Below are 144,179 nucleotides of genomic sequence, written 5' to 3' on the forward strand. Positions count from 1 at the left end.
TGAGAACGCTGTCATCACGTCGAGGCCCAAATTGCACCCCTCACACAAAACTACCTCCTCTTCTCTCTTTCCTGCTTATCCTTCTCTGGGAAGCAACGGCATCCAACCGGTGAGTACAGTTCCACAACTTTTGATGTTTTCTCCAACTTCTGTAGGAAAACTGGGCCTGGCAGTACTTCTCAGCCTGTTCTTGTCCCCAGTGGGTCATTTCATTAACCTCTCTGACTGTCCTGCCAGGCTTTTAGCAATTTATGTGCAGTATGACTTACTCAGTTTAGAAATGCTTTGTCTTCTTTAATATATTTAATCTTAGCAGCTTGATGACATTTTTCCTAGCACATACTCATTTACCTAAATAGATTCCAAAACCCTGCAAGGGCCCCAAATCTTTAGTTTAAAACAGTGAATTTTATTTTATTTTTTATTCTTTTGTCTTTTTGCCTTTTCTAGGGCCGCACCTGTGGCATGTGGAGGTTCCCAGGCTAGGGGTCTAATCGGAGCTGCAGCCGCTAGCCTACGCCAGAGCCACAGCAATGTGGGATCTGAGCCGCGTCTGTAACCTACACTGCAGTTCATGGCAATGCTGGATCCTTAACCCACTGAGCAAGGCCAGGGATCGAACCTGCAACCTCATGGTTCCTAGTCAGATTTGTTAACCACTCTGCCATGATGGGAACTCTCTAAAACAGTGAATTTTAAATAAGTGATTCTGCCTCTTTCCCCCACAGGTGGCATTTGGCAGAGTCTGGAGACATTTTTTATTGTCACAACTGCGTGGCTGCTATTGGCATCTAGTGGTGGAGGCCAGGGAAGGGACATTGCTAAATATTCTACAGTGCAGCAGACTTACCCCCCCACCCCATGCCCCCCACACCTACCAAAGAATCATTAAGTCCAAAATGTAAGCACTGCTAAGGTTGAGAAACCTCGGTTTAAAAGAAAGAAAAAAGACAATTTCATTTTTAAAAATTACAAATAATGCATGATCCTAATGGACAAAAATTAAAATACAGACAAGCTAGAAAGAAAAATGTAAACCTCTTGAAACCTCACAAAAGTACATTTTCTGCTAAGGTTAAATTTTTTTTTCTTAAAGATATGCTAAGAATAATTTGAATCCTTTCTTATTCCCAGTAAAACTTAGGAGCAAAATATTTATTCTTGTTTATTTGTAAAATTCAGTGAATAGAAGCAAGTTGGCCCGAGTTTTTATGGGTTAGTAGGAAGGAAAACCAAAGTTAACAAAAAAGGACTAAAGCTCTTTCTGTAATGCGCTGGACTGATTCCAGATATGTTTCTAGATATGAAATCCCACCAAAAATGCAGAGTCGAGAACCTTGCCATAGGTGGAGGAAACCCCGTGGCCTCCTGCTTCCCAGGGAGCCTGTGGAATGTGAGGAGGCATTAGCAGTGGACCATGGAGTTTAGCAGAAGGAGGCTGGCTATGGGCTATTTTTAACATGGAAGCCTTCTAAAAGGGTGAGATGCGAAAATAATAACCTGCAAAAGGAGAGAAGCCTTTCTGGGGAGTAAGAAGCCAGAGACAAGGTGGCACCAACTGGGGAGTGTCTCTGAGTGACCCTGTGCACACGTGGGGAGACAGGAACGTGGGTGGCTGAGTGTACGTGGGGCCTCTGCGTCTGGCAGCTGCTGAAAAGGAGCTGAGTGTGAACTGACGAGTGTGGTTACAGAGAGAGGCAGGCCCCGCGAGCGCCCTGCTGCTCTGGAGCCTCTAGGAGAAAGTGGAGGATTGAGGACCAGACACATTCCCTCACCGAGAACTTCCTGAGCTCCCCGTCTGCGGCAGACTTTGTGCTCGGCTGAGTGTCAGAGGCACAAAGATGAATCGGGTTTTTGTTAAGGGGAGGAAGACAGAATTCTTGGAGTCTGGGGCCACGTCTTCAGGTTCCTAAACAGGAAGCTGCCTGCTCTTGAAATGTAGGCTGGGGTAGGAATCTTAGAGCTGCTTTTGTTCGACTAGGTTGTATTAACATAGCTAATTTTGAGTGCGTCTAGGCAGAGGCTGTCAGGTTTTTATCAAAAGGGCTTTTTGCTTGTAAAGAAAGCACGATGGAACGGGCCAGTGCCTCTTGGTGAGTTAAGTTGCCTCAGCTGAAAAATGGCTCAAGCCTCAAGCTATACACATGGACTTGGCTGCAGACGGCAAGGCAGATGTGAACACAAGTAAGTCGGCAAAGAAAGAGTAAGAAGCTGAGGTCTGGATCAAGGGTGGAGTGCAACTAGAGAAATAGCTTGTTTAAATTAAAAAATTTAGGTGACATCAGTGTGGTTCGTAACAAGACACTCTGTACTTGTAATCTGCCCAATGGCTGTGTAATTAAGCAAATTATTATGGAAAATATGAAACATAAATAAAAGCAGAAAGAGTATTATAAAGAACCTAAGGTACTCATCACCCAGTCTCACCCATCTTTAATAAATGCCCTATTTTATTTCAGTCCTCCCCCCACCTACTCAATTCCCTAGTAATTCTGAAGCAAATTCCAGACAATTATTTCATTTGTGTATATTTCAGTATGTACCTCTAAACAGACCCAGTATATAATTTGAATTTTAGGTGTTTGTATAGGGCAGAGCTCTGCTCTCAGTGACTGACACTGTTGATCTGAAAACACACTCAAGAGAAGGCAAAGCATCACCTCCTCAGAATGGCTTCACCTGCTCCTTCCCAGGCAAAGGTGCCCTTCCTCTGTGCTCCCTTGGGGCCCCGGGCAGACCTAGATCACTGCCCACAAGACATCCTGTAGAAAGGATTGCTTCCGTGTCTGTGTCCTTTGCTATGCGACACTGATATTTAATACTCAATAAGTATCCACGTGCTCCCCCATTGCCTAGCCTCTCATGCAGTTAGGGGGGCTATGTGACCACTTTAAGGCCCATGATCTGTAAGTGGGACTAACAGGCCACTTCTGTACCCAAGCCTTGAAAAACCAGTGTGCCGCCTCCATGCTTGTTCTTCCCCTCTCATGGCCCTGGAAGCCATGTGTGAGACGGTGGTGTTCCAATACGGAGGGAACCTGAATCCCTGTGCACTGAGGAGGGTCTTATTGGCCTACACAGGACTTTGTAGGAGGGAGAAATGAAATTCTGCTGTGCTAAGCCACTGCTGTTTCAGGGTGCACTGGTCAACTTCAGCGTAAGAGAGGCTAGTCTAATACAAATTAGATGGAGACTTCTTCTAGGGCAGGGGTTATGTTCTCCATTACTCTATCCTTGGCACATAGTAGGTTCTCAAGAAATGTTTGAAAGGAAGGAAGGAGGGCGGGAAGGAAGAAAAAAAGAAAGGATGAAAAGAAAGAAGCAAGCAAGCTTCTGCTCTGAAGTCCCAAGGTTAAACATATGATTAAGATTATATATTTAAATACAAGGTTAAATACAGAAATTCAAAATTTCTGGGGATGACAGTAGTAAAAGCAAGCAAGCAAGCAGGCAATCAAACAAACCCATAAAGCTCTCATTTAGAAGGTTTATGAAACCATATCCTAAGAAGTATACCTTATATTACTGCTTTGCTTTGCTGACTGATGCATATACAAAACTAAGACTTACAAGTAAGTGTCTCATCAGCACTACATTCCTGGATTTGGGGATTTTGTTTGCATCCTCTTGTGCCCATTGGCACCACCTCCCTTAGCCCTTCATTTGCCTCTCTGGTACCCTGCTCACTGCAGACTTCCTCTATGCCAGACACTGTTTCCAGGTGCTGGAATGCAGCAGGGAGCACGAAAAGGCATGAGCCTTGTCCTCAGGTGAATGGCGTGACAGCCCTGGAGGACCCCCGGATCATCTAGGGGTAGAAGGAAGGGCTTTCTGGAGAAAGCATCTCCTGCCCATCCTGGAGTAAAAGTCAGTCAGGGTCAGGGCTGCATCTTCAGGGCCGTCCCGTGTCTCCAGGAGCTGATCATCTCACCCCTTCTTTTCCACCTTGCCCGTGTCTCTACTTAGGTTTTTCTCCATGGTGCTTTGTGTACTTCCTCCTGCACTTGCAGGGCAACAGGTGATCACTCCAAGTGTATCTGGTGGAACGTCTGCAGTCTAACTCTGAGCAGTGGTTACAGATCTCTGGGAGACGTGCCTGTAGGGGTGCTGTGTGCACGTGCGGTATCAACAGCCATCAGTGCGCGTGGATGGAAAGTGCAGTCTGCGGAGATTCGGGCAACCAAACCTGACGTCCCCCTGCGCCTGGAAAGGGAATCTCTGGGAGACAGGATGGAAGGAGATTTTCGTCATAACCACTCTGTCATCTTCATTTCTCATCTTAGTATATATTTCACCAAAAACTTGGCAATGACAGAATTTCCTGGTTCATCTAGGAAAGATGACCACCTAGACCCAGAAAGTGTCTGTGTCCACAAAGCACTGCAGGTTAACGTCCTAAAGTTGGTTTCAGCTGTTACGTAGCTAGGGTTGGGGTCAAGGGAAGGTTTTAAATTTTTTCAAGCGCAATGTCATTTGCAAAATCCTGCAGCTCCCACTAACTTTAGCCTGACTCCGTCGGCATGTGAAGATGGGTCTGACAGTTGGGAGCCTCATCCCAGATGAGTCCTTGAAGAGTTTGATACCAGGCTAGGCTTTATCCAATGGTACGGAATCTTTTTCTTCTAAGCAGACCCATTCCCAGTGGCTAAAGCTAGAAGCTTAATCTTAGCAAATGCCAGGAGCTAGGTGGCCTTTAAAAGAAACCATTTCTTGATGATCATTATGCAACTACAGATGTTATAACTTCATTTGAGTCATAAAAAAATTAAATTAGAACAAAATAAAAGAAACCATCTCCTGGTTATCCTTGGCAGAAGTAGGAACACTTTTAAAGGATTCTTTTTTTTTTTTTGTCTTTTTGTCCTTTTAGGGCCACACCCACGGCACAGGGAGATTCCCAGGCTAGGGGTCCAATCCGAGCCATAGCCGCCAGCCTACACCACAGCCACAGCAACGCCAGATCTGAGCCGCGTCTGTGACCTACACCACAGCTCATGGCAACGCTGGATCCTGAACTCACTGAGCAAGGCCAGGGATCGAACCTGCAACCTCATGGTTCCTAGTCGGATTCTCTTCCACGGCGCCATGACGGGAACTCCTAAAGAACTCATTTTTGCATTTGGCCCGTGTTTGGGAGAAAAGGTCTATTATGTTGAGGGCTATGGGGGAAATTACAGGGAAATTCCTCCCTGGCTCCTCCTTTGTTTCTCTCACTGAAATCCAGCGATGTTATAAAGAACCTCAGCTTCATTCCTCCAGAGAGAGAATTTCCAGAAGAAAGGACGCCTCCTCTTCTTTTAAAATACTTAATCCTGTGAAGCTGTCCTGCTACAGTGCAGAGCATGAGCAGCAGTGAACACTTAGTGGAAAAGGCAAACACTTTTCAAAAATGAGTTTCTCTTAGCTACCCATTTCTACAGAATGAGACTTTGGGATATAATGAAGTTCTTTCTAGAAAATAAAAATGAGTAATTTACTTTACAGTGATCATAAATCTTAATGACAACATCTTTTTGTTTAAAAAGCCTATTACTATGACTCTATTACAGAGACATAAAATGTCCTGGTAAATAAGGATAGATATGTGAAAAAGAGCAAAAATACGAAAGCGAAATATCAATGTCTGTTGACAGAAGGCAGCTGAATAAATTATGATTCATCCATCCAATGTAATATTACACGACTATTAACAAGTCAAGTTTGATCTATGTGTGTTGCCTGGGAAGATGTTTATGATGTTGTTATGAGGAAAAACAAGTTTGCAGTGCTTTGTATGATACGATGCCACCGTTTTTTAAAGGTGCAAATCCCACACATGTGAATATATGTTTGTTTGAACCTAGTGAATGGATGAAAAGATTCATACCAGCCTTTAACTCTTGCTTTTTCTTGTGGTTGTTCTGGGAGCAGAGCTGGAAAGAAGTTATTCATTTTGCTATAAACCACTGTTGTGCTGACTGATTTCTTTCAATGCATGTTCTAGCAAAAAACAGTCATGGAACGGCTTAATTTTAAATTAGAATGTAGGTATAATATACAGATTGAAAGAAAAATACACCATGAATCTTCTTGTTGCTTATACATCTTTGCTTACAAGTGGTGTTTATTCTAGTAGCTTGTGGATGTCTGGTTCACGAGCATGAATCTAAAGTGGGTACTCTGGATGATCAGATAAGCCATGCAAATTTAGGAGGCTTTGATCTAAAGGGAAGGAGAAAAAAAAACTGGGATGGAGTATGATTTGGGGCAATTAAGGTGAGGTCATACATCCTTAAAGGGGTGAAGCGACACAGTAGCATCGTGGGTTGTCAACACCTGTAAGAGCCCATCATGTTACTCTCATGTTGGGCGAAAACATGCCTGGTTCCAAGTCCCAACCTCACAGAAGCATTGTCTGAAATCACAGCACTTACAACTGCTGTGGGAGACAAGGCGAGGAACAGACTGGGGAGCACTTGAGGAAGGGGACGGATGAGTGGTGACACCCTGATTTCTGCTGTGAAGGGACACGGGGAGAATTTTACAGAGATAAAATCTTTACTCTGAAGTGTGGCATTCAATGCCCCTCTTCTCACCTCTCTACCCTTAGACTTCCTGTCTTAAGGATTTTACAGAAGCAGGAGTGCATTCAAATGACCTCAGGTGAAAAGAGGATCCATCACAAAAATGTAGAACAGTAGTTCCCGTCGTGGCGCAGTGGTTAACGAATCCGACTAGGAACCATGAGGTTGCAGGTTCGGTCCCTGCCCTTGCTCAGTGGGTTAATGATCCGGCGTTGCCGTGAGCTGTGGTGTAGGTTGCAGACGCGGCTCGGATCCCGAGTTGCTGTGGCTCTGGCGTAGGCCGGCGGCTACAGCTCCGATTCAACCCCTAGCCTGGGAACCTCCATATGCCGCGGGAGCGGCCCAAGAAGTAGCAACAACAACAACAACAACAACAAAAAAGACAAAAAGACAAAAAAAATGTAGAACAATCTCATCAAGCTTAGTTGCGTTTCATAGGCCTTGAAAAAGGGTCAGACAACTGCTCTTCCACTTGTCGGCATGTGGGTCATCCTGGCATCTTTCGCATCTGCTTTTTTGTATTTGGCTGTGCCCCTGGCATGTGGAAGTTCCTAGGCCAGGGGTTTAACTGGCACCACAGCAAGGACCGGAGCCATAGCAGTGACAATGCTGGATCTGTAACCTGCTGAGCCACATGGGAACTCCACATTTGCTTCCTTTTTCTCCTCTTTCATTATCTCCCTCCCCACACTTGGCTTCCCATGGCCGCTCTAACTCTGACACCACAGGCTATTTCAATTCAAAGGGCACTGCCAGCATCTCCAGGCTGTAGCTTGGGTGACTCTTAGTTCAAGCCCACGAGATGAAGCACCTGACTGGCTGCTGGTCCGCCCATGAGTTAGCTTCTTAGAAAGGGTGCCAGCAGGTAGACAGCTGTCCACCGCCACCTGGAGCGTCTCATGCCTCTTCCCCCACCACTTCCTTCTACTTACTTTCTGTTCAGACCCGATCATCCTCAAACACTTAATTTATTCTCAAACCTCTTTGCCTTTGCTCAAGGTGTTCCCACAGTCTGACATATTCTTCTCCCATTCTTTGCCTTTCTCAAGGCTTCTCGTACTCTGACCTACTTTAAATATTATCTCATATCATCTCTAACATGTAACATGTCCAGATATCTCAATTCAAAACGAATTATCTCTTCCTTCTGGGGTCACCACGATTTACACTCAGACTCAATACAACCTGTTTGGGTGTCTCTGTGTTTACTTTCTCCACCCTGGCTCCTGCAGATGGGGGTTACATCCTGCTCATCTCTGTACCCTCCAAACTTTTCCTAGTACCAATGGGAGGGGTCAGAGATGTTTCCTGAATTCAGGCACCTTTATAGTTTACTGACTCATCAACATCTGGATTTACTTCCTCATTAGCATCATCATAAGATGACAGAAAATATTTAACCACTCTGTTAAATGCAGAGAAGTCACCAGGTTTGGTTGAGAAGATTTTTTTTTTTCCTCATCGAGGCATGAAAAGATTTAAGGACAACCATATATTTGCACTTTGGTTTTCCAGAGAAAATGAGAGGTACAAAAAAATATGGTTTTCCATGACTTCTCAATAAATCAGAGTTACTTTAAAAATAGCACCCTGATGCTCAACTGGGGTTCTTAGGGTTAGGTTTAAAGTTGCTCGAAGCTTTACTTGGGCACTGTAAACAATAGTAATTAATTACTTCTTCAGTAATTAGTCTAGTTTTCATTTGTTGTTTTGGCTTTTGGTGCTGTCTGAGTGATAAAAGTCAGCTAAGATGAGCTACTGTCCTTGTTATGTCACCCTCAGCTAATGTCACCCATCCTTGACCTTTTTTTTCCCTCTCAATCCCGCATTCAACTCATCAGAAAATCCCACCTTCCAAATACCTGGGGAATCTGTCCATTTTTGTCCCTTTCACTGTGACCACAGACCCTCTATACCAAGATCATTGCAAAACCCTCCTAACAGGTCTCTCTGTGACCACCCAGGCTATTCTGGGCACAGCGGCAACACTGAGACCTCTGAAAATACAGGTTGGATCTTGCTACTCCTGCGCCCACAGTTCCATTTCTGTAGAAGAAAGGCCAAGTCCTTTTCTTGACTGACTGGGTCCTGAACGATCCGACCACTTGTTTCCTCGCCCAGAGGCCAGGGGTCTGAAATGAAGGTGTTAGCAGGACCATGCTCGCTCCGTAGCTTCGAGGAGAGGACTCTTCCTTTGCCTCTTTCAGCTTCTGGTGGCCCAGCTGTTCCTTGGCTGTGGCAGCATCATTTCAATCTCTGTGCTTCCATTTCATGCTGCCGTCTTCCCTGTGTCTACGTCTCCACGTCTCCCCATGGTGTTCTCCCTGGGTGTCTGCATCCACATTTTCTTCTTCTTATCAAGGCATTGTCATTGCAATAGACCACATCTTAATGATCTCATCTTAACTTGATTACCCTAGCAAAGACCCTATTTCCAAATAGGTCACAAGATCACAACAGACCTTTTTTTCCCGTGGTGCGGGTGCATGGAGAGGACACAATTCAGCCTGTGACAAACACCAGGGAGCGTCCGCTCCCCTAGTTATCTGCTTGACCTACTCCCTCAACTTACCCAGGGCTCTGCTTAAACATCATCTTCCTGTAAGATTATCTTTTCAGTGGAGTCTCTTCTGAAGACCCCTTTCAACACTTCAACCTGCCTCACCCCCCGCACCTAACTTCCAGTACCTTTTAAGCTGTCCTTTTCCCCTGCTATCACACATACCATCTCTTAACATACTAGGTAACTTATCTGTTGATCATGGCCATAGTTAACTGTCTGTCCCAACCCCACTACACCCGTGACTTTGAGAAGCGGAGGAGACCATCTTTCTGTTAGTCACTCACATATCCCATCTCCTACCACAGTGCCTGACACACAGACACTCAATATATATTTGTAAAATGAATTGATTGCGCTTGTATTTTTTTTAAAGGAAAAGATAAATCTGTATTTTTGGAAGTTCAATATTTTCTAGCAGTATTGTATATTTTATTTTTTTATTTTTTAAAAAATTTTTTGTCTTTTTTTTTTTGGCATTTCTTGGGCTTCTCCCACGGCATATGGAGGTTCCCAAGCTAGGGGGTCGAATCAGAGCTGTAGCCGCCGGCCTACACCAGAGCCACAGCAACACCAGATCGGAGCTGCGTCTGCAACCTACACCACAGCTCACGGCAACGCCGGATCCTTAACCCACTGAGCAAGGCCAGGGATCGAACCCGCAACCTCATGGGTCCTAGTCGGATTCGTTAACCACTGCGCCACGATGGGAACTCCAGTATTGTGTATTTTTTAAAAAGTACAATTTTGGGCTGATGCGATACTGAAGCCCAGTATGTGATTAGGCCTTTTTTCCATACATTTATTATTTGTTCTGGGTGCTTTAAGACATAGCAACCCACATACTTACATTTCTCAATCCCAGACTTAGGACAAAGCATATAATAGTCTTGGGTTGTGGTTTCAATTAGCATAGCAAACCCAATACATACTTTCTTCCTGGCATCTGGATTAAAGAGGCTGTTTTCACTTTCTAGCCCAGTTTTTATTTCTGCTTTCTCTTTTTCTCACTAAAAACATCTATGGTATTCACGATATATTGGTAGGTTAAAAAAGCAAGTCATCAGACAGAACCCACATTATTATTCCATTTTTGCAGATTAAAAACAATGCAGGTCTAGACCATATATATTTTTTCAGATGAAAAGGAAAGAGCCTGGAACCATACACATCAAACATGGAAGGGGGAGAGACTTTATGTATTTTTATATTGTTTGGCTTTCTTAAAAAATGAATAGGTATTACTATGGTAATAAAAAGACTGGGGCAAATAAAAACCGAAAAAGCCTCCTGGAGAGAGTGAGTTTTCCATGGCAGAAGGAACAGAGCTGTTGGATACTGAACACAGAATATTCGTCCATGAGGAAATCTGAGGACGAAACTTTGGGCTTTTTTATTTACTGCCTTGGACAAAAATTATGAACATGAAAACAGATCTCAGCTGTGCCTTTTTTTTTTTTTACATTGTATTACTTTTAATTTTGAAAACAGTTTCATGAAATAGATAGTAACATCCCCCTTTAAGATAAGGAAAATGAGTCAGAGAAGGAATTCACATCTAAGTCCCAATTTAAGCACTTAATCGCAGGTAAAATAAAATACAGATGATAAGTATACTATCACTGACAGTACTTTATGAGCATCAAATCTGATAGACAATATTATTGGAGTTAATGTAATTTGTAAGCTAAAAAGTAACCGATGCAACACAGGCTAGGATTAGTGTCGTTTCATCCAGGAGTCAGAGTACTACAACTGGGAAAAAACATCCTGGGTTGATATGAAATTCTGCGAATATCAGAAATACCCAAATTATTCCTGAGGAGTTCCTGTTGTGGCCCAGGGGATTAAGAACTCGACTGCAGCAGCTCAGGTCACCGCGGAGGAGCGGGTTCAATCCCCAGCCTGGCACGGTGGGTTAAAAGGCTCTGGCGTTGCCACAGCTGCGGCCCAGGTCGTAGCTGTGTCCGCTGTGTCTTTAGGTGTGTCCTGAAGACCGGAAGGAGATATGAATACGTCCCAACCGGGATCATCATCATGTGGTGGGATTGCAGGTGATTTCTGGGTTGAGTATTTTGCTTTCATTTTTATTTTTTTATTGTATTCAAACATGCATCCAGGTAGATGCTGTTGACCAACGACAGGAATGTCTTGGTGCCCCTCCTCTCCTGGGCCCAGGGAAACCCTCTCCTGCCAGGAGGAGGGGAGGGTCTGTGTGCCCCAGCTCCCACACGGGGGACTCACCCCTGGGCGTGCCTCCCGGGAGGGGCAGCCACTTTGCGGCTCCAGGCACAAGCCCCCACTTCAGAGATACGAAAAGTTCTGCAGTCTCAGGGTTGGTGAGGGGGCTTCCTAGCCCAGAAGAGGATTTGGGAAGGGGGCTACATTGAGGACTCCACACTTCTTCCTGTTGGATTCAGAAAATCCTCCTCCCCCTGTGGAGTCATGTAGAAGGGGCCACGTGAGCTGGCCTGACCAAGGAGATACTTGAAATGGCAGGGCCCAAACTCTAGAAATATCTGTAGTTCAGACTCTTCACTATCAGGCAGGTGGTGTCCTTGGCAAACGGGTTACCCGCCAGAGTCCAGAGCCTAATGCCTCTGGCAAAAGGAACGCTGGGTTTGATGTGGAGGTTACTAAAGCAGAAGCTGTGACAGCCATTCTCAAAAGCTGGTGGACCTCCCAATCACCTGGGGAGCTTCTCGGCCCCACCCACATTCTGATTCAGCAGTTTGCACAGATGAAATAAAAACTCATATTCTTTTTTTTTGGTCTTCTTAGGGCTGCACTCACAGCATATGGAAGTTTCCAGGCTAGGGGTTGAATCGGAGCTGCAGCTGCTGACCTACACCACAGCCACAGCCATGCCAGATCCGAGCCGCCTCTGCAACCCTTCTCAAAGCTCACGGCAATGCCGTATCTTAACCCACTGTGCGAGGCCAGGGATTGAACCCGTGTCCTCATGGATACTAGTCGGGTTGGATACCGCTGAGTCATAACAGGAACTCCTATATTCTCTCTCTCTCTCTCTTTTTTTTTTTTTGTCTTTTTAGGGCTGTACCTGCAGCAAATGGAGGTTACCAGGCTAGGGGTCGAAGTGGAGCAGTAGCTGCTGGCCCACACCACAGCCACAGCCATGCCAGATCCAAGCCGCATCCTCGACCTAAGCAGAAGCTTGTCTCATGGGCAACACCAGATCCTTAACCCACTAAGCAAGGCCAGGGATCGAACCTGCATCCTCATGGATACTAGTCTGGTTCTTAACCCACTGAGCCACAGTGGGAATTCATAAAAGTCATATTCTAAGACAAGTCAAGGAAAATTTAAACATAAAACATTTTCTCTGCTTTTTGGCCTCCTTCCCTCTCTACTGTGCATTGCGTATCTGCATTAGGTATCAATCAAACCTCCCATCAGCAGAAATACCTACTCAGCCATAAAGAACAACATTCTCCTGGCAACACCAAGAAAACTCCCCAAAAGCTAACATTCCTTCTTGATCTTGCTAGGAGTCTTGATGACCCACCCCTCTGTACTTGCAGATGTGTATTGTGCAAACTATCTATGTCATTTAACGCACAGCTGTCTCCAAACACTATGTAACCGTGCTTTGACCTCTAATGTGTGGAATAGTTCTCAGAGCTTTCCTTTTTTTCTTTTTTGTCTTTTTGGGGCCCGTGGCATACAGAAGTTCCCAGGCTAGGGGTCAAATAGGAGCTGTAGCCTGCTGGCCTACACAAGAGCCACAGCAACGCCGGATGCTTAACCCACTGAGCAGGGCCAGGGATCGAACCCGTGTCCTCATGGATACTAGTTGTATTCGTTACCACTGAGCCACGACAGGTACTCCAGTTCTCAGAGCTTTCTGAGAGGCTCTCCCGGGATTATAATCCTTAATTTGGCAGGAGCAAAAATTCTCAGTTCTCGCTTAAGATCGACTGATTAATTTTTTTCATTGCCAACACTCTAAGCCTAGGAATTAGAATTTGAATAAATATACCTTTGCTGTTTTTCAAAACCACCTCTCCCACAGGATCCTCTTATTCTGTGCCAACTGCCCTTAGCATCAGACTCCACAGCTTTAAGGAATCAGCCTCTTGAGACGCTTGTACTTCAGATGCCAGTTGCAAGTCCACGTTCCCAGGCCACCCGCACTTCTGGATGGTTGGACTACAAATTCAAAGGTTCCCATGCCACCCCCGCCCCTTTCTCTATACTTCACTGAAATGACTCACAGAACTCAGGAAAGCCCTAAACTTACAGTTCGGTCGCTCCTCAGCCTCCTCAGCGTCTGCTTTCAGGGCATCCCCAAGACCCCAAAAGCCATCGATGTGAAGGGCGCTGATACGAGAAGGTCCCCCATCCAGTGACTAGAGTCAGCCTTCCGTGTCTGCGAGGTTTCGCATCCGCAGATTCAACCAACTGCTGACCTTCAATTAGCAGTTGGTTGAATCTGCGGATGTGAAGCCGCAGTTATGGAGGGTGGACTGTCCTGCTTTATTATGAATGATACGACTCAAGAGCAGAGGAATAGATCTATAGAGTAAGACAGGACGTGGATAGGTGTCCCATCTTCTCAATACATGAATGTGTTCACAATCTAGAAGCTCCCTGAACGTTGTTATTCAAGGGTTCTTATCCGGGCTTCATTAGTTGCCAAAATTGATTAAATCGTTGGTCATTTGTGATTGAACTTAACCGCCAGCCGGTCTCCTCTCCAGGAAGTCCAGAGTGGCACTGCCAGTTCCAGTCCTATAAGCACATGACTGGTCTTACTATTGTGGCCAGCCCCTCCCCCAAAACTCAGGGCCCGCAGAGAGGTGCGCCGCTAGCCTGCACTCAGGTATGGTTCAAAAGGATATCAGATATGCTTCTATCATTCAGAAAATTCCAAGATTTTTAAGATCTTTATGCCAAGAACTGGGGACAAAGACCAAATACGTTTTTTTTTAATTAGCCACCCCCTTCCATGTGATTTTGATGACCGTGGCCATGTATTGAGAACCATTACTTAAGATATTGATAACACTTGAAAACTCTTAAGTATCAGCACCATTTGGTGAGCAGAGAAATTTATTTTGATGTAGGATTCTCCTTGCCTTATTAGTGTCCTTCCCTTCTCTTTACTAAAGTTAAGTCCTTCAAGATACAGTTGTAGCCCATCTCTCAGTCCCCATGGAACTCGCCTTTCTTGGTGTTTCCACAGTGCTGTACTGATTTGTACAATTCTCTTTGGTCCGTTACGTTTGCAATAATTCTCATGTGTATATGCCTGTCTCATCTCTCCAGCTGTCTATGAACCCTGCCTTAGTCTTGAGTCTTTTTTTTTTCTTTTTGCTATGCTCATGGTGCCACCAAGGGACCTCCTTTAGTGAGCCTTGATGCAATATTTATTCTCTTTAGAACATGGTGCTAACTTGAAGGAAGCTTTCAGTAAATGCTTAATGTCACTAAGTGAAGGTATGAAAGCTGGACCTTATATAGGAGGAAAGTGCAAATGGCTTGTATACAATTTGGACATCATAAATTTTTTGTCAGCCACTTAAGTGAATCCAATATTAAGTTGCTACCTTGAATTAGATACTGTGTAATGAATGTCTAAGCAAAACTACTTTGGAGAGTTCCCGTCGTGGCTCAGTGGCTAATGAATCCAATTATGAACCATGAGGTTGCGGGTTTGATCCCTGGCCTTGCTCAGTGGGTTAAGGATCCAGCGTTGCCATGAGCTGTGGTGTAGGTCGCAGACATGGCTTGGATCCTGCATTGCTGTGGCTCTGGTGTAGGCTGGTGGCTACAGCTCCGATTCGACCCCTAGCCTGGGAACCTCCATATGCCATGCGAGAGGCCCAAGAAATGGCAAAAAGACCAAAAAAAAAAAAAACTACTTTGGAAAGACCACGATGGATGATTAGGCAACCAACTTGGGGGCACATATCAGCAGGTGTGATGATTGGTGGAATGATCATTAGACCTGAAATCAGAAAATGTAAGGTCGAAGCTTCCGTCTGCCCCTTGCTACCTGGGGCCTTGGGACAAGTTGCTTGCTTGAGAGTTTCATTCACTTGTTATTTCAGCCATCCATCACTGAGAACCTATTGTATGCCACACATCATGCTACACACTTCATGCGTCATCTCACGTAATCAGCGTGACATCTCTGTAGATTGTCATCTTCCCAATTGATAATTTCGTAGATGAAGAAAAATCACATTTCTGCGTCCTCCTTGGCAAGTGCACCTTTCAGCCTTAAGACCTCCTTCCCAGGGTTCCTGACCTCTGAACCCTGGAGGACAGTTATTCTTACTCTGCAGGGTCTCTGAGGCCTTGGAGGCTATACAAAAAGACTCGAGCTTGAGTAAAATTGTAGTGTTGGAAGGAACATGAGAGATGGTCTGATTCACCTGCATTCCAATGAGGACTGAAGCCAGGGTCCCAAATCAGAGAATGGCAGGAGACATTTCCAGAGAGTTCTGCCAGGTCCAAGATGTTTGCAAAGGCGGGCAGCTCTGAAGTTTCCATCCAGACACTGAAGACTAAGGTGGAATCAAACATGATCTCTGCCTGGTGTCTTCATCCGAATCCAATACTCTTCAATTGATTCCTAACGGATATTTCCACGTTTCCATCAGGCTAACCCACGTAAACCAACCAAACTTCTGTGTCCTGGGCCAGAGTCGGGTGGGGGTGGCAGGGTGTATCCATGTGTTTGGCAGAACAAACCCTTGAATGTTCCTGAACAGGATGTGAGTTCTGAGGTTCCCAGCAAAAACAAAGGGTTTCTCCTCAACTTTGACCACTGGTAAGGTTAGAAGATCAGAGTTGAAAAAAGGCAGAGTTAAACTACTGCCTGGCTAAACAAAATAAAGACACAGTAAATGTATGGAGCATTTGTTATTATGTTAAAAAAAAAATCCTGTGGGAAGTGTAGTTACGTGGGGCTGGTTTGGACAGACTGCACCACCCCCCCACCACCAGAACAAAACCAGCCAACAATAACAAGAATCCTACAGCTGGAATGCATTCTGGATTTCTAATCTGAATAGTTACCCATGATTATACTTTTTTTTTTTTTTAATTCACAGCATTCCCATACCCATAAGCATACATTTGAAATCAAGACCCCAAATCCTTTAAATAAAACCTATTTCATGAGTCACACTCTTTATCCAGTTCAAGCTTAGCAGCTTGAAGAGATAAAAACGCTAACGTCATTCTGAATTCACAGGTGAAGCCCTCAACTCTGATTGACTCACCAAAGCCCTATTTTATGAACAAGAAGGTGCTGTCTTTGGTGTGTGGGCTTGCACAGGAGAGAGCTCTGACGATGCAAACGTTCTTTCTCCTGGATTTTGGAAGGAATCAGCAACCTATCTGCTGTGTTGTCATTAGCAGATTTGCCCTCCAGCTTGGGTTGGACATAAGCTGACGTTAAAATTTCTCTTGCTTTCCCAGGGTCACCCCCCCCCCCCGTCACAGGCAGAAGAGGGGACATGTGGCACAACTCGAGGAAACACCGCTACCCATGAAGACCAAACACATCATTTGCTGGGCGAGCCTGATGCCTAGCAGGACTCTTCAGTTTTGGAAAAAGCGCATTTCTTGTGTTGAACTGAATTTTGCCTCGGGCTTGTCCTGTTGCTCAGAAGTAAGACGCGCTATCTGCAGCAGACTCTGGAGAGATCTCCGCTGTACATTTGCTTCAGGGCTTTTCCTCAGTTATCTGTGCCTGGACAAACACAAAACTGCATTTCTTGGCCTCCTGCCCATCTGGACTGGGGAAGCATCCTGCTCCATTGGCAAGACATCAACCAGAGTACAGGAGAGTGAACAAAAAGAATGGCCTGTTATTCATGTCTGGTGAAAAATCCCTCGCAGGACTCCAGGTCTACTGCGAACCACAGAGAACACGCCTTATGGGTAAGGGAGCCTCCCCGTCCTTCTTGTAGCATTGCCCCCACAGTTCAAATGTCACCCACACTTTAGAACCAAGCCAAACCCCTTGCTAAGAGGCGAGAAGAAGGTAGGCAAGCAGGTCCTCATTTGTGGCCAAAGTGATGGGATTTTTTTTTAAAGTTGTTTGAAGCGTGGTTGATTTATAAGGTTGTGTTAATTTCTGCTGTATAGCAAAGTGATTTATGTATATATACTTTTTCATCTTCTTTTCTATTATGGTTTATCTCAGGATTTAAATGAGTTCCCTATGCTCTACAGTAGGACCTTGTTTATCCATTCTACATATAATAGTTTACACCTGCTAATCCCAAACTCTCAATCCATCCCCCTCCCACCCTTCCGCTCCCCCTTGGCAACTAAGTGGTGAAATTAAAAAAAATCCTGATGGGGTTCGGTCTGACTTCTAGAGGTTGTCTGCCACTAAATGGGCACATCTGGATGCTCAGTGGAGTGAGGGGTTCCCAGACCTCTGAAGTCTTCAGAGCAGGGCAGGAAAGGTAATGTGGAAGCCCCCAGGTAGGGCCTGCCTTAGGACACTCAAGGTCCATTCAAGGCAACAACAGCAGTAGCAGCAATAATGACTTTCAAGCTGTTCCCTATGTGGCCCCTGCCCTCCATTCAGACATTTATGCTTATGTGCCCCCGAGGCTGGTACTGTTGAGGGTGGGCAGAGCAAATCCGTCCCCGGAAGATCTTGCAGATTTCGTGTCTTAAAATATCACTAGCCCCATGTTCTGCTAATTACCGTCAAGCAGCCACAGATGCTGCCCACTACCACGTAGTAAAATAGAATCAGTAACCAATATAACAACGAGTGTCACCTGAGCGTCTATCATGTGCCAGGCCCCGAACAAAGGGTGGGGATTCATCACCTCCTCCCAATAAGCTTGTGAGGTTGGCACTTTCACCGCTCCCAACCTTGTAGATGAGGAGACCAATGCTCAGGGAGGTGAGGTGACTTGCCCAAGGTCATGCAGCATTGCATGCTGGGCATCTCTGGCATGTAGGCAGCTCTGCAGGGACGGATCCATGTGTCCACAGTGGCCCCATAGCTCAACGTGCAGACAGAGCCTTTGATGGCCTGCCCAGTAGGGAAGGCTGATTTGCTGCAGCACTTTAGAGCGGCTGGATAGCGGATCCTTGAAGGCCGGGTACAGGAATGTGGTGGGTGCTTAACAAATACTGATCAAATGATGAACTTTTTCCATCATGTGAGACCTCACGGGTCCCCCAAACTGCCTCCCTAGAAATGGGGGTTGTGGGCCAGCTCTTTGGAGGTGTCACAGGATGCTCTCCGGAGCCCCACTGATAAGGTGAGGTTCTCACAGATGGCTGTGCAGAGCCAGGCTGGCCTAGAAGGACTGAGTTTCCAAACTCCCGCCCAACAGCCAGTTTCACCTGAGCAGGAAGCTGGGTAAAGAACTAGAGCAGAGATTCTGAAAAGGTCCTGAAAAGCCAGGTTTATCCCTCCTTTCCCTTAAAGCCAAGAGGAAGAGGACTGTAGGCCCTTCCACTTCCAGAGAAATAGGCAAATCAAATGAATTCTGAATAATCTAAGAATGAGAAATCACTGAGCACAAAAACAGGTAGGAAATTAAGTGTGTTTCTTGAACATTCTACATGCTCAGCTTTGTAGGTTGTAGGTGATCTTTGTAAGCAAGCAGCAAGTGGACTTTTCTTTTAAAACTAAGAAATACCTTCCCCTTACCAGGTAATGCCCTTTTATAAGTCAGTATTTTAATACAAGTGTCCTCAGTTTCACAAAAGAATCAAGTTTTAAAATGAATAAAATGTTTTGTAACACTAGCAGAGGAAATCGCTTCAGGGAACAAGAAAATGTAAAGAAATACTTGCAGTGACTTTTATGGCAAAAACATACAGTATGAATGCAAAGTACTTAGCAAGTGGTTGAGTGAGACTGTAATTTACATATTAAAGCAACCTGTTAGAACAAAGTGAATGGCCCTAGATGGAGGCAACTCACCAGAAACCAAGCCATTTTGCTGGAGGACAGGAATCATCTGGGGAGGGATCAGACACAGTCCGCATCTCAGGGGAAGGACCCCGGGACAGTGAAAAGACCAGTGCGGCTGCTTCCACACTCAGGGCGAAGGGACTGAAGTTTCAGTAACGCAGGTGTGAACGCTTTGTTCGTGTGTGATGTGGGTGGTGGGGCTCTGTTTTTCATAACTGGGTGGATATGAGTGACTGAGTTTTCGTTTTGTCGCTATTTGCGTGGCACATGGCAACGTGTCCTATCTTCCCCAGCGCTGGTTTCCCCGGTGCTGACTCATCATGAAGAATTTGCTTTGGTGGATTCTGACCCCATCAATTATTTTTGGAACGACATTGGGCAGGCACTACCCTGGGGAAGAAATGACAACTCTGGCTTTTGTCTCTATCGTTTCTGTCCTGGGTTTTTGCGATCGTTCACCCATGTCCGCCATGGGCTACTCCTCTGTACAAGAAAGAGCCAATGCCTCCCCGTGCTTTTTGACCTGGCAGGGACCCCCCCCCCCCCATTGCACTTACAGGCTTGCAAGGCCCTTCCTCATGCCCCCGCCTCTCGTTTTCCGTGCTCTGACCTGTCTACTACCATGCCTGGGCTCCGAGTGCCCTCCACGCCAGCCACCCTGGCCCCTTTGCTGGGCGCTGAGTACGCCAGGGCTGTTCCTTCTTCCCCCCATACCCACCTGGCTTGCTTACTCTGCTGATCCTGTTTAATATCATAAACTGCTCTGCTCCTCCCCTCCCCCCTTTCTGATCTCTTACCTTCCTTTATGTTCTGTTTTTACCATGACACGTATTACCCTCCAAGACCTGCTATAACGTATTTGTCACGTTTATTGTTTGTCTTTCCCCTGGAGACGCCAGCTCCATGACAGCAGGGATCTTTGCTTCCTGCAGGACATGTCCCAATCCTTTAGAACAGTGCCTGGCACATAGTAGGTGCTCCATAAGTATTGCTTGAACGAACGGGTGAATAAATGAATGACACACACACACAATCCCCCCTCCCACCACCACGGGCACACAGATCATTTGTTTTCACCAGCTATAATGCTGATTGCACTTCTAAGAACCAGAATCGTTGCTGGTCCCACATTTTACCATCAGTGGTTGCACAATATTCCCTCATCAAGACGCTCACCAAGGGTGGGCGGAGCTGAGGCTGCAAAAAGAAAGGGAATGATAAAAGCCTGGTCCCCACCTCCTGGGTGGTGTTAAATCTAAGAGGAACATGCAACTGGACGCAGGTAACCGAGGCGCAAAGAGGCTCAGAATCTAATTGCCTGTGAAGTAGTTGCATCTTAACTCACCAGAGTTAGTTATCCTATAAACCTGCCACAGCCTAGACCCCGCCCCAGCAGAGTGAATGATGATTTCCCAAATTAAGGACACGAAGGAGAGGCCTTGATGCGCCCATCCTCCTCTTTCGTGGCGTGCTAAAGTTGCCTTCATCACATCACATGACCGGACGTGGTGTAGCCTGGTGGCTAAGAGAGTGTGTTCTTGGGACACATGGCCTGGATTCTCATCTTGCCCCATCACTTACAGATTATGGGGCTTGCAGCGTCTGCAGATTTTCTCAGGTGGGAAATCAGCCTTCTGGGTATGAGGTCGTCTCCATCAAGTGCTCGGAGCAGTGGCTACCTGTGGTAACCCCCAACCCGTGTTAATGGTCCTTGCTGTTGTCAGTCAGGAGTCCACCCTAACCTCTCTGCCTGAGCTTTGAGGACCGCATGAGTTCGCCCTCCCTCGAAACCTAGTTTCCCAGTGGCAGCTCTTCATTATGCAGACCCATTTCTCCCCGCAACCCCTCAGCCTAGATGCTCCTTGTTTTACTCATTCATGCCTTTTCCTCTTGGTTCTTGGTTATACTGACTCCACCCTGGAGTTGTCTTTCCCCTTCACTCTCTCAATCCTTCCAAGGTGGACCCAAATCCCCGCTCAGGCTCCAACATCTCCTGCCTGGCTCCTCCCATCTCTCCCTGCTCTGCAAGCTGGCGGAACTTATCTCTTGGCATACACGTGAGGGCTATTGATTGGAAACCAGCCGTGAGCTTTCTTGCCTCTTTCAAGGACCTTCTGAGAAAGAACATTGGTCCTGCAATTGTCAACTGTTGCTGAGCCTTTATCTCCATTTTTGTTTTCCCAGGTGCAGCCTGGCCTTGGAAAATAACCCAAGGGTGGAGGAGAGGGTTTCATTCATTCAGTCAACAAATATTTATGGAGCACAAACTAAATGCTTGGTATAGAACCGGGCATATATCACTCTTTCCCGTAGGAGTTCACATCTTCTAGAGATGACACTGAAATATATAGTAAATGTTTGAGGGGCAGTTGTAGCCTGGCTTATCTGGATGAGCATGGCCTTGGAAACAGCCTCACAGGGGCTTGAACACTGGCTTTGAACCTGTTAACTGGGTCTACGACCTTGGGCAGGTTGCTTAACCTCTTAGAGACTCAGTTTGTTTATCTGTAAAATGGAGTGATAACACACTTCCAGGGTTACTATTTTCTATTTTCCTGTGTTTTCTGTTGGCCTCGGGCTTCCCCTCTGCAGTGCAGCCCAGCGATGTGTGGGTGGGGTGGAGGTGCTAGTTTCTTAAACGTGGCAGGGGTGGTACCTTCGTTTCCTTACGCTGCAGGGACCCAGGGTGAAACCACAACCTCTGGGATGGATGCTTAGTTTTCAGAGTCTCTTTCCTCCTCTTTGTCTCTAAGCTGGTGTGTAGGTCTAGTGCTGTGGTTCTTTTTGGTTCTTTTTTTTTTTTTTTTTTTAAGAATCTTTTCTGTCTTTCCTTTTAAAAACAATTTTTTTTTAAGTTTTATTGAAGTATAGTTGATTTACAAGGTTGTGACAATTTAGTGCAGTGGTTTTTTTTTTTTTTTTTTTTTTTTTTTTTTTGCTTTTCAAGGCCGCACCCATGGCATATGGAAGTTCCCAGGCTAGGAGTCAAATTGGAGCTGCACCTGCCAGCCACAGCCACAGCCATGCTGGATCCTTAACACACTGAGTAAGGCCAGAGATTAAACCCACATCCTCAAGGATGCTAATCGGGTTCCGAGCCACGACGGGAACTCCAGTGCTGTGGTTCTTAAGCTGCGGTGGTTTTGTCTCCCAGGGGACTTTGGACAGCGTCTGCAGACGCCTTGGATAATCGTGACTGGAGTGGCAGAGCTGCTGGCATCTAGTGGGTGGAGGCCAGACATAATGCTACCTATCCCACAATGCACTGGGCAGCTTCTCTCACTAAAGAATTCTCTGGCCCCTGTGTTCATGGCGCTGAGGAGAGGAATGTGGTCTAGTGGGAAGCATATGGGATGGCCTGACGTGAGTCCCCTGGCGGCCTTCAGTGGCTCCGTGGTGGGCCAGGCCCCTGCTCTCCAAGCTCTCCACCCGGCAGACCTGTCTGGATGTCAACTTTGACCTCTAATTAACCTCTCTGGTGGGGTGGACGCACCCCTTAGCACCTCAGCTCACCAGCTTTGCTAGGGCTGCCATTTGACCCTGCAGTGCTCCCCACTACTGGCCAAGTGGTCCCCAGTCCTGGGACTCACGTCCAGGAGGCCCTGTGAAAAGCCTATGAAGCACGCCCCCTCCCCATCCAAAGTCCACTCCACCCCGGGCCAGGAATTCTGTCCAGGGGTCTGTTTGCTTCCCCTGATCCTTCAGAAGGGGAAGGCTTTCTGTGACTTCCGCATCCTTTCTCACATATCCAGCCCTCTGGGCTGAGTTCTTGTCTTCCCAGATGGCATTTCCTCTCCCTCTTTCCTGGAGTTCTGGAATGCCCGCAGGGAATGTGGCTGTGGGAGTGGAATAAAACCCCACACCATCAGTATGTGCAAAATGCTATGCTTGTTAGGTAACACACGTGGCGTGTGTTCTCCTAGGCCTTCGAGCTCAGTCCTAGGCCCTCCCGGGCCCTCCCTGAGTGTCAGGTTTCCCTTCGCTATGGGAACAGAGCAAAGGCAGGGACAGGACAGTGTCACCTCAGCACATGCCTGGGAACACATCCTTCCTCAGTTGCTCCAAAACTCATTCTTCATTTCCCTGACTTAGGCAGGTGCCCTCCGATGAGGTCACCTGGATTGTTCCTAGACTTTGGGCAGCCGTAGGGCAGGTCAACACCTGCTCACTATTTGCCTGGTTTATCTCGTTCTTTTTTTTTTTTTTTTTTTTTAAATGGGAAAAGCTGCAGCTTTTCACTCTTCTTAATAAAGAGTATTTACAGCAGTCACCTCATGACAGGGGTTGAGCCTTTGACCACGTGTTTTATTTCATAACCACCCTCTGCTTTGCGGATGCCCATCTATCTTTAGGAAACATATCCCAAGCAATCAATTGCATTAATCTTGCTGTGGACTCCTGAAATCGTAGAATAAGGAAAGAGATACATATATATATCTATCTTAAGGAAACATTGTTTCATTACATTATAATTTCTGATTTCAGTAATTATGACTTGGCAAATTTATTTTTCATCATATAAGAGGTAAAACACAATTAAATGATATCAAGGGTAAAAGAAAAATAGCACTTTCTTTCCATGAATCATTAAAAAAATGCCTTTAGGACTTTATATTCTTTTAATGGTTTTCGTAATTTAAAACTCCTGCTTAAATCACTTTATCTTTATGAAGGTAATTTTTAAAAAGCACAACAGTGTTCATTTTATTATAAATTATAATTTTATGAACATCAGAATTGCAAATTTGCAAACTTGGGTTCATGCTTATATGTCAACATATTTAAGTGCCAGCAGATGGTCTGTGATCAATAAGGCTCAATTTATATACATTATCCTGAAGTGTCCTTGGCTGAAAATGGTGGTTGGCAAAATCCAAATTATGACTGAATATGAATGATGATAATCAACAAGAAGTATGCCATCAATATGGTTAATGTGGCAAGTTTTATTTTAGCAGGGGAAGTAGCTATTGATTTGAATTAAGTTGGTAAGCCCAACCAGGATTTTAAATAGACTGGTGGGTCCAGTTGGGAGTTTAACGGTGTTAAAATTAATGTTTGTGTTGCTAGGGGTATACAGTTGCTAACAATCTTGCATTATGTCACACAAAGTTTGATCCTAGAGTAAATTTAGGCCCAATAAAATGTATGAAATGTCTTGTTTGCATTTGCACTTGGCAAACAAAACACAGCCGACTTTTCTTCTGATGCCTGGTAGATTCAGCCAAGAATATAGATGAATGTAGTTTATTAAATATCTTGAATGTGGGCTGCTATTTCACCTTAAGTCAATGGTTCTCAGCCCAGCTTGGTATCAGAATCACCTAGAGAACTTAAAAAAAAAAAACAACCAAAAATTGATCGGACCAATTGAATCATCTTTCCAGGGGGTGGATCCTGGGCACCAGTGTTAAAAATACATGTCTGGAGTTCCCGTTGTGGCGCAGCAGAACCATGAGGTTTCGGGTTTGATTCCTGGCCTCACTCAGAGGGGTAAGGATCCCACGTTGCCGTGAGCTTCGGTGTAGGTCGCAGATGTGGTTCGGCTACCGCATTGCTGTGACTGTGGTGTAGGCCAGTGGCTGCAGCTCCAGTTAAGACTCCTAGCTTGGGAACCTCCATATGCCGAGGGTGCGGCTCTAAAAAGTGTGTATGTGTGTGTGTATCTATATGTCTGCTAAGTATTTTTTTTGTCTTTTTTTTTTTTTTGGCCTTTTCAAGGGCTGCACCCGGGGCATGTGGAGGTTCCCAGGCTAGGGGTCTAATCAGAGCTGTAGCCGCTGGCCTACACCACAGCCACAGCAACGCGGGATCCTTACCCCACTGAGCGAGGCCAGGGATCACACCACAATCTCATGTTCCCTGGTCGGATTCATTTCCCCTTCGCCACAACGGGAACTCCCCTGCTAAGTATTTTTAATGTGCATCTGGATATTAGAACTACTGCCCTAAGTGAAATATACCTAAAAGATAGTCTTTTTAAGGAAAGGAAATCTTTAAGTAGTTCAACTGGTGTGCCATCAAATTAGTTTCCGTTATAGTTTTATTTTAGGTAACGTACAAGTGGCGTTTAAGTCCATAATATTAGTGTAAGATTACAGGAGGGTGTGACTTAGGTTTTCCCTGTGTTTCCAGGGAATTCGCAAAAAGAAGTGAGTCTGATTTGGTCATCAGGGAAGCTCCGAGTTACTCAGTCCTTGGAGATGATGAGAATCAGTCCCTCTGGAGACTCAGTGGATCCTTTCTCCTTTTGCTCCTTGGGAGGGTGGAGTTATTCAGGGACTCCCTGAAAGAGTTAAAAGAATTTTTGGTCATGAGTTTGAAAAATCAGGTTCTGAGTCTCAGTCCTGCTGCTTGCTTGTCCCTGGTTGTGGTCCGTTGACGCCCAGCAAGGTCTGGGACAGCTTAGAAATGCAGAGTCTTGGGCCCCATGCAGACCCAATGAATCCAACATCTGCACTGTGACAAGATCCGTGGGGGAGTGGAAGGCACATCTAGAGCAAGTCCATGGGTCCCTCTGAACCTTACTCTCCATATCTTCGCCACGAGGGAGGCTCCTATCTCCTCTGCTTTCACGCAGGGTATTGAGAACCAAATGCATGATGTTAAAGCATTTTCATAAACTATTTTTTTGTCTTTTTTTTTTTTTTTTAAGGGCCACATCTGCAGTATCTGGAGGTTCCCAGGCTAGGTGTCGAATTGGAGCTGTAGCGACTAGCCTATGCCACAGCCACAGCAATGCGGGATCCAAGCTGCATCTGCAGCCTACACCACAGCTCGTGTCAACGCTGGATCCTTAACCCACTGAGCAAGGCCAGGGATCAAACCTGTGTCCTCAGCACTGAGCCGCAGTGGGAACTCCTCATAAACTCTTTTGAATTGTGGTAAAATATACAACACATAACTCTTTGTAAGTGTGATGCTCACTGCTGTTAAGTATATTCACATTGTTACCACTATTCATCCTTAGAACTTTTCATCATCCCAAACCGAAACTGTGGCAAAAACTTCTGTAGACAGTAACTCCCCATTTACCTTCCCTGCAGCCCCGGCAACCAACCTTTTTCTGTCTCTATGAAACTGATTACTTGAGGTACCTCATAAAAGTAGAATCACACAGTGTTTGTCCTTTTGTGACTGGCGTATTTCACGCAGCATATGATGTCTTCAATGTTGATCCATGTTGTAGCGTATCTAAGAATGCCATTCCTTTTTAAGATGGGATAATAGTCCATTTTATGTGTATACCACATTTTGCTTATGCGTTTATCTGCTGATGACCATTTGAGTTCTTTCTCTCTTTTGGCTAGTATGAAAAATGTTGCTGTGAACATGAGTGTACAAATCGACTCTTTGTTTTCAATTCTTTTGTGTAAATGCCTACAAGTGGAATTGCTGGCTCATATGGCAATTCTGTGTTTAATGTGGGGGGGAACCGCCGTGCTGTTTTCCACAGCAGCTGCACTCTTTTGCATTCTCACCAGTAGTCCACAAGGATTTCAATATCTCCATATCTTCACCAACATTTGTTATTTTCTGTTTTGTTTTTTTTAAATAGCTGCCCTAATGAGTGCGAGGTGGTATCTCACTGTGGTTTTGATTTGCATTTCCCTAATGATTTGTAACGTTGAGTATCTTTTCATGTGCTTATTGGCTATAAATATCTTGTATCATATAGCTGTTGCAATTTTGAGATGATTATAGTGAGTTTTGAAAGTACTGACTACTTTATTGAAGAAATCCTGTAGCTTTCCTTCAGTTGTTTTAGGAGTGAATTAGCAACTTTCTTCTGGAGCATAAGTGAGCTGTGAATACCATCTGAGAGCTGGGTCATGAGGTCTGGAAATATCATAGAATATGTTCCAGTTGCCTCATCTATAAAATGGAGGAAATAATTCTACCTCGTGAAAGTGTTCTGAGGATTAAGTGGGATATGCTACCCGCAAAGTGCTTAGTGCGTGTTCAGGAAGCTTCCTTTGTCACATGCGCTTACCATACGGAGTGAGTGGGTCATTGCTTATGGTTTGGAGCCAAGCAGGGACCCAAGCTGAATGATGCAGAATGCACAGGGTGCCAAGAGGCCAGAGGAAGGAGAAGAGAGAATACTTTGAGGCCACAAAGCCTGTGATGAGCTGTGCATGTCTCGGTTGCTGTATTTGCTTACAGTGGGGAGTGGCAGGAGGTAAGGCTGAGAGGGTGGGTTGGATCCAGATGGCAAAGGTGTGGAGGTTGAGTCCACCAGCAAATGTGGGCTTCTGAAGGCAGTGGGGGACCACTGAAGGGTCTCTGTTGGGAGTGACACGATCAAAGGTGCCTGTGTTTGTTGTTCTCACAAGCATGCATGACCCTCAAACCACAGTAGCAGCACCCCATACCTGAGGCTTTCATCTTGACTGTAATCACTGTTTACTGTTGGGGGAGTACTTTTGATGTTTACAAAGTGCCATGTAATCAGTTGCATTGGTGAAGAGATAAGATTAATTAGATTTGTGTGTGTGTATATGTGTGTGTCTTTTGTCCTTTCAGGACCGCACCCACGGCCTGTGGAGGTTCACCAGGCAAGGCGTCTAATTGGAGCTGTAGCCGAAGGCCTACACCACAGCCACAGCCACACAAGATCCGAGCCGCATCTGCAGCCGACCCCACAGCTCACAGCAACGCCGGACCTTTAATCCACTGAGCGGGGCCAGGGATTGAACCCGCAAACTCATGGTTCCTAGTCAGATTCATTTCCACTGCTCCACGAGGGGAGCTCCTCATTAGATTTTTGAGGCAAGGGAGGACTGGACTGGGCTTGGAAAGCTCAGGCACTGAAAGAAGCAGTGCTGGAGGCTCCCTCTGCACATCTATGAGGCGTGATGTCCTCTGTAATATTTTCAGTGTGCAGAACACCATGCCAAGCGGTTCCCCAAAGGGATAAACCTGCCTTCAGGAAGATTACAATCTTATCCAATCTTATCCAGGAGGGGTGGAAATGCTGCCTTAATACAGTACTGAGTATTTTCAGATATGCTATACAATACTCAAGGAAAATGCTGCCTTAATACAGTACTGAGTATTTTCAGATATGCTATACAATACTCAAGGAAAATGCTGGCATTGGCCAGGAGGGATGTGATAGGAGAGAGGCCATTTTCTGTCCCACGACACTTTAGCAGAATTTTCAAAGAATCACTGTTTCCAACAAATTGTCTGACTTTCTTCTGTCTTTAATTAAAGTAAAAATGACTGATTAATTTTTGTTCTTTAAATACAGCATATCAAACCAGATGGGAGAACAATAAACAAAAGTGAAGGATGTATGTTTCCATTGAAAGAACTAATCATTTAAATAAAAGATTTTATCTTAAGGAATGGGTTATTAGTGGCTCTTGGAAAATGAACATTTCATTTGTTTCTAAATATATGTTTGAATTTTATAAATTGTACTCTTAGTAAGAAGGCTGGTTCAACTTCTCATATGCTATGATTCTATAATTAAGGTGCTAGAAATTGTTATGTTAACTGCATAAGTGACTTTAACTGAACTGCCAACAGGATAATGAACAAATTTATGAGCTTTTCTTCATTGCCGGGGAGAACTCTGAAGTTTTCAATTTTTTTAGGACATTCCACAGTTATACGCATGCCACTGGAGTGCTTAATTCAAGGATCCTTTCTGCAAAAGGCAGGAAACTTACACTCTAGTAGATATCACTCAAGTTTCCCTTAGAAACACAGAAACCACCTTAGGTATTTCAAGTAGGAAAGGATTTAACAGAAGGAATTAGATGCTTCTAGAAAGAAGTTGAAAGGCCGAAATTGCAAATGAAGTCAGGAGAGGCACCTGCTAGCTTTCAGGTTCACCGCTGCAGTCTTATCACAAGAAGTTACTGTTACCACCCAGATTTAGGAAACTACAGGAACCTGTTGCTGTGGTCACAGCTGGTCATAATCATCGTGTGACACCCAGGCTGATAACTCGAAGGGAAAACTTAGAAGTCGCTGCGAAACTTCACATCTGCTAAACCCTGAACTTCCAAATCTTGCACAAGGTCATACATCTCACTATCAGAATGTATTTCTTTTTGAGAACCATGAAAGGAATGGAGTCTAAGGCATGTAATTACCAGCCTTCCAGTGCTGGAATTTGAGGAAGAGCATTGTAAGGGCTGGGGATGAATGCTGGTTGTCAAAAAGTAATAGACAAAGGAGTGTGGACATTTATTCCCATTTTATAGGAGAGAAGACTGAGGCATGGCAGTCAGTAACTTGCCTGAGTACGAGATTCAAAACCAGGTCTATTTGATGTCTGAACTAGAGATTTTTATCAGTTATACTGGCAAGTGTCTATCAAATGGCAGATAGCTCCCAAATTTAATCTGCTTCCTTGGCTTTAACCCACATCACCTCACATTTTTGCAGGCTATATAACTCAAAACAGACCGTTACAAAAGGATTATTTGGCAATTTATTTGGTGGTCTTTCTAAATTTGCTAACCTTTTCAACTCCTTCCAGAAAATGTGATCTGGGTAGCTCTTGCAATTAGGACAAAATTTCCTAGATACGAAGCCTTGGTTTGGTGATATTTTAGGGAATGGGGTAAAGAATTATTTGTGCCACAACTCTTAGGTCCAGGCTTGGAGCCAAAGTATACCATAGACAAACTATGAAATCTCTAAAGCATGTCCAATTTTCCTCATTCTCTGAGTTTCTTATCCATCTTGGCTTAAGATGAAGTCATAAGCTAAGGAACAAAATTGACATTTACTGATTATGATCCCTTCTGAAAACAAAAAGCCACAGTGGAATGACGGTCTATTCAGCATAACTCCTTTATTCATTCACGAGCACACATTCATTCCTATGGACTTTGCCGGGTTCGTGTATTCACTCAACAGACGTCCCTGTGCTGTGTCCTGGTTAGTCTCCATTTGTTGACTCCACCTCCTCCTCCCCACGTGCACACAGATCCCTTCTCCGCCCTGCTCGGCTTTCAGGAGGGCGATTCCTGTGTTATCTAGGCCCTGATCCCGCAGGCTTCCATGTGGGTTTGGTCAGTGGGAGGACCCAGCAGGCCACTGAAGGACGAGAGGAGACGTGGTGGTGTCTCCCCCTCCTCCCTTCCTAGGTGGACCTCGCTCCTGACAGTGGACGTGGGCCTCCACCACTGCAGCTTTTGCCGGGTGGCCGCTGCTCCATAGATCCCACTCTCACTGGGTTCCAGTGACGCTATGTTCTCCCCTTGCCCCTTCAGCCCTGGGTGATGATGGCTCCCCACTTCGGCTGGTCCCTGGGGCCTCACCATCCCTGGTTTATTTCAGTAATCCCACCCTCACTTCTAGGAGTCTCTTCATTAAGTTGTCTGCGTTTAAACCCTCTAGGGCATCAACCACCGACTCTCCTAAAAGATCATCAGAATCACTTTGTTGATCAAACAAAGCTGAGTTTATTATTTACTGTATTAACAGAAAGCATCAGCTTGGTGAGATGTCAGTTGTGTCTCAGAATAGTGATAGAGTTTTGGGGGCTGTGTTCAAGACGTTTAAGGTAGGCTTTTCAATTCAGGAATCTGATCAGAATTGGGCAAAGTTTATAATAAAATTGTTTAGGGCCAGTGGACACACCAAAGAGGAGATTGTTTTGAAATGAGACTTTGATGAATAGTTATTTGATAGGCAAGCAGATGTGCCCAGTTGTGTGATCCACTGTTACAAGAATTGACCTATTTGCCCAGACCAACAGCGCATTGTCTTGAGAAACAGCTGATTGAACAGCCTATTGTTCAGATAAATGACTACTGGAGGATCTTATTGGTTTAAGGCCTTATCTTTCTGGGCCAGAATTTCCCCAACAAACAGTAAAGGTCCTGTTGATCCAGAGGCCAGAGTCTTAGTCCTAATAATGAAGCCATGGGGCTTCAGGCATCTGACAGGCAATGTAGTGCCCACTTGTGGTTATTCCTCAGCCCAACCTGGAGGACAGACCACTTCCTACTGGGGGCACCAGCAGTCCACATCTCCACGACCGATGGAGTTCCGATTGCGTCCAGGTTTCCAAGGGCAGTTGTTTCAACTTGTATAAATGCCAGCTTTTCTAATTCGTATTGCGGGGTAATCATTTGCTAGCTCATTTGATGAGACAATGGCTGCATAGCAGCAGTAAAGATTCTGGAGATTATACATGCAAACATTGCAACACAAACACTAGGAGAAGGATTATGGTCAGAGTTCGCCGTAGACTTCTGTGTCAGGAGCCAGGCGTGCTCACAATCCGCCAAGGGAACAGATCACTCCCTTGTCCAAGAGGCCTCAGAACCAGATATGGGGGTAGGACCCAAATCGCCTTATTTTACTTTTTGTGTATTGGTCTGTTTGTTAGCTTTCGGGATCTTTTTTTTTTTAGGAATAGAAAAGATCCAAGAGACAAGAGACTGGGGAAGTCTTCCACTAATACAGCTCCTTTTCCTCCTTGAGAGGCCAGTGTCATCTCTAAAGTGGGTCTACTTGATGGATGACAGGAGACAACCTTGGTGGAAAGAAACGCTTTCCTGGCTTAGGTGGGAAGTAGAAGGGGCTGAGGTTTGGCCTGGAAATAAAAAACTGTTTGATGAAGAAGTTGTTTTCAGAGTTCCCATTGTGGCTTAGCGGGTTAAGAACCTGACTAGTATCCATGAGGATGCAGGTTCCATCCCTGGCTTTGTTCAGTGGGTTAAGGATTCAGCGTTGCTGCAAGCTGTGGTGTAGGTCACAGATGTGGCTTGGATCTGGTATGGCTGTGGCTGTGGTGTAGGCTGGCAGCTGCAGCTCTGATTTGACCCCTCACCTTGGAACTTTCATATGCTGTGGGTGCAGCCCTAAAAAAAAAAAAAAAAAAAAAAGTTGTTTTCATCACAGGTGGCTCCATGTTGGAGACTCCAAAGTTAGCTGGAAAATGTTCTTTCCTTTTAATTTTCATATTTCTTCCTTTATTCCCAATACTTGAAATCTGCTGTTTCTTTACATTTTGAAGGCATTTATACTCACCTCTAATATGGCCCTTCCAATAGTAATGCAATGACATTTTATTATAATTCTCTGTTTAACTGCTCTGTCCTCTAACTGGACTGTGTGATCTTAAGGGCAGAAAGTATATCTTTGTCATTGGCATTGAGCTCTTTCTGAGGCATTTAGCACCATGATTGACATATATTATGGCTTGTACATCAGTAAGTTATGAACACTGGTCTATTCCAATAACCCAGGTATTACCTGGGGCTCCAGGGCAGGCTCAGTTCTTGGCCTGTACCCACTATGCAAAAAGAATTTGGTAATTTTCTTGATTTCCCCCCAAATAAAACCATAAGGCACCATCTTTTCTTGAAGATAATTTGCTTTTGTTGGTGGGGAGTGTTCACTGTCCCACACTCTGAATATGTACTGTCGATATATATACACACAGGCAGAGAGAGAGAGAGTGAGTGATTGATTGATTGATTTAAAGGCATTGGCTCACATGATGGTAGAGGCCACTAAGTCCACATTCTGGAGGGTAGACCAGAAGCATAGCGATTCATGGAGTAGTCCACGTCGTAGCTGAAGTCCAAAGAGCCTGCTGGCAGAATGACCTTTTCCTCATGGGAGGTCAGCCTTTGTTCTGTTGGGCCCGTCAATTGCTTTTTTTTGAGGCCTGTTTGCATTATGGAGAGTAATCTGCTTTCCTTGGAGTCCAATTTTTTTTTCTTTTTACAGCCACACCTGCACCATATAGAGGTTCCCAGGATAGGGGTTGATTGCGAGCTGCAGCTGCCAGCTTATGCCACGGCCACAGTCATGCCAGATCCGAGTCACATCTTTGACCTACACCACAGCTCATAGCAATGCTGGATCTTTAACCCACTGCATGAGGCCAGGGATCAAATCTGCATCCTCACAGATACTAGTTGGGTTCTTAACCTGCTGTTCCACAACAGGAACTCCCAGAGTCTACTGATTCAAATGTAAATGCCACCTAAAAAAATAACTTCACTGAAACAACCTAGATATGCTTAGTAAATATCTGGATACCATGGCCTAGTCAAGTTAACGTAAAATTAACCATCACAGTTGGGGACAATATGCAACCCACTGTGGTAGGCACGTTACCCTTTTGGGAGCTCAGCTTCCTCTGCTGTAAAATGGAGATGATAATACCCACTTCCAACCCTATAGTAAAAATATAGCTTTACTATAAGATGAAGATATTACTAAATATAAATACGTTATTATATTTATTTTACTAGAAGTTTTTTACTATAAGGATTAAAGAAGGTAAGGCATGAGAAAATGCTATAATAGACATTTAAAATTTTGTCTGTTCAGGAGTTCCCGTCATGGCTCAGTGGTTAAGGAATCTGACTAGGAACTATGAGGTTGCAGGTTTGATTCCTGGCCTTGCTCAGAGGGTTGAGGATCTGGCATTGCCGTGAGCTGTGGTGTAGGCTGGTGGCTATAGCTCCGATTCAACCCCTCTCCTGGGAACCTCCATATGCTGCGGGTGTGGCCCTAGAAAAGACAGAAAGACAATAAAAAAAAAAAAAATTGTCTGTTTAGAGATATTCCCACAACTCTCTGCTAGGAATGGCATCAACTTCATTTGGGGAATGGCCTGTTTTGCTCTTATGGGATCCTATCTTCTTACTTGTCCTCTCTTCCTGGCTATAAAGATAACCCCAGTCAGTGTCTCATCTCTTGCCCCACCTCCATCGGTCAAGGAGACACACACCCCAATAGGTCAGACTTTCCTGGGGAGTTTTCAAACTGAAGTTGCCGGAAGAAGACTTCTCATTCTTTTTTTTGTAATTTTTTTTGTCTTTTGTCTTTTGTTGTTGTTGTTGCTATTTCTTGGGCCGCTCCCGCGGCATATGGTTCCCAGGCTAGGGGTTGAATCAGAGCTGTAGCCACCGGCCTACACCAGAGCCACAGCAACGCGGGATCTGAGCCGCGTCTGCAACCTACACCACAGCTCACGGCAACGCCGGATCGTTAACCCACTGAGCAAGGGCAGGGACCGAACCCGCGACTTCATGGTTCCCAGTCGGATTCGTTAACCACTGTGCCACGACGGGAACTCCAAGACTTCTCATTCTTGATGGACCAAGGAAGGTATCCATGACTTGTCAGCTATGGTTCCAGCTGCGGGAAGAAAGCTTCTCTGTGCCAAAATACTTTTTGTTTTCGTTAGTCAGCTTGAGATAAATCAACATCACAAACTGCAGCATAGTTTAAGTTTTGACATACGTGTACACGCCATGAAACCATCTCCACAATCAAGATAGGGCACATATCCATCATCCCAAAAGTCTTATCATGCCCCTTGGCAATCCCTCCATCTTGCCCCCTTCATCCCCAAGCAACCATTGATCTGCCTTCTGTCACTTTAAATTACTTATAATTTTCTAGAGTTATTCTGTAATAAATGGAATTACAGAATATGTACTCTTTTTACCAGGCTCCCCCCATCCCCCACTTAGTTATTTTGAGATTTCTTTAGGTCTTTGCTAGAATCAAAGTTCTTTCCTTTTTGTTGCTGAGTAGTATTACACTGCATGGGTATAGCTCAATTTGTTTATCCAGACTCCTGCTAATGGATATTTAGGTTGTTTACAGTTTGGGGCTATTACTGGGGAAAAAAAAAAAAAAAACTGCTATGAACAATCATATATACAAGTGTTCGTATGGTCTTTTCTTTTGGATAAATACCTAAGAGAAGAAGGACTGGATCAAAAGCGGGTATTTAACTTTTAAAGAAACAGTCAGACCAAAGCTTTGCAGGACAAATAGTTCCTGCCTCCAGCAAGGAGCAGCTGCTGCACCAATTCAAGAGAGAAAGCTGGCTTATGTCTGTTGGTACTCAAATGATGTAAAAACTTGTGTGTTTTAAAGGAGGGATAGTAGTTTGTTCCAAGATATTTCTATCCTTTATTAAATTAGTTCCAATTATTTTAAGGAAAACTGATACGCAAAAATATAAATTTGGAAAGTAGGCACAAGAGTGTCTGGTCTTTTAGAAAATGCATGCCAGAATGCTTCCTGCAGCATTGGTGGTGGTGGTTAAAAAAAAAAAAAAAAAGACAAGAACAGAATGTATATCCAGGAGTTCCCTGGTGGCTCAGCAGGCTAAGGATCCAGGGTTATCACTGCTGTGGCTTGGGTCACTGTTTTGGTGCAGGTTTGATCCCTGGCCCCAGGAACTTCTACGTGCCCTGGGTGAGGCAAAAACAACCATCCAAACAAACAAACCCACAAAAAGCCAGAATGTCTATCTAAAGGGGCCTGGTTGAGCAAATCATTAAATATTCACCCTGTGGAATTTTTGGTAACTCTAGCTATTACCAAATATAATATAGTGAGATAGAACCACAAGTACCAAACTGGAGTGATGATTATACTACAGAGCAAAGCAAAAACAAACAAACAAAAAGCATTACCTGTATAATAGAATTTGTTTTAATTAAAAGAATGAAAACAAGAACTAAAATTCCACCAACCCTCAGTAAGGAAGTATATGTATTTGTGTATATTTTTGTAAGTGGAGTGTGGAAGGCTCCATATTAAACTATAAATATTAATCACCTGGGATGAAATGGGAGCTGTGGGAAGATTATTAGCTTTTTGATCATATCTCTGTATTCTCTGGCTTATTACAATAAATAAATGTTACTTATAAGATTAAGAAAAATAGCATCAAATGAAATCTTAAAAATCATATGACAGGCAGATGAAAAAGACTCCCCGATGGGCTTCTTTAGAGAGTGGACTCCTTACCGAACACCTGCTTTCTCATTTTACCATACTCATGTAAAATATAGTTCAATTCACAAAATTTTGGTTGACACACTATTATTATTCGAGGAGTGCACTTTTGCTCTGTGATATACCTATACCGTTTATCTGAAGAATTTAACCCGCAGTTGATTTTGGCGTACTAAGGAACATGCTAGCTTTTATGAGAAAACTGAGACAAGTTCATGGTAACAGACTGAGCTTTACCCGGAATCCCCGTACAAAAGCTCCAGCTCAGTTATCTGTGAAGCTGCCCAAACATTCTACCTGTCTTTATTGCGATGAAAAGCCAGTACATGTTTGCATATATTTGTAAAGCCTTATTTTTAGGGATATATCCAGTCTCTCAATCTTGTGCCATCTTTCAACCAGCTGGCATCTGAACGTCCCTTTTCTCAACTCTAAATACTAATTTGGTATTTTATAGGTGAACCTATCACTAAGCCTCTGCTCTAGAAAGCTCTATGTACTCAGATCCCAAACCAAAAAAGCATTAGATGCTTTTTTATATCTTTGTCTATTTTATCTACTTACAATAAAAATTATATATTGTTTTCTTTGCATGTTCTACAACGATCAGATTCTTTTTTGTAATAAGATGCATAAATAAGATGCAAATGTGTAACAATGCTGTTAATGGGGAAAGGGCAGATGTTCAATAAGGTTGATAGGTAAATAGAATGAGTCTTTTCACCTTTGTGGCTCCCTCGATTCCCCACTGAAATACTGGTTTCCAGCTAATAGGTGACGAAATTTATTAGGCACCTGCCCCATCCATAACATTGCAGGGAGGGGATGTCAACGTGAAACAAAGTTACTGTGAAGACAATGAGCTAACAAGTATGAATTGTTCTGAGGTCCTTGGAAATGGCTAGATCTGTCCAAGGAACACTTGTAAATTAGCTGCCTTTTGGGCCTCAAAACTCAATCAAAATGAAACATCCGCGGGTATATATTTAACAGTATTCTATTTTGCATCGATGAAAGGTAATTTTTAGTTATGTGAGATTTGTTGAGACCCAAAAAAGACTCTGGGATCCCTCTGGATTAAGGCTGTAGGATTGAACTCAAGGCGTTGCAGCCCTTGAAACAACGCAAAGCAGATCGTCTCAGGCTTTGCTTTCCTTCAACGTGTGAAGGGACTTCACCCAACCTGTTTCAGATGCAAAGATGTTTCCTGCCCACAATGGCCCTTTTCACCCTCAGGGCCTTTCCACAGCTTCCTGGAGGCCATGCTACTAGATCACTTCTCAGCAGATCCATATGATTTCTAGGTATTTTGAAGCCATGGGAAACAAATTATTCTTTGGACTGGAACATTTGGAGGAAATTGAAATATATGCAACCTAAAAAAATGCACTTTACACATCTGAAACTGTTTTATGGACACAAGAGGATAATACTGGAATGTACTTGATTTGTTTTCCCCGTAAAGTTTGGTATTTTTGAGGCTGAAAGAGCTGATTTTTTTTTTTTTGAGAAATGTGAGCTTCTAATCACAAAGTCCAAGAAAAAGTTTAATTTATTTAATTGTTCCACTTCTGCAAAAAAAAAAAAAAAAATCGCCCACAGACTCCTTTCTTTTATTCGAAGGCAAAGAGTTTGAGCAAGGATAGCCTTCCTTTAGTAGAGGGTCTGCTGGGTTGCTGGTCAGTGTGAAACAAGCCACACCGCCCTTGGCTGCATCCATTCCCTAGCTCTCTTATTCACTGTTGTGTATTCTGATCAGTACCCTTTAGGGTGCGAGGGAGGGCTAGTGAATCCATTACCAAAACCATCTTTCTTTTAACCAAATACACACACACAGTCAAACTCCACAAGAAAGAGCAAAACAACTCAGGTCTATTCCAACCCATGGGGAGTCTACAAGCCAGAGATTTGAGAAAGTCTCCTTTTTCTCTCTGATTCACACAAGCTCCTCAGCAGGTCTGATATTTGGCACATATACTAATTTAGTATTGCATGCATTAGTTGTTTGAATGAAATTCAAGTGTAACTGGGTGCTCTGTATTCCTATTTGCAAAATCTGACCCGCCTTGTCTGGGACCTTACTTCTGGACTCCTGAGGCCACCCCACATTTCTTTATTCACTCACTCAATCAGTCCACAAAGATGGAGCATTTACTCTGGGCCAGACTCTGATCTAGGCTCCACAGATAGAGCCCCAGACAAGATAGACCGATTCATTATGGTCCTAGAACTTTCAGTCTTGTTGGACAACAGAACCCCCAAAAAGGTATTAAGAAAGAAAGAACATAAAGAGTCAGTAAGATAACTGCAGATGGCGGTGAGTGGTAAAAAATGAAGAAGAGCGAGGCTGGCTCAGCCGTCAAGCAGGTCCTCTGGGAGCGTTTGCACTGAGCTGGGGCCTGAAGGATGAGGAAGAGACAGTGGTGGCTGGAGCTGAAGAGACAGACGTCCAGGCACAGGGAACAGTAAGTGGAAAGGCCCTGAGGCGAGAACATGATTGGATTTGCAAAGAACAGAAAGGAGGTGAGTGTGGCTGGATGGTGAGCTGGGGAGCAAGTGGTAACAGAAAACGTTGCCTAGGAACGGGGGCAGCGGGTCACCCAGGAGTGATGTTGGTGCTGGGGAAACCCCTGTGGGCTCTTAAAATCTGATGTATTGTTTTAACCCCCTGCGGGCTGCTTCTTGGTGAATGTATATAAAGGAGGAAAGAGTGGGAGCTGGGAGGCCGTGCCCTACTGGGTGATGACGGGGCATTGGACCAAGGATGGAGGAGGAAAGGCTGATGGATTTGGAATACGTACTGGGTACAATGTAGTGAGTGGGGCACACAGAGGATCTGGGCTGATTCCCCAAATTTTCTCAAAAAGAAAACTCCTTCTCTCTTCTCCTTCTCCCCTCGTTTTTCTTTTTTTGGTCTTTTTAGGACTGCACCTGTGGCATATGGAAGTTACCAGGCTAGGGGGTCAAACTGGAGCTATAGCCGCTGGCCTAGACCACAGCCACAGCAATGCAAGATCTGAGCCACCTCTGTGACCTACACCACAGCTCACAGCAATGCCAGATCCTTAACCCACTGATCGAGGCCAGGGATCGAACTTGCATCCTTATGAATATAGTCAGATTCATTTCCGCTGACCCATGATGGGAACTCCCTTCTTATTGCTTCCATCCTTCCCTTATTTAGTGACTGTGTTCCTGCCCCCCTCCACCGACACCATCCTGGTCTTCTCCTGGCCTCCAGGCCAGGTTTTCAGTGCTAGAGGTCCAGACCTGGTTTTGTTGTTGATGGAGGCTGGGGCTTGGGGAGAGGGAGGCATTGGATTAGGAGGTCAGGGGAGGAGAGAAGGAAGGGGGCTTCCATCCCCCACCGCTGACCTTCTTCTGGATTTATCCTTTCCGTGGTCTAAATGGATTGGGTCTTTCTCACCTTTAGCTCTTGTTTGTAACTTCCATGTATCATTTCAGGCTCCAGGAAGGTCAAAAGATGTGAACTTGTCCTGTTTCGTATTTCTCCAAAGAATAGCTACATTCAAGCACAAATTTCAGAGAAATGTGAGGAAAGGGTCAGTGGCTGGCACTCATCTCTTGAATCCTAAGCTGGTAGTGGTTCTATTTGGATCGTGACACCAACCAAGACATTTTTGGGGTCATTCCCAAGGTCAGGAAGAATGGTAAAAGTGGTAAATTAATTGCCAGAGAAATAATGCATGTAGGAAGGAAAAAAAGAAGGAAAGAAGGAGAAGAGAAAGGAGGAAGGGAGAGTGAAAGGGAAGGAAAGAAAAAGAGTTAAGAGCAGGATTTCCCAGAATAACATCTGAGCAAACATTTCCTGCTTTATTTTCTTAATCTAAGGGTGACCAAACCCCACCAGAACAGACATAAAGCAGAACTAGTCTGAGAGCCAGGACTGATTCATATCTGGGATAGAGAGAGGCAGAGGGAGAGGAAAAAAAAAAAACAAAAAGAGAGAACAGAATCAAAATCACCCTAAGTTGGGTTTGACCGTGACTCTGTCACGGCTGGTGTTGAGAGCCCAGGAGGGCAGGGCTGCAGCCCTGTCTTCTCTGGAGGAGGGTCGTGGCCAGCGTTCAGTGCGTGTACGAGGAAAAAAGGAAGGAGCCAGGAGCACCTCTCTGGGCCCCATTACCTCATGTTTAAGGGAAGGGGTTGGACCGAAGGAGCTCAAAGGTCCCTTTCAGCTTCAGCACTGAGTTCCCACATCGCTTGTGTTTTCTCTCTCCTGCTTCCCTCTCGCACATTTCTCTTTAGCCAACACTGTTCTGAAAACCTTCTTCCTTTCCCTTGCCCCTCTTACATGCTTCAGAGTTGCAGCCGTTTCTGATTTCTGATGTTGGCAGCTTATTATGTTTAGACCTTGGGGAGGACAGATAAATGAAGCCGTTGCTTGGTGGGTCAGAGTCAAGTACATTACAAATCTTCAAGTACCAGAGCAAAGATCTGTGAAATTTTGATTTTTCATCCTGGTTCCCCAAATGCAGCAGACTGTGATGATCACATCAAGCTTCCTTCTCCGTGAAGCCACATAAAGCTGCTTTCAAAGACAATGGCTACCACGTTCTGTGTGGTTTGGAGACTGGCAGCTGGCCAGGGAAACAGCTGCCTCCCCATCATTTACAGAATGCAGAGTAACTACGTATGTGTTACTACAGAAATGAATCAGTCCTCTATTGCCAGATGAGGCCTCCTCCTTATTTACATCTTGAGAAGGAAAGAAAAGTAGAGTATTTAGCAGGAAAAAAATTGTCCTACCAAATCATTTCAGCCACTGAGGATTTTTTTTTTTTTTCCCCACAGTCATGAAAGATGATGGTATTTGGGGATAGATCAGAAAAGAATTATCCAAATATTTCTCCCAGGTCCCCCTTAATTTTCAGATTATAAATGAATAGAGGGGTGACAGACACAGAGATATCAGTCTGACACTGTTGTCACTAGATGAACCAGTTAGAATGCTTTGGTCTGCAGGGGTTAGGAAATCCGTTTACATTTGGCTTTAACCATTTCTTTCTTTAACATCAGAACCAGAATTTAATCATAAAAATTCTGCGGGTTCAGAGGCCCAACCGTGTCATCAGAGACACAGTTTTTCTGCAGTCTTTCTACTCCGATTTATTCTCTTAAGCCAGCTGTCCGCAAGGTCCCCAAATGGCTGCCATTGTTCCAGGCAGCACATCGTGGGGCCCTACCCATGGCAGAAGAAGGAATGTCTCTTCCTGTCGTAAGTTCCATCTGAAGAAAAAGGAAAATTCTCCCAGGGCCCTTGTCACTCATCCCCCATTTTCCCTGGTCCTAAGGGCATTATATGCACACACCTTCTTAGATCCTTTGTTCGGTAAGGGAATGAGGTCACCATGATTGGCTTAGACCTGTGCTGTCTGGCAGAAATATGTGAGCTACATATCTAATATTAAAATTTCTAGCAGGCATATAATATTAGTATTTAATATTAAATAATACTTAATTTTAATATATAATATTAAAATTTCTAGCAGTCACATTAGAAAAAGAAGCAGGTGATTTTAGTCCTACTAGTCTATTTTATTATTGACCCCAATATATCTAAAATAGTATTTCAACACAAAGTTAATACAACAAATGAGTAATGTTATATTTCGTGCTCTTTTTTTTAAATGCCAAGTTCTTGAACATTCACGGCACATCTCACTTTGGATTGGCCACATTCGGCAAGCAATGGCCACATGAGGGCAGAGGCTACTGTGTTGCACAGCGAGGGTCTAGACCTAGGAAGGTTGATTTCTTGGGTACTGAAAAGGGGTCCAGCCTCCTCTGAAATCATAGCCTCCTGGAGCAGGGTGGTGAAGAAAACTGGGGTTCTCCTAGAAAGGAAGAGGGGAGATGGCCATGGGGTGGCAACTCACTGCAGCTCTCCAACCTGCATCTCTTCCCATGGTCTCTGTTTTGGAGAGACGTACTCCCACGTACCTAGTCACCAAGAGAAATCCAGAATCATTCTGGACTCCTGCCTTTCCCTTGTTCCTTTGACGCAACCACTTACCGAGTTCTGGCAACTCTGCCTCCTACATTATCTCTTGAACATGTCTTCTCTCCCCTCTGCGTGGCCCTGACTCGGGGCCCTCTGTCAGAATCCCACCCAGATCTGGTCATATCCCTCTTGTCTGTGGCTCCCCAGATTTTCAGGACACAGTTGAGACCCTGTCGGCACACGTGGCCCCATTTTCACAAGCGCTCTCCACTCCCACCGTACAGCGAGGGACTTCCTGGAATGCCTTTGCTCTTTTAGGCCTTCACCCTTTTTAACATAGGATTCCCTCTGGCGTTTCCTTCTTCCGCTCCCTCTCCCACGTTCCTCTTCCTGGGAGCCTTCTTACCCCTCCCCCTCCAGGGAGGATGACGCACTCCAAGGCCATGCTGATCCTCTACTCTAGCGCGTGTCAAACTGAATTGTGCCCTGTACCCTTTCCTCATTAGATGGTGAGCTCCTCAAGTACAGAGGCTGTGCTTCCATTTCTATAACCTCACTGCATTGGGCCTGATGCCCACCAGACACAGAGGGAATGCCTAGCAAGCCACCTGGCAAAGTAAAGGCTCCAGGTCTATTGGATGGATGGATGGATGAGTGGATGGATGGGTGGATGAATTCTATTCTCCTTCCTAGTTTTCTCTGTCCATGATTGGAAAGCAGCCCTTCTCAGCTCCCTCCTGCTTTTGGGAGCTCCATTCACTTGCAAGGGCTGCCATAAGAAAGTACCACAAACTGAGCAGCTTGAACAACATAAATCCTTACAGGACTGGAGGCTACAAGTTCCAAATCAAGGTGTCAGTATGGTTGGTTCCTCCTGAGGGCTGTGAGGACCATCTATTCCCCACTCCTGGTGATGACTTTTCACATCATCTTCCCTCTGTGGATGTCTGTGTGCCAAACTTTCCTTTCTTATAAGGACACCTGGAAAACTGGATTAGGGCCCACCCTCATGACCTTATCTTAACTTGATCTTCTGTAAAGATCCTATTTCTAAATCAAGTCGTGTTCACAGGTACAGGGGTGATGACTTCAGCATCTGTTGGCAGGACACAATTTAACCCATCATGAGATTTACAGGTGAAGGCAGGTGTATTTATTTTCGATTGCTGTGTAACAACTTGCCACAAATTTAGCAACTTAAAAACCATACATGCTTATTTTCTCCCAGTTTCTATGGTCAGGAGTCCGGGCACAGTTTAGGTGGGGCCCCACTCATTCTCACAAGGCTCTGATAAAAGGTTTGGAAGAATGCATTCTCATTGGGATGCTTGAGGAAAGAATCTGCTGCTAGCTCCTTCAGGTTGTTGGCACAATTCACTTCCTTGTGGCTTCAGGACCAAGGGCCCTGGCTTCCTGCTGGCTATCGGCTGCCTGCGGTTCCCTGCCCGTGGTCCTTTCAGTAGGAAGCTCACAATGGGGAGGTTTGCATCGTCAAGGCTGGCCAGGGAGAGTCTCTCTGTGGCTCCAGATGGATTTACTTACTCTCTTATGCTCTCTTGCTCACTCACTCTTGTTCTTTCTCCAATCATGGGAGGGTCCTATTCCACTGCCGTATTTTATTGGTCATAAGCAAGTCACAGGTGCCTTCCACCCTCAAGAGGAAGGAATTATACAAGGAGGCGACTAATTGGAGTCACCCTGGGGTATGGCTGTCACAGTACATGTGTATCTTTCTTGGTCTCCCCAACTTAACCATGACAGCTTTGCTCTCTTTCAGCCTCTCTTATTCCAGAAAATCTAAGAAATGAGGGAAGGAAGAGGGGTCATGTTTAAGAGAATCCAGTGGGCCAAAGGAGAGCATGATTTTAAAAAGTAAGCTCTAATTAAAGGAATTTTAATTTAATATTAAGCTGTATCAAGAATTATAATGCATCCAAATTGCATTCATTAAAAAGCATCATTTGGTATGGATATAACTATACAGACACAACAATGACAGCAGCTGATATTGAGGGCTGACCATGTGCCAAGCACCCTTCCAAGACAACTTAGTACGTGGTACTCCTTTCATCCCCACAATTGACCTATTATTTCCATTTTACAGATGATGATACTGAGATATAGAGGGGCCAATAGAACTTCACCAAGTCACATTGCAGTAGCAGCTAGTGGACCTCAGGTTCAAAAGGCTGCTTGATGGCTTATCCCACATACTTAACCATTAAGCTTAACTGGTTACCCCTGGAATGGTGTGTCTCAAAGAGGTAATGGGAACCCTGCCGGCATTTGCCTCTGTGATTCTCTTTTCCTCGATCTTATGACTGACCTACTCTTCATGCATGATTCACCCATTCAGTCAAACTATAGGGAAAGTTATAAACAGCATACAAGGCAGAAGGGCCTCGTTTGTATTTAGGTATTTCTCAACTGGTCTTGGGCAGAGTCAAGTGGTTCTCTACAGCGGGACATTTTTAGTTTTAATTTTATCCAGTCCCAACCTCCTGCCTTGTTTTGCCTCTGTCCACTCAAACTTGGCCATATTTAAGAGTACTGTCAGCCATACCACTCAGTAGTCTAAATGTGAACATACGGGAATATTTTATTTTTGAAAAATGAAGGCAAGGAGTGAGAATTGGAAGTTGTATAATTTCCACAAGGATGTTTTTGACAGCAGTTTTTTTTTTTGTTTTTTTTTTTTTGCTATTTCTTTGGGCCGCTCCCGCGGCATGTGGAGGTTCCCAGGCTAGGGGTCGAATCGGAGCTGTAGCCACTGGCCTACACCACAGCCACAGCAACGCGGGATCCGAGCCGCGTCTGCAACCTACACCACAGCTCACGGCAACGCCCAATCGTTAACCCACTGAGCAAGGGCAGGGATCGAACCTGCAACCTCATGGTTCCTAGTCAGATTCGTTAACCACTGCGCCACGACGGGAACTCCGTGACAGCAGTTTTTGAGAGCACTTTGTACTCATGAAGTGTATGTAGTCAAAATTCTATGCGAAATTCTCTTCTATTCTTTCTCTTTTTTTCTTTTTTCTTTGCTTTTCGGGGCCACAGGTGCAGCATATGGGAGTTCCCAGGCTAGGGGTTGAAGTGGAGCTACAGCTACCAGCCTACATCACAGCCACAGCAACGCAAGATCTGAGCCACCTCTGTGACCTACACCAGAGCTGACGGCAATGCCAGATCCTCAACCCACTGAGCGAGGCCAGGGATTGAACCAGCATCCTCATGGAGTCTAGTCAGATTCATTTCCACTGAGGCACAACAGAAACTCCCCTATTCTTTTATTTTAATTTTTATTTTCTTTCAGCTGTGCCCACAGCATGTAGAAGATCCCAGGCCAAGGATAAAATCCTTACCACAGAGCTGACAACCTCAGATCCTTAATCTGCTAAGTCACCTGGGAACTCCTAAGTTTTATTCTTTTAAAATCACTTGCATACCATTTCTCGGGGCGGCGGGGGGGGGGGGTTCTGACTGATAAAATTTGAGTAGTGGGTCTGTTAACTTCTTACATATTGTGGTTACAGTGATACAATTCAGTATCTACTTAAGGATGTGCAACTTTTGCAAGGAAAAAATGGTTTTTTTTTCTCCTTATAATGACCGGGAACTTTTTGAATATGAACTTGAATTTATTTCCTAATTCATTTATTTTTTAATGATGATTTTTATTTTTTCTATTATCATTGGTTTCCAGTGTTCTATCAATTTTCTACTGTACAGCAAAGTGACCTAGTCTCACACACACACACATTCTTTTTCTCACATCATGCTCCATCAGAGGGAACTGTCATTTCAGGTGCTATGAGCTTTACATACTCACTTATACATTTCCTGACAATTATATTTGAGCTGCATCTTTAACAAAAAGCAGATGAAATTACTGTGGTGTTTATGCAACATCAAAGAAACTGCTTCTTGATGCCGAAAGACACAGGTGTGATCATCAGACATTTTGCAATGTCTAAAAACGAATTTCATTATTGTCTTCATCTCCCAATCAAAATATTACTCTTCCTTGCTCTTTCTCTGCCCACGCATTATTCAGAAGAGATAGGAAGTGGTCTCCAGCTCTCAGCTACCATTTTCTTTGCTGGGTCAAGCTCATTTGGTCCTAAGCCTGCCCACCTGAGACCCTGCTGTCTTCCCTGCATTTCTGCTCCTATCCTTTTCTCTTTTTCTCTTCACCGTATTTTAAAAAGCTTACCATAAACTTAACCAGACCGTTGTAAATTCAGGGGATGAGATACAAGAAAAATGTAGAGGAATTCATCAAAACCCAAGGTTGATTTTTTGTTTTTTTCCTCTTTTGAATGTCGGCTTCAAAAAACTTACCGCTGGAGTTCCCGTCGTGGCGCAGTGGTTAACGAATCCGACTAGGAACCATGAGGTTGCGGGTTCGGTCCCTGCCCTTGCTCAGTGGGTTAAGGATCCGGCGTTGCCGTGAGCTGTGGTGTAGGCTGCAGACGCGGCTCGGATCCCGCGTTGCTGTGGCTCTGGAGTAGGCTGGGGGCTACAGCTCCGATTCGACCCCTAGCCTGGGAACCTCCACATGCCGAGGGAACGGCCCAAGAAATGGCAAAAAGACACACACACACACAAAAAACCTTACCGCTAGAGGCCAGAATAAATGTTAATGATTCAAAGGAAGGAAGAAACAGTTGACACACTCATTATTAGGTTGTGTTTGTAGCTCTACTGTGAAAAACACTTGTTAGCTTGAGTGAGATCCTTGACCTGCTACAATTTTTTTCTCTCAAAATGCAAATGTCTTTTTGCTGATTAGAAAAATATTTTATTGACGTGTAGTTGATTTGCAGTGTTGTGTTTCTCGTGCAAAGTAATTCAGTTATAAATATATATTTATATATCATATATATTATGTATATAAAATAATATATATAATTTATATATAATCGTCTACATCTGTTAATCTCAAACTCCCAATCCATCCCTTGCCCATACTCCTTGGCAACCACAAGTCTGTTCTCGATGTCTGCGAGTCTGTTTTTTTTTTTTTTTTTTTACTCAAATGAATTTATCATATCTGTAGTTGTATAATGATCATAACAATCTGATTTCATGGGATTTCCATCCCATGTGAGTCTGTTTTTGTTTCCTAGATAAGTTCATTTGTGTTATATTTTAGATTCCACATATAAGTGATATCATATATCTTTTTCGTTCTGACTTATTTCACAAAGTATGATAATCTCTAGGTCCATCCATGTTGCTGCGAATGACATTTCATTCTTTTTTTAAGGCTGAGTAGTACTCTATTCTCTCTCTCTCTCTCTCTCTCTCTCTATAGTGATATATATATATATGTATATACACGCACACACACTCACACACCACTTCTTTATCCATTCATCTCTTTGTGGACATTTAGGTTGTTACCATGTCTTGGCTACGGTGTATAGTCTTTTTGCTAATTTTTTAAAAGTGATACAGTGCCCTCTTTCTCAATCCTTCCTGAGTTTCAGAATCACCTTGAGAAGTAGTAAACCTAGCCGTAGATTACTAGTCTGAGAATTTCTGATTTAGTAGATCTGTAGTGCCACCTGAGGTTCTGGATTCAGAAGAACATAAAGGAGCAGGTTACGGGTCCTTGGAATACTACCCCAGAGACAAATCTTGTTAACTGTTTGGAGTGTGTTCTTTTGATACACCCCTGGGACAGACACTGCCAGGTATGTGGTCTGTACCTTTGATTGCATTTAAAGCAACAACAGTGTCCAACTGAACAACCACATTGCACAGGCTGCCTTATAACTAGTTGTGACAAAACAGTCATGTGACACGGTTTTGGCTGATGAAGTGGAAGCAGAAGTGTATATGGGGGAGGGCCTTCTGGAACTACTGTCATCAGTAAAAAGAACAGAACAGAAAGTTCAGCTTTTTTGTATTTTGCCTTTGCTTCCTCATCCTGCCTGGAGCTTAGACGTGAAACCTGGAAGGACAGCCGTCATCTTGTGACCTTACATGGAGGATGGTGGTCTGGGGAAATAGAAGGTGGTTGGCTCTCTGAGCAGGTGCACGGGCTCTGTACTGCCTCCTCTTTGCACATGAGGAAAGACTCGTTGTGTCAATTCATAGATACCTGCTACATTTGTTGTAATGTCTACATAGGATCCCATTGTTTAGATGTGCTATAATTGAATTTTTTAAACGAATCCTTCATTGATAGATATTCAAGTTCATATTTTTCCTTATACGGCGAAAAAGAACGCAATTTTTGGCGTTTGTTCTGGGAACGAGGAAGACTTGATCGTTTTCTACCACAAAGATGGTCTGAGGTGTGTTCCTGTCCTGTCCCAGGGTGATTAACTATAGGGGCGTGGATACACACCTGGAGTGTACGGTCTTGCTTTTCTGGCTTGAATAAGGGAATCTCAACCGTTGATTAGATCTAAAAATTATGATCTACCTGCGTTAAGGAGGTAGGGAGAGGGGCGAGGGTAAAATGATCAAATCTGGGTCATTTTAAGAAACAACCATGTGTGTACCCTTCCAAATTCAGTCCAGAGGAGTTTAGTTCCTTTTCACAATCTGGCATAAAGAAGAGGTCAGAAAGCTCTCACAGGAGCAAATACTGGTACACACACATCAATCCCCAAAACTATTTTCAAAGATAGTTTAGTCTAAACTCATAAAGAAAGTAATTACAATTTTAAAACTTGGACGTAGTATTATCTAAAATGAGCCCCCATTTCCCTCAGTAAACACACCATTTGCTGTAAATGCATTTCAAGTTAATGGCAACCTCACAGGATGTTGTTTTAAAACAATAGGTGGGGGGAGTTCCCATCGTGGCTCAGTGGTTAACGAATCCGACTAGGAACCATGAGGTTGCGGGTTCGATCCCTGGCCTTTCTCAGTGGGTTAACCATCCGGCGTTTCCGTGAGCTGTGGTGTAGGTCGCAGACGCGGCTCGGATCCCGCGTTGCTGTGGCTCTGGCGTAGGCCGGTGGCTACAGCTCCGATTCAACCCCTAGCCTGGGAACCTCCTTCTGCCACGGGAGTGGCCCAATAAATGGCAAAAAGACAAAAAAAAATGATAATAATAATAAAACAATAGGTGGGTATTGCTTTACATTTGTATAAATAAGGGGATCTTTTTGGTAATTTTTCCCCAAAGGAAGCTGGCTACAAAGGCAAATTGAACTTTTCTTTAGAGAAAAGTTTTGTCAGCAATTAAATAAGTAAAATGAACGTTTCTTTAGTTTCAACATATTTTAAGCCCCACTGGGCACCTCAGTAAACTTATAAGCTTTTGTTTTTTGCTTTGGCCTCTGTGAACTCAAACCGAACTTGTATCCCACTGTTGAATAATCGTATGAGACCAATGACACAAGATTTTGTAGACTAATTAGCCCTTAATTACATGTAAGGAAAAATTTTGAGACTTTCAAATGGGCAAAAATGACCACTGGATAGCCTTTCAAAGAACACGAAAGCCTCTGGGATTATCTGATCCTATAGGAATGTATAACCCTGTTTATCTTGGACTAGGCTTATTTTAAAACTCCTTAACAATTTATAGAAAACTGATAGGAATGCAAATAATTCTGGTCTACAAAAATACAAATAATTTGTCTTCAGAATGTAATTGATTCATGCTCTATGGATAGATCACTTTTTGCAAAATCATTTCAACCACTGAAAAATTGCATTTATAATTCATAATTCTTTGATTTCACCTTTCAACCAGCTGTAGTATCTTACCAGTTCCATCAGTTAATTCTTTTTTGACATGTATTCATTTTATATTTTTCTGAGCATCATTTTACTTTTTTTGAAAACCATTCTTTAAAACCAACATCAAATTACACAACCTTTCTTTTCACTTACTTTTCAATTTCATTTGAAAAATAAAGTGTATTTTCTAAATTATAAAAGGAACACATTATACAGAAAAATTGGATAGTATATAAAAGAATATCAAAAGAAGTTAGACTAACCTGTAATCATACTATCCACATATAACTACTCTTAACTTTTATTTCCCTCTATTCTTTCATTTTTTAAGTTAAAATTTAATTTTTATTAAAGGAACAGATATGTGTGGCTTAAAAAGTCAAATGGTGCCAAAAGGTTTCTAATGAAAACCCAGAAGTTTCCGGCTCCATCTCTTCTCAACCCACCAGTCCTACTTCTTAGAGGAAATTGCTTTCAATGTGTCTGGCTGCATCCCCAAGTGTTAATCTTTATGTTTAGAAATAGTATGCTCTGTTTGCTGTTTCTTTAATTTTTTGGTTTTAAATATGAACCACCGACTTGAGTGTCTTGGTAAATGAGGACCGAGCTCTCTCCCCTGTATTCTTATCTTTACCCCTTTCGCCATCTCCCTAACTAAAAAAATCACAATTTTTAGTTAAATCAAGAAAACCAAGAGTTAGCATTTATATCATTTTTCCTATACAAATCTCATTTTGCTTCTGAGAAAGCAATGGCTGTTGCTGTGTCCCCTTTCTTGGATATGTTTTGTTTTTCCTGGAGGTGAAAGCTGCCTATTTTGTAAATCCACCTGATTGTCTCTGTTTTTACATTCCCCCATCAATGAAAACATGAATCAATAGTCGACCTAGGAAGGAAATGGAACATTGCATTGGAGCCACCCTGAGGCTTATAACATGGGCAACAGTCTTTCAGAAATCTTTGAGGACTGTTCTGCCTGTTAGAAGTCAAGACAGTTATAGAAGTTTTGGGGACAAAATTTATGACATCAATGTAACATAGTGACAATTTACACACTCCAACAAGGCAAGTAGTGCGTTATTGTGACCCCCTGCAGGACTGAAGAAGGAATGTTATCTCCTAAGGAGTTACCTTGCTGGCACCGGGAGGAAATTTATGTGTGTGCGTGTGCATGTGTGTGTGAGTAGGCATTTCTATGTCTTCGATGGAAATCTAGTTAATGTATAATGCAGAGGAGGGGATACTGACTCAAATGGGCAGAGAGAGAATTTTATGTTTAAAAATTTTCTTGTCCTGCCTCAAAAAATTTTATTTCATCAACACTTTCCTGGAGTTCCCGTTGGGGTGCAGTGGAAACGAATCCAACTAGTAACCATGAAGTTACAGGTTCGATACCTGGCCATGCTCAGTGGGTTAAGGATCCGGAGTCGCCTTGAGCTGTGGTGTAGGTCGCAGACCAGGCTCGGATCCCACGTGGCTGTAGCTGTGGCCGGCAGCTGTAGCTGTGATTCGACCCCAACCTGGGAACTTCCATATGTTATGGGTTTGGCCCTAAAAAGCAAACAAACAAGCAAACAAAACAAAACCCAAAAACCAACCAAAAAAAACCCCACTTTCCCCCAGTGCTCTGTTTCTATAGGATGCCTACCAATAATATTTTCTATATATTCAATTATATCAATTCAATTTTTTCCCCTTGGGGTCTGTCTGTCTCCTAGAGCCCATATCTAAAGGAGGGATTCTTGTTATCTCGATTTTAGAGATGGGGAATGGAGGCAAGGGAAGTCAAGTGACTTATCCAGAGTCACACAACTAATAAGTTGGGTTACAAGCCCAGGCAGTTGGCTCCAGAACTGATGCTCTTAACTACGCTATGTTACCTGCAATGTCATTCTTTTTCCAATACTTGATTTGTGACTCGTATTGTCTTTCTGGGAATGTTTAGGTCTTGTCTTTAGTTCTGGAATTGTCTGATTTCACAATGATGAGCCTTGGTTGTGAGTATCTCATGTGTCATGCTAGATTTTCAGGGGATCATTACCATCTGGAGACATGTTTCATTCAGTTATTATTATTCAGAAAGTTTCTTTCATTATTATCATGACTATTAGTGCTATTTGATAATTTTCTTTCTTCCATTTCTCTTATCACTATTTGGCAACTCCTATTATTCAGATATTGGAACTCCCAAATTGATCTTTTTCTTTTATCTCTTCTTTCCTATTTTCTAATTCTTGGACATTTTGTTCTACTTTCTGGAAGATTTTCTTGTCTTCATCTTCTAATGTTCTGAATGAGTTTCAATTTATCGTATTTTTAATTGCCCAGAGGCCTTTCTTATTCTCCAGTGGTTCTCTTTTTATCAAATTCTATTCTTTATCTTCTTGAGGTTATGAATCACTGATTTTTAAAAAATGTTTTTCGGTTCCTTTTTTTTTTTGTTTGTTTCTGTTTCCTCCTGGTGCCTTTGTTTATTCATTTCCTGTCCAGGTTTCATAGGCTTTCTTCTAGAGTCTGATTGTCCTTTTGTATTTAGAGTGAGATGCTTGAAAGCTCCCTTGAAATTCTACAAACAAGGGCAGAAATTGGTGATCTGTAGGAATCAGTACAGGATAACCAGGTACGGAGATGGTCTTTTGCTGGAGAACCTAAAGTATCATCATCACAAGAGGTTCCCCTGAGGCTGTTTGGGTCTCCAAGTGTAGGATCTTCCAGCCTCCTGTCTTTTTCTTCAATTTCCGGTTGCAGGTGTTCTAATACCCGAGTAGGGAGAGGGGGCAGAGAGTTCCACAGGGTCTGTGGGCTTTCACTTGATGCCCCCTTGGTTTTCGTTCTGTGCCTACCCCCCACCCCAGCCCCCTTAGAATCCTGGTGCCCTCTAGGTTGGGCCTTTCCATTCAGTCTCTCCCAAAATAAATCTTCCGGCTCTTTCAGGAGGCTGCTTGGGAAATATGGTCACCAGGCTGTGTGGGGTGGAAAAGAGGCCCCTGCCTCCGTATCCAGACTGTTAAGCCAACGTCTGTGTCCAGCTCCTTGGCTGATCCCTGCTTCTGCTGGCATCTGGCCTCTCCTATGCAGGGTCTCTGGAGTGCTGCGGGGTGGTCAAATGCCTCACAGGGTATTGGCCTTGGTTGTAACTTATTCTTCTCTGTCAGGTCAGTTCCCTCCATCTCCTCTCTGCTCTTATCTTCCCTGGAGTCTTTCTCTCCAGAAATTTTTATTTTTACTTAATTAACTTCATGAGGTTTTAGGGGGGTGAATAGATAACCATGTGTATGCTGTCTGTCGGGGATTCCCCTGTGCTTTTTTTCATTGTCCCCTTTCTCTTAGGGGTTGAATTGCAACCGCTCAAAATTCACACGTCGAAGTCCTAAAAGTCCTAACCCTCCGTAATTCAGAATGGGATCTTGTTTGGAAATAAGGCCATGGGTGATGTAATTAGCGAAGATGAGGTCATATTAGATAGGGTGGGTCCTTAGTCCAATACGACCGGTACCTTTATAAAAAAGGGGAAATTTGGACACAGACATGTACCCCACAAGGAAACCACGTGAAGATGGAGTTATGCTGTCAAAAGCCAAGGGGCTACCAGAAATGAGAGAAGCCTGGAACAGATCCTTCCCTAGCTTTTTCAGAAGGAACCCACCTTGCCAAAACCTGATCTCATACTTCTAGCCTCCAGGACTGAGAGGCAAGAAATTTTTGTTTTTGAAGCCACCCAACTGGTGGTACTTTGTTATGGTGGCCACCAGAAAGTCAAACAACGGTGGCTTTAAAAATCTTATTTCATGTACGTGCCTTTTTTTTTTTTTTTTGGCTTTTTAGGGCCACACCCTTGGCACATGGAGGTTCCCAGGCTAGGGATCCAATCGGAGCTACAGCCGCTGGCCTACGCCACAGCCACAGCAACGTCAGATCCAAGCCGCGTCTGTGAACTACATCACAGCTCACGGCAACACCCGATCCTTATCCCACTGAGTGAGGCCAGGGATCAAACCCGTAACCTCATGGTTCCTAGTCGGATTCATTTCCGTTGCACCACGACGGGACCTCCTAATGTATGTATCTTGTAGGTCACCTCAAATCTTTTATGGAAGAAGGTAGGGAATAAATAAATAAAACTAAGATTGAGGCTTTGATTCCATCCAGCAGCAGTGTCTGTGACTGGAGAGTGTGTAGGGTAGCGTCTCAACTGTTTCACAGCTTAGCACGGCCCCTGGAACTTAGTTGGTGTTCAATACATTTCCATGGGTGCTGGTGTCATGTTGTTATTGTAAATTAAATGTATTTGGTAGGTTTCCATTTCTTTCAAAATTTAATCTAGAGAACTGTTATAACTTCTCCGAAGGGACTATTTCATTCAGGAGGTACTTGAGACGCTGCAGCAACAGACACTGGGCTAGATTCTTGCCTCTGGGAAAGGGAACTTGAGATGAATATAAATCGGGTGTGGTTTTTTTCTTTCAAGAGGCTCATAAGCAGCCCTGCCTTCTCGTTGGATTTAAGGGCCTCACCCTGGCAGTGATGATTAAAGGAGGCAACACAAATCAGAAAAGGAGGGCACGTTGCCATTTTCTCTGTGAAAGCATCCTTCTAAAGGAGAAGGTCAGGTTCAATCATAGACCTAGAGGGTTACACCATAAAGCAGCTGTCCATCACCTAACAACTGTGCATATAGGACATAGGTCATTGCCTTTTTTTTTTTTTTTTTGGTTTTTAGGGCCGCACCTGCGGCCTATGGAGGTTCCCTGACTAGAGGTCAAATCAGAGCTGCAGCTGCTGACACATCGGTCCTGTCTCATTGCCTCTTTGAAACCAGCTCAGTGGTTAAGACATGTCCATACGCCGTGATACTGGAAGCATAGGCTCCTCGGGACAAACGTTAGGGGCAGCCTCGTAAAGCCTTAGCTCAATGGTGACAATCCTGTCCCCACTCAGTGGGTCTCCCTTCTGGGTGGCAGCCGCCACCCCCTCTGAGCTGCAGAAGAGCGGGGCAGAACTGGCGGGGCAGGAACGTGTTGGGTGTTGAAAGCACTCCAGTCCTTTGCTGGGCAGCTGTGGCCATTTGCATAGGCCTGTGCTATTTATGACGCTGCATATTTGCTCGAAAGAACCATCTCATTTTCTGACTGCAGCTGCCCACACTGGGCTGGCTGCCGCTGGGGTTTTCCAGCAGGCCAGCGCGCTGCCACATCACTTAAGAGTGTCTGCCATGCGTGCTCCCAGGTTCCCCTGCTCTGCTCGGTCCTGTTTCACCTTGGCCCATTCATTCATTTATCAGCTGTGCAATGAGCATCGACTCTGGGCCAGACAGTGTTCAAGGCCCCAGAACTACTCAGACAATGAGGTGCAGTTCCTTCCAGCCGCAGCTTGTAGCCTGCGGGGTGGGGGCTTGGGGGAAGGCTGGAGACGGGCAGAGGATTTATTGTGCAGGTTGTCGGTGGGTGGTGGTTAGTCTCCACTGTCTCTTTCCTCCGTTTTCCAACCAGATCCTTCGTGGAAAACTGCCGCCCTGCTGCCTTCTTCTGTCTTTCTTTTCATTGTCAAACTTTACAACATGACGGCCCTAAGTCATGAAACCTCCTGCAGTGTGGCCGACTAGGAGTCCCCCCCACCGGCTCCCCTCCCCAACCAGGGAGTCCAGTGTCTTTCCCCAGGTTTCATTTACCTTTTGACTGAAGGTACCTGGTCTTTGACCAACTAGAACACCTGTTTGTCTCCATAAATGGTGTCTGCTCTGCCCTGGAAGCCTTGCATTCATTCGGGTTTTCCTTCTCTCTGGGCAAGAACCTGGTCATTTCCAGGCCAACCTGGCATCTCCCCTCTCATGATTGTTCATGTGGCAGGTGTCATAGTTTCTCCTGTGGCATCTTTCGTATTGATGTCTTGTAGCATTATCTTTGTTGTATTGTAACGGGGCTTGTTATGTAAATCAGACATGGTCCTTGTTCTCAGAGCTGATGACATTCCAACCCCTTCCTGTTCAGTCTGCTAGGACTGGGATTAGATTTTTTTCTCCTTCTTTTTAGTTATTGGGCTAGTGTGCCGGACCTGGCCTGTCAACCCTCAGATCCATTCCTTGCCCTTCCCTGCTCTGCATGGCAGGTGGCTGGTCCCAGCAGGCTGAGTTTCCCAGGATTCCATGCCTAGGTTTCTGGCTGAGTTTGATCAATGGAAGGCACCATTGGGAACTGGATGGTGGGAGGAAGGGAGAAGCCATGGTGTTTCTCCTGTCCGGCCCTGAATCCGTAGATTCTTCTCTGATGCCACCTAGGGCAACTCCTTTGTGGTTCCAGCATTCCCGTGGATAAGCCCACTGTGGTTCCAGCTTCCACTGGGTGATCTGGTTTCTAGATGCTGGTAACATCACCTCCTCTTTTTGACCCTCCATTCCAGGGATGGTAGTAGCTTCCTGCTGCTGTTGTGTTCTGAGTTGCCTTGCCCCCTCCTAGCAGCTACTCAGTGCTTTGGTCTCCTAAGAAAGCAAGAAACTCAGAGTGGTTTCTTTTTTTTATTTTTGTTTTTGTCTTTTTAGGGCCACACCCGTGGCACATGGAGGTTTCCAGGCTAGGGGCTGAACTGGAGCTGTAGCAGCCAGCCTACACCACAGCCACAGCAATGTGGGGTCCAGGCTTCATCTACAACCTACACCACATCTCACAGCAATGAAGGTTCCTTAACCTACTGAGCAAGGCCAGGGATCGAACCTGCAACCTCATGGATACTAGTCAAGTTCATTAACCACTGAACCATGACGGGAACTCCTCAGAGTGGTTTCCGTTTATTGGTTGGACCATGGCGGATATGGTCATTCCTTCCTCTCGCTTGTCCCCCTTCCCTTCTGGAGGAGGTAGAAATCATAAGGAGATTGTTTTTGGATCTTGTGCCACAGATCCTCTGCCTAAGGCTGACGACTGCTCTTTGAATCCTCCATCCTTCTTTGTCTGTCCCCATCCATCCACTAAATGTGAAGGAAAGAGAGGTCTGTGGGCTGGTCTGGAAACCTCTCATTTTTATCTTGCTAGGTGAGCACCTGTGCTTGACATTCTGTATTCCAAATATGCAAGTGAAATTTTTGGACACAATCCGTTTGTCAATGACCAATTTGACGGAATAGCAACAATCCCAAGCCTGCTTTTTGGAGAACTGTCGACTGGTAAAACTGGAGAGATGGCCTACCTCTTCCTGGCTGGGTTCATTTCACCCGGGACTGACACTAAAGGAAGTGTGGTGTTCACTGTGCGGATGTAAGTTCTTTGCTTGCCTCTCTCTGTTGGGGATGAGCTGGAGCATGAAAGTCAAAGGAAAGGCAATATTATTTCTTCAAAGGTGACTATCCCTTTTGGAAATGGTATTTAATTTTTTTTTTAATGTCACTGAATTGCTAGTGTCATCAGTAGCAAATCTAGCTCATGGAACCCCCTCTCCACCATGCTAGTTGTCAATCCTGTGAAATGCCACCTCCTTGATTGTATTGAATTGGGCTGTGTTACATTACATCACTCCAGGAGAGATGAGAAATGAAACAGAGATTATATATACCATTCTTCTAGTCAGTTCTAATTGCTAGTATTCTGTTTTCTTCTGAGTATTGATGATTCTCCATCTCATGGCAATTTCTGGGTCCGTCTTTGAAAAGATATCAAAGCAATATGAGAGGGAAATGATAACTTGTAAATGTTGATCCCTTTGTAGACATTGGGATGGATTATATTCTGACATGTTTGCCATAAATACGGATACGGAAGCCTGCCCGTTGTGAGAGTCACCCATGTGCCTGCCAAAACAAACCTGAGCACGATTTAAGATGTCTGTCTTCAGAAAGTACAGAAACATACCAGTTTTTAAAAGTTGAGTTTTAAAGGTTCTAACCAAACCCTCTGATTTATTCTTCCTATTCCACCAAAAAGGAATCATTTCTTACACAGTTATCCTCGCATTTGAGCCGTGACATTTACTCCGCCATGTTGAGGTGAGACCAAGGGGAGAGGGTGTAAGATTGCTTAGGGGGTTTTAGGAAAGAAATTGTACAGCTTGGAAAGTGAGCCAGAAACCCACACTCCAAGGTAACTTCATAACGATCACAGCAGGAATTTTTGTGGTAATTTTACATAGATAACTTTTCATACCTAATGTTCAGCGCTTCTGCACATGTGCTCCATATGTTTACCCCAAAGCGTTGTTGTGCTTCCAGCTGGAGTATGCTCGGAAGGGACCTATGACATTTTCACATTCACAAGCGAAAAGGACCTATATCTCTTCCTCGGTGTCCCTTTCCTTCTGTGTCATTTTCTGGTTTGCTGCCATTTCACAGGCATAGGTTGAAAGGTGCCTGTAAGGCGATCTTCATGGCTCCCAGTCAAGTGCAGAAAGCCAGTGTAAAGACAGAGGGCAATTGTTGGAAAAGGTCATTGCTGCTTTCATCAGCTGGCACATGAACCAGGGAACAGGTACCATATCCACGAGAAAAAAAAAAAAAGAAGCCATGGGCAAAATCAGCACGTTGTATCCTTAGTTCTGTATTCTGGACAGACTAGAGACCAATCTTACCTCTAATAAGAAAGAGAGAGTATTTGCTTTGGCTGGGGCAAGCTTTTTTAAAAAAAAAAAAAAAAAAAAAGGATAAAAATAGGTGGAACAGGAAGGCACACATGCCTTAGTGAAGGAAAGTATGCTGGTTGCTGAAATTTAGGCCTTCATTTTTAAAGACTAACTTATCTCAAGGCAAATACTACTCTTAGAGAGGTAATGAGGTCAGAGTCAACGGCAGTTACTGTGCTTGCAGCCCTTGAGGGTGAACCAGTCAAGAATGATGGGCTGTGAGGTTGCGGAGCTTCTCTGAGGCTGTTCTAGACTCATGCTGTCAGTAGATGCTCTATATCCCAGCTGTAGCCCACCCTCCATTGTCCTCCTTAGAGTCCCCTAGTGTGACTAAGATCACAAAGATGTCCACGGGCCCTTCTTTGACCAAACAGGCTTCACTAAAGGTCTTTGGAAGGACTGGTTGCTCAGGTTTCTTTCTTTCTTTCTTTTTTTTTGTATTGCATTATAGATATCAGTGAGAGGAAGTAAACATGAGCCAGGAAATTGGAGCCAAGTAGCAAACATAATTAAAAACATTCATAAAACAAACAAATCCACCATATACAAACACACACACGTATATGTACACACATGTATGTACATACACGTGTGTGTGTGTATGTGTGTGTGTATTTAACTATGTAGAAAGACTTAGCCTTCTAGAAAACTGGAATTTGCCACTGAAAATGGTATGTGCGTGAGGATTTGGGGGATGACATTCTATTTAGCTCTTCTTTGGGTGACTTTAACTTCCCACCATTAAAAAAAAAACAAAACTCTGTGTTTTGTAATAGCATGCACCCTTCTCAGTACGAGCACAGCATTTGCTCATTGTTTTGCACGAAGAGTGTTTATCATTAATAATTAGCTAAGTTAGGAGTTCCCGTCGTGGCGCAGTGGTTAATGAATCCGACTAGGAACCATGAGGTTGCGGGTTCGATCCCTGCCCTTGCTCAACGGGTTAACGATCCGGCGTTGCCGTGAGCTGTGGTGTAGGTTGCAGACGCGGCTCGGATCCTGCGTTGCTGTGGCTCTGGAGTAGGCTGGGGGCTACAGCTCCGATTCGACCCCTAGCCTGGGAACCTCCATATGCCGCGGGAGCGGCCCAAGAAATAGCAGAAAGACAAAAAAAAAAAAAAAGCTAAGTTAGAAGATTTCGCTACCTGGGTTTTGGTCCTGGTTCTGCCACCAGGCAGTGGCCATGCAGCCTTGTCCCGATTGCTTAACCTTTCCTGACTTCAGTTTCTTGCTCTATAACATACAGAGATCAAAGTAGATCAGTGATCCTGCTGTAGGCCCCAGTGCATTAGTGAAGCATGAAATCAATCTAGTGAGTTGGGATCAGCATTAGAAAAACAAAGAATAAAATATAAACTATTAGGGTGTATTACTTATTATATGACTAAATATTTTTTTCCAAAACCTTTTCAGTTAAGTCTATGTTTATATAGTTTTGTGTATACCACATTGCAATGAGAAGTTTTTTTTTTACTATGAGGGGAAGTCAGAGGTTTGCAAACACTGAGATTATCTTCATGGTTAAAACCTAAGATTCCCTGAAGTCTTAGGGACTTTTGGCTGTGCCAGAAGGTCGACTAATATATGTCAAAGTGCTTGGAGCATGGCTGAGAAAATGAGGGTGGAAGAGCAGGTGTAGCTCTCCCCTGGAGAGCCTATGGAGAAGGGGACTCTCCAGACAGAGTAAGCTTTGGTGGCCATCACTATTGTTGGCCAAGATCAGGAAGCAAAGCCTCCAGTGCTCCATTGCAGCCAGACTGTTTGTCAGGATATTGTTGAGGAGTTCCTATTGTGGCTCAGCGGGGTTAAGAACCCACTGACGTAGTGTCCATGAGGATGCAGGTTTGATCCCTGGCCTCGCTCAGTGGGTTAAGAATCCAGCTTTGCCTCAAGCCGCGTTGTAGGTTGAAGATGTGCTGGAATCTGGAGGTGCTGTGACTGTGGTGTAGGCCAGTAGCTGCAGCTCCCATTTGACCCCTCACCTGGGAACTTCCATATGCTGCAAGTGTGGCCACAAAAAGGAAAAAAAAAAAAAAAGATATAGGATATTGGGATATTACTGAGATCCCAGTAACAAAACTCTCAGCCTCTTTGCACATCTCTCTTCCTTCTCTCTCCCCTTCGAGACGGGCGAGCGAGCGGGAGGGAGACTGGACCAAGGTTATTTTTAGATGGTCTCAGGCACCAGAGGAAAGCACCACTGCATCTTCCCCTCTGGCTCTCACGGAACGCCCAAGATAGACCACCTCGGAACACGTGAGAGGTCACTGAATGGCCGATAGCCTGCAAAGCACCACTTGAAAATCAAGTGTCTCATCTCTTAAAAAAAAAAAAAAAAAAAAAATCTTTCTCACATGACACGTTGACCAGATTCCATTTATTCTGGAAGAGATTTGGTCTTTACAGGAAAGCTCTCAACGAGTGTCCACAAGATGTATCTCGCAATTGAACTAAGCGACAAGAAAATGTTGTCGTTGAGAAAGCCCTCTCCTGTTTTGTGGTGGAGGTGAGCCCAGGAGGAGGGCAGAGGACTGTCCTCCCTCGCCCTAATTGTCCCCTAAACTTTATGAAAACACGTAGTTGGTGTTACCCCATCACTTTTGGACTCCTCCAAAGGAAGGGGTGTTTTTTCTAGTTCATGCAAAGGCACCCCAAGGGTGAGCCGCAATCCTGGGGGTAAAATCATTGATCTCCAAACACGGTGATGGGTGCTCTATGGAGATTTGCGAACGTGTTCGCGAAGCATAAAAGAGAACGCATCGGAATGGTGCCTGGTCATTCAAAAGAAAGTTGGAATTCCAGGTGGGAGGAGCAGAACACTGGAACGGCTGGGGTTCTGCAGCGTGTAAAAGGTTGCCCCTGGCTGGAGTGTCGATGTCATTGAATCTTGCAATAAGAAATCCCATCAGTGGATAGGAATAAGCCTGAAGATCAGTCCCAGCTCCAGGAGGGCAACTCATATTTAATAAGCCAAATTGAATCCAGAGCAGAGGCATCCCTGCTGTATAGGTTGGTCAGTTTGAACAGAGCTGCATTTATCATCGTGCCCTTAGCTTTGGATTTCACAAGCGATTCCTTGATCCTGAGTAAATCAAACACTTTACTGTGGCATCGGCAATATATGGAAAAGTGAAATGACAAGAAGTGAATCATTCTGGAAGCTTAAATGAGGTTATAACGTAGTCTTCTCCCTTTCCCTTGTCTTTCATTTTTTTAGAGAAACAAGCTTTCTGACTAGTTCTGAACCTTTTAGAAAGTACCTGATGATTCTGTAGCCAATAGCTTAAAAGGACATTGCTTTAAAAAGGCATGTGTTCTACTCATATGAGCGTTGGTGAAGGTGACTTTGCTCCAAAATGATAATCAAATTACTTTAAGAGGTATATGAGGTTGTTGGTGGTTGAGGCATTCAAAGAAAGAAAAACTCTTTGTTTGATATGACTCCATATTTTGTCTTAAAGAAAAGTGTAGTACGTCCTTGTCTAACAGATTAGTCCTTTAAAAAATAAAAAAATCCTGGGAGTTCCCGTCGTGGCTCAGTGGTTAACTTGAATCCAACTAGGAACCATGCGGTTGCGGGTTCGATCCCTGGCCTTGCTCAGTGGGTTAAGGATCCGGCGTTGCCATGAGCTGTGGTGTAGGTTGCAGACGAGGCTCGGATCCCGGGTTGCTGTGGCTCTGGTGTAGGCTGGCAGCTGCAGCTACATCTTCGATTTGACCCCTAGCCTGGGAACCTCCACATGCCACAGAAGCAGCCCTAGAAATGGCAAAAAGGCAAAAAAAAAAAAAAAATCCCACAAAGAATGTCAGGCTATTATATATATATCTGAAAGCAAAAGTTATTTTTATATATTTTATATATATATATAATATAATACATAATAATATAATATATATCATATACATCATATATATATCTGAAAGCAAAAGTTATTTTGAAGGATGGGTCCAGAATGTCCTTGGTGGCTTTAATACCCACTGGGTGATCCTATAACACTTGACCAGGTATTAATCACACTGATCTATGAAAAACTATTAGAAAAGTTGTTTTATGTAAGTTTCTTCTTCATTCTCTTCATTTGTATCATCCAGTCTAGGCACATGTATTCATTCATTTAGCAAGTACTTCTAGATTGCCCGCAATGTGTGTGCTGGCCTCTGGAAACACAGCTGTAAACGCCAAAGTCCCCACCCTCTGGTAGCTTACAGTTTGGGGAGGGTGCGGGGAAACCTTGAGTAATGGATATTACATTAGATGGTCAGGCAGAAAGGGGGGGGGGGGGGGTAGGGAGCTCTGAGTGAGGGCTGGGCGCACTATTTCATGTAGTTCCGGGCATTCTTCCAGAGGGAAGGCGAAGAAGAGCTCTTTAGAGCAGAGAGAAACAGAGGAAAGGAACGTTATAACGGCCGGGAAAAGGGCCCTTGTCCAGATCTCTTAGCCCCAGTGGGAATCTGAACAGGAAATGCAATGTCCAGTAGACTGAAAATAAGGGGAGATGGTTCTAAGCACTTAGAACTGGCCTCTCCATTTAGAAATCTGTGCTCTAGGTTTCCCTGAGTCCTCATGCCTCCCAGAAAGTGGGGCTTCTGGCAAAACAGGCTTTCATGTTAGAGCAGGAGGAACTGAACAAGGGGAAGGGAAAAAGCAAGAGAGTAAGCAAACTGGGGTGCCTGGTGGGGGCCACCCTACTTTATAGGATTCAAGGCAACTGCAGACCAGACTCTGCAAGATATCCCAGCTCAGAGAACTGATCCCTGAACCTCTCTTCTCTTGAAAAGAAAACTCCTGGGAACCTGGAGAAAAAGAAAAGCAACTCAGTTGGGACTCAACTCTTATTTCCATGGGACACAAAAATTGGGAAATTTAAAGAGTGGTTGGGGGTACTTGTATATGTGGTTTTGGGGGGTTGGCAGCAGTAAGAGGTTGCTCTTCAAAAGGTGCTGTTTATGGGGGTTTATATTAGGAAGCACACGATAGATTCCAATTAGTAAGATCAGCATCTGAGGTGTAAACTCTGTACTGATTATGAAGTTTAAAGACTAGAGGCTGAGTTTTTCTGACTATAGTGTTGGAAAATTACATTGTTTGTGGCTCAGTGGGTTAAAAACCCGACTAATATCCATGAGGATGCAGGTTCAATCCCTGGCCTGACCCAGTGGGTTGAGGGTCTGGCGTTGTCACAAACTGTGGCATAAGTCGCAGATGAGGCTTGGATCCCGAGTGGCCATGGCTGTGGTGTAGGCCAGTGGTGGCAGCTCTGATTCAGCCCCTAGCCTGGGAACTTACATATGCTGCAGGTTCAGCCCTAAAAAGGAAAGAGAAAGTAAGAAAGAAAGAAAGAAAGAAAGAAAGATTACATTGTTTGAGATTTGTAACAGAATTTCCCAGTGATTGGTAAATGTAAGATACACCTGATGCCATTTGACCAAAATTGTTTTAATTTAGGGGGAACATTTGCCCTTCAACTTAGCTCTACTTCCAGACCTTGGGAGTGAGCAGTCTGTGTGTGCAACTCGAAAATTGTGATTCACACGTCTAGTCCAGCTTAACTTCCTCTAGCTTGGAAGTAATTATCTCTATTGAATATTTAGTTCAGAGCACTTTTGAAAAGACTCTTGAGGAGAAATCTTTCCCACTAGCAGGTCTGTTTCGGGAGAGTCAGGAAGTAACAAGCAGGTCTGAACTGCTTTCAGGAATAAATTGTCTTTTACCATCTCCTGTTCAATTAAACTAAGCAAACATATGGAATAAAGACAGACTTGCCAGGCAGGATTTTGAGTTGGGTTTCAATCTACTTTAAATTCCCTTTCTCCTTGAATTGTGATTCTTGTGTACCTGTAGACTCCTTGCTGGGAGTTTGGGATGGCCGTGAAGTCCGGGCTGCCTGCTACACGCTCTACTCATGCTGTTTGAATCCCTTGTTCACTGCCGTTGCATAATCTGCACAGATGATGGCGTCCCTTAGGTGTTTAGCTTTGATGCTTGGCCCTCTGTGGAAGCAGCCATGGTCAGCGAGGATTCCCAAGTGGGCAGGTCTCTTTAGCTTTACTGGGGATGCTGCCATCAGCTCATCTTTTTCCTGTGACTGATGACATCATCTCAAGTGTGACATATACCTATTAAAATTTTCTAACTTCTTGGTTGAAGGCAGCTGACAATGACCTCTTACCCTCTAAATACACAAAGAATCCTCTATGAAACACTGTATCTAACATCAACTCCTGGATAAAGTTTATCCAACTTTCTTGTTTCTCTTTCTCCCTCCTCATTTTTGATCCAGACTGAGCTTTCCATCAAGTTTATAAACCTGTTTTGGATGGAGTGTGAGCTTCTGATTTGACATCAGCATCAGATTACATGGATAATATTCCTTGTAGAAACAACCTGCCCCAGGCTTTTATATCTTTATCTATACACACACACACACACATATATATATTCTACAATATGCTAATATATATGTATATTAGATATACATATAGGTACTATATATATAGTCTATGTGTACAAATATATTACAATATATACATACATTCTGGTTTAAATTATGTATAGCATAATTTAAAGTTTCTAATGCCTACTTTAATACCTTTAACAATGAATATACTTGAAGTTTAACAGTCAATCTCTGTGTATCATAGTAAACAATGAATTAAAATAGATTGAAACCATAATTAATTGCCATGTTTATAGGTGAAAAGGGGTCAAATATTGATGCTTTGATATGGTGCAACCTAGTATAATTTCCACTTATTCTACAAACACTCGAGTGCCTACAGTGTGCGTTTGGCCAACTGCCATGGGATATAGAAGATGAGAATGAGCAGCTCCCTCTGAGAGCTCTTCTAGTCTCTACCCCACAACCTGAGTACCAGGCAGAAAGTGATTCATCCTTTAGGAGGGGGAGAGCAGCATCCTGGTTTGGAGTGGACCATGCTTTCACTGGTAATTTCCCTACATTCCTACAGTGCCTCAAATTCCAGAGAATCCCATGACAAAGCCCCATTCTCAAGAACCTTTGGTTCCCAGTGCCTCCTAAGTCAAGTTCAGAGCCATTGGGCTGGCATTCAAAGCACCTATCTGACATTATTCCTTTTCCCTTATGTTTGTACCTCTGCTCTCCCATCTGTTTCTGCTATTTTCTCTCCTCCTGGAATATTCTTTCCTCTCAGCTGAAAGGCAGTCAAACATAGTGGCTAAAGATATGGGGGCTAGACTTTAATCATCCGGGTTCAAGTGCCAGTTCGCACTTACTAGCTATGCAAACTCTGGCAAGTTGTTTGATCCCTGGGTGTCTCAATTTATCCTCCTGCAGAAGAGGAATAATAATGCAACCTTGCTGGACTGTGTGTGCTGGATCATTTGTTAGATGTAAAGAACTAGATCAGGGCATGATGCAGTGTAAGCACTCATTAAATACTAGTTATTATAATTTCTATAAGTCCAAATCCCAAATCTTATCTTTTTTAAAAAAATTCATTTATTAAAAAAATTTATTTATTTATCTCTAGTTCATTTACAATATTGTGTTAGCTCCAGGTGTACTAACAGCTTCAGATTCTTTTGCATTATAGGTTATTATAAGATTGAATATAGTTTCCTGTGTTATATAGTAGGACCTTGCTGTTTATTTTATATATAGTGTTGTATATCTATTAATCCCATACTCCTAATTTATCCCTCCCCCTCCCTTTTCCCCTTTGGTAACCATAAATTTGTTTTCAAAATCTGTGAGTATGTTTCTGTTTTGTAAATAAGTTGATTTGTCTCATCTTCTTAGATTCCACATATAAGTGACATCATGTGGTATTTGTCTTTCTCTGTTTAACTTCAGTTAGTATAATAATCTCTAGGTCCATCCATGTTGCTGCAAATGGCATTATTTCATTCTTTTTTCATGCCTGGCCCTTATCTTTTAAGGCTCTAGGCAGGGCCACCTTCTCCCGTTGTCCCTAGTTGCAAGTTCTCTTTCCGGTCTCTTGTCTCCCACAGCGCATCTGCAACTATTGTATGATAGTTTTAATTTTCATCATCTATGTCTTATCGCCTCTACTAATCAGTGAAGTTTTGATGGTGGGAAAACTGTGCTGCTGCAATGCAGTTCTGAGCTACTGCAGACTCCATAGGTGAAGGGCATAGACCTTGGCAAAATGGCCCTCCTGTCTTGTTCAAACACCAGCTGCACCGCAGGAGGTCCCCGGGCCACCTGCACCTCCGACCAACCAGCTACAAATTCAGGGGTTCCCACAACTCTCTCAGGTTTGATTCTTCATGAGAAGGACACAAAACTCAGGAAAGCTCTATACTTATGATTACCGTTTTATCATAAAGGATTATGAAGGATGTCAGCAAGCCCAATGAAGAGACACATAAGGCAAAGGTCTTAGGCACAGAGTTTCTGTGTCCTTTCAGTGTGGACTCAGCATAATACCCCATCCTTTGGGGCACCTTGATGTGTTCACCAACCAGGAAGCTCACCCGAGCTTTGGGTATCTCAGGTTTTGTATTGGGGTTTCATTACTCCGGTGTGAATGATTGAATCATTGGCCACATGACCGGATTCAATCTCCAGCCCCTCTTCCTTCCCTGGAGATCTGATTGATGACACCTAGATCAAAGCCCCAACCCTGGAATCACACAATTGATCATTCCATTATGACCAGCCCTCATGAGTCATCTCCTTGCCATAAAGGGCCCCCCATGAATAAGAAAGCCACTCTCATCATTTGGAAAATTTTGAGGGTTTTGAAACCCTCTCCCAGGAACCCAGGACAAAGACCAGACAAACTATAGAATGGGAGCTATATCGGATTGTCTTTAAATCCCCTCCCACATCTAGCACAAGGCTCTGCACATAATAGACACACACATTTGTTAAAAGAATGGGCAAAAGAGTGCTTTAGGAAGATAACTTTATGTAGGATGGATTAGAGAGATCAGCTAAGGTTACTGTAATAGACCTGATGCTATTTCTTGACCCTTTCGATACTCTGTTGATGGTGAGACTAAAGAAGCAGAAACCTTAAGAAAGTTAAATCCTTCTGTTGCTCTCCTACTGCCCCCAACTATAAAGGCCCGCAGTAATTCTCCATATCTTGAATTTATCCAAGAAAGCCCTCCACGGAGAAGTTGAAAGTAATCTTAAGTGGGAAGAACTTTGGCCTCTCATTTATTTAACTGATTAAAATAAATAGCTTGCAAGAATGTTGCAAAGGGAGACTGCACTCAGTGTTGCCATTAATATGCTCTTTTAGGACTTTGGAGATTATGTATCACAATGATCCCTTCACAATATCTACACCTCATGATACTAGGGATTTGCTTCAAAATAATCCTGGAAAGGGTGAGAGATACAAATGAAACAAGACCATTCATGAGTTTATAATTCATGCTGGGTGACTGGTGATAGATGATGGATTTTATTACATTTTTATATGATTTGTATATCTATTTTATAGAGCGTATTTACATTACACTGTTTTTCCTTTTGTAGATTTTGGGGAATTTTTCATGATACAAAGTTAAAAATGTTTTTTGTCTCCAAAAATGAGGGCCTCACACAGAGGTAACAACTTGGGGATCATTCCCTTTTACAAAGTGAGTCTTACAAACCAGTGCTTCACCCATCTGATGTGTTTAAGGTTCCCAACATCTAAAGGTGAACGGAAGTGGTGACATTTGGTTGCCAGGTGTCACTGTTGCCCCAAAGGCTGCTCTCATCCATCGTCTCCATGCACTTGGCATCAAGCTCATTTGGCAAACCCTGTGCAAGCCAAGCCCCTCATCGGAAACATTGATATTTGAGGTACCCCTGAGTTCTGATAATTGCTTCCAAATGCTTCACTTAGAGTCAAGGAAATAGAAAGCCAAATCAACAGAGCTGGGTTATTCTTTGGGAAACTATGGGATCAAGATGGAAGTAAAAAAACTACACAAATGCCAGCAGTGTTGCAGGATGTGAGACCCAGCCCCTCTGGACCATGAATAGATGGACAAACCTTAGGAAATGGGGAAAAAAAAAAATCAGGGGAACAAGAAAAGTGATCCTTCAACTTTGAAACAAACACTGTAATGAGGAGTTCCCGTCATGGCGCAGTGGTTAACGAATCCGACTAGGAACCATGAGGTCGCGGGTTCGGTCCCTGCCCTTGCTCAGTGGGTTAACGATCCGGCGTTGCCGTGAGCTGTGGTGTAGGTTGCAGATGCGGCTCGGATCCCGCGTTGCTGTGGCTCTGGCGTAGGCTGGTGGCTACAGCTCCGATTGGACCCCTAGCCTGGGAATCTCCATATGCTGCAGGGGCGGCCCAAGAAATAGCAACAACAACAAAAACAAAAAAGGCAAAAGACAAAACAAACAAACAAACAAACAAAAAAACACTGTAATGAATTGGAGCAGTAACAGATTTACCTGGGCTGGGCTGGATATTTATGAACCTCACAGCTTAGCCCCCTGTTGCAGAAGGTGCCAAAATGGCCAGCTCTGGGGCACACAGAAGATGGGCTGCGGGAGACATTTGCAGGTACTTTTTCTGTAGGTATAATCCTCCTGTGGTGTGGCTCTCAGAGAATATAAGGTTCTTTTGGAGCATAAACTGAAAATAACTGTTGCACGAGCACAGGCTGTTGTAAAGTCTGTTTAACTAGCAGAATTGCAAAGAGCAAATTAACAATAAAGAGTCTGCTTTTATGACTTTGAAAGGAATCTAAGTGATTAGCATCAGTTACAGGAAGTAAAGCATCCTAGATCAGACTATAGAAACCCCTAAAAAGTATTCTTTTAAAAAAAAATCATTTTAAACAGTTTGTAGATACAAAAAGTATGCATCTCACATGTATGCAAGTTATGATGCATAATTAATGAACACTTAGGAGCCTGCTGTCCAATTTAAGAACTGGAGTGTTACCAGTTACATCCCCCACCCTCCTTCCCTCCACACCCCATCAGTAACCACTATCCTGAATTTTTTGTTTACCATTTTTCTTGCTTTTAGCCATTGATTATGAACCCTTAAAAATATACAGTTTGGTTTTGCCTATGTTTGGACTTTATAAAATGACATCATGATATTTGTAAATAGCATGATCGGTTTTTTTTTTTTTTCATTGTTATCAATGCTGTATTTTTAAGCTTGATCTGTGGCCATGGGAGGAGTTGCTCATTTTCGTTGCTATATAATAATCCTCTCTGTGAGCTGAGCACGGTTTATCCATTCTGCGGTGAGATTTTTCGTGTTTCATTGTCATGAGCGGTGGTGCTATGACCTTCCACATGCCCAGCGCCCAGTGTGTATGTGCAAGAGTTTTTCTGGGTGGAAATGCCGGACCTCAGGTATGTCGATGTTCAAGTCACATGATAAACAATACAAGGGCACGTCACAGTGCTTTCCAAAGTAGTCGTACCAATTTCGACTCCCAGAAGCTCTATACAACCATTCCCATTCGTTCACATCATCTCCTATTATTCATGTTGTCAGGCTTCTGGATTTTTGCCAACCTAGTGGGTATAAAACGCTATCTCACTGAAGTCTCAAATTGTCTTTCCTCATTATGAGGGAGGCTTAACACCTTTACTATGCTTTTTAGCATTTGTTTTTATTCTCTGAAATGGCTGTTTGTGCCTTTTGCCCTTATAAAGCTTTTTTCTTATAAGGCTATCTTTTTTCTTACTGATCTTTGTAGGTGTCCTTTATTTACTAAGCAGTGTTCTCTATTGCTTCTCGACTTGTTTCAAATTTCAGATATATGGTATTTAGAACTACAATGACTTTGCAAAATATATAGTAAATCTCCCTCATATTATCGATGAGAAAAATTGAAATACAGTCGAGGGAAGGCAACGTGCTCAATATCATAATTTGTGTTAGCTGTAGGGCTGAGATGAGTACCTGAACCTTTTAACCCCAAATTAAAGTGGTGTCCTATTTTACTATGACAACCTCTTTTATGGGTTTGTCTTGTTTTTATTTAAAAATTGGAAAGGTTCTCAAGTAATCCATGGCTGTGGTAGAAAAAGGGAAAACATGAGCAAAATAAAGTAAAAATCAGCTTTCATCCCACCTTCCAGATGTACCTGCAGCTTCTATTCTGTAGTTCCTTTCCAGATAACAACAATAACAAATAATTATTGAAGGGTTACTATGGGCTCGTTAGTGTGGAGTGCTTACTATGGGCCAGGCGCTGTTCTAAACCCTTTACATGTATTGATTCTTCTGCTCTCCACAACCTTACTATGCAGATTATTACCATTATTTTGAGTGCAGCAGGCAGAAGAATACGTTTTCCAAAGATGGCCACATCCTAATTCCAGGAACCTGTGACTACGTTGTGTTACACGCCAAATGGTAATTGAGGTAGCAGATGGAATCAAGACTGCTAATGAGCTGCCCCTAAAATAAGGAGATTATCCTGGCTTACCCAGATGGGCTCAATGTAATCATGAGGGTTCTTAAACATGGAAGGGGGAGGCAGAAAAGTCAGCATGGAAGTGATACAACCGGAGAAAGATTCCACCAGCCATTGCTGGCTTTAAAGAATAAGGAAGGGGACCACGAGCCAAGAAATGCAGGCAGACTCTAGAAGGTGGAAAAGGCAAGGGGACAAATTCTCCCTGAGAGTCTTCAGAAAGGAACATTGTCCTGGTGACAGCTTGATTTTAGCCCTACATGATAGACAGAATAATGGCCCCTAAGATGCCCCCTTCCTAATCTCTGGAACCTATGGATGTGTCACCTTATGTGGCTATAGGAACTTTTCAGATGTGATTAAGTTAAGAATCTTGAGATGGGGAGAGTATCTTGGATTATCCACGTGGGCCGCCTGTAATCACAAAGATCCTTTTAAAAAGGAAGCAGGAGGGTATGCTTCAGAGAGATGTGATGACAAAAGTGGAGACTGGAGCTTCAAAGCTGTGTTTTGAAGATGGAAGAAGGGGCCACAAGACAAGGGGTGCAGGCAGCCTCTGGAAAAGGCGAGCAAACAGGTTCTCCCCTTGAGCCTCCATTGGGGACATTTGGCCCCAATGAAACCTATTTTGGATTATCTCTAGAACTGTCAGGTAATGCATCTGTGTTGTCTTAAGCCACCAAGTCTGTCGTTATTTTGTTACAGCAGTAATAGGAAACTAGTATACTTAGTTTATAGTTTACCAAGGCTACACAGCTAGTTAGTGGTAGACAGAGACTTGAAGTCAAGCCATCTGGCTCCAAAGCTCATCTCTGCTTTTGTCATCACATCTCTCCTTAACCATGATGAAATATACATAGCTAGAGATTTAAACTGTATGTACATTTCAAGAAATGCAACTTTTAGATTATTTTAGTATACATTCAGAACCACCATGCTCAATAGATGCGTTTCCCTGAAGAAATGCCAATTTTATTTAATACACCTCCTATTATTGGTTTCTAATGTTTCAAGAGTCTAAAATTGGCAATGATAAACATCTTTCCAGTGATATTTATAATTTCTTTAGGAAAAACTCAGAAATGCTAGGTCAAAAGAAGTGCATTAAAAAAGTGGTCAATTTACCCTCATAAGATTGTCCTGGAATATAATTTAAAAGAAAATAAAATACACAACTAGAGCAAGAACATATCTACCTTCTGTTTCTACAACATGTCTATTGTTAGTCTTATTTTTCTTATCCATGGTATATACTCAATTTTGTTTTTGAAGACTTTATTTTTTTTCTGTAGAATCCTAGGTGTTAGCTAGAGGGTATTTAGGGGTCCTTTAGTCTAACCCTTTAATTTGTAGGTAAAAATCCCTGAGGCCCAGACTGGTGAAGAGATGAGAAAGGTGTCCCTAATGGGGCACGTCTGGCTAGAACCCACTGGCCTGACTCTAAGCCCAGCATCTTTCCACGTTAGTGCACATGTCACCAGGATGACCCCCAAGTCAGCCCCATTATTATTTTTTTTCTTCAAATCATGCCAGAACTCTCTTGTCCTCATTAATCCAAAGCAAATTCGAGGGGCTGTGGATTAATAATGATCCGGATACCCAGTATTAACAGATGAACCCTAGCCCTTTCCTGTAGTGAGCCTGTGTTTATTGTCTCCCTGTGAAATTTGGTAGGATTGGGGCAGACAATAGCTTCCCCCGCCCCAGTGTCTTGTGTAGGAGTTCTTAGAGCAGATAATCGGATGTGTTCATTACATTTTTGCCTGAGAATATTTAACTTTCTAACTTGGTCCGCACGTCACCCAGCAGCACTAAGGTCCCCCTGTCCGGGAATTTGATGTCCAGCACGGTAGGCAAACTCCTTCCTTCTCGCTGAAGCAAATAATGCAATAGGAAAGCACACTGCCATTTTCTGGCTGACCTCAATCGCTGAGGGTGGACCCCGCACGTTACATCAGCAGGCCGGCTCCATTACACTGCCCTGCGCTGTGCTCGAGCTACTGAAATATTGATTTTTACAGAGCCGGCGCGCACACACTGAAAAATCAATATTCCAGTGCACACAACAGAACAGGCGGCAGAGCCGGGACCAACTCCGAGGCCCAGCAAGCGCTGCCGGCAGGCCTTGGCTGAGGAGGGGGTGGGGGGCTGCAGGAGACAATGCCAGGGGAGAGGCCCCAGCAAACCCGGAAAGGGTCAGATAAGCCAAGTGTGCAGAGGAAAGAGAAAGGAGAGTGGAAAGATCCTTGAGGATAAAACTGTTGGAAGCAGCAATGATTTATCTTTCCATAGGGGGAAATGGGGAGAAGGAGAGAGTAAATTGAGAAGAGAGGATGGGAAGAATTTTACAGGTAAGAATCTTCCCATGAAAATGTATCTTTTGCTTTTCTGTATCATTCGCTCAGACTTAAGATGGAAAAATGGTAAAGATGATACAGATATTTTATTATACCAAGGAAAAAAATAACTAGACCAATTCTGAGATTTATATTTTAAAAAATGCAGCCCTTTCCTTTTTCTTGGTGACTCGAAGCGAGCAGATTTTACAGTCATCAGCAGAGTCAGCATTTATAATACGGGCTCTACCTTTGCATTGCTGTGACTTTTCTTTTCCTTGGGGAAGGGGGAGGGAAGGAAGAGGTCCTGGTCATGTGGCCATTCATCGATTCCCTTTCTTTCTAGAAAAGCACCTTCCTTGGCGAGCTGGGGGAACTACGTTAAGAACTGATTCCTTTTGCAGGCCCCGCGACTTCTCAAGGAATTCTGAGCTCCCCAAGTCACACCTCCATCCAGGGGTGGGGAGGAGAACGCGTCCCGGGTTCCACTCTGGCTGCTCAGTACTCAGCAGGCGATCGGTGGCTATGGGCTGGCCTTTCGGTTAGTCCTTGCAGACTTGTTTTAAATCAGAACTGGTACTTTTAGTATTTTGGCTCCTTTTTATTTGCGGCGGGGGGGGGGGGGGCGGGCTGTTGTGGACAGTTAAAAGGGAGTACTTTTAACCCCGGTGAATTCTTGATTTTGCTTTGTCCTAGAATACTCTTACCGGGAATCTCGCTATTTGTTCTCTCAACTCCCTGCCAAAGGAGGAAACTGCCCTCCCCGAGGTTTCCATTTCGTCCTCTGCCCTGCAGGCAGCCTCGCCGCCTCCCTTTCCCCGGCCCAGGAGGCCCTTGGCCCAACCAGGGCTCAGCTCGGGTCTGGTGGAAGGGACTGCGGAGCAAGCGGGCAGCGAGGGGCACTTTTCGAAACGCGGGTTCCCCAGGCCCATCGAGGCTGGCCGGGGACAAGGTCCGAGGGCAACCTCGCCGGAGGCAGAAGGGGCAGGGGGGACCCGGGTAGGGTGGGGCGGTCAGGGGGCGGGGCGGGACGCCGAGCCAGGTGGCCACCTGGAGGACCCCGCCCCTCGCGGCCCCTCCCCGGGCCCCGCGGGCGAGCCGCGCCCCCGCCCCCCGCGCCCCCGCCCACTCCCGCCTCCGCTCCGCCCTCCGGCCCGCACGGCTGCTCTATTTGCATAAGGAGGTGGCTCCCGGGCCTGCCCGGGGCGCACGTGACCCCGGAGAGGCGGAGGGAACCTGCTGACTTGACACGAGCCGCTTTGCGGCTCCCCTTGGCGCGGAATAGCGAGAGCAGCCGTGACCTCCGACCCCGCCCGCCGGCAGCCAATAAGAGCGCAGGTCGTCTCCAAACCCAAAATTTCCACGTCGGCAAAAGTCAAGATGGAAGGGAGCGGAGCGGAGCGCAAGGGGGGGAGCCGGCCCGGGAATGCCTGGCGGCCGGCGCTGGAGGGGCAGGCTGGGGAGCCTGCAGCGGGCGAAGGAGGGGCCACGCGGGAAGGCGCCCTGGCCCAGGGAGGCCAGAGCGCGACCACTCGCCCGCAGTCCCCGGCGCCTCTGGGCACCCCGCACTTCGCCAGCAGCCTGTGCCCCCCGGCCCGGGGGACGCAGCCCACTGCCCCTCCGCGTCTGGCTCTGGGGAGGTTGTAGGGGAGGGGACGGTGGCGGGCGGTTGGCGGGGGGGAAAGATGGGGAAGACACTTTCCAGACCTGTTGCACGGGTGCAACAGCTGTTCAGGTGCGGTAGGTAGGGGGAGGGGGCTGTCGGGATTGGGGGGGCGGATGGCCGCCGCGACTGCAGGGGCAGGAGGTGCAGGGCCGGGGCTCAGAGCAGAGGGGTAGTGTTGGGGGTCTGTGTTCTAGGGGGAAGGTTGTGTGTACACGGGATCCGCGGGAAACTCTGCCTACTAGGGCAGGGAGAATCCTAAGGAAGTGGGTGGGTGGAGCGGAGAGAAGAGGACTGCATAGACGCGAGTTCTGGGGCTGGGTGCGGGCTGCGGGAAGACCGGGAATAGAGTGGTGGGAATGGCTGGGGGAAGGGGAGCCGCCGTGGAGGCCCCGCACAGCCTTGCTTTTCTGGGCCGTCCCATCTGCGGGGCATTTCCTGGGCTTGTATTCGCTCCCCCTTTAACTCTTCCAGCTCCGAGAATTCGTCTTCGTGCAGCCCCCTCCCCCACCAACTTTTCCAGTTAAGGAGGTAAAAAGTTGCCACAAGTTGGATGAAGTGAGTTAGCTGCTTGCAAAAGTTTAAATAGCAGGACGGAGGAGGAGGTGGGGTTCGACCGGGAATAGGGTCTAATCTGGGATGGGTGGGAAGGAGGGGGAGGGTGTGTAATTGCTGCAGCCTGCTTGCTGTGACATTGCGACCAGAGTTTGTGGAACCGGGCTCTTAGAACACCATTTCTGTTGGGCATTTGCTCCTGCTGACTGCGGCAGTAACTTTCCATAATTAATGACCCGTTCCATTATCGGTAGCATCCTGAGCTAAATTGCTTTTAACGAGTTATTCTTTGTCTTAGCTGCGGGTGGGGGTGGGGGTGGGGGGAGCACACCTGCAGAAGAAACTTCTGGAGGAAGACAGCCACTTTGGTCTTTTGAGGCAAAGTTCTGAGACACTCCGACTCTGAATAAGATAGAAGTCAGTGCACTACAGAACTTTGTCTCTGGAGACTGTGGTCGCCGCCACTGCCGCCGCCACCAGCACCACCACCACCACCGCTGCCGGGAGGGCGTCCTCGGATACTAGACGGGGTAGCCCTGGTGGCCACGTCGCAGTGCCTTTCCCTTGGGGGGAGGGGCGAGGCCAGAGGGGTCCCAGTACTGCTCAGGGAAGGTGGCCAACTCCCTTGAAGCTTGTGAGTTCAATTCAAAATCCTCCCCAATCTCCGTGCATCTTACCCTGGTGGACTCCTGACAGTAGAGTTTTTTGGTTTAAAAAAAAAAAAAAAAAAGTTGTGGGCTTTTCAAGGTTATTTAAAAGGTACTCAAAAGACCGACTTACTGAGCAGGAGAGGAGAGCCACAGGTTTATTAATGGGCGTGTGGGTGTGCAGTGCCTTACAGGAATTTAACTCTACCCTTGAAGAAGGAAATGTGTTTGTAGAGAAGCCATAGATAATGGTCCTTTTACTCAAGTGACCTGCTAGATAAGTGAGATCCTGCCGGGGTTGAGTATGGTGACCTATTCTGTTTCTGATTTAGGTCCAATTCACTTTTATTTTTTAAAAAAATAGGTTTTATTAATGGAAAGAAGCACTTTTTTCAAGAAAGAATTTTGAAAGGCAGCTGGGTGAGGGGCAGGTGGGGGCTATTTACTCTTTGGGGGCTGTAGAGAGACTTTCCGCAGGAGACACTGCTCCTCTCATCACTACTGGAATGTGGGTTTCGGTTGGGGAGTTCCTGTCAATAGCTTGCTCTGTGCACTGGGCAGTGACAGCACCAGATTCTAGTCCCGCTCCATTGATACTGCCCTCTTGACTTTATGAGCTTTCGACTGGAGAGCTTATTGATCCAAAAAACTACAAAAACGCCTTATTAACAAAGGCATTTATTCAACAGATATGCTTGAAGCACTTGCTGAGTGCCAGGCACAGGGCACAGGGAGGTGAGTAGAAAGGAAATGGTTCCTGGGCCATGTTGCTGACGGTCTGGTGAGGGAGAGACTCACTTTTGATGTAATTTGTAAGATGCTTGGGGGGGGGGGGGGGAGGGTCCCTGTTTGTGTCTTTGAGAGGTTCTTGATTTTATAAAAGCCACTGCCTTTGCACTCGTGTGTACTCCAGCTGGCTTATCGTGGGGACAGGGTGATAATGGAGGTAGGCTCAATGGTGCACGTATGTGAGTATTTGGGGGGAGTATTCAGTTACTTGATATCAGAGCTTAATGGTAGGACTTAGTAGTTGCTTTTCACAGGAATGGTGTGTCCTGATCCTAAGACAGCCTGGATTCTCTTTTATGCGGCTGTTATCCAGTCTCCAGCCTTTTCCCATCATCAGTGACTTTTGCTTCAGTTCTTCAAGCTTTGCCCCAAAGATGGCTGAGTTACATGTGTGCAGTAAAATAAAGTGTTTCAAACTCATGAACTTGTATTCATTTGAGTTGTAAGATAATGCTTACTTGTAAAAATGATTCTTCCGTCTGATTTTTGTGTCTGAATATGTCCACGAGATGTTTTGAAAATACTAACCGTTTCAAAACTTAAACCAACCTTGTGAGAGAATGCAGGTGGCTCTTTGAGGGTGTGGGATGGAGTCGTTGACTGGAAGAGCAGTCATCCAAGAAGAGAGAGATGGCATCGGGGTCTCCCCTCCAAAGAAGGGTGAGGTTTAGAGTTCCTGATGGGATTATGTCTGCCTTCACTTTATGCTTAAATGATTTGCTTAGAAATGTTTGCTTTCTCTCCTGCCTGTGACTGCTGGCGAGTTAAAGGACTGAGAAGACAGGATAACAGGGGTAGGAGACAGGAAAATAGGCAGTGCTTACTATAAACTTGGCATTTTCTCACAGACCTTGGTCATGCAGCATCCTGTGTCTTGTTGCCTCCTGAGTGTCAAGTGTTAGTCTCAATGCTAAGGATTGGGCAGTGAGCAAAATAAGCCCAAATCCCAGTTCTCTTGGAGGTTATTCTTCTTGCCAGAGGCAGAGGATAAGAATATAAAGTGGGAGGATGGAAAGCATGCCAGGAAAGGAGCAGGGAGCCCTGGGGAGGCAGGGTGCTTTTAGAACTGGGGTGGCCAGGCTGAGAGACACCATCAGCAGCAGCCTACTTGGCATGACCCGGACCCTCCCGTCTTTATCTGCAACATTTCAAGTGAATGAACCAAAATGAGAGAGGCAACGGAAATTATATATGACTAAACATCGGTAACCTTCCACTTTTTTTAAAGAGCGTTTTTATTTTCAAGTGCAAAGGTTGGGACATGGGAGGGTGCTAGAAGAATCTTCCCATGAAGAGCTGCAGAGACAAATTGCGGGCCCCGAAGTCCTCACCTGGATGTGCTATCTGACACCATCTTCCAGCAGCAAAATTCTAGGATCCTAGTTAATCTCGCATTTCCAATAACGTTTATCCCAGAGAACTCCCAAGCGCTCCCAATGTGCTTGAAGTTGGGGGCTGGGTGGGTGGACTCGCGTGTTTTGGGATCCCCAGGAGCCAAAGGAGTCTACCGTCTAGGCCACATGTGATGTCAGAAATGACTCTTCTGCTCAGCTTCTCGTGTTACTTAAATTTTTCTTATTCATACGGGTGGTATGTACAGGGAGCGTTCGTGGCAAATGGCTACAGTCAGAGAAACCTGAAACAAAAGCTGTGGGCCGGAAAAGAAAAAGGCAGAACTCACTGTTCACACCGCTACATGTGATGCGTATGGAATAAAAACGTGTGTCGCTTTGGTCACCTTGGTGGAACCCGATGGAAGGCAGATGGCACCTTCCCCAGGACCCTGGCAATGTTGGCCTCTGGTCTCATGATTCTGACTTGCAAATTCATTAAGTGGGTACTAGGAGAGCTAGCTAGCAGTGGCTTCACCACAGCAGAGAATCCACCAGAAAAGACTGCTTTGCTCCTCAGACATGCCTCTCTCTTTTTGCCATTTAATAAGGAAAAAAAAAAAAAAAGCTACTGGTTAAATAGTACTTCATTCTTGCCAGGTGCTGTTATAAAGATTGGTGTATGTTAAATCATTGATTCTGAGATCAGTACCGTTAATATCATTGCCATCCTTCAGGTAAAGAAACGGGCATGAAGAGATGAAATGATGTGCCCAAGGCACACAGCTAGTCAGTGGCTGAAGCAAGGCACAGACCCAAGCAGCCTAGATTAGAGTCTATGATCTTAGCAGCTATGCTGTGCTGGGCATCATTCAGTTGCCTAATTGGTTACAGCACAGGACAGCCTGGAAGTCTAGGTTCAAAGTCAAAAGCACTGAGTATATTCAGGGTTTATAGCTTAATGCAAATCTTTAGCCTCTCTTTAGCCTGTGCAGTTGGTTTCCAGGGCCCTGTGGTAGCACTGCGTTGAGAAGGATTTTACGATTTTGAGTCTACCGGTCACTTTTGCCACTGGGTAGAATTGAACGCTGAAAAAAAGAGACTAGTGGTTTCTTCAAAGTATCTGGGTTGATGCAGTATCCCCCCAAAAGCAATACAAATAGAAAATAAAGAAGTTGTATTAATGCATTCATTTAACAACTTTGAGTTCCTACCAAGAGCCAAGGCTCTGGATGTGAGCAGTTTCGGTGTAGAGGGAAATGCATGGGGTGCTGGGAACTACTGCTCACTCAACCTGGAACATCCAGGAAGGCCTCCAGGAGGAGGTGATAACTGAGCTGAAAGGTGAAGAATAAGTAGGAGGTAGCTGAATGAAGGGAGGGAAGGACATTCTAGTTCAAGGGACCAGCAAAGACAGACTCCCGGAACTGTGCCACAGTAGGATGTGCTTAGGAATCTGCAAGTCCTTACGTGTGGCAGGCATGAGTGTCATGCGTCAATAAGAGGAAATGAGGCCAAGGAGATTGATGGGGGTAGATTATGAAGGGACGGGTGTGGTGTGCTTAAAATTTTGAACTTCATCCCCAAAGCCAGGGGAAGCAACCTAAGGATCTTAAGTCCGATGAGCTCTGCTTTTTCAGATGTATTCTGGCAGCAAAGGGAAGAGTGTGAGTTGTTTAGAGGTGGATGAGCCAGTGACTAAGTAATGCAGGAGACAGAACTGAGAGCCAGTGGGCTGCATGGGAGGGGTGTGGACGGACTTAGGATGAGAGCAGGAAGTCCAGCTGGCCTGGGGCAACCTTCCAAGGCAGCCTGCTTCTGAGGCCCTCACATACATTTTGTTGGTCATTCTCACCCAGGGAATAAAATTGGCACTAAACTGCACTGTGTATATTTCGAAATATTAAACTCGCTTGGCTATAGTCTCAAGTAAATTCTGGAAGTATAATATTAGAAACATTTCTTTAACCCTTTGTGGCATAATGGAAATTTTACCCGACTGAGAAGTCAATGATTTCGAGATGCACGATGATTTCTGGGGCGCTAAGAAAGGAAAAGTGCAGCCAATTAAACTGTGACTGTGTTCGTGTACCACGCAGATTTCCAAAGAAATTGAAAAGAGGTCTTTTAGATTAATGAAGATACAGAGAAAAAAGACAGAACCCCAGCCAGAAACAAAGAACATCCTTAAAAAGTGGAGGGACTGAAGTGTTTGGTGAGAAGAGTACTTGCAAAGGGTGTGGGCAGAACTGGGGGAGACCAGGAGGGAAGCCCAAAGTGCCCTGGGGCTGGCAACAGTGGGAAGTGGGTACCACTCCCAGGCCAAAAGGGATGAAGGCTAGATCCTGGAGAGAGCGAGGCTGTGCAAGAGAGCTGCCCCTGAGATGCTGGGGCCTTTGGTGGAGAAATGCATCCATTGCCAACACACAGCCCAGCAGGGAGTGAGCCAGGGAAGGAAATACCCACAACTAGAAGTCCATCTGGAGAGGTCAGCTTCCTTTGGGTAGGAAAGGGTGGAGATGGATCTGCAGGGTCAAATAGGGAATTGCCAGAACAAAGCTTTTTCGTCGCATGTCACTCCTGGGCACACATAACAAAGAAAACGATCAGATAAATTGCTTAAAATATTCCTGGAGGAGTTCCCTCGGTGTCTCAGTGGGCTAAGAGTCTAGTTGCAGTGGCTCAGGTTGCTGTGGAGGTGCAGGTTCAATTCCCAGCCTGGCGTAGGGGGTTAAAGGATTTAGCGTCACCAACGGCTGTGGCTGGGATTCAGTCCCTGGCCCAAGAACTTCCATATGCCGTGGGTGTGGCCATAAAAAAAAAATTCCTGGAACTTCCTATCCAGAGTCTTCACTGGCTGATTTGTTTCGCATAGTCTCGTCCTCTGTGCTAATAAGAGCACAAGTCAAGACACAGTGTTTCTTAGAAGGGAGCCCCACGGTTGTCTCTGCACCCAAGCCTTTGTGCAAGGTTGATGCTCGTCTTTAAATTTTTTTTTTTTTAATTTAAAGAGCACAAAATTTATTGTTCAAACCATTTTTAAATGAACACTTCAGGGGCATTAAATATTCTCACACTGTTGTACAACTATCACCACCATTCATCTCTACAACTTGTCATCACCCCAGGTGGAAATTCTGTACCCAGTAAAAAAATAATTGCCCGTGAAACTGGGGCTTTCCTGAGCTTACCAGAATGGGCCAAGAAAAGACTTTCAGATCAAATTTGGGCAAAGGTAGAAAATGTCAATGAGGTGATGCATGCTGCCTGGCTGATAGCACTTAGAAGATATTATCAGTTGTAAGGTGCATCTTTTTTTTTTTTTTTTTTGCTGCACCCATGGCACATAGAAGTTCTTGGGCCAGGGATCAAACCCAAGCCATAGCAGTGACAATATCAAATCCTTAACTGCTAGCCTGCCAGGGAACTCTGTAAGATGCATTTTATTTTCAGAGATAAAATGTGGAAAACTATGTTGCTTACAATCAATGAAATATGATGAATCTCTCCAGCGTCTAGCTCACAACTAGTGTTCCATGAATGGGTTTCAAGTGGGCCCAAATAGTGTTCTTCTCTGCCCTCAGCGGGGCCAGCAACTGGGAACCCTTGGCTTCAAGCAGCTTTATCCATTTACCCCAGTAGGCCCTAAAATATTATCATTTACTATATGTAATGTGATATGAAAAAGGCTAGAAAGTGCAGCTCTGGCTTTCCCATCTTTCGTTTGGGCAGATTTCTGATTTTATATTTGGTATAGTATCATCTGTGTGCATCGGAAGGCAGGGGATACTGATGGAAGAGTTATTCAAATACACTTGGATTATTGTAGCAGGAAAACTCCTGTTCCAGAGGGTGGAAGATGCATCCAAGCCACTGAGATTCCTGTCTGCATTTATGCTATGAAAAGGGTAAACAGAAATGGCTTCAGGATACTTATCAGAATAAAACCCCTTCATACCCTTGTAACTAGCAAGCCAATGTGTATTGGTTTAGACAGTTTGGGCTCTAAGTAATACAAACCCAAGCTCAACTGGCTAAAAGGAAAAATAACTTATCTCACTTGTCAAGAAGTCCACAGGGAGGGATGCTCCAGGAATAGTTAATTCAGCAGCTCAACAGTACATTAAGGATTTTTTTTTTCATCTTTCCCTTCTGCCATTCTCAGCTTCTTTGCCTTATTCTCAGACAAGGTCCTCTCATGTCTGTATGAAGGCCACAGCAACTCTGGATGTGACAGGAGAATGTTCCTGAGCCCCTTGTTTTCTCAAGGCCCCCAGCCACTTGTTGCTGTATCCCATTGGGCAGAGTTGAGTTGGATGCCCAGCCATTAACCAATGACTGCCAGTGGGAGTGGGACCATGTGACTGGTCTGAACCAATTAGGACTTAATTCTGACTCATGGGGAGCTGAGGTGGATGGACTCCGATCCAAAGAAAAGATGGGGGAAGTTGTGTCTTTTGGGAGGCAAATGGAAGTGTCTGTTGAACCACTTCTAGGGAGCACTTTTACAAGGCTGTGATTCCATGGCGATTGTACACTCGTTGCAATATTGTTTTTAAAGGAAAAATTTAGAATTAACCAAAATGTCCATCAATAGAGGACCTAATAAATTACAGTGTAGCCATACAATGAAATAGCCATAGGAAAGAGTAAAATAGAAAAGGAGTTCCCGTTGTGGCTCAGTGGTTAACGAATCTGACTAGGAACCATGCATGAGGTTGCGGGTTTGATCCCTGGCCTTGCTCAGTGAGTTAAGGATCCGGTGTTGCCGTAAGCTGTGGTATAGGTTGCAGATATGGCTCAGATCCTGTGTTGCTGTGGCTCTGGTGTAGGCCAGTGGCTGCAGCTCCAATTAGACCCCTAGCCTGGGAACCTCCATATGCCACAGGAGCGGCTCTAGAAAAGGCAAAAAAAAAAAAAAAAAAGAAATGCATGCAATCAATATGGAAGGATGAATGAGATGTTGTTTTTAGCAAAGGAAAGTGCGTGAGCGCTGAATCCCAACCAATAGGCCGCCAGGGATGAGCAAAGGAAATGTTATAGAACAGTAAAGGGGGTTCATCCGATTTTGATCCTTCGATGTGCACACATGTACATATATACACAGAATAGACACCGTTTGTATGTTCTGGTCTGATGAGGATTAGGATGGGGGAGGTGGAGGTCACGGACAGAAGAACTTTCACTTAACAGGTTATGCACTTTTGATTTTTTTTTACTTTTGTTTTTGTTTTTTTATGGACACATCTAGTTCCCAGGCTAGGGGTCGAATAGGAGCTGCAGCTGCCACTCTACACCACAGCCACAGCAACTCAGGATCTCAGCTGCGTCTGCAACCTGAACCACAGCTCGCAGCAATTCTAGATCCTTAACCTATTAAGCGAGGCCAGGGATCAAACCTGCATCCTCATAGATACTAGTTGGGTTCTTAACCTACTGAGCAGGGATGGGAACTACTTTTACTTTTTTTTTTTTAAAAAAAACACAATGGAATACTTTCGTGCTTAAAATGAAATTTGCCACATGGGAAGAAGACAAATAGAATCTGACCATGGCAGTAGTATGTTGATAGAGTAAGGTCATAGTCTCCCACATTACAACCACATGTATAAATAAATTAACCCATGTTTTATTACTATTTTTTTATGGCCATATCCACGGCATATGGAAGTTCCCGGGCCAGGGGTTAAATCCAAACCTCAGCTGTGGTGTAGATTGCAGCTGTGCAATGCTGGATACTTGACCCACTGTGCCAGGTGGGGATTCAAATTCACACCTCTGCAGAGACCTGAACCGCTGCCATTGGATTCTTTACCGAGCGCCCCTGCTGGAACTCCTCTTTTTTAAAGTCTGATGCCCACGATGGATGTACCTAATCTTTGGCAGCAGTCAATGTAGCTTCTTAAGCCGGACTGTTCAACACAGTAGCAACTAATCACATGTGGCTATTTAACTGTACATTAATTAAAATGGAAGTGAAAAATTCAATGCCTCAGTCACGGTAGCCACACGTCAAGTGCTCAGCAGCCACATGTGGCCCGTGGCTGCCATGTGGGACAGCTTAGGTTATGAACGTGTCAATCGTGGTAGGAAGTCCATCAGACTGCACTGCTCTAAACCTGGTTCCTGGAGTTCAAGTATAGGCTTAGCCTCTTAGTAGCTCTGGAACTCTGGGAAAGTTCTTTAGCATCCCCGTTCCTTAGCTTTCTAGTCATTGAAACAAGGACTATAATAGTACCCACGTCACAGAACTGTTGAACAGATTAAAATTCATAGTGCCTGGTAAGTCATGGGTAAGGTTACCCATTCTTAGAGGAATTGTTCTTCGGAACGTTTCTACCCATGTTCTTGAGCACCCGCTAAGTGCCGGGCTGTCCTCACACCATCACTGTGCGGAGTTAACTGTGTTTTGACCAGGGAAGTCAAGCCAGCCCCTCTCACTAGAAGAGACAGGGCAGAGAGTCCGAGGCAGGTCACACACCAAGGCTCGTGCTCTGGGGCGTTTAATCTGTAAGTGACTTTTTTAGGGGGTGGGAAAGACTGAGTGAGTGGTTAACCCTCTCTCTAGTGTCCCTGCCTCCTTCCTGCCTTTCTTCTCCCTTTTCTGAACAAGAGCTGACTGATTCAAAAGGACTGTAAGATTGTAGATGTCTTTTGTTTTGTTTTTTAGAGCCGCACCTGCGGCATATGGAGGTTCCCAGGCTAGGGGTCTCATTGGAGCTGTAGCCGCTGGCCTATGCCACAGCCACAGCAATGCCAGATCTGACCTGTGTCTGCCACCTACACCACAGCTCACGGCATCGCCGGATCCTTAACCCACTGAGCAAGGGCAGGGATCGAACCTGCAACTTCATGGTTCCTAGTCGGATTCAAGTTAACCACTGAGACACAATGGTAACTCCCTCTCCCTCTTTTTTTTTTTTTTTTTTTGATGGCGGAGGGTTGGAGACTAGAGAACAATGCAATTTATTAGCAGCTGAGGGCCCATTTTCTGCGGTGTGTGAATACTCTGCTTCTTCTTGTGTGTTTTCTGAAAGTCAAAATAGTCCTTTTAAAAGGAAACCACTTTGTGACCAAATTAAGGAAGGGGAGATCTTTCTGGAGGATGAAACAGGAAGAGACAATTATCTTCAAGAGCTCCTAATCAAAGTTGAAAATCATCATCATATGTCTCTGCTTAAAGGTTCAGTTACACACCCCGTGCTTGGGGGTAGGAGGTCTCCAGCAAAGAACATGGATTGTGCTGACATTTATTCTGGAGGCGCGCAGGAGAAGAGGCTGGAGGGGTCTTTTTCACTTCATGCATTTCGGAGAGGATTAGTATCTGTCACACCTTCTCAGGCTGGACCTGGTTTTGCCTTCCTTGGTGCCATGGCACCTTTAATTAGAAAACTTCTAGAATTAGAGTATTTCCTGACGATGCTGCATGCTGTCAAAAAGATGTGTTCCATCTCAATGGTGAGGCTCTACCCTTGTAGCAGCACAGAAAAAGAACGGGTATCTGCAGATAAGTTCTTGCTTTTTTATTTCATTTTTCAAAGCTGCAATTCCAGTTGGCTACTGTTTCCCTGTGAGTCAACATTTATATTGAAGTCACATTACCAAGAACTGAAGTGCTATGGAAAATACGCCTTCGGTTTTTTTCAGTCTTCCTAAGCTGTGAGTGTGCGCGTGCATGAGTGCATGTGTACGTGTGTGTGCTCTCAGGCGTGTGTGTGTGTGTGTGTGTGTGTGTGTGTGTTAGGGGAGAGGAAAGACAGCTAACGCAGTTTTGAAAAGCCATTGAGATTTGGTAGGTTAGGGTGTCGTGATGTTGTCTGGGGGTTAGAGAAAAGGAAGAGGATGGTTAAGCAAGACCAGCTCGGGCTGTTAAACCATCTGATGTGAACTGTTGATCAGGATTTATCTATCCTCCGTGAAAACCAGACATTGAATTCAGTTCATCTTTCTAGCTTCCAAATAGTGAATTTGAAATCATTTGAGGCACTTCACTGTATGATGAATTGTGAACCTTGACCTCAAAAAAACTGAATTGGAGTGGAAAAACAGGAAATAGACCACGTTTTCTCTCTTGGATCATTTCTTCTTCCCCAATTCGCATCGTAAGGTTTCTTTTTGCTTCTGAGATGTGGTTTACTAAAGATAAATTGTAGCACAGGTCCTAGAAGATTGGCCACCTTGGCTTTGATCCCAGGTCCTTACAAAGGCAGGAGCATTTGTGCTCGATTTTTTGTTACATCACAACACCTATCACTGGCACATAGAGGCCATTGGGTACATATTTCCAAGTGTGAATGAGCTTGTAGATTCTGCCCTTGTGTGTGTGTGTGTGTGTGTGTGTGTGTGTTTCAGGATCTTTACTTTGAGAGTTAACATAACCTCAATCTATCTTCACTGATGGGGGCTCTTTAGATGTTTGATATGGTGACAGATGAGATATAACCACATCCTTCCACACATTTGCTCTCCTCGGTTTTCTTTTGTGGAATTAGTTAATGCATACATTTCTCTTCCAGCATTACTTTTTAGATTGATCCTGGATTGGGAAGCTTTTATTTTTTATTTTATTTTTGTCTTTTTAGAGCCACACCCACAGCATATGGAGGTTCCCAGGCTAGGGGTCTAATCAGAGCTACAGCTGGCAGCCTACACCACAGCCACAGCAACTCCAGATCTGAGCTGCATCTTCGACATACACCACGGCTCATGGCAACACCGGATCCTTAAAGGATTGGGAAGTCTTTAGCCTTAAATGATTCTAATCCAAAGAAGCTTTTCTCCTTATTCTTCCTGATGCTGACATACCCACTTCTCTCTTTTAAAACAATATCATCTTATTTTTATTTATTTATTTATTTATTTATTTATTTATTTATTTATTTATTTTGGTGACACTCATGGCATGTGGAAGTTCTGGGGCCAGGGATCAAACCTGCGCCATAGCAGCAATGCCGTATCCTTAACCCATGAGCCACCAGAGAACTCCTAGCAGGACCTCTTTGAAGCCTGGAGATCTTCAGACTGGGTTCTGCCTATCAACGGAGATATGTGAAAACTTTATAGGGAGTTTTTTGGGCATTGAAATGTCAAGGGAATCGATTCTGTGTCCTCAACTTCCCTACTGATGATTTTCTGAAACTGACTTCCATCAGAATCATCCGGGCTCTGGGGGATTTACCTTCTCCTATATCTCCTTTCCCCAGCATCCTTCTCCCACTCTACAAAATAGGGGCACTTTCTTTCTTTTGCCCTCATCCCAAATCTTACTAATGTGGATTGCCTGCCATATAAAAGCCTCTGAGATTCAAACAAAAAGACACTTTCCTTTGACAACATATCGAATGCCTATTGTGTGCCAGGCACAGTTCTAGATGATGAGCTGCAGCAGGGAACAAAACAGGAAAGACTTTTTTTCCCATAGGGCTTCCATTCTAGTAGGAAGAGATGGCTGAGGAGCACAAAGGTGTCATCTGGGCTACTTCCTTTAATCAAGCCTCTAAAGCTTTCCAAGGAACCTCATGAAGAAATGGTTTCCAGAAAAACTTTCCTTCTTATATTTAATAATTATTAATCAAAACAAAATATATTTACATTTTTTTTGCCTAGCTGTGTACTCATAATCATTGTAGTGAAGTTTCAGTCTAGAAAAAATATTTAATTTCTCATAGTCATGAGAAACTGAAGCAAATTTAAATAATTCTTATATGTGTCTTAATTGCTGAGAAGTATGATAGAATAATCAACTAAAGTATAAAAAATTAAATCATAGAAAAAATTTGTGGGGAAAGTATTATGAATAACAGTTCCCCAAAACCCCCCCACTATGTTGGAGTTCCAGTTGTGGCTCAGTGGGTTAAGAACCTAATATCCATGAGGATCCAGGTTTGATCCCTGGCCTGACTCAGTGGGTTAAGGATCTGGTGTTGCTGTGAGCTGTGGTGTAGGTCACAGACATGGCCCTGATCTGGTATTATTGTGGCCAGCAGCTACAGCTCCCATTTGACCCCTAGCCCAGGAACTTTCATATGCCACAGGTGCATCCCTAAAAAGCAAAAAACCAAAAACCAAAAAACAAATAAAAGAACACTATAACTATTCAAATTATTAAATAAGAAGTTGTTCACATATTTTTTTAAATGGATCATGTGTTGGTATTAACTTGCTATGAGGAGTTCCTGTTGTGGCTCAGCAGGTTAAGAACCCTACACAGTACCCGTGAGGATGCTGGTTTGATCCCTAGCTTTGCTCAGTGGGTTAAGGATCCAGCATTGCCACAGGCTGTGGAGCAGTTTGCATATGGTTGCAGATGTGGCTCAGATCCATCATTGCTGTGTCTGTGGTGTAGGCCTGCAACTGCGATTCAGTTCCTGGCCTGGGGACTTCCATGTGCTGCAGGTACAGCTGTAAACAGAAACATAAATAAATAAATTGCTATGACATTTAAGTTTCATTAAATACATATAAAAGAGTAATGTCACCATTTAAAAAATCTCAATGTTTCCACTTACATCCTTTGTAACTATTTAAATTTATGAAAAATATTAAGCAGCTCCTTAAATTTGTGCTTGGGGCACATAGTTTCTCAAGGTTTTTTGTTTGTTTGTTTTTGTTGTTGTTTCGCTTTTTAGGGCTGCACCTGCAGCATATGGGAGTTGCCAGGCTAGGGTTGAACGCAAGCTGCAGCTGCCAGTTTACACCACAGCCACAGCAACACTGGCTGAACTGTGTCTGCGACCTACACCACAGCTGATGGCAATGCTGGATCCTTAACCCACATTCTCATGGATACTAGTCAGCTTCATTTTCACTGAGCCACAACAGGAACTCCAAGTTTCTCAAAGTTCTTGGAACACAGGGAGTGGAGGGCTATCTAAATAAACTTGTGAAGACCAAACTGTAGGTCAAGTTTTTTGGAAAGGGAGCTGGGAGATGGAGGAGCACAATAAATATGTGACCAATATTGCCTGATTATAACTGATCCTCAGCAGAATCATGCTAAAGATTTTTCTAGATGGTAGGAAAAAAGTGTGCAGATCACTTAAAAAATATTGACTTAATAATCACTGGTATTAAGTGATCAACATAAATACCAATACGTACATTTCACAGACATTTGGATTGCCGGCTCTAGAGATGACAATATTAAGATACTGTTCTTGCTTGATGAACCACCCTGCAGCCATCATCCCGAAACGATTCATACTCAGGCACTAAAATCAGTGGGTGCAGGGTCCCCTTCAAGGGGAGTTTGTACGAACACAGTTAAGCTAGCTAGAACCTTGCTGTAGGAGCAGTATGCTCATTATAGACGGCCGCCTAGGTTGTGCAACATGGCGGCCCTGGTATCCTTCATGCCTGCAATATGTATTTATTGAGCACCTACTATGTGCCAGGGATTGTGCTAAGATTTAGTTATACTCTCTCTGGTATATCTAGCATACTGAGCCAAAGGTGACTTGTCTTTGGCTGGGAAGGATCTGGTGAGCTTCTCTGCAGAAAAGATAGGTAAGGAGAGGCTTCCAGACTAACATGAGTGCCAGCATAGAGCTTGCATGCAGTAAATGTAAGCTGTTTTTAATTAGTAAAAAGTCCTGCTGTTGCTACTGCTTACTAGTACTATTAGTATTAACTCTGACCCTAGTTAGTGCCACCAATATTGTACCCAGGTCCTGTATATCTTGTGTCCAAAAACACCTTTGGAAAGAGAACCACCCTGGAGGCTGTCTTTTTTCTTGTGTTGGGCAGTGTTCAGACTGAGGCACTTTATAGGCTTTTGCCTCATTGATTCCTCGAAACAACCTGACATTACATCCCTTTTACAGATGAGGCAACTGAGCCACAGAGAGTTGAATAACTTGCTCGAGGGCAGACAGGTACGAAAGGATGGAGCGGGGGTCCAATCCCAGGCCGCCTGGGTCTGTGATACTGACTCTTCTCTCTTAATCATAATAAAATTAAGAGTTAACATTTATGGAGCACTTAATCTGGACCAAACCTTGTGTTAGCCACTTTCCATAAATTATCTCATTTAACTTTCACAACAAAGTGACTCTGGTGTAGTAGTTCTACTTTATCAGGAAACAGAGGCATAAAGCATTAACTTGGCCAGGGCTCGCAAAGCTGGCAAATGGCAAAGCCAGGACGTGGAGCCAGGATTCCAGTCCAGAGTCCCCGGAGACCATTTTGCAGAGCTCACTAGCAGCTGGTCCGCACGGGTGTTTCTGTAGCAGAGGGCCTCACTTCAGGTTCCTTCCCGAGGGCCTCACCAGCCGCATTTCATCCCATTGCTCACCCACCAGCAGAAGCTGCCACAAGTCTTAACACACCATTTAAGTAACTTCAAATGCCTCACCCTAGTGACACTTTACTGAATGGATTGAAAGACTGCCAAAGAGTGCTCAGAGTGGGAGGTGCAGAATTCACACAGAATCCGAATCTTACTGATGGATATCACAAACCTCCATATGTCCAAGTTTTGCACTGGTACATTTCAGAGTGAGAGGTGCCGTTCAAGCTCATGGTAAAAACTAAAGCTGGCTCTTTCATCCACAAGGGTCAGACTTGGACTCTGAAGCACTTGGTACAAAATAGTGGCTTTTGGCTCCTTGTTTTACAAGTGAACCCCCCAGATGGCTGTCTCTGGGGTCAAGCCACTGTCTGAGGCATGCACGGTGCAGCTCAAGTTGAGGTTCTGGCCAGAGGGAACCAGGTACTGACACTCAAGAGCAAAGAGACCCCCAGGTGCAGCCATACCTCGGGGCTGCAGGGGCTCCAAGCTCAGACAGCGTCTCCCCCTCAGCAAAGGATTTGTTTAGTTAATAGACATTTATTAAGGACCTGTTACTCACCAGATGCTGTCAAGCACTGGTTCTGAAAAGGTAAGTAAGGTGCCTTTCTTGTTCTACAGAAACTCAGAACCTGATAGGAGAGATGAATGTGTAATCAAATCACTGTGCCATCCTGTGGCAGGTGGGTATTTATAAGGTTGAGGTGGCACCAAGACAGCAATACCCATCTAGTTCCAGAAGAAAGGGGCTAGGAATACTTCCTAAAGATGGTGTGATAGACTGAATGTTTGTGTCCTCTAAAAATTTATATGTTGAAACTTAACCTTCTAGGTGCCAGTCTTAGGAGGCAGAGCCTTTGGGAGGAGATTAGGGGCCAATGCCCTTATACAAAAAAATCCCCAGAGAGATCTCTTGCCTCGTTTGGCCGCGTGAGGGCACAGCACAAGGACAACTGTCTGTGAACCATGAAGATGGCTCTCTCCAGGCACTGAATCTGCAAATACCTTTTTTTTTTAATATATATAATGATTTTTATTTTTTCCATTATAGCTGATTTGCAGTGTTCTGTCAATTTTCTGCTGCACAGCAAGGTGACCCAGTCACACACACATGTATACATTCTTTTTTCTCACATTATCATGCTCCATCACAAGTGACCAGGCATAGTTCCCAGTGCTATACAGTAGGATCCCACTGCTTATCCATCCCAAAGGCAATAGTTTGCATCTATTAACCCCCAATTCCCAGCCCCTCCCACTACTGCTCCCTCCCTCTTGGCAACCACAAGTCTGTTCTCCATGTCCATGATTTTCTTTTCTGTGGAAAGTTTCATTTGTGCCGTATATTAGATTCCAGATAGAAGTGAAATCATGTAGTATTTGTCTTTCTCTCTCTGACTTACTTCACTTAGTATGAGAGTCTCTGGTTCCATCCATATTGCTGCAAATGGCATTATTTTGTTCCTTTTTGTAGCTGAGTAGTATTCCATTGTGTCTATATACCACATCTTCTTCATCCAGTCGTCTGTCGATGGACATTTAGATTGTTTCCATGTCTTGGCTATTGTGAATAGTGCTGCAATGAACATGCGGGTGCATGTGTCTTTTTCAAGGAAAGTTTTGTCCAGGTCTATGCCCAAGAGTGAGATTGCTACCCCCGCATATGGAGGTTCCCAGACTAGGGGTCCAATCAGAGCTACAACTGCCAGCCTACACCAGAGCCGCAGCAATGCAGGGCCTGATCTGTGTCTGCGACCTACACCCCAGCTCACGGCAACGCCAGATCCTTAACCCACTGAGTGAGGTCAGGGATCACACCCACAACCTCACGGTTCCTAGTCAGATTCGCTTCTGCTGTGCCACGACGGGAACTCCGTGAATCTGCAGATATCTTAGTCTTGGACTTCCCAGTCTCCAGAACTGTTCATAAGCCACCCAGTGTGTGGTCTTCTGTTAACGGCAGTCCAAATAGACCAAGACACATGGACAGTCGAGATTTGGGTCTTGAAGGATGAACAGGAGCCCGAAGATGAAGAGGAAGGAGAAGGGGACTTCAGAAAAGATAGGATTCAGAAATGCACGGAGTCACTGGGCTCCCTGGTGGGTTTGTGACCTCGCATAGCTGTTGTACCCGCTTGTAAGCATAGGGGACAGGGGACAAGGTGAGAGAGACAGACAGGGACCATACATCATGGGGGCCCAATACATACTGCCAGTGGATCTGGACTTTATGCTGAAAGCCATGAAGAGCCCCTGAAGGGCTATAGGCAGGAAGAGACATGGAGACGAGCATTTTGAAAAGTAGCTCCTGCTGCAGCGAGAAGTATGACCTGGAATGGGTTTGTGGGGTGTTGAGCAGGGCTAATGGGCAGTAAGTCTGGAGGACGGTAGATCAAATGGGAGTTTATGATAGTGACTCCTGTGAAATCGTTCAAAGAGATTTAGGCGGTAGGAGAGGCCAAACTTAGTTCCTGTTTCTAAGGATCTATACGTGTAAAAGAGCTTTTTTAAATTTATTTTTTATGAAAGTGTAGTTGATTAACAATGTTGTGCCAATTTCTGCTGTACAGCAGAGTGACCCAGACATTCACGTGCATATGTATATAAATATGTGTCCATACATTCATATATATGTATATATTCATGTGTGTGTATATATGTATATATACACACACACATTTTCTTATACTATTTTCCATCCTGGTCTATCCCAAGATACTGGATATAGTTCCCTGTGCTATACAGTAGGACCTCATTGCTTATCCATTCTAAATGTAATAAAAGCTGCTGCTTCTTTTTTTGGTCCTTTTAGGGCCATACCCACGGCATATGGAAGATCCCAGGCTAGGGGTTGAATCAGAGCTATAGCTGCCCGCCTACGCCACAGCCACAGCAACGTGGGATCTGAGCCGCATCTGCGACCAACACCACAGCTCACGCCAATGCCAGATCCTTAACCCACTGAGCGAGGCCAGGGATGGAACCCACATCCTCATGGATGCTAGTCAGGTTCGTTAACTGCTGAGCCACGACGGGAACTCCAAAAGCTTCTTTCTTTATGGCAGTCTTTTCTGTGTCTTTCTGCCTTGCCATGCTTGATTCAGACAAATCCCAGCTACCCTTAAAGCAGTGTGTGCCCTGGTTTTCCTGGCTGAAAGGCTATTACAGAGCTCGTCATCAGGGACACGCTGTTAACATATTTTGGAAAGAGAAAGATATGAGAGAAAGTGGACCCAGTAAAGTGATGTTTGTTCATTCATTCATTCATTCATTCATATCACGGCCTTTGCTTCGCCAAAGTGATAATTCTGTATGGCTGAGTGTTTGTGTTTTAGATTTGATGCATAATTAGTTATTGGAGGTCCCATAACGAATCTTACTAGGAACCATGAGGCTGCCAGTTTGATACCTGGCCTCGCTCAGCGGGTTAAGGATCCAGTGTTGCCGTGAACCATGGTGTAGGTCGCAGACGGGCTCAGATCCCAAGTTGCTGTGACTCTGGCACAGGGTGGTGACTACAGCCTGGGAACTTCCACATGCCGCAGGTGCGGCCCTAGAAAAGACAAAAAGACCAAAAAAAGTAGTTATTAATAAAGGAATATTATTTATCTTTAGAGTAAGTACATAATCCTCTAGGTGCTTATTGTTCTCTCTGAATATAGTTCTGTTAATTCATGTTTCTGTAGCACTTACAAACTGCATGTGGTACTTTTACACAGGTAAATTATATGCTTAATAGGAAATAAAATATCTGCTCCCAGGAGCCTATAGTTTAAAAAACTATGTTATTTGGAATGAATATAGTATAGTAGGTGGTTATAGCTCAGATTGCCTTTCATTTAACAGGGAGAAATCTTCTTCCTGAGGGCCATGATGGAGCGTGTTAGAATCCTAAGTGGGTCATCACCACACATGGTGCTGGAGGCCTGATCCATTGCCTTCCCTCTTAATCCCAGTTGCTGCTGCTGAAGCAATCATGCATCGAGAATAGCAATTTGTTAGCTGAAGTTGTGGAATAAATCACTCCTGGGGCCCCTTCAGTTCAAGTATATATAGTTCAAGCAAACCCAGGATAAAAAAATCTGTATTTACGCAACAGATAGATTAAGGATAATCATTCACTTTCCAAAGGATTTACCACTGCAGGCCCTTTAAGAATGAACTAACCCAATATATTTACAATGTGATTTGATTTTTAAAACATCCCTTCTATAGGCAATTTTGGAAGGAGAATCTATCATGTAAATGAAGGTAGCCAGGGACATAGGGCTTACAGGCTAGCTACGGAATGTGGCAGTTTGTTTTTTAGTTATTTGATGGGTTTGTCTCCGTGTTCTGCCAACTTTTTCTTTTTTTCTGTCAACTTCTAAGTTGAGATATTCTTTAGAATGTGTCAGAGTGTCCAGAGATGGAGGCTAGATTGCAAACTCGTAAAAGATTAATTGAATATATAAAGTTCTAGCATTCCTTACTGTAATGTCTTTGCAAGGGTGTAAATAACTGCCTTCAATAGAGCAGTTTCTGGCTTTCTGAGCACATGATATGCATTATCTCATTTGCTCTTCAGAGCCTTGCTGTGGGGGAGAAGGCAAGGGGGTGTGTTCACTGCCATTTCATTGACCGGAGTCCAAAATCACAGGGATCCGAAGAGGTGGAGGTGGGAGTGGAACACAAATGTTCTTCTAGTCTGTGGCAGGTCCTGTTACCCCAGGAGCACCCCCTCTCACAGTGAGACGGTGGCCCCCGATTTATCATTTTCACTCCCTGGATTTCATGAATTTTCATCATCTCTGCACAAAAACCAGTCTTCCTTCATTGGTGTGTCTTGACCAGCTCTGAAATGCAGATGCAGTGATTCCTGGCTTTCACTTGTGACTGTAGATATTGATAGTGGAAAATATTTACTCCTGAAGCCCTAAGGGAAAGTAATATGAGTTGAACTGCTCTCCTGCCAAACACGCATTAGCTGCTTCAAAGTAAGGAGGAATATTGAGAGATTCCTTTATTTATTTGCGGTGGTGAATGTTTATGTCAAATGAGAATTTGAAAACTACTTGGATAAAATTTAATCCAAATTTTTAAGAGAAATTATATTAATAGTGTTCTCTTTAGTGGAACATGGCAAATACTTTCTTGGGAATGGAAAATTCATTTATTCTACTGGAAAGACAACTTGCTTAAGTGAGAAGGGCAGAGAGCAGGAAACCTATCTCCCTGGCTTCATGCTTCCACACTCCGTACTATCAACCTAGTAATTCAGCCACATTGAAGTGTCTCCCATTTCCCAGGAGGGACCCTGCCCTTCCACAACCACTTGCGTTGGCACTTGCTCTTTCCGCTTCTAAGAATGCTATTCCCCATCTTTTGCCCCTTGGAAAATTCTACATACCCTTCAAAATCTAGCTCAAGATCTGGTTCTTATTGCAGGAAGGCCTGATAGAGTCAACCCCTGCATTTCCTTGTATCTTTGATGCCCAGCTCATAGTAACCTTTCAATAAATGTTGATTGAACCAGGTACAAGGATATAAAGAGAAAGACATTGATAAGTTGGAAGTCAGGAATTTTCCTGAGAAAATCGAGTTGGGGGGACTATATTATTTCCCGCTGGAATGTGTAAAATCATCTGGTTTTGGCCCTTTAATGTTTTAAAGGGGTGCTAGCTCAGATTAAGGGCTAAGAGAAAAACATGGAGTTCCCATTGTGGTGCAGTGGAAACAAATTCAACTAGTATTCATGAGGATGTGGGTTTGATCCCTGGCCTTGCTCAGTGGCAGGGGGATACGACATTGCTGTGAGCTGTGGTGTAGGTCGCAGATGCAGCTTGGATCCTGCGTTGCCATGGCTGTGGCGTAGGCTGGCAGCTGCTCCAATTGGACCCCTAGACTGGGAACTTCCATATGCCCCAGGTGTGGCCCTAAAAAGCAAAATAAATAAATAAATAAAATTTTAAAAAGCAAAGCAAACATATGACGTGGACTTATTGAATTATGATGACTGAGTCTTTAAGGAACTAAAACTAGCAAGACTGAACCTTTAAGAAATTTCGATTAACACCAGTCAGAATAGCCATCACTAGAATGTCTACAAATAACAAATGCTACAGAGGGTGTGGAGGAAAGGGAACCCTCCTACACTGTTGGTGGGAATGTAAATTGGTACAACCAGTATAAAAAACAGTATGCAGTTTCCTTAGAAAACTAAAAATAGAGGAGTTCCCATTGTGGCTCAGTGGTTAGTGAACCCAACTGGCATCCATGAGGATGCAGGTTCCATCCCTGGCCTTGCTCAGTGGGTTAAGGGTTTGATGTTGCCGTGAGCTGTGGTGTAGGTTGCAGATGAGGCTAAGATTCCCCCATTGCTGTGGCTATAGTGTAGGCAGGCAGCTACAGCTCTGATTCGACCCCTAGCCTGGGAACCTCCATATGTCGTGTGGGTGCGGCCCTAAAAAGACAAAAGACCAAAAAACAAAAAAAAGAAGAAGAAGAAGAAAGAAAAGATAACTAAAAATAGAGTTACCATATAATCCAGCAATCCTACGCCTGGTACTATACCCAGAAGAAAACTATAACTCAAAAAAAAATACATGTACCTCTAGGTTCATAATAGTACTATTTACTATAGCCAAGACATGGAAACAATGTAAATGCCCATCAACACATGAATGGATTAAGATGTGGTACATGTATACAATGGAATACTACTCAGCAATAAAAATGAAATAATGCCACTTGCAGCAACATGGGTGCAGCTGGAATATCATACTAAGGGAAATAATTTAGAAAGAGAAAGATAAATACCATATGATATCACTTATATGTGGAATCTAAAATGTGGCACAAATGAATCTATATATAAAAAAGAAACGGACAGACATAGACAATAGACTTGTGGTTGCCAAGGGGGAAGGGGAGAGAGAGGGATGGACTGGGAGTTTGGGGTTAGTAGATGTGAACTATTAAATTTAGAAAGGATAAACAACAATGTCACATTGTATAGCGCAGGGAACTGTATCCATTTTCCTAGGATAGACCATGATGGAAAAGAATGTTAATATATGGGGGGGGGTATGTATGTATAACTGAATCATTTTGCTGTACCGCAGAAACTGGCATGATATTGTAAATCACCTGTACTGTAATAAAAAGACTTTTAAAATGAAAAGTTATAATAAAATACACCTAATGTAAAATGTAACATCTTAGCTATTTTTAAGTGTACAATCAGTGGCATTCACATTAGTGGACAAACATCACCACTATCCATCTCCAGAAATCTTTCCATCCTGCAAAAACTGAAACTCTGTGCCCATTAAATAGTAACTCTCCATCCCCTTACCTTGGGTCCCTGGCAACCACCGTTTGATTTTCTGTCTATATGAATTTGATTACTCCACATAACTCAGATAAGTGAAATCATATGGTACTTGCCTCTTTGTGATTGGTTTATTTTGCTTAACATAGTGTCCTCAAAGTTCATCCAGATTGTAGCATGTGCTAGAATTTCCTTCCCTTTAAAGCTGAAAAATATTCCATATATGTGCATTTCATGTTTTGCTTAGCTATTTGTCTGTCCACGGACACTTGGGTTGCTTCTACCCTTTGGCTGTTGTGCATACTGCTTCTGTGAACATGGTGTACAAATATCTCTTTGAGTCCCTGCTTTCAATTCCTTTTAGTGTATACCCAGAAGTGGAACCACGGGATCAAATGATAATTTTATTTTTAATTTTTTAAGGAACTACCATACTGTTTGTCATAACATCTGCATCGTTTTACATTCTCACTAGCAGTATACAAGTGTTCCAATTTTTCCACATCTTTGCCAACATTTGCTATTTTATGTTTTTTGATAATAGTCATCCTAGTGTGATGTGGGTGTGAGGTGGTATCTCATTGTGGTTTTGATTTATATTTCCCTAGTGATCAGTGATGTTGAGCATTTTTTCATGTGCTTTTTTGCTATTTGTATATTTTCTTTGGAGAAATGTTTACTTGAGTTTTTAACACTTTTTAAGAATTGGATTATTTGTTTTTAGTTGTTGACTTGTGGGAGTTCTTTATATACTCTGGATATCAATTCCTTGTCACATGTCACTCACAAATATTTCTCCCATTCTCTGCATTGCCTATTCAGACTATTGATTGTATCCTCTGATACAAAAAATTCTAAATTTTGATGTAGTCCAATTTACCTATTTTTGTTGTCATTGCCTGAGCTTTTGGTGTCATATCCAAGAAATCATCGCCAGATTCAATGTCATAAGGCTTTTCCCTATATTTTCTTCAAGAGTCTTTGATCCATTTTGAACTAAGTTGTGTGGGGGGGGTAAGGTCAGGGTCCAGCTTCATTCTTTTGCCTGTGAATATCCACTTTTCCCAACACTTTTTGTAGAAAAGAATACCCTTTCTCCATTGAACTGTCTTGGTATTCTTGTTGAAAATCATTTGCCATAAATGGCACTGCACCTGCGGCACATGGACGTTCCCAGGCTAGGGGTTGAATTGAAGCTACAGCTGCCAGCCTATGCCACAGCCCCAGCAAAGCAGGATCTGAGCCTTGTCTGTGACCTACACCACAGCAACGCCAGATGCTTAACCCACTGAGTGAGGCCAGGGATCAAGCCCTCTTCTTCATGGATGCTAGTTGGGTTCGTAACCTGCTGAGCTACAATGGGTGTCTTCTTTAATTCCTTTCAGTAATGTTCTGTAGTTTTCAGTATACAAGTCTTTCACCTCCTTAAGTTATTCCTAAGCATTTTACGCTTTATGATGCCATTGTAAAAGGAATTGTTTCCCTAATTTCCTCTCCTAATTGTTCACTGTCAGTGTTTAGAAACAACTGATTTTGGATGTTTTTTGTATCCTGCAATTTTTTAATGCTTGTTTATTAGTTCTAACAGGTTTGGTTCCAAGCTTTTTTTTTGTTGGAAGGTTTTTTGATTACTGGTTCAATTTCCTTAGTAATTATAGGTCTGTTCAGAGTTTTCTATTTCTTTATAATTCACTCTTAGTAGCTTTTCTGTTTCTAGGAATTAAATCATTCCATCTAGGTTATCTAATTTTTTGGCCTACAAATGTTTAAAGTACTCTCTTAAAATCCTGTTTATTTATATAAAATCAATTGTAGTATCCCTTGTTTCATTTCTGATTTTAGTAGAGTCTTAGCTATTTTGTTCTTAAGTCACTTTGGCTAAGGGTCCTATTAAGTACCTGAAATATGACTATTCCAAATGGACATGTGCTATCAGGGTAAAAAACACTACATTTGAAGACTTATATGAAATAAAAGAATGTAAATTATGTCAATAATTTACATGACTGTGAATAATATTTTAGATCTACTGGGTTATAGAATTATATTTTGAAAATTAATTCCATCTATTCCTTTTTATCTTTTTTATGTGGCTACTAGAATATTTAAAATGACATTTGTAGCTTGCATTATAGTTCTAGTGGACAGCACTGCTCTGGTCTGATGGGGCCAACTTCGGACACAATTTGGACTGGACAGGAAGCCGTGTGCTATGGCTGAGATCTGTCACCTGGGGAAGAGTGGCCACTGGGAAGAGGCAGTCACAATGTCCCCCACAAAGAGAGAAACAAGGGGCAACTGTGTGTCTCTGCGTTCATCCCGCTCTGGCAGAGATGAGGAACGGCTCTTCCGTCAATTGGATGTGGGCTCTGGGATGTGCAATAATGCCAAAGCCCCCAGATCCACTTCGCTTTTCCTGCTTCCAGGCCAGTTTTCTAGTTTACACGAGCCCAGTCCTGACTCTGGTCATAGAGAGGACCAGATGGATTCAAGAGTGATGGGGAGAAGGGTGGGATGAGGGTGTTGGCAGTAGAGGGTTAGCTACAAATAGGAACAAATAGCTAAGGGTCCATCGCAAAATGAAAAGATACATCAAAAATGCCACGTGGAAACTCCTCTGCACGAAGCTTGTCATTTCCCCCTTCATGGGATGGCCCATCCCAACAGATACTGCCTTTCTGCTTGCTGTGTTTGGCTGGCTTGAAAAAGCATGTAGAAGAAATGGGTTAAAGGGAAGGGGTGGTTGGTGGAGTCTTTCCTGGAGCCCCATCTGTGATTGGGAAGAAGCTGGGAGGGGTGGTGCCGCCCCGATTTCCTGTACAACCCCTGAGTTCTGATTTCTTAGCAGGGATGCCGTTTTAATGCTTTCTAGTTCTTTCCTACTCTCTTAGCCCTATTGCACTCACCATTTTTACCCATCACATTCTTCACTATGGAATTTCTCCAAATGCTCTCCGGCTTCCTCTCCATATGAAAACCTAGCGTGAGTTAGTCATCATCACACGGTCTCCAGTTTTTTTCAAAGTGTCACCCAGCCCGCCTGCCTCAGCATCATCTGAGGAGCTTATTTAAAAGCAGCTCATCAGAGTTCCTGCTGTGGCGAAGCAGGTTAAGGATCGGGCATTCCACAGCTGTGGCAAAAAATAAAATAAGATAAAATAAAATGAAAGCAGCTTAGGATTTCTGGGGTGGGGATGGGAGGGCCCAGGAAGCTCCATTTCTAACAGAAGTCTTACAAGAAAATCCCATCCTTGCCAAGGTCCACGAGTTGTGGAGACTCTTCTGGAGAAAGTGGGTGCAGGCAGATGCGAAAAGGGTCATTTTCCAGTGTGAATCCTTGTGAGGGTTAAGTCCTAAGCAGAGGAAATGGGCATCACTGAATTTCTGCAAGGAAAGCAGGGCCAGCATCTGGTGGGCTGAGGGGCACTGGTGGTGCCCGCATACCCAATAATGCAGCCAAGAAAGTGTGTTCTCTTGGGGTCTTAGCAGCCGAGGCCAGGAGGTGGCTCCTCTTTCTAGTGGCTCAGGGGCTCCCGTGAGGCCACAACCTGGAGAACCCAGGTGTGTTCGTTTCTGAGAAAATTTGACATTAGCTGGGGATTTTCAGAAATAACTGAGGTGGGGGAGGATACGAGGTGGATCAGCTGGGCAGGTGAGGTTGCCCGGGGTTTCTGGGCTCGGTGAAAACAGTAACCTGCAGTTCACTAGCTAATAAGGCTTGAGAACAGTAACCATCAAAATTACGTGCAAAATAACAGGAAAGCGGAGTTCCCATCGTGGTGCAGTGGTTAACGAATCCGACTAGGAACCATGAGGTTTCGGGTTCGGTCCCTGCCCTTGCTCAGTGGGTTAACGATCCGGCGTTGCGTGAGCTGTGGTGTAGTGTAGGTTGCAGACACGGCTCGGATCCCCCGTTGCTGTGGCTCTGGCGTAGGCCGGTGGCTATAGCTCTGATTAGACCCCTAGCCTGGGAACCTCCATATGCCGTGGGAGCGGCCCAGGGAATAGCAAAAAGACCAAAAAAAAAAAATAATAATAAAATAAAATAAATAACTAACAGGAAAGCACCAGTCATACTGTGCCTCCCCCACCACTGCTGTGGCTTCAATCTACACATTTGGAGCCACATCAGACTGGTAAATGTGAGAAGGGAGAGTCAGAGTCATTTTCCCTCCTCTTCCCTATGCATTCAGGGACTCAACCTTTTCCCTTGGAAAAAAGGGCCAGAGCTCCCCAAAGCTGGCAGGGCAGTTCGAGTGGCCCCCAGGTAGGAGTGTCCTGGCCTTTCCTGCTTCCCAGGAGACGCCAGAGAAGCGGCAGGCACCTGAGGCAGGTCCCTGTCCTGGGCCCAAAGCAGGTGTCAACTTTCCGCTTATCTGCTGTGGCTTTGGAGAGTGTAGCGTGTGGGTGTGTTGGGGGCAGAAACCCAGATGACCTGGGGACCGCGGGCCCTGCTGTGAAATTCTGCCATTCCCGGAGAGCTGAGATCTGAGTCTGCTCCTCGGGGCGGAGGTGAACAAAGACAGCAGCAGGCTGGCAGCTTCCCTTCCATGTGTGCAGAGGCGTCTCCTCTGTGTCTGCAGGAGGATCCAGCCTCTAATCTTCAGGCTTCTCCCCTGTAATTCCTCCACCTAAGAAGCCTTTGAACTTGCCGCCGTGCCACGCAGTCAATGGAAGCTTCAGACTTCTAGAAAGTGGAGGCTCCTGGAAAACCAAGGCCACAGATGAGGATGCTTCCGTGTGAAGGGAAGGTGGGTGTAGAATAAGAAGCACCGTGAAATCTGGAATTCTGGGTGACCCAGTGTGGGTTGTTCCCTACTGAAGAGCCATTTCTGTCACCTGTCTCAGGATACCTACCTTTTGGCCTTTGACAGCATGAATCGTTAGACAGACCCCTGTCTAGCTCTGTCCATCTTACCTGTGAATAACGCTTTTTATTACATGAAAATTCAACTGCTAGAGGACACGGTGGTATCCTCTCGTTAGAAAATTCGAGAGCCGCTTCAGTCTGGGCATTTAACCAGTTGGCGTCACCGTTATCAACAGGCTACACGTGATGGAAGGTAGAGGATTTATTCTGCTACCGGAATGTCTACAACTTAGTACCTTTCCCACGGAACATGTTTATTTCTTTTTGGCAGGATTTGAGCTTATGGACTCTATTTCCATCTGAAGAAAGAAAAGAATTTCCACTAAAATCTTTGACCTTAGACCGGGTAAAACAAAAGGCATCGATTTTTCTTTTAGGTGAGGACACCCATTTCAATAACTGAAAAGAACTGAGAGTGTTGAATATTCTGAAAAGATGCTAAGCTGAATTTACGTGAAAGATGAGCCTTAGTTCTTTCATTCTTGCTTTAAAAATAAACTATATAATTAAATGGCTATACATACTTCTCTTGTGGGGAAGAAAACAGCAGTCAAGTTTTTTTTTTTTTTTTTTTTTGCATCATGCCAACAGGGCAGTAGGTTCCCTAACCCTTTGGCAAAATAGAGAATCAATACCAGTCAGAAAAATGCTAACAAAAGGGAAAATCTCACGGGAGCCACAGGCGATAAAAGATTTAAAATGTGAATAAAACATCACGGGTCAGCATTCAAATAGACAATACATTTCTCTGCCAAGGCAAAGTATCCAGCCAATAACTAGAGGTGTAAAATGGACCTCACCACACTGAGGAGGGGAAAAACAAAAAGCCCTAGAACAACCACTTTGCCTCCCTCACTCCCTTGATGAAAGAAATCTCCTTTCACAGGGAGGCAGTCGCTCAATAAGCAGCATTTGGGGTCAGACGTTTTTCCTCCAAGGTGAAAATCTTTGGAGCTGTAAACCTTGCCCATGCATAATTTCTATGATTATTCTGTTTGGAATTTGAGAGCAAAGAAACCAGATTTGCTTTCAAAAAGGGACAGATGATCACTGACTGGTTAGTTCTGCAAATAAATAAGATGCATGAAAATACTGACCGGGGAAGAGACGAAGTCAAAAAAGATCCGTTATAGACAAGCTGCATTCTGACCAAAAGACAATCGAAGCTCTCTCCAGCTGGAAGGGTTTTATGGACTTGGTGGAGAAGAACTCTCAGTAGCTGGTAATTACTCACAATCATCAGTTCTTCCTGCGAGCCTCTGATCATGGGAATTTATATATTTCAAAGCGAAATCCTTAAAAAGCAAAACAGAAGACAATGTTTTGGCATCCGGCCATTTTCAAGGGGATGCATTTAGCAAATATAAATCAATTCTGTTATCTTTTGCCAAAACATGGGAAATGGATCTGTACCCTTACCATTTGAAAGAATGTGTTCAACCTCCAGTCAGAGGCAGCTTATCTGGGGTAGCCCAGGTGACTTGATCTCCTGCCCTGAAAAGTTGTTGGTCTACCTGCACCAATGCTTAATCGTCTCGGCTCCGCAATAAGTCTTGCCATGACAAATGAAACTTCTATTGTAAAGGCTAGACTCTTCCCTACAAACTTACACATAGATTTCATAGCACTTTAAATCTAGAATTTAGAATGTTTTAAAAATGGTTTATAGAACCAAATTTATGTCCTTGCATTTAAATGAGCTACAGGGTTTATCACCAGGGCTTAGGAACAACATCTAGTTCCTATTCCTGTTTCTCAGCTGTTTCTGTGGCTTTTCTTTTTTTTTCTTTTTTTCTTTTTTTTTAATTTTATTTTCCCACTGTACAGCAAGGGGATCAAGTTATCCTTACATGTATACATTACAATTACATTTTTTCCCCCACCCTTTGTTCTGTTGCAACATGAGTATCTAGACATAGTTCTCAATGCTACTCAGCAGGATCTCCTTGTAAATCTATTCTAAGTTGTGTCTGATAAGCCCAAGCTCCCCATCCCTCCCACTCCCTCCCCCTCCCATCAGGCAGCCACAAGTCTTTTTTCCAAGTCCATGATTTTCTTTTCTGAGGAGATGTTCATTTGTGCTGGATATTAGATTCCAGTTATAAGTGATATCATATGGTATTTGTCTTTGTCTTTCTGGCTCATTTCACTCAGTATGAGAGTCTCTAGTTCCATCAGTGTTGCTGCAAATGGCATTATGTCATTCTTTTTTATGGCTGAGTAGTATTCCATTGTGTATATATACCACATCTTCCGAATCCAATCCTCTGTTGATGGACATTTGGATTGTTTCCATGTCCTGGCTATTGTGAATAGGGCTGCAATGAACATGCGGGTGCACGTGTCTCTTTTAAGTAGAGTTTTGTCCGGATAGATGCCCAAGAGTGGGATTGCGGGGTCATATGGAAGTTCTATGTATAGATTTCTAAGGTATCTCCAAACTGTTCTCCATAGTGGCTGTACCAGTTTCCATTCCCACCAACAGTGCAGGAGGGTTCCCTTATCTCCACAGCCCCTCCAGCACTTGTTATTTGTGGACTTATTAATGATGGCCATTCTGACTGGTGTGAGGTGGTATCTCATGGTAGTTTTGATTTGCATTTCCCTTATAATCAGCGATGTTGAGCATTTTTTCATGTATTTGTTGGCCATCTGTATATCTTCTTTGGAGAAATGTCTATTCAGGTCTTTTGCGCATTTTTCCATTGATTGATTGGTTTTTTTGCTGTTGGGTTGTATAAGTTGCTTATATATTCTAGAGATTAAGCCCTTGTCAGTTGCATCATTTGAAACTATTTTCTCCCATTCTGAAAGTTGTCTTTTTGTTTTCTTTTTGGTTTCCTTTGCTGTGCAAAAGCTTTTCAGTTTGATGAGGTCCCATGGGTTTATTTTTGCTCTTATTTCTATTGCCTTGGGAGACTGACCTGAGAAAATATTCATGATGTTGATGTCAGAGAGTGTTTTGCCTATGTTTTCTTCTAGGAGTTTGATGGTGTCCTGTTGTATATTTAAGTCTTTCAGCCATTTGGAGTTTATTTTTGTGCATGATGTGAGGGTGTGTTCTAGTTTCATTGCTTTGCATGCAGCTGTCCAGGTTTCCCAGCAATGCTTGCTGAATAGACTTTCTTTGTCCCATTTGATATTCTTGCCTCCCTTGTCAAAGATTAATTGACCATAGGTGTCAGGGTTTATTTCCAGGTTCTCTATTCTGTTCCATTGGTCTGTCTGTCTGTTGTGATACCAGTACCACACTGTTTTGATGACTGTGGCTTTGTAATATTTCTTGAAGTCTGGGAGAGTTATGCCTCCTGCTTGGTTTTTGTTTCTCAGGATTGCTTTGGCGGTTCTGGGTTTTTTGTTGTTCCATATAAATGTTTGGATTATTTGTTCTAGTTCTGTGAAAAATGCCTGTGGCTTTTCTTAAACTCTGAAGTTCATGTAATAATGGCTAAGACTCCACACACACCAATGTGCTAGGCACTCAGCTAAGCCCTTTATTTACATGGGTTTTTGCATTTAATTCTCATAGCATTCCTTTGAGATCCAAGATGTGATTATAGCCACTTTAGAGAGAAACTGAGGCTCGGTGAACGTGGCCAAGGCCACCCAGCTCTGCCGCCAAGATGAAGCCAAGGCAGTTCGATATGAGCTCAGGCAGTGTGGACAGACACACACATTTCACCTGATTCTTCAGCAAACAGCCCTTCAAATATCTTCACTCCTGATGAATTTCGTCCCATTTTCTTCCTTTTAGTTTATTGCCTCACCCATTTATTTCCTGTTTCCAGAGTTGTCTTACCCGATATGTAGTTACCTAGGAAAGCTTGTTTTCCCAGTGTTAAAGGAAAGTAGTAGCATCACTGTTCAATTTCTCGCTCTTGCTGTTCTAGCTGGCCCGGCTTCCGTCGTATAGTTTTTACTTCAACATCGAGACAGCCTGCAGAGGAGTGAGTCAGCCAGCGTCTCTTATTTACATATTGATGTGTGCGAGCTACAGCTTATCAGGGTGGCATCAGAAAACACAGTATCTGTACGGCCCTTTTCCTTATTCTTTCTGAAATGGTGACACAAACCACTATCACCTGGCTTGATATTTTCCTGGAGCAACCCGATATTTGCAGCAACATCTAAAATGCAGGGAGTTTTTCTTTTTTTAAAATGATGGCTATTCTTCCTTCCAGTTGAAGTTGTTGTACTGCTGGTCTCCAACTAGAAACATTCTAATTAAGAAACCTAAGAAGAATTTAAGGCTGCCAAAATATATTTGTGAACAATGAAATCAAAATATTCCTGTTTCGGAGTTCCCGTTGTGGCTCAGAGGTAACGAACCCAATTAGTATCCACAAGGATAAAGGTTCAATCCCTGGCCTTGTTGCTGTGAGCTGTGATGTAGGTTACAGAAGTGGCTCGGATGCTGCATTGCTCTGGCTGTGGTATAAACTGGCAGCTGTAGCCCAGATTCAACACCTAGCCTGGAAACCTCCATATACGGCAGGTGTGGCCCTAAAAAGCAAAAAAAAAAAAAAAAAAAAAAAATTGTTTCATGTTTGTTATAGCAATATAATAGCTAAAAATTGATAATAATGTAAATGTGCCTAAATAAGGGATTGGTGAAATAAATTATGTCATCCATATGTTAGAATATCATGCTGCCCTGAAAAATCATATTTTAGAACATATTTGAAAGGTATATGAGAAATGTTTATAATAGATTAAGTGACAAAAGCAAATGATAAAGTTGTATGTTATTCCTTAATCTAGTAATTATTGTGATGTCTATTTTTTCTTTTCCAAAAATAGCTTTTAAAATTCTTGTTCTCATGTTTATAATGTTTATATTATTGTGGATAGACAACACTGTCTCTGATATCAGTGCCTTGGATTTTGTTGAAATTTTCTTCAGATTTGGTACAGGCCTTAGGGGCAGCCAATTTTTACACTGGCGTATTGGCTATATTTTCATGTCACGTGATAGCTCAAAATTAACTTCCATACACAAAACTGGGCTTGGTGTCCTGATCTTTCTCAGATATCTCCCAAACCAAGTGTACCTGGTCTTAATATTTGTGATAGATTCTTGCCTGGCTTTTAGAACATAAAAGACATTTTTGGCCAGCCAGTTCTACTGTGCAACCTAGCGTCAGAGCCTATGGAGTTAATCATTTTCTTTTCTCAAACTGACATCTTATAATTTAAATATTAATCAACAAATGATCATCTATGCATTGGTTGACCTTGGCTATAGATCACGATTTCTCATCTTAAACACCATTGACATTTTGAACTGGATAATTTTTTGTCGAGGGGTCTGCTGTCTTGTGTGTTGTAGAAAGTTTAGTACCAACTTTGGTCTCTGTCTTTTAGACGCCAGTGGCAAAGCCCCTCCTCCCTAGCTGTGACAATCAAAAATGTCCCCTAGGAGTTCCTGTTGTGGCTCAGCGGAAATGAATCAGACCACTACCCGTGAGGATGGAGGTTCGATTCCTGGCCTCAGTGGGTGAAGGATCTAGCATTGCTGTGAGCTGTGGTATAGGTCGCAGACTCAACTTGGATCTGGCATTGCTGTGGGTGTGGTGTAGGCCAGCAATTGTAGCTCCGATTCGATCCCTGTGCCTTGGGTGCAGCCCTAAAAACACCAAAAAAAAAAAAAATAAATAAATAAAATAAAATAAAATCCCCTAGAGGCAAAATCACCTTCAGTTGGGAATCACTACCATAGAGACATGGCAAATTCTCTTTCAAAAACTAGTGACTAAGTGGGAATTTCACTGAGTCAATACGCACATTTATTGAGTCTTTAATGTGTACAAGGCGCAGTGTTTCACAGGAGTTTTATTTGGTGGTTGAGAAAGGAAGCTATGCTCTGCTTACTCTCTGCTTACTCTCATGAAACCTTGTCTGTGGCACACAGGGACATTGTAACACCAGGCTTCACTCTGTGCAGGGGAGGTGATCCCTCTGTCCTCTCCGAGCCCTTGGGAGAATGTGTGCCTGAGGGTCAAAGCCTGCTGGGACATGCTGTCACTGACAAATGGCAGCTTCCACTATGACTGCTATGCAAACTGACTCCACGCATGTAGTCCAGGCCCATAAACCAGCTGGACGAGTCGGCCCCTCCGGCTCATAAGACACAGGTCATACCCACACATCTTGCTGAATTATTTTTACCAAAACGACCCCCGTGTCCATGAGCAAACAAGCAAACAAATGCATTAAAGAAAATCACGTGAGGCAACCAAATGTCTGATGAAAAATTAAAGTTCCCACTCCAGAGTCCCTCCGTGTCTGGCAACAACAGTGGTCTCTGCATTAAATGGCCCACGTGTGCTCTTCCTGTCTTGGGTGGCACATAGATTCTACTGCTGGAGGAATGAATGGTTGTTAGGAGATTTCTTTAGCCGGCTTCATTATCTGTTTTAAACTATCAGGGCTCCATCTGAGCTGGCCAACAGGAAGCCTGCTTTTGATTTAACAGTGCTCAGCACAGGCTCCTTCTATGGCTTTCCAAGAATTAATTACAGAGCTTAGTAAAGGCGCCGGCCACAAAGTCCCACGGATGCCTTTATGAGCAATTACAGCAGCCGCATTGATGCCAGCAGAATAAGAATTTCCTTGGAGGACTGCTTGGAAAAAGAGGACTGGCTTGTGGAAATATAGGCACACAGGGTTTCCGTCTATAGCTTACAGGGGAATTTAAAGTCACAGCGCGAGAAGAGATGGGTTTGTTGATGCGCAGCATCTGGGTTATTGGGCACTAGTAAACTTAGGCTTGTGTAATTTGGCCAAAAGAGACGGAGTTGGGGAGAGATGGGGTAGAGGGGGAGCGAGAGCATTTGGATAGGTAGCGATCGGAGCACTGCAGAGCGAGGGAAACAGCAGGGAAGAAAGATGCAGAGCCGAGGATCTAATTGCGCCGCGGCGCAGCGCAGAATCCTTCAGACAGCCCTGCTTGCAACTCGGAGGGTAAAGCAAATCTATACAGTGGCAACTTCGACCAGCGAGCGAGTCCTGAGAGCACCTGTTTACTTTAGGAGAGCAAACTCCATCATTACTGGATTCTTTGCCAAAAAGTTTCCGTTGTTTGTGTCGGCAGCATGAGGCGGCAGGATGCAGAGGTGAATCCAGTGGGAAGCGATTGAGAGAAGGTGATCCCTTTGCTGAGCAAGGGATTGTACCAGCCTTCCCAGGACAGGTGCCCGCTGTCTCCGGCGGGGCAGGCTCACTTCTCTCTTGCACATGGATGGAGCTGAAATGGCTTTCTAGAGCTACTTAGTGAATGAATGAGGTCGTGAATGACTCTGCACTGGTCACTTCACAATCCAGCTGCTTTCACCATTTGGAGATGAGGGTACTTTGAGGATCTCATCCTCCCATTCATGTTGGCAACATGGTAGGTTCCAAAAGGGCAGGCGTTTTAATATAAATATCCACCAGTGCTCTAGTTGCAGGGGACTTGATTATGGGTCCTGCTCACCAAGGACCTGTGTTCCTCCCTTCTCCCTGCTTCCAGGGCTGTAGGATGCTGGGCCAGCTCTGCAGAGGCGAATCTTAGTCCCCTAGTAATTGCAGAGGATGGCCTTTGGGTGTCAACCATGCTTGCTGGTTTTGTGTGGTGCCAGTGTTTTCATGTATACAAGAAATTCCATGCTTGCTCCTTGCTGCACATTTGAGAGATTTCTGTAGAAGCCTGGGACTTCTGACCAAAATCTGTTACCATAATTGAGAAAACTAAATTTAAATATTAAATTTGTTCCCATGATTTTGGTTGTCTTTTACAGGGTGGGGTTTTTTTTGTTTTTGTTTTTTTAATCACCGTCAAACAATCTTTTTCCTCTTTATCATTTACCCTCCAATTTGTTCTTACAGATTTGGGGGAACGAAATTCTCCCTTTGGATGAATAGCTCATTCTCACCAGCCTTTATCAGACAGCAAAAGTCCCTTAGGGGCTTGTCCAGTCTTTCAGTTTGCATGGGAGGTAACTCTCAAATTCCCATCTCCAGCCCAGCCTTTCCTCCTAAGACAGGCTCCTGTCTCTAAGGCGACCACACGCAACTCCTGAATTCACTACTGCACACTCAGGCCATTTGGTCTCCTCAGCATCAGGAAATGGAAATTCAGCCTTGTAGCTACTTAGGTGAAAAACTATGGCATCATTCTGGACACCCCCCCCCCCATATAATCTGCTGGGAAAATCTGTGACTCTTTCTTTAATAGATATCCAGAATCCATCCATATCTCCCACCTCCTCTGCTACCATAAATGTCTAGGCCACCTATGTCTCCTACCTGGATTATTTCAGTTAGTTAAGATTCTGGACCCAAATCCAGTTTTCCCGCACATCCAACAAAAGCTCTGCTACACCAGTTGGGTGTCCCGCAATTCTGACACTATGGACCCAGAGGTAGCATCAGATTGCACAGGTTAAGGGCTCAGTCCTTCAAAACTGTCTCCCTCTCCCTTTAGAAGCCAGTCTCCAGTCCAGGTTGTCACCTTTGCTTCTGACCAACCTATATATAGCTTGGAGGTTCCAACAATGGCCTCCTTGGGTTTGATTGATTTGCCAGAGCAGCTCACAAAACTCAGAGAAACAATTTACTTACTAGATTACTGGTTTCTCACAAAAGAATCCAACTCAGGAACAGTCAGATATGCTTGGAGCGAGGCATGGGCAAAGGGCACAGCACTTCCATGCCCTCTCTGGGTCCACTGCTCTCCCTGAATCTGCCTGCAGGCGCCAATCCAGAAGCAATCCGAACCCTGTCCTTTAGGGCGTTTATGGAAGCTTCATACAGGGGCACGACTGATGAAATCATTGGCCACTGGGGATTGAGTCAACCTTCAGTCAGTCCCTCTCCCTCCCCAGAGGTCTGGGGTGGAGCCAGGAGACTGAAAGTTCCAACCCTCCAATCACCTCGTTGCTTCCTCTGGTGACCAGCCCCCACCCTTAGGTGACCTAGGGACTTGCCAAAAGTCACCTCATTAACATAGCAAAAGACACTGTTATTGTTCTGCTCACTTAAGAAATTTCAAGGGTTTTAGGAACTCTGTGCCAGGGAAGGGTTGAAAAACAAATATGTGTTTCCTCTTATAAATCACAAGATCACAATTAGATACTTTATTTTTTAATATTTTATTGTACTATAGTTGATTTACAATGTTGTGTTAACTTCTGATGCTCAGAAAAGTGACTCAGCTATGCATATATATATATTCTGTTCCATTACGGTTTATCACAGGATATCGAATAGAGCTCCCTGTGCTCTGCAGGAGGACCTTGTTGTTTATCCATCCTATGGATGCTCGTTTGCATCTGCTGGTCCAAAGCTCCCGATCCTTCCCTCCCCCCACCTCCTCCTCCTCCTTGGCAACCACAAGTCTGTTCTCCATGTCTGTGTTTCATAGATATGTTCATTTGTGTCATATTTTAGATTCCACATATAAGTGATATCATATGGTGTTTGTCTTTCTCTTTCCAACTTACTTGGCTTAGTATGATAATCTCTAGGATCATCCAGGCTGCTGCAAATGGCATTATTTCACTCTTTTTTTTTAATGACTGAGTAGTGTTCCATTGTATATATGTACCATATCTTATTTATCATTCATCAATGGACTTTGTGTGTGTGTGTGTGTCTTTTTAGGACCTCACCTGCAGCATATGGAGGTTCCCAGTCTAGGGGTTGGATCAGAGCTGTAGCCACTGACTTTTGCCTCGGTCACAGCAACACCTGATCTGAGCTACATCTGCAACCTACATCACAGCTCACAGCAATGCCAGATCCTTAACCCACTGAGCAAGGCTAGGGATCGAACCTGCGACTTCATAGATACTAATCCCATTTGTTTCCACTGAGCCATGATGGGAACGCCGTCAATGGACACTTAAGTTGTTTCCATGTCTTGGCTATTGTGCTGTTATGAATTTTGGGGTGCATGTATCTTTTCAAATTATGGTTTTGTCTGGGTATATGCCCAGAAGTGGGATTGCTGGATCATTTGGTAGTTCTATTTTTAGTTTTTTGAGGAATCTCCATATAGGTTTCCATAGTGGCTGCACCAATTTACATTCCTACTAATAGTCTACGTTTTCTTTTTTTCCACACCCTCTCCAGCATTTGTTATTTGAAGATTTTTTTTCTTTTTCTTTTCTTTTTCTTTTTGCTTTCTTTTTTTTTTGCTTTTTAGGGCCACACCTGTGCCATATGGAAGTTCCCAGGCTAGGGATCCAATTGGAGCTACAGCTGCCAGCCACAGCAACACCGGATCCAAGCCACATCTGTGAACTACACCATAACTCACGGCAATGCCGGATCCTTATCCCACTAAGCAAGGCCGGGGATGGAACCCTCATCTTCATGGATACTAGTTGGGCTTGTTACCACTGAGCCTCAAAAGGAACTTCCAATAGACTTTTTAATTCTGGCCATTATCTATGGGTGTGAGGTGATACCTCATTGTAGTTTTGATTTGCATTTCTCTAATAATTAGCAATGATGAGCATCTTTTCTTCTGCTTCTTTTTTTTTACTTTTTGTCATTTTGTCTTTTAGGGCTGCACCCGTGGCATATGGAGATTCCCAGGCTAGGGGTCCAATAGGAGCTGTAGCTGCCCGGCCTATGCCAGAGCCACAGCAATACCAGATCCAAGCTGCATCTGCGACCTACACCACAGCTCACAGCAACGCCGGATCCTTAACCCACTGAGCAAGGCCAGGGATCGAACCCGCATCCTCAGGGATGCTAGTCGGGTTCATTAACCGCTGAGCCATGGGAACTGAATGAGCATCTTTTCATGTGCCTGTTGGCCATCTGTACATCCTCTTTGGAGAAATGTCTGTTTAGGTCTTCTGCCCATTTTTTGATTGGGTTATTTTTTGTTATTGAAGTGTATGAGCTGTGTTTATACACAATTAGATACTGTAGTCTCTTCTAACAGGTCTCTATCCTTGCCCATGAAGTCTTTCTTAACACAGTAGCCTGAGGGGTCCTTTTAAAACCTGAGTCTCATGTATCACTCTTCTGCCCACAAGCCCCCAGAGACACCCCATCTCCCTTACAGGAAAGCCAGGTCCTTCCAGGGAACTATGAGGCTGTGTATAATCCACGACCCCAGCCCCTTATCTCTCTGAGTTCTTCCCTTCTCTCTCCCTCTTGCTCGCCCCGCTTCAGCAATGCTGACCTGCTTACAGCTCCTGGCTATGGCCTTGCACCCACGGTTCACTCTGCTGGAATGTTCTCCCCCTAGCAATCCACAAGGCTGCGTGACTCACCTTTAATCAAGCTCAAATACTCTCCAAGAGGCCTTCATCCTTTTTATTTTTTATTTATTTATTCATGTTTTGTCTTTTTAGGGCCGCCCCCATGACATAGGGAGGTTCCCAGGCTAGGGGTCGAATTGGAGCTGTAGCCACTGACCTACACCACAGCCACAGCAACGCCAGATTTGAGCCGCCTCTTTGACCCATATCACAGCTCCCGGCAACGCAGGATCCCTAACTCACTGAGCAAGGCCAGCGATTGAACCTGCGTCCTAATGAGTGCTAGTCATATTTGTTTCCGTTGTGCCATGACAGCAACTCCCCGAGCATCCTTTTTAGAACTGCAATCTGCCCCACTTCCCCTTTGAATTCCTAAGTCTTCTTATACTTTGATATTTTTGTTTTTCTCTAACCCACATCAGCTTCTAAAATAATACAGTTTCCTTATTCATTGTATAGTCTTTGTTTATTGCCTGTCTCTCCCAATTAGGAGAGAGGTAATGCAGTCTCCTTTTTGTTTAGCACTGCGTCCTAACTGCCTGGAAGTTTCCTTGTACAAAGTTTTCCTTGTACAAACGCCTTCCTTCACTGTATATGGAAATGCACCAGGTGCTACAGAGACCCGCAAAAGATTTAAGTGTTGAAAGGTTACTATTATAGAAATCAACATTTTGGATCAACTTCATCTTCTCTTGACCCATCGTGTAGAACAGAAGAGTCAAATCCATCACGTTTTTAGATTCATTAGGCTAAAAACTGCTCGTGTAGGCAGGGACCAACCAGCCCAGTTTGGCACTCTATTCTAACCCTGACACTGAGCTTCGTACTTGGCAAATGTTCTAAACGGTGTGTTGAATGAACAATGAATGAATTTAGGGCTTGGCCTTCCCATCCACACAAATGCATATGATAGATGGTTATTTAGGCCATTGACACCATGGAAGATTTTAACCTTTTTTTTTTTTTAATAAGAGGTAGATTCACTAATGTGAGTTATTTTTTTAAATGAGGGGTGGGGTGGGGTAGGGGGCATGATGGTGGAAGGAATAGACTTGGGAGTCCTGGATACAGGTTCTGGCCCCAACCTACTGTGCTAGGGTTTTACCTATTCAAGGTAGTGCATGACCTTGTAAACATCATTTCCCTTGTCTGAGTATCTGGTTCCTTTTCTTCAAAGTGTGGGAAGTGGCTGGAAAATCCAGAGAGTTGTTTCCAGCTCCAAGTGTTCTTTCTTTCTAAGAAAAAAAGCTGCAGTAACTTTTGTTCCCTTCGTTTTCCTCCTTTCCTCCATCCTTCCCATTCCTTGCCTCCCCAGCTGAAGGAGGAGCCTATAAAAAAAGATGTAGTAGTGCGAGAGCAGCTGGACCAGGTTCGAATCCAGGATCCGCTTCCTGCCAGCTGTGTGCCGTGGGGTAAATGATTGCACTTTGCTGAGCATCGTGTCCTCATCTGAAAAATGGGGTAACGCCTTCCTGCCCTTACAGGATCGTGTCCTATGCGTTGAAGGAGATTGCGTTCACTGCCCTGTACAGGGTCGGGCACAAAGGAAGCGCTCGGTAAATGGCAGCTGTGTGAGAGGGCATGTGGGGAAGGAGAGAGTGCACAGCTGGTGCTTGAGAAGTGGAATATCTCAGAGGTGGGGGCCTCTGTGTGAATATAGGCTTTTAGGGGTTTACACACTGACCTACAGGGCTGAGTTTCTCCAACTCACTTATGTATTTTATGACACACACAGAAAAGGACAAAAGGGTTCTCTAACGACATTTTTGTAAAAAAAAAAAAAAATACTGTTCCTTTTTCCCTTCTTACATAATAATTTCAGAGAAGAACGTGGCCTCTCCATGGTGGGTGGATAGAATTGACAGCAGGTGTTCTTTCCTACTCTAGAGAACAAGATGCACGTGTGCCTTGGAGAGGAAATGCCTGCCCTTGAGACTCTGACCTTGGCTCAGGGAAATAACGCTATGATTTCCTAGGGAAAGTAAGTTATTTAGAACAAAACAAAAAAAAAAGCCCGAGTGGTTTCCCTGCAACGTCGGACTCACGAGCAAAACTGATGGCCTGAAGGCTACGTCACTCGTGTCCCTCTCTTTCCATTGACCACCATTCGCCTCCTCTCTTGGATCTGAATCCTGATGTGTTTAATTAGATTTAATTTTTGGAGATGAAAGAGAAATGATTAAACTACCCAGACTCCAGAAAAAACAAGAGATTCTTATTTCAGCCATCCGTCTGGCCTTGACATCTAGAGTATTGCAAGCAATAATTCAAATGAAAATATTTCACCTAAAAGTATAGTGGCCCTGTCCATGATCTCATTAAAGGAAATCATTAAGCATTTATGCAGCACTTTGTGCCGGAAAAGTGCTTTACAGTTATTTTTATTGCTCACCCAAACCCTCCAAGAAAGGTCTTTCTCTCTATCTTAAACCAAAGCAGAGAGAAGAGATAAAATTACTCAGGGTCTGAGAGAGAAAAGAGGACGGGATCAGAATGAGACCTTTGAGCGCCAAAGTCAGCTGTTTTATTTAATCCACTAAACCACACCAGTGAGAAGTTTATTCCCTATACATAGCATCATCTGATTTTTTTTCCTTTAATACCTAGATCACTGATGGTGTAGTCCTAGTATAAGAACTTCTCCATTTATCCTCACTTCCTTTCATCATGCGCCTCTCTGAAGGGTGCTAATGTTATGTTCCCAAAGAAATTTAATTAAAAAGAAAAAAATTAGTGTCTTTTAAAAGTTAGGCTTTATTATGTTCTGGCATTAAGTAAACACAGCACTCTCAGTGGCTTAACCCTCACACTGACATTTGCACTCCAGGTTGGAGGGTACTCGGCCATCAAGTGACTCAGGGATCCAGGCTCCCTCCATCTTCAGGGTCACTGAAGCAGGAAGTAGGCAAATGGGGGGACTCACTTCTGTTCCTAAGCACGCTGGACCAAAGCCATACACCCTCCATCAGCCCTTCAGATCAAAGACTTTTGGTCAGAGGTAGTCACACTAACTGCAACAGAGGCTAAAATTGTCATGGACCATTTGGAGAGCATTAATGATGTCTTTTTTGCAGGCTGATTTTTTTTTTTTTAAGGGCTGTACCTGAGGCATTTGGAGGTTCCCAGGCTGGGGGATGAATCAGAGCTGTGGCCTCTGGCCTATCCCACAGCCACAGCTATGCCAGATCTGAGCCGCATCTGTGACCTACACCACGGCTCATGGCAAATGCCTGATCCTTAATCCACTGAGTGAGGCCAGGGATGGAACCTGTGTCCTCATGGACGCTAGTCAGATTCATTTCTGCTGAGCCATGATAGGAACTCCCAGACTGATTTTTGGTTTGATTTTAATTCTCTCTTTTGAACTTTGAATTTATAATGTTAGTGATAGCATTGATTCAACTTTTGCCCAAATTGGTGACATGATACCCCTTATAATACTTCTTTTATGGCCTTATATTTCCTCACACTTTATCAAAGTCCTTTCCCATGTTTCATGTCATTTGATTGTAGCAGAATTTCTGATAGTCAAGGGGACTGCCAGATTTCCTTCTCATTTTCTCGGGTTCAACCGCTGCAGTACCTGAGAAGCAAGTTCTACAAGCTTAAGGAAGGTATATCCTGTTAACCTCTGAAACTGGTCTATCGCATAGAATTATAGTCAGAAGCAGTATTCCTTTCATGATTGGAACTAAATCATGGCAGACTGTTCCCTCATCTCTTGCTCACTGTTAGCAACGTGGGTGACGGGCTTGGGTGCACCCAGCCTGTGTTTGTGGAAGCTGAGACTGGAGGAAAGCCTGGAGGGGTGGGATGGCATGACTGAGTCTGAGAGCCAGGGGGAAGCTAGACGGTTCCCCAAACTGTGCAAAGCCAGAGGCTGGAAGCTGTTTGCAGCCTTACCTTGTTTTGGTAGTTATGAAAAAAAAGTTCTGAGATGATTCTCAAAAGAGTCCTAAAATGGAAAAGAGGTGTACAATGGCATATGGAAAGACACAAATAATAGCAAGTGGTTCGTGGGATGAATTCCATTGGTAGCGGGTGAGGGCAAACTTAGATTTCAACTTTTGCTCCTCATGTATTTTCTTAAAACATTATTGCCAGTAGAGCAGGTGGAAGCCATGGACTGGTTTCTGAAGAAGGCCAGTAACAACTGTGTTTATCCACTGACTGGTCAGGGTTCTGACTTTAATCTCTAGGTCCTCAACTAACGCTGACAACTTTGACCTAATTTTGGGAGGCGATTATACTTGGCTGGGTTGCTGAGCTCTTTCTCAGAACCTCTTCTCCGGACAGTTGCCAGATGCTCTTTCTGTAACTGTGTTGTAAAGTCTGAGGAAAGTTGTCTTGGGTCATTGCCCAGGACCTAATGCCCCAATCGTAGACATACATGGTTGCAATCTTTGTATTCCATTAGAGCCGAAACCAGGCGACACCGCCTTCTCCCACAGCTCTCAGGAACTAGAAAGCTTTTCTGGACTCCATCTGTTACCTGATGGGAGATGAAGAATTTTACCTCTATTATGGTAACACCCCCTGGGTCCAGCACAGTCCTTCTTGATGCTTTTAAAACCAGTATTCTCTTTTATAACTCAGATTTTAAAGTTCTTGTGCTAGAATGGCTGGTATGACCCCTTTCCCACTGCTCTGTCTTTTGACGTGAATACTCTGGGTAGCTTTCTGTTTCTTGCAATCACACGTTGCTTAACTAAGCCTGTGGGAATTGGAACGTATCTAGAATTGTCACCAAAACATCCTCAAGTTTCACCTCTCCAAAATGGGAGTAGGATGTGGGTGTCCTCAGAACGTTAATATTTCTTCGGGAATCATAATGATTACACTCAAATGCACCCTCTTCTTTTGCTTAGTTTTAAAAAGCAGTGATAGGAGTTCCCGTCATGGTGCAGTGGTTAATGCATCCGACGAGGAACCATGGAGTTGTGGGTTCGATCCCTGGCCTCGCTCAGTGGGTTAGGGATCCAGCGTTGCCGTGAGCTGTGGTGTAGGTTGCAGATGTGGCTCGGATCCCGAGTTGCTGTGGCTCTGGTGTAGGCTGGCAGCTGTAGCTCCAATTCGACCTCTAGCCTGGGAACCTCCATACGCCACAGTTGTGGCCCTAGAAAACAGCAGCAACAACAACAACAAAAAGCAGTGACATTTAATCAGAGAGGGGATATTTATTTAGCAGGGAGTGTGGAGGGTGATTCAGGAAGAGTAGGGTGGAGAAAAAAATGAGGAAAGAACCAAACTGTCCACATTAGCCTTTGCCACTGGGTTGTGAGCTATTCTTAGCCTGTCAGCACAATTAATGAGGGAAAAACAGTCCCCAGAAGAAATGTGGCTGGAGGCGCTGCCCTGCCCTCCATCCCCTCACGCTAAAAGGGACATGGTCTAGAGAACATTTCCCCAGTGGAGTTACTGGGAAAGTGGCTCCTTGGCTCAGGGTAAAACCGTCTCTCCATCAACCTCAGGGGCAAGTTAAGTTAGGACCGTGAGTGTGCGTGCAAAGAGCTGCAAAAACAGAGGAAGGCTCTCTCTCCTCAAATCCTTGACCATATCTGGGAGGAAATATTGACACCCTAGAAATGATGAGAGAACCTCACAAAGCCGTGGGTAACCCTGAGCTGGCCTGTGGGGTTCACAGGTAAGGATCCTGGGAAGGGGACGCTTTCACTCTGTGGTAGTTGGGAGGACGTCAGGAGAAAGGCAGTCCGACAGGTTGTCCGCCCCAGAGGAAATAGGAAGGGAGAAGGAAAGAATATGGATGGGAGATTTCGGGCTGGAATGCCGAGAACAGAGCCTTTGAAGTGGGCTGCCGCCCTTAACCCTGAAGACCTTCTTGAGTGTCCGCCACCTCCAGCTCAATGCCCACTCCACCTGAACCCACTGGCCATACAAGTGTTACCTGTTGGTTTAGTCTGCATAATCCAAGACACTCGCCCACTTTGTTTCCTACATTACAGGTGGGTTCATCTGAGATTTAAGGTAATGCCTAATATTTGCGTGTATGTGTGAGCTCACAGAGATGTGCGAATTATGCTAATAAGAAAGTCACCATCTCTTATTTTTAAAAAAGGAATCCTTAAATCAATATTTGATCTTTTGTTTACAGTTTGCATATTCAGTCCTGTTTTTCCTGGGTGCTAGTAGCAGTGGGTAGGCACCTTGGAGCACATGTTACATAGCACATTTACAAAGCGCTTTCATGTTCATTATCTCACGTGGATATTCATGACTGTTCCAATTTTTCATCCTTCCTACGAAGGGTTTTCCACAACATCACAGAGCTAATGGAAGAGCCTAAACTCAAGCCCAGGTCTCCGGACTCCCGGTCTACAGGCCTCCTTACCCCTGGACCACACCACCTGTTTCAACAGCCGAAGACTCTAGTCTATTGGTGGAGGGAGGAAAACAGCCTCCTCCCCTGAGAACACAGCCATCTAGGGCGTCTCAGGGTCTGCTGGTGGAAGCACAAGCAGATAAGCATCCTTTGGAAAAAAGAGTTTGGCAAAATGTATGAAGGATTTTAACACTGCTCCTGCACATGGACCCAGTAATTTTACTTCTAGGAATCTATCCTAAGGAATTCATATGTAGGAGATGTGGCCAAAGATGTATGAAGAAGCACGTTTAGTGGGATGCTACTTAACAGTATCCGACAGTAGGAGCTTAGTTAAGAACGCTGTGATCTTTTCCAATGATGGAATATTATCAAAGTCCTTAAAAATCTCAGTTTGGAAGGTTATTGACAGTATAAATATGGAGGAGACATTTATATGATCAAATGAAAAGAAAACTGGCATCCAGATAGTATAGGTACCAGAGGAAAAAATGTCCAAATGTTAACAACACTTAGAGGTGGGGGATGATATTACAACTAATATTTTTTTTAAGTTTGATACCCATTTCTCATGTTCCCTATAGAGGGTATAGTTATTTTATCATTAGGAAAAGATTATATTTCAGTTTTTAAACATGGTAAAAACAGTGGGTTAGAGTAAAGCCTAAAAATAAATTGCGATTAAAGGATTTAAAATCAGGAGTTCCCGTCATGGCTCAGCGGAAGTGAATCTGACTAGCATCCAAGAGGATGCAGGTTCCTCCCTGGCCTCGCTCCGTGGGTTAAGGATCTGGCGTTGCCATGAGCTGTGGTGTAGGTCGCAGATGCAGCTTGGATCTGGCGTGGCTGTGGATGGGCATAGGCCAGTGGCTATAGCTCCAACATGACCCCTAGCCTGGGAACCTCCACATGCTGTGGGTGCAGCTCTAAAAAGATTAAAAAAAAAAAAAAGATTTAAAAATCGTCGTTTAACCTAGACTGGTCTATATACTGTAGGTTTCATCTTCAGGGTAAAACAAACAGATGCAGGGCTAATTTGTTAGGATTCCAAGGAGAAGATGATGGATTTATGATATAAGATTTGAAAAAAGCACAAAGCAAATATTTCAAGCTAAAAATGTTTGGCTCTAAACAGTTGACTCACTTCCATGAGCTGAGCCAGTTTCATTAAAATGTACAGGAGCTGGGCTCTGGGAAGCCTTGCTACGTGAAGTTCTTGAAAGTTCCTCTACCAGGCAGCCTTTTGGAGGCTCCGTTCTCTGTCTCTGGCCAGGGCTTGTTCTGCGTGAGAACGTGAGCAACAGCCATAGCTAGCAAAACCCCAGAGATGTGTTGGAACTTTCTAGGTGGGAGAGCAAGACTTACATGCCCGGAAGGGAAAAGCAGCCGAAGGGCTCAGGGTTAACATTCCGCTTTTGGAGGAGACTTTAGTCCTTGGAGGGCTTCCAGTCTGAACTTGGAGAATTCATCAACAGGAAAACAAATAGCTGGCGTGCTCTGTATTTACTTTGCCTTTCTCAAGGTTGCAACATAAATTTCCCAACTTTGCAAAGCTGTTAAGGCCGAGGAGCCATTTTGTGAGTACAGGGCCTTTCCTCTGGTCTGTGTGAGCCACGTGGAGCCCCGTTTGGGGAAAATGTAGGCACCAGCCCTCAGGGCACCCAAGGCGGGCACCCACCGCTGGACTGTCTGGGGCAGACAATGGGGGGGCAGAGGGGAGGGGTGGGGGTGGAGCAGAGGGGAGGGGTGGGGGAGGGGCAGCCGAGGGCCTGAGAACCTGAATTCTCCAAATGAGAGCAGAAGGGCTGCTTTGGAAAAAATCCGCTAATGCTGCAAGAGTGAAAGCCCTGAGACCTTCTCCCTGGATGAATTTATGGCAGGCTGGCCACGCACAATCTCCAATGGTGCTTTAGTGAAGTGGTGTCTGAACTGTAATACAGCTGGATCAATCCTGGAAGCCACTCCTTCAACACCACAGGCACGATGGTGCTCTTACTCCCAACATTTCTAATTAGCGGAGCAGCTAATGCTGAAAACCACTGCATATAATCCGGAAAAAAAAAAAAAAAAACCACCTGTCAGCGTAACATTATAAAAATTGAATATGTGTCAGAAGAGGATTTAGATTCTTTAGGTTAATATTATTTTTGCTATTAGGTAAGGAACTGACATTAATTTACTTGCTCTATGTGATTAGGTTAATTTACTCCAGAATAATCTTGCATTTTAAAAATTAAAAATGGTGGCTGTATCTTCTCATTATCAATCAAAGTAGCAGAAGCCCTACAGAAACTCATCGCCATCTTGTACTCAATTCTGCGCTTATAGGCATCAAATAAGCACTAAAAATGACAAATGACCATGCTTGCATAGATCTTCCTGTTTAAGTACCTGTGAATAACTGCCCATTTGTGAATGGTTAAACTGAATCAATTATTTTTCCTATAAAGCAAGATAACATCTTTCATAAATAGAAATCTGCAAAGAGTTTACATCTTATATGTAATGATGCCACAGTATGTAAAAACCAAAGTAGGCTCACACACACCAAAAGAAAGCTTAGAAGTCCATTCATTTTTTGACCTTCGCTAAGAGGAGTGCTCTTTCCATGGCTCTATAAATTGTTTAAATCCTTTAATGATTCGAATGTGCTGATAACGTTCCTGCACTTGCTGGAACTATGATTCTGTTAATACTTTGAAAATTACTTTAATTAACCTTATTTCATCTTCCAGTAGTTACAGAACACGTTTATGTATTTTAAGTATGCATTCATTTGTTTCACCATTAACCTTGGATTTTACCCTTGGTAATTACGGTACTTTGTAATTTGAGTTGAGTCAGGTACTTGTGCATTAGAACAGTACACATCGTGGGTCCCGTCAATGGCTGGAGTCGTCAGGATTCTTTGGTTTACAGGGACAGAGAAGTCGAGTGGAAGGGTAGAAGCAGACAGGCGTGGTTCAACAGGAAATCCCCAGTGATGGATTGTATCTGGCCAAAGACTTGGCTGGAGGAGGGGGGGATTCTGAATGGCCGAGCCTGGGTCAGGCCCCCCACCCCCACAACCCACCCCACTTTGTCCTGAGATCAGAGAGGGAGGAATCTCTTCCAGACAAAGAGATGAAAGAGGAAAATCAGTGGCCAAGCCCCAAACAGTGTCCAGCATAATTGTTAATCAGATTTACATTAATATTTAATATTTTAATACTCAGAACATCTACTGTGTCCCTGCTTCTCCTGACAACTGTCCCTCCCCGGCCTCCTTTCTTTTCTGACACATCCAGACAGCCAAGTGCTGCCAGCATGAGTCCTGGGTGTTTCATCTGTGCCACCAATTGGTCACAACTCTCAAACACCCAGGTTTCAACCCTCACTGGTTTTTCTAGAAATTTCAGTGGTATGCAATTCAACACACCCTGCCACAGGCACTGTGAGCCACAGTGCTGGCGATACCAAGCTTCCTGCCCTCAGGGAGTTACGGGGGGCCAGGGCCAGAGCTCAGGCGCAGAGCTCATAAGCAGGTGGGCAGCGGCAGGAGCAATTTGTGAGTGTTCACGCTTGGTCTGTGAAGTGCCGAGGCAGGCCAGAAGAGGGCGAGGGACCCCGCCAGAATCACGGATGTTGCAACACCACTCTCTTTTCCTGATTTGGCTGTGCGATTACAATTCTCAGTTCTGCTTTTCTCTTTATTAACGTGTTCTTCATTTTGCACACGTCATTGCCAGAAAATGGTATCACAGGAACCACTGAAGATATCCTTAATATCTTAACTGTAGTGTTTCATAGATGTGAACGTGTCGTTGTTAGAAGAATCAGTGCTTTCAGCGAGCACAGTTCTGTCTATTCTTTTTTTTTTTTTTTTGGTCGTTTTGTCTTCATTTCTAGGGCTACACCTGTGGCATATGGAGGTTCCCAGGCTAAGGGTCTAATGGTGGGAGCTGTAGCTGCCAGCCTACACTGCAGCTCACGGCAACGCTGGATCCTTAACCCACTGAGTGAGGCCAGGGATCGAACCCGCAACCTCATGGTTCCTAGTCAGATTTGTTTTGCTGCACCACGAAGGGAACTCCAATCTTTCTGGGGTTTTGGTGTTTTTTTTGTTTTTTTTTTTTTAGGGCTGCACTCATGGCATATGGAGGTTCTCAAGCCAGGGGTCCAATCGGAGCTATAGCTGCCGGCCTGTGCCACAGCCACAGCCACAGCCACACCAGATCCAAGCCACATCTGCGACCCCACCACAGCTCATGTCAACGCTGGATTCCCAACCCACAGAGCGAGGCCAGGGATCGAACTCGTGTCCTCATGGATGCCAATTGGGTTCGCTAACCGCTGAGCCATGATGGGAACTCCCCTTCTGTTTGTTCTGACGCTCAGTTGTTTTCAAGTCTTGGTCTACAGTCAGCCCTATTCTTAGTGGAAGACGATTGGATTCCCATGAAGACCATGGAGGAAGCAGAGTGGGACAGGGGAGTTTATGACATGTCAGGGGTGAGCTATTCAAAGGCACTCGCCGCCTTGATGGTACATCTCCACCTCACGCTGCTGGCACAGTGGAGGGTGGGTGCCCAGCAGAGGCAGGAAAGGTGTCATGTGAAAAGGAAACCTGGGTGGGTAAGTGTTTGGACCAAGCCCTTCCTTGTCCAGGCAACTTTGCTTCTGCATCTAAGGCTGCCTGGTGGGGGGCCGGGGTGAGGGAGGGGCCCCACCGAAATGCAGGACCTCCTCATGTCAGGAAAACCCCTTAGTGATCCTTTGCTCTTGTGTCACGGATGCTCAGGAAGTTTGTGACAAGTTCATGATCAGAGAATTAGGGCAAGTCCCCCCGGCTCCTGGGTGGGTGGGAGAATGGACGCCTTCGTGGACGCTCTCATCTTTTCTTGTCTGTTACTATGTATGAATCAGTAACTAACACACGACCCCAAACCACAGTGGCTTAACACAGCCCAAGTGACATCTTGGAACCATTTAAAGTCAGTGGCCGGCGGACACTTTCCACGCCGTGACTCAGGGATACAAGGCTCTTGGGCTCCCCCACGCCCAAAGGCCTCAAAGTTATTTGTTGGACTGAGACAGGGAGAGAGGGGGAGTCAAGGATTGTGTGATGGGCAGGCCTGGAAGGGGGGTACCTCACTTCTCCTTACATTCCACTGGCTGGAGGGCCCGTACGAGGCCGCCTTCCTGCAAGGGAGGCTGGGATAGGTAGTCCAGCTCTGTGCCCAGGAGTCTTTGCAGGTGAATGGACTAGGGTTTGGATACTGGCTGTGTGACCTTGGGCAAAGAATTAATCTCTTTTAGCTTCAGTTTGCTCAGTGTGGTATGGGGACAACTGGTGGGGGCATTGTGAGGATTAAATGGTTATAAAATGTCCCAGTACAGTCCCATCTTGATTTTCCAAACCATTAGGACTAGATGGAGTGGGGAGGAGGAGGAAACAGGCTGATTTCCTGCATCTTCTTTGGACCAACCCCCGGTGCCCAAACGGCCAGGCAGGGCCCAGCTGAGTCCAGAAGGCAGGCAGGCTCCATTCGCTACTGAGAGCAGTGGCACGGTCTTCTGTCTCTGGCTAAATGTCAACCTAATTCATTCTAAATGATGTCTGACTTTGAAAGGACAGTAAAAACAATAACCCACAAGCGCCTATTTTATTTGATTAATAAAAATTCACTTAGCATGTGGTTCCTGCATGAGAATTTTCAGCCTCGTGCTCACTCTGAGACTGTCACATTTATTTTCTTTTGGAAAAAAAAAAAAAAGAGAGAGAATTTCTGGAGAGCAGTCGAAAGAGAAATGATCTAAATAAAAACATCACCTTTCACTTAGGGATTTTGGCTCCCAGGAAGGAAAAGAACTGCCTTTTCACCCTGGACAAGGCCCTGGGGGGTGGGGGGCGGGGGGAGTGTGACTCAAGTCTCTTGGCATGTCCAGGGCTGGCACATTAAGGGCTTATTCACTTATTAATTTGAACTCAGCAAATGCTTATTATTTGCTGAGTTCAAATTAATGAATGAAGACAGCTACACAGGTAATAACAATGAAAACAGTCCTTTTGCCTGAAACATCATTTTGGGTAGAAATCTCCTATGTTGTGGCTTTGGATTCCCTGACAGTTTTGCTAACAATAAAATGTACACACACACACCCCTGCAAGATTCAGGAAGGAAAAGCTAAGAAGCCTGTGTCTCTCTTTTTATGGCACTGTCCTTTAAAATAACCTTCCCAACCCGGTTGGTTAAGATGAGTGGAGATGGCATATTAAAAGCAATAAATAAAACCATGTCCGGGGTTCAGAAGGTTAACGTTTTTTTCAAGAAATTATTTTCCCAAGTCCAAGGGTAAAATGGCGCCAGAAATTACAAAACATGGTCCTGTAGTGCCCCCTGGTGTCTCTCCTGTGGAGTTGCCAAAGCCTTTAATTGCCCCGGCTTTTGTTATTAGCATGATACTTGATTTATTTATGTTTGGTACTTTGGGGGCCAGGCTTACTTGGAAGGGGAGTGGGGGAATGCAGGAGGCTGGGAAAATCCTTTCTTCCAGTCCTTTTTCAAATGAGTTACCACCACAGTGTCAGAATTATTAATACATTATGGTTGGTATAAGATTTAAAAACTGAAGGCATGTATTATCTTGAAAAACAGCTTTCACCTCCAAAAAATTATTGGCTGTTTAAAAAATTTGTCAGAAGGCAGATTATTAAGCAGTTTCTTTTGCCCATTAAGAGGGTCTTTGTAAATCAGTTGGACAGAGGACAGTTTTTAATTTCAGAGATTAATTATAACCTGTAATAATTGAGTCATTCTTTATGTTTTTCTTGAGACATTCATTTAAATAAAAGACATGCAGAGCTCGTCTATGAAATGAGAATGAAAGTTGTGGACAAAATTTAAATATTGCAGAAGACAGTATTTTGTCATTAAAAAGTGTTGTTGAAATTGATTTCAATAAGAATATTCATAGTCCCAGGAAAGGGAAACCAGTTAAATGACGCCCATTTAACAAGTGAAAGCGGTGCAAAGTAACTGCTAAGAATTTGAGATTATTAGGTATCTATGGATGAATCTGGCTTAACTCTAAATGCTGCAGCCAAAATCATGAAATGTGATGAAAAATGAAGGGCCTTTTCTCCTTCCACCCTCCCCCTCATGATGGTAAAAATCAGTGTAATTCAGTTTCCAGATATTTAATGTGGGGCTCTGGGTGCCAGATACTGCACTTGACTGGGGCATAGTGGGGTCCCTGCACTTTGGGAGCTCTAGGCCCTGGAGGGAGACATGCTGGCAAGACCCACTATCCCCAAGCTGTGGGACGGATGCTGGGGTACAGAGGGAGCATGCAGACAGAGCCTTGAAGGATGAAGGAATCAGAGGATGCTTCCCCAGAGGACATGACCTTGGGAGACAGAAATTAGCCAAGGAGGGCGGGGAAGAGGGTCAGGAGCATCATAAGGGCAGGCACCTGCACGGGCCAGCACATCACTCTGTCTAGCAAGGGCTAAGGAGGGAAGAGGGCCAAGCCTTGGGAGGGTCCCCAGTGCACTGTGCTAGATCAAGACCCGGGTGGATCTGGAGGGGGGAGGACAGGGGTGTGAGCAGCCTGATGCCCCTGCAGGGGCATCAGCGGATGCAGACAACAGACTTTCAGGCAAATGACAGTTTGTTGTCTCCAACCCTCCCTCCTGGTTTTGTTGAACCGTCGCCAGGGCTTACGGAGAGCCTTGCAAAAGGAGGAAGGTCAAGGTTAGAAAAAAGCAGGAACTTTGGAGCTTGTAGGTCCTCATTCAAAGCCTGCCACCCTTGGGCAGGTTTCCTGACCCGTCTCAGCCTCAGTTTTTCTCACCAGTTAACTGGGCATGATAATACATACTTTACGGAATTGGGATGGGTTTGGCAGAAGGGCTGGGACATTGCAGGTGTCCTTTGTAAATGGTACTTAACTTTGATGAAGTGAAAATGATTCATATAGTAAATGTTCCAGAACAAGCCAGGCCCCTGTGTGCTCTCACAGCATCCTGAAACTCTCCATAGTGTGTGGTTATGTAATTACATGATTATGCAGTTAAAGTCTGCTGCTGCTTCTGGACTGTAAGCCCATGGGGGCAGGGGCTGGATCTCCTTTTTTTTTTTTTTTTTTTTTTTGCTTTTTAGGGTTAAACCCATGGCATATGGAAGTTCCCAGGCTAGGGGTGGAATTGGAGCTGCAGCCACCGGCTTATGCCACAGCCACAGCAGTGTGTCTGTGACCTACACCACAGCTCCTGGCAATGCTGGATCCCTGACCCGCTGAGTGAGACCAGGGGTCCATCTCGAGTCCTCATGGATACTAGTCAGATTCATTTCTGCTGTGCCACAATGGGAACTCCTAAACACACTCTTATGACAAGATCCAGCAATGAGCTCCCAGGTAATTACCCAAAGAACTTAAGACTTAGGTCCCCACAAAAACCTAAAAACATGGATGTTTATAGCACCTTTACTGATAATGGCCAAAACTTGGAAGGAGCCAAGATTCCCTTCAGTAAGTGAATGGATAGATAAGCTGTGGTCTATCCAGACAATGGAATATTATTCAGTGCTGAAAAGAAATGAGCTATCAGGCCTTGAAAAGACATGGGTAACTTTAAATGCATGTTTTTAAGTCAAAGAAACCAATCTGAAAGGAACACACACTGTATGGTTCCAACTCTATGACCTTCTGGAAAAGACAAGACGGTGATGAGCGTGAAAGAATCAATGGTTGTCAGGGGTTGGGGTGGGCAGTGGAGGACAGAGTAGATGGAACACAGAGGGTCTTTAGGCGGTGAAGCTGCTCTGTCTGATTCTGCCATGGTGGATACATGTTGTTATACATTTGTCAAAACTCAGAGATTGTACAAAACCAAGAGGAAACCCTGATGTCAGCTGCTGGCTTCGGGTGGTCATGATGTGTCATTGTAGGTTCATCACCGGTAGCTGTGGACCACTCTGGCGCGGGAGGTTGCTAGTGGGGGAGGTGGGTATGTGGGAAATCTCTGTACCTTCCTCTTCATTTTGCCGTGAACCGGAACCTTTACTCTGGAAAAGTAAAGTCTTGAAAAATTAGCTGTCAAATGAAGGACAAAGGCCAGGGTCTGGGCACGGCTCTGCCAACATCTCATCTTGCTAGGATGATGACAAGACTGAAACATGGTAAGGGAACCTTCCATTTGGGAAACTGTTTCCTATAGCCCCATGCTTCTGGGACTGATAACTTGCTCTGAAAAGAGCAGTTGAATGGGAGGTGTCAGCGTCCTTGTTGTAGCCAAGTGCGAGGACAGAGCAGTGGTTGAGGGGTCTGGCTTCCAAGGCAGGAAGAGCTGGCTTGGAGTTTCAGTCTCATCACCAACGTCTCCCAGCCTCCATCTTCTCCCTTGCAGAATAGGGAGAAGATGCTTTATGGGCAGAATCCTTCTGAGGATTCCAGGAGATAATCCATTTAAAACCCTTAGCACACACTCGCACCTGTTATTATTGATTATTGAATTTGCTGAGGGAACAAAAAAACCTCTCTGGCGCTGGTTCATTGTTGTGACATAGCAGTACCCACATTTATTCTCTGCAGCAGAGACAAACTATCCTGTATTCAGCTTGAAATGTCAAAGAAATCCTAAAAACACCGGTACCTCTGGCATCACTAAATTCACACCAAAGCCTGTCGGTGTATAGATGGTGGTAATTAGTTAATACTTATCATGTGCCTTTTTCAAGTTTCACACAGCATTCTTTGCATATGTATGTTATATATCTGCATATGTATTTTCAAGAGATAAGGAAATTAATGCATCTCTCTTTCTATATAAATATAAAAATATACAAATGTGAAAACAATGAGAGACCAGATGTGTTTGACCACATTCCCAGTGCTTTGTACAGGGTGCTTAATAAATACACTGTCCCTATTATCCTGCTACTTATTTTATTTTTGTCTTTTGTCTTTTGTCTTTTTAGGGTCGCACCCACGGCACATGGATGTTCCCAGGCTAGGGGTTGAATTGGAGCTGCGGCAGCTGGCCTACACCACAGTCACAGCAACACCAGATCTGAGCTGCCTCTGTGACCTGCACCATAGCTCACGGCAACCCACTGAGCGAGGCCAGGGATCAAACCTGCGTCCTCATGGATACTAGTCGGTTTGTTAACCACTGAGCCACAACGGGAACTCCTCTACTACCTATTTTTGATTCCGGGTTTGATTTCAGCCTGCCCATCTGTCCATCCTACAAATAATTCCAAGTGCACATATGCAAGGCACCAGGGTAAGCTGGGGGGGGGGGCCCAGAGAAGAACAATGCCCTGACTTCAATATGAGAAAGTTCTAGAAGGGGAGACGGCAGAATAAACAGTTGCCACTGAGGGTGTGAAGTGCTGTGGCAGAAACGTGACCAGCAGGATGTAGAAACTCCAAGGAAGAGTTTACACTTTCTTAGTGCTTATTGTGGGGAGACCCTGGTGTGGGGTGCAGGCAAAGGAGGGAAGCTGTCAGAGAGGGCTTCCTGGAACGTTCTGGTCTTTGTCTGGAGGACTAAGTGGAGCTGGCCAGGCAGAGATGATGCACCTGGGGGTATCTCTGCCGTGTAGCTGGGGGTGTGCTGGTTCCACATCCGCCACTGAGTTAGTCACCATGGGGACAGATAAAAAGCCATGCCTGCCTTAAACAGGGCATCAGATGCCACCAGGAGTGGAAAGAGACAGCCCTGTTTTGCTCAAGGGAGACCAAACCGCCATCGCTGAAAAATGCCACCATCCCTTTCCCTAAAGCAGGGGTGGGTCCACGTGGGGTGTATGGGGCAGGCACCCCAGGCGGGGGGGGGGGGGGTGGTCCAGGCGGGGAGACGTGCCGTGTCCATTGCTGAGCATCCCCGGGGGCCTGGCTCTCACACCGTCCAGAATCTAATTAGGTGGCATTTCCATCTACTTGCAATTCACTCTCCAGCCTCAATGCAGACAAGCTCCCTCCCACCCACCACCCTCGCAGACGTGAGATGAGATGGGAAGTGATGGGCCTTCCCCTTGCCACCGGCATGAGCGCTTGAGTTAATCTGTCTCTGGGCCTCATGACTCAACAAATTATTTTGTGCATTTGCTTTATTGCAGACTAGTGGTTATAATAAAATTAGTTCTACTCCACATTATTGGTTCATAATTAGAATTACATGAACGAAACAGATAGAATCTCACTAAGTCTTCTACGGCTGAACAACTGAACTGAATGCAAAAATTCTTCTTTTTTTTCACTCGTCTAGTTTCATTTTTAGGTGGTTTTCAAAGCCCTTTAAAAAAAGAAGACCTACTTCACCTGGATTGTCCTACAGGTTTTAGGTAGGCTGACTATATAATTTTGCAGCCAAACTGGGACAGTTATGAAACTGAAGCTATTAATAATTGAGCCAGGACGACAGCATCAGCCAGAACTGCCCCAGGCCAACAACCCTAGATGGTTACCCTAATTTTAGGGGTGAGCTACTCTCTCCAGCAGCAGTCCCGAATTAGTCTTGCAAAGTGATGCTGCTTTTTCTAATGGTCTTTTTAAAAATGTTAATTTGGGGCAATCATCTTTGTCAATTAAATATTTCCCCTTGCTCTATGGATGGCTACTGGGCAATTTCAGAACAAATTTGAGAAATTAGGACAATAAGCAAAGTGTATATCTGCATCTGGACATGGAAGATTATTGCGGGGACTTGGTTTGATAGGATCACTGCCAAGTCTAAGGGGAGAATCTGGGCTGGCTTTTTTTTTTTTTTTTTTTTTTTAATTCTAAACTTGACCTGGACCAAGATATGCAAATGTGCTTACCTTCACCTAAGGCATAGGAAACTCTTGCACAAAGTAGCCTTATAATCCCTGCTCATTCCCCCCAAATCAGACCACGCAAATGAAAAAGTCACCCTTTGGCTTGAAAATGGAATGCACTTCAGTAACCATGAGAATGCATTTTTCTGGGAAGTAACTCTCACTTAGGAATATCCAGGTGGTGTCCAGCAATCCTGACCTTGACACCAGGTTGATTCAAGTGAAACTGACTGTTTAGTATCCATGCCCTTAAAGCTGCCACAGCCTTTCCGTTATCCACTCTCGGCCAGTCAAGGAATGGCTTTGTGTATTAAAGCCTGAGACTTGCTGCTTTGGTTTCTCTAGTGGATCCTAAAAGGTGAACCTGAGACAGGAAAGTAAAGTAACTTTGGGTTTGAAGCAGCAGTGATTTGCCAAGTGTGCGAACTATGTACGTGTAAGATTGTGTTCTGCCTACTGCCCTCCCTGTCTGTCATCCAGCTTTGTGTGACGCCGATGGTGAAAGTTAGGGATTACTATAATAAAATCCATGGTATATGGAGAGATTATGCTAACTGTAAGGGACAAGAATAACGTGAGTTGTTATTCTTATTTTCTGGATGGAGTTGAAAATATTTTGGCAGTCACAGAATGAAATGGAGATTTGTATCCAAATCTGTGTATGTTACATCGTGCTGTCACGAGGTTTTCATGCGTTTCGCTGCAGTGGCGTTGACATGGTGGCCTAACTGTTGGCAGCACCTACACTTAGCCAGGTGTGCAGTAGCCTCAAGTTCAGGCCTATATGGAGTCCTGGTGAGCTCTAGGGAACAGATGACTGTCAAGGAAAGAAAGGAAGAAAAGGGAAAAGGAAAGAGAGGGAAGGAAGGGAAGGAGGAGGAGTTTGTGATGGTTTCAACAGAACAATTTGCAGTTCATCCTAAGTAACCAGAGGCAATGGCCTATAGGACCATCCGAAGGAAAACCTCATTAGAAGGAGGTCATGTTTCGGAGTTCCCGTTGTGGCGCAGTGGAAAAGAATCTGATTAGGAACCACGAGGTTGCGGGTTTGATCCCTGGCCTTGCTCAGTGGGTTAAGGATCTGGTGTGGCTGTGAGCTGTGGTGTAGGTCGCAGACATGGCTCGGATCTGGCATTGCTGTGGCTGTGGTGTAGGCCGGCAGCTGTAGCTCCGATTGGACCCCTAGCCTGGGAAGCTCCATACGCTGCAGGTGCAGCCCTAAAAAGACAAAAAGAGAAAAAAAAAAAGAAAAAGAAAAAAAAGAAGGAGGTCATATTTGCCCTTGAAATAAGAAGATAGAAAGTGGCAGGTGAGTTTGAATTGCACTACCACCCTTTGATGCCTGGAAGAGATTTGATTTCTCTCCAGCCTGTGATGGTTTTAGGTGCCCCTGTGGACACGGGCAGGGCAGCACTGCAAAGGTACAAAGGGACAGTGGAAGCCTGTGAACTAGACACCCCCTGCAAGAAAATGTTGACTAAACAAATCTTCATCCAGGTACAAATTACCATCTTTTATCAAGACTCATCTCTCTTCTAGCGCCTGACAAACCTGCGTGTGTGTGTGTGTGCTTGCGTGCGTGTGCGTGCGTGCGTGCGTGTGTGTGTGTGTGTGTGTGTGTGTGTGTGTAGCGGTAGGCGTGCGCTGTGGAGTGAGCACATGTGTGTGCATGTGATGGTTTAGGATCTCATCTGGAGTGATGAAGGGAGAAAACACGGCATGGGGAGGGCTGTTCTTTGTTTATTTTGCAGATAAATCTCATCTCTAATCCGGATGCAGAGCAATGTCTTGTGCAAAGGAAAAGAAGCCCGTACACCACGCTGATGACACCCAAATAAATCACAGGCTTTATTCATCTGCTGTGAGGGGCATTACAGATCAGAGCAACGTCGCAGACGCTCATTGGGTGATGCTTCATTACTTGGCGGAAAATCCCCAGAGCCAAAACATTATTTAAATGTGCTATGAAAATAAATGTGATTTATATGGGTGTCGTCTGCTGAGACGTTCTTGCCCGTTACTGCATCAGGATTAGGGCCTCGATTTATCGCCAGTTCAAGCTGCACACATGCTCCACGACAGTGTGCTGTCTCCATCCCCAGAAGTTCCAGAAAGGAGACAGTGTTTGCTGAGTGGTGGGTTTCAGACAGGCAGAGGTGTCGTTGACTTTTATGGGCTGAGGCTGAGCGTGTCGGCCTGTGGGTGTGCGCCAGCGTGCATGTGTCTGTGTCGAACTGGTCCTTGTCCATCTGAGGGGCACAGGGAACAGACCATTTATACTCAGGGGCATCCATTTCCATCGGCAGCAGAATGGTGTTTCTGGTCCAAGAGAGGAAAAAGAAAGCATAGTCTCCGTTTTGGTCCAGGGCTGGGGCCCACATGTTTAGCTCAAAGTGAGTAAGAACTTCTGAAAAGCAGGTTTGGGCTAATGTCAGCAGGTCTTCAGCCCAAATGGGATTTGATTAGCAGGAAGGAGGGTGGCTGGGATGTTTCCATTACCAAAGAAAGAGATACAGGGAAAGGCTTGGTCTCAGAGGGGAGAAGTTCCTCGGGTGCCTAGGCAGCACCTTGGTGATCACGGCCTTGCCCACTGAGCTCTCCCCGATTCTCAGAAAGTGAGGGGCCCACTGTGACCCCTACAGAATGCTATGGGGTGCCATCTCATTGCTCCAGACAGGAGACTTCAGGTCAGGAGAGGGGGCAGAGCTGAGATGAGGCACCACGGACGGAGCAGGTGACAGACAGGTCCTGTACCAGGTAAAACGTCCTAAGCCGATCCTCACCACAGCCCTGCCTTTATGCCCACTTTAAAGATGAAGAAACTGAGGGCCACAGAGGAAAAATCCCATCATTGCAACAATCTAGGCCTGTAGCGAATCCAGGTCTTCTCCTCATAGAATCTCTCTTCTCTGGACATTCACTGAACTGGCGTTGCTCCAATCTTGTCCCCAACTCCCCATCCTTTGCTTACAAGCTTGAGGGTTGTAAATGACATCCAAAGGAGTAAGGACATACATCAAACCCTTTTTAGATTTTGGTGTGGGGACGCATGCACACAAATTTACAGGTCTACTCTAGTAGGCTTTTCTTTTAAATCAGACAGTAGGGAGGTAGGGAGTGAACCAAGTGGGCAAATATGGGTGAAGGGGTCAAAGAGTATATACCTCCAGTACCGGTCCTGGAGTTCCTGCTGTGGCACAGTGGGTTAATGGTCCGGCTGGTCCCCGTGGAAGTGCTGAAGTGGGTTACAGACTGGACATCCCTAGAGCTGTGCTGTAGTCACAGCTCCCTCTCAGATTCTACCCCTGCCCCGGAACTTCCACATGCCGTGGGGGCGGCAGAAAAAAAAAAAAAAAGACGCAAGTCCTGGGGATGTCATGTACAGCCCGGTGCGTGCAGCTGACAAGGCTGTGTTGCACATTTGCTGTGTTGTTTTTTCCTTTTTTTTGTTTTTTGTTTTTTGTCTTTTTAGGGTCACACCCGAGGCATATGGAAGTTCCCAGGCTAGGGGTGGAATCAAAGCTGTAGCTGCTGGCCTACACCACAGCCACAGCAACAGCGGATCCTTAACCCACTGAGTGAGTCTAGGGATCAAACTGGCATCCTCATGGGTACTAGTCAAGTTTGTTAACCACGGAACCATGGCGGGAACTCCTGTACTGCATATTTGAAAGTTGCTAAGAGCAGATCTTAAAACTTCTCACCAAAAAGGCAAGAAATTTTGTAACTCTGGTGATGCCTGGTGACTAGACTGACTATGGTGATCATTTCACAATGTGTACAAATGTGGAATCATTATGTTGCAAACCTGAAACGAATATAATATTATATGTCAACTCTGCCTCAATTAAAAAAAAAAAGCAAAGGAGACAGTAACTCTGGGGTTAAAAAATAGGAAGGCTTTTTAAAGAAATTGTTTTACTTTTGAAATAATTTCCCATCTACATTAAAATTGCAAAAATAGTGACAAGAGGAGTTCCTGTCGTGGCTCAGCGGAAACGAATCGGACTAGCATCCATCAGGATGCAGGTTCGATCCCTGGCCTCGCTCAGTGGATTAAGGATCCAGTGTTGCTGTGAGCTGTGGTGTAGGTGACAGGCATGGCTCGGATCCCACATTGCTGTGGCTGTGGCATAGGCTGGCAGCTACAGCTGCGATTCGACCCCTAACCTGGGAACCTCCACATGCCTTGGGTGTGGTCCTAAAGAGACACACACACAAAAAATAGTAACAAGAATTCCTGTATAGGCTTCATTGAGACTCTTCAAATGTTACCATGATGGCTTTCTCGTGTGTGTGTGTGTGTGTGTGTGTGTGTGTGTGTGTGTGTGTGTGTGTAACTCTCTGTGGTAATACTTTGCTGAGTGGTTTGTAAGTTGTCGACATGTAGCCCTTTATTCCTGAATACCTCAGTGTGCATTTCCTAAGTTCACTTACACAACCACAGCGCAGGAAGTAAATCGAGGAAATCAACATGGCTCCAGTGTTACTATCTAACTTACAGACCTCTTCCAAAATTCAGTGATTGTTCTACTAATGTCCTTTCTAGAAAAAATTTTTTTCACGTACTTTGGGTTTGTGGGGACTAGTGTGAGTCTGCTAAAGTTTTAGGCTATTTAACTAAACTCAACATTCCTTTACATATATATATACACACACGCGTACGTGTACGCGTATGTGTATATATACAAATACGTATATGCATACACACACACACGCAATTCTCCCTTAATGGTTACGATGAAATGCCCATGCTGACAAATTCAAACTCTTTGTATCCTTGAGCCAAAAAATCAATCCAGATTCTGGGTTCCTCCACGCGTTTCCACTCAGTGTGAGTCTCTGTACACATCTGTTTGGTCCCTCTGGGGGCTGCACCTTTGCCTGGTCACAAGATTTCGGAAAGTCTCAGCAATGACTTCGCCTCTGAACCCAGAGTATGTAAAACAAAGGTCCACAGGGTTTTTTGTTTGTTTGTTTTTTGGCAAAGCGTGATGAGCAGGAGCAGTTTGGTTTCCATGAAATTCAGTTCCTGGTGAAGTTGGGACGCAGGAGATGTCACTCAGTACACTGCTGAGTGGGTCCTCTGGCTCCAGCGATGAAATTGTGGAGCCAGGGATAGGCAAGTGACAGCACCAAACGACAACATGGGTCCAGGATTTAGCGCTGCCCACGAGGAGGATTAGTGAGATGCCTTTGTGGTGCTGGTGTGGACAGAGGGACTAGCATCTGTTTTATGGGCTATCGGCTGAGCTGTATCAGGCTTCTCCTGCGGGTAGCAGTTATGTCTCTGCCAAGCCGCCGTGAGTGGACCTGTGGCGTAGCCACATCGGTGTAATAATAAGCTAGAGTATAAGGGCGTTTACTTTTCCGTATAAGCTCAAGTAGAGTCAACCTGTTATAAAACCAAGCAGACAAGGGCTTCTGTTTCTCCCGCTGGTACACAGTGCGGGTGTGAGAGTAATGGACTTGCTCCCTCCAAGACACATCCATCCAGAAAGTTTGTAAAAGCTCTTTATGCCTCGTCGGGAAATGATTTTAGTCTTAGGAAGGAAACACATGGCTTTCTTCGTACAGCTTCAAACTCCGTCTTGCCAGCTGCGTTTATTTCCCTCGGCGTGGCACTAATGAAAGCGGACTTTGATGAGCTGTGGGAATGAACCTTCGCTCCGAAGGGGAGGGATTGCAGAAAGACTCGACTTTCTCGAAGGTGCTCATTTGAGAGCATTTCTGCCTTATCTCTAACACACATCCCAGAGAAGCTGGCATTGGCGTGGGCACGCCCGAGGGGCCCGATGTACCTGCCAGAGTGGCTTCCTGTGGGTTGGGGTCTGCGGGAAAGTGATCCTGGGAAGGCGAAGCAGCATGCACGTTCTGACGGCTTGTGTCTCTCCTGCTCCCTGCTGGGCCTGGTCGACTTGAAAGCAAATTCCTACCTTTTTTGTTTAAATGTTTTTTTTTTCTCTTTTTCCAAGGTGTTAGCAATCTGTCTTACGTTCTCCCACCCCCGCTGGGATTTACGATCGGTTTGTATTTTACTACATGGTCTTGGCAGGCTCCCCTCGTTGAAATTCAACCCGAAGCAACCTGATGGGGGAACAGACATAAAAATATTAATTTGGTGGATATTAAAAAAAATCACACTGGTTATAAATCAGGGGCTGTCCACTGGTTCCTTTCATCATCTAAATGGTCCTTCTAACCAGACCACAAATCTTACTCCGGGCTGAGGAGGGGGCTTGGAAGGTGGGGGTTCCCTTCCTGAGGTTTTGGAGACAGCTTATATCCAACACTTCCTCAAACCTGGCTTTGTTTTATTAAAGGTAATAAAAAGTGAGTACTTCTGGTACAGGCAGGCTAATTAGCTGGCCTCACAGAACAGACCGGGCTTAAAAGAAAGTTGGCTTGGCCGACAAGAAATCAGGTTGTGGAAATGTCTACATTTTGATTAAAAATAGGGTTTGGAGACTCAGGAGGTACGTTCTGCTTCTCCAAGGCTGTGGTGGTGGAGAATGGATGAAGCCGGGTTGGGGCAGCGAGGATCCGACCACATCATGTAGGTGTCTGCGGCGGAGGCGGAGGATGGCCGGCCTGTGTCTCCACCGACCCCTCCCACGCCTGCCCTTGGATTCTCATGGGACCATATAGACTTAGCTGGGGGAAGGAGGGCAGTTACATTCCTATGGGGTAGAATTAAGAAATAGTGGCAAGGAATTGCTCTGCCTACAATGAGATTTTCATAGACTCTTCCGTTTCCATCTTATGGCCTATCTTTACACGTAAGACTCTTGATAGATACTTTAAAATTTTAGGAAAACTCCAGCAAGTGGTTTTTGAAAACTGCATCTGGTTGGAAGGCTAGCACTTCTCTAAGAAGGTGCTAATAAAAACAGAAAGCTGTCCCGATTACAAATATCCAGGTATCCAAATAGATGTGTAGCTGTGATGGGAAATTCATCATGGTTCCAGAGGTCTAAGGTTTTATTTAATGGCACAAAAGCTAATAAAGCAAACAACCTAGAAATTCACTCCAGCCAGGCTCACAGCTAAAAGTGTGAGCTGTAATGAAGTTCCAAATACTTCTGGATCTTGGGATTAAAGAGAAACAAAATTCAGAAGCTGGAAAAGGGGGCAGCTGGCTTTTTATAAAAATCAAAGCAAGTTCTTGATTCAAAATACTACTGTGATAAGCAGGATGAAAAATGATTGTGAACCAGATATTTAAGGGAGAAGATTTCTAACCAACAATTGGTTCATTTTACTTCTCTGCCACTCTAGCGGCAGCATTAAAGAAGGGGCCCCCTTTTTGCCTAAAGAGTATAACGATGAGAACTATTTTATCTTAAACAGAGATTTTCTTACTTGGTTATCATGCAGTCTAATACTGACAGTGCCTTGGATTTGAAAAATGATATTCTCCTGTCTAAGAAATGGAAGGCGGGAGAAGGCACAGCCATTCTGAGCTTTGCTCTAAAGTAATTATGAGCTCTTCCCAACCCTCAGACAAGAATTGATTTTTATTTTTAGATCATTAAGCTGTGGGTGTAAGGAAGTCAGGGTATGTGACCTAGTTTTGACCTTGTCCATTGAATTTTTCTTGAATGGCTTCAAGATTGAAAAGGAAAACTTAAAAAAAAAACAAAAACAAACAAAAAAAAAACCTTTCTGTCTTATGATCTCCCCAAATTTACTTTGCTTCTTTCCCACCTTTACAAAAATCTTCATGTTCATAAGGACAGATGAAGAAATAGGGCAATATGGGCAGAATATTGGAATAGAACATAAACACATCAGAATTAACTACAGCGTCCTAGAGAAATCTAGAAATAGGGAAACCCTCCAAAAAGTAATGGTGTTACAGTAGAGGTTTTGTGCCAACGTCAAATACGCTTCCTCTCAGGCATTCAGAACACTGAGGTGTCCAGTTTTTATGCTCACATTCTGGGCACTGATTCTACTAATTGTTTTCGGAAGTAGTGGTGTTTACATATACATTTACGTGCTGGATTTAAGCGCCTTGTAAGCCTAGAAGGGTCCTCTGGCTATAGATTAAAGGCACTGGGGAACTCCCGTTGTGGTGCAGTGGTTAACGAATCCAACTAGGAACCATGAGGTTATGGGTTCGATCCCTGGCCTTGCTCAGTGGGTTAAGGATCCAGTGTTGCCATGAGCTGTGGAGTAGGTTGCAGATGCAGCTCGGATCTGGCATTGCTGTGGCTCTGGCGTAGGCCGGTGGCTACAGCTCCGATTCGACCCCTAGCCTGGGAACCTCCATGTGCCATGCAGGAGTGGCTCAAGAAAAGGCAGAAAAAAAAAAAAAGACCAAAAAAAAATTAAAGACACCGGGCAAGCAGTGGAAGGACCCTTGTGACTCTGTGACCATGGGGTCACTGTGCCTCCTTCTTTGACCCTTTGAACAACTCAGAGTGTGCCCAGATTGAGCCAGCTTCCAACACCTAGAGTGTGGGGAGTGGACATCCTCTCACCCCAGCCTGGGCCTTATGCGGGCCAGCACCCTCACTGGTCCCTGAGAACACGTTCTGTTCATGCCTCACTCAGATTCCCTTCCAGAATATTCTCTACCCCTACAGCTATCCTCTCTGGCCAAAGTCTTTTGTGTGCTTCCCAAAACCACCTCCTCCAGCTCTTGCCCATCCTTCTCTCTTAGCCTCTGATGCATCTCTGGCAGGGGTGGTCTGGCTTGGCACTTAATATCCCTGTGCTCTTTCAATTGTGTTTGTCTCCCTTAGAGATAACTTTGCGTCTCAGATTCATCATGGACACAGTGATAATATAGGCAGAGTTGCTGTGAAGGTGAAACCGGACAGAGTACAGGCCTGGCGCATGGTGTACGCTCAGTACTCGTTTGTGGCTCCTCCCTTCTTTCTAAGGGTCATGTCGCCTTTCTGCTGTGTCTTCTTCTACCCCTCGCATTGTGAGATAAAGTGTCTTTGTGTGCGTTGCTCAATGGCTCAGCACAAGGCAAGCCACTCTGTTGTATCTTACTTTATTGTAGGCAGATTATAGCTTTCCTTGATTTTTCAAAAAGGAATGGTCCTAGGCTTGGGTGAGGATGGCTGGGTCGGATGTGGGTTAGCCTAGAGAAGTGACAGACACCAAGCTACTCGTGACAAAACACCCCCAATTCTGACTCCCAGGATTCGAGGAACGTTAGCAATCAGCCGACACAAATTTCTCCTATTCCTGAGTGTGTGACGGTCCCTAGGGTAAACTGTGACACGGATCTGCCCAAACCATCACAGACACAATATTTACTATTTCGAGAAAGGAGATTATGACAAGGAAGGGGTCCCGAGGAGATACGGACACCTCCTTCTGACAAATCTTCAGGAGACCTGGAGCCGTGTCATTTTCTGAAGAGCTGTGGCCGGGCCATCCAGACCGTTGAGCTGATAAGTAGCCCTGATTAGGAGCCAGGCCTGCTCCCCTCAGGACACTGGTCCTGAAGGGACCTCTCAGCAGAACAGAGGTTCGGAGGAGGCCACCTCCCACAATATCCCCCGAGAGGTGAGCACTGCCTCCCTGTGACGACAGGAGGTAGAACCACCTCAACGAAGCAGGCCTTTTGCCGGCAACAGATCAGGGATTTTAATTCTCATGTCTTGTTCATTGTGTTTGGTTTAGTCTGTGGAACAGACTAAAATACAACGCGTGCGCATACATAAATGCTATAAAATCAGGGCAGACAGCTGGCGAATCATTAATTAACGGTGGTAATGGTCTTCAAATAGCACCCTGGGGAGGCCGCAGGCCGAGGAAGTTCCCTGGACCTGGTTTCAGTTTTGCCCATGACCCGAATTCATCCTCATCAAAAAGAGGGGAGGTGGGGTGGGGGCTGGGGGGGGGCAGGGAGCAAAGCCACGTAGATGCCATGGTCGCACCTTTTACCCCCTCCCTCCTCAGCAGCCCCCCAGGGGACAAATAGCAAATGAGCCAGACCACCCCCTCTGTCTACAGGGCCTTCCCCAACCCAGACAGACGCCAAATGAGCAGCCAGCACATGAGGATGTGCCCAGCGCGGGATAATTGTGCCATAAATATAATTAAAGTCAGCAGGAAGACCATTATGGAGAAAACCAAACTTAGAAAAAAATTAGCACTAGTGAAGAAAATATCATACATTCTTTTTTATTTCACTCTAATTTTGTTTACATGATTCATACAGTTTCCACGAGGATCCCTGGAGAACATTAGGCCGGCACCACATGCATAAACATTCGTATATAACATGTAAATTAGAAACAATCTCAGGATTTATATAGAAATTACAGCCACTTCTAGCAAATTAATTCAATGACAGGAAAAGGGTTACTGTCTCTCTTCAAATCAAGAGGGGGAAATATTGGGCAAAGCAGATTTATTTATTCAAGAGGCTTGTTCCTTGCCAGAAGCTGATGTCCCCTTGGCCTGGAGATTTCCATTTTTTTTTTATTGGCTGTGTATTGGTGATTACATTTGCTTTGAATACAGGAGCAGTCAGTGAGGACCGTAGTGGGTGGTTTTAAGTTATAGCATTGCTAATACAGTCGTAAAGTCCATTAGGCTGGAAGAGTTTGCTGGAGGGAAATGATGGAAGAAGGCAAGTGGCTTGAGTTAAAATATTCAAGCATGTCGAATCTCAGAGCTGCACGGTCCTGTGAGTGCAAAGTGACGATTTTATAGATGCAGAAACTGAGGGAAGCGTCTGCCAGGCAGACAAAGGAGATGATTTCCAAAGTTGGACCAGAAACCAGGTCTTCTGTGCTGTAGTTGGAGGCCCTAAACCCTCCCTCAAGTCACCCCTCGACTGTATTTGAATAGAAAGGACCAGTGACTGTTGAGTATATTTTCTTCTTTTAAAAAATGTTATTTTTTTGGGGGGGGGTTCTTTTTAGGGCTGCACCTGTGGCCTATGGACGTTCCCAGGCTAGGGGTCTAATTAGAGCTGTCTGTACCACAGCCACAGCAACAACTCAGCATCCGAACCACATCTGCAACCTACACCACAGGTCATGGCACTGCAGGATCCTTAGCCCACTGAGTAAGGCCAGTGATGGAACCTGCATCTTCACGGATACTAGTCAGATTCATTTCCACTGAGCCACGATGGGAACTCCTCTGAGTACATTTTCTTGTAGGGTATTGTACCCATGTCTTTGGCTAGTGCGTTTGCCATTGGCTAGATGGTTGGTCAAAACGGCCCCAAATTTCACGTCCCCTGTATCTATGTCTTTCTCAGTAGGACTTTATAGTCCTTGAGTCTGGGCTTGGCTTGTGACCTGCTTTGGCCAGCGGAACACAATGTTCCAGTTCTGAGCCCAGAGCCCAAGGAGTTGTGTCTGCCTCCGCCGTTCTTTCCCCAGACTCGCAATGGGAATGTGCCAGGGTCATCTGCTAGAGGGACAAAAGAGACACAGGGGTATAAGCTTGCCAAATGTAGCGAATATTTGGGTCATGCTTATTGTAAAAAAAAAATTTTTTTTGTTTATATGAAATTCTGGTGGAACTTAGTGTCCTATATTTTATAGGTCAGCTCATCTGAGGAGATCCCAGATGGCTGTATCCTGTATTAGTCTCTTCTGTGTATATGAGGGACCAGCCAGGATCAGCACAGCCCTTGGCTAATGGCAGGTGCATTAGTGAGCCCAACCCAAATCAGCAGAACTGATATGTTTATCACCAATAAATATTTATTTTTGCTTTAGATTCATGAGCAAAAATAAATGTTTATTTGTGGGTGACCCTGAGGTTCAGTTGTTGTTTATTATGCAGTGTGCTTGTGGCAGAAGGCAACTACGTAGGCACTATCAGTAAAAAAAAGAAAAAAGTTCTAGGAAAAGGAGTCTAATTTGGGCTTCAGATGAGGATGGTTTAATTGTTGTGATGCCCTGTGTACCAGCAGAAACAACAAGAAAAAATGTCTTGACATACATTCTAAGGCTAGAGACTCAATACATAAAGACACATGAATGGAATGTGTGTCTTACGCATATTTCTGCCTTTAGGGGATCTTGCCATTGTTCTGGTGGTTTGTTTTAAATGATTCACTTTGCAGTTGTGTCTTTGTCACAGAAGAACATGCCAGAGTGAGGCAATGTGGCTTTTCTGGCTTCCCTGGACCTTTGTATGTTCTCTCTGGATTAGTGCTTGTTTGTGCTATTGCTTTTCTGCCTTCATGCATCTGTCTCCTTTCCTGTCCTTCAGGGAGGCAGGTGATTTAAGAGAAGGTTCGGTGTGGAGCCGCATAATTGTGCCTGATGGTTACATTTTTCAAAGGTCAGCTTCACTTATCAGAGGCCCCACACAATAAATCTTGTCCCTGTGTAACATTTTGTACTTTTCGAAGTCCTTTCCTATTCGCTGCAATTGGGGCAGGTATAGGGAACTCTCTTTTGCAGATAAGGCAATGGAGGCTCAGAGACTTCAAGTGACTTTCCCAAGGTCACACAGGCTACTCAGAGGCAAAATTAAAACCAGAAGCCAGATTCTTGTCCCCTAACCCT

The sequence above is a fragment of the Phacochoerus africanus genome, chromosome 16 (genome assembly GCF_016906955.1).
Source record: "Phacochoerus africanus isolate WHEZ1 chromosome 16, ROS_Pafr_v1, whole genome shotgun sequence".
In the NCBI taxonomy this organism is placed as follows: domain Eukaryota; kingdom Metazoa; phylum Chordata; class Mammalia; order Artiodactyla; family Suidae; genus Phacochoerus; species Phacochoerus africanus.